We start from the raw sequence: 144,179 nt of genomic DNA on the forward strand, positions 1-144,179 counted from the left end.
ACCTAAAGCATGTACATGATTTAGTCATACATAAAAAAAGCAACACAAAATACCTGTGATTTTTTGCACTTTTAACATCCATTAATATGAAAAAACTGATTTCATATATTTCATAATATGATTCTATGAATAGAAAGATGCTTTCCTCCCTCTCTACTTATTTCTTCCTTCCTTCCTTTCTTTTTTCTTTTAATTTTTTTGTGATAACATACTTTTCATTTTTTAAGTGTTTTTTTTATTTAATAAATGTGAATTTACAAAGTGCAACTTTTGTATTGTTGTGGCTCCACCCTCAACCTCCCTCCCTCCCGTGACCCTCCCCTCTCCCACACCCTCTCCCATCCCGCCCTTCATCGAGTTTCATTTTCAATCACCTTCATATACAGAATATCAACTTAGTATACACTAAGCAAGGATTTCAACAGGCTGCACTCACACAACCGCACAAGGTATAGGGCATTGTTTGACTAGTAGTGTTGTTTTTAAGTTTCATAGTAAAACACATTAAGGACAGAGATCCTACGTGGGGAGCCTGTACTCAGTGACTCCTGTTGTTGATTTAACAATTGGCACTCTTATTTATGACATCAGCAATCACCGGGACTCTTGCTATGAGCTGTCTAGGCTATGGAAGCCCCTTGAGTTCACCAACTCTGAACTCTGAAGGGAGGAAGGAACCTCCACTGTGATATGGCCTTGACTAAACAAGTTCAGAGTTGATAACATACCTTTCATATACTTTTTTTTCTTTTTTTTTTTTTTTTGATAGGCAGAGTGGACAGTGAGAGAGAGAGACAGAGAGAAAGGTCTTCCTTTTGCCGTTGGTTCACCCTCCAATGGCCGCCGCGGCCGGCGCACCGCGCTGATCCGATGGCAGGAGCCAGGAGCCAGGTGCTTTTCCTGGTCTCCCATGGGGTGCAGGGCCCAAGCACCTGGGCCATCCTCCACTGCACTCCCTGGCCACAGCAGAGGGCTGGCCTGGAAGAGGGGCAACCGGGACTAGAACCCGGTGTGCCGGCGCCGCTAGGCGGAGGATTAGCCTAGTGAGCCGCGGCGCCGGCCACCTTTCATATACTTTATAATCACAGACTTAATACCATCTAAGTAAAGAGTTCTACATGCCAAAATTAGAAAGACATCTGTTCCACAGGAACATAAACAACATTATAAAGAGTAATCAAATCACAGTATGTCAACTTTATGCATATACATTGTTTTTATACACTATATATTAGCTACCACAAATAAGGGAAAATATAATATTTGTCTTTTTGGATCTAACTTCTTTCACTAAGAATCATGGTCTCCAGTTGCATCCATTTAATTAAAATTTCATGCTTTTTCTGTCTGAGTAGTATTCCATTTTGTGTGTGTGTGTGTGTGTGTGTGTTTGTGTATGTCACAAATACCTGGCTTTAAAAAGGGATATACTAAGGAAGAAGAGGGCATATGTACACATACATGTGTATATGTAAGTATATATGTATAACACACCCACATAAACATGTATATGTAGACAATTTTTGTAAAAGAAACATAGTTAACAAGTTGTAACCAAAACTGAATAACAATGGATTAGGCCTGATTTTAAAATGTGGTAACAAGGAAGCAATGAAAATTTGTCTTCTTATACTGCATATTTCTCATCGTTATGAAGTGTATCATGAAGCACCTATCCATAGAGCATTTGTCTCTACACAAGCAGATGACTTGTCAAGATAAGGACTTTTGTATTTTAAATCAATATCACTGGTGACTAGGGGATATATAAGGAATAAGAAGAGCTACTAGATATTAATAGATGAGAGATATTATATAAGAATAAAAATAGGACATGTTTGAGTATGCTCAGTGAAGCAAGATGATTGAGTTGGTTTATTCTGGGGCCTAAGAATGATATGGCTGGTGCTGGCTCTGTGGCACAGTGGGTTAACACCCTGACCTGAAGCCCCGGCATCCCATATGGGCACCGGTTTGAGACCCAGCTGCTCCACTTCCTGTCCAGCTCTCTTCTGTGGTCGAGGAAAGCAATAGAAGATGGCCCAAGTGATTGGACCCCTGCACCCATGTGGGAAACCAGGAAGAAGCTCCTGGCTCTTGGCTTCAGATGGGCACAGCTCTGGCCCTTGCAGCCATCTGGGGAGTGAACCATCGGATGGAAGCCTTCTCTTTCTCTCTGCCTCTCCTTCCTCTGTGTAACTCTTTCAAATAAATAAATAATTTTTTTTTAAAAAAAGAGTGATATGGCCACAAAAGAAAATCTTTTGGGGGCACAGTGTGATGCCATCAGGTTAAACCATTGCTTATGATGCTGGCATTCCATGTCGGATATCAGCATGAGTCCCAGGTACTCCATTTCTGGTCCAGCTTCCTGATACTATCTTGGAAAGACAGTAAAGGGCCTTGAGCCCTTACCATGCAAGTTGGAGACCAGGATGAGGTTCCTGGCTCCTGGCTGCAGTCCGGACCAGAGCTGGCTATTTTGTCCATTTGGGGAGTGAATCAGAAGATGGAAGATATATCGCTCTGTCACTCACCTCCCTCTGGCTCTCTGGCTCTGCCTTTCAAATAAATAATAAATACATACTTTTTAAAGGAATTGTTTGTGTTAGGGCAAATTGAAATATTCACTATGAGCTTGACCAGGTGACTAGTTTTGCAAAGGGATGTTAGAGGAGATGGTAAAAGCAGAGTCTTAAAAATTGTTTTTATGGTATGACTTATTCCATTATGCTGTTGTTGCCATGAAAAGGGCAAATCCAGAGAGTCACTGCTGCTCTGGTGATCCTGTGTGGCATATGTGGAGAGGAGGCACATTGGCTGTGAATCCCACAAACAGCCAAAATTCCTCAAACGAAATAGATCACTTTTCTCTTTTTTTAAGATTGATTTATTTATTTGAAAGTCAGAATTACACAGAGAGAGGAGAGGCACAGAGAGAGAGAGAGAGAGAGAGGTCTTCCACCTGCTGATTCACTCCCCAGATGGCTGCAATGGCCAGAGCTGCGCCAATCCAAAGCCAGGAGCCTACACTGGGTCTCCCACATGGGTGCAGGGCCCAAGACTGAGCTACCCTCTACTGCATTCCCAGGCCATAGCAGAGAGCTGGATTGGAAGAGGAGCAGCCGGGTATCGAACCAATGCCCACATGGGATGCCGGTATTGCAGGCAGCGGCTTTACCTGCTATGCCACAGCGCTGGCCCCAATAGATCAGTTTTCTTAAAAAATGATTTATTTTACTTTATTTAAATTCAGCTTCACAGAGGAAAAGGGGGAGGAACACACACACACACACACACAGAGTAAGGGAGAGAGAGAGAAATAGAGAGAGAGAGAGAGAGAGATCAATCTTCCACCCGCTGGTTCACTCCCCAAATGGCTGCAATGGCCAGGGCTGGATTAGACTGAAAGAGCTTCATTTCGGTCTCTCATGTGGATGCAGGGGTTCAAACACTTGGGTCATTTTCCGCTGTTTTCCCAGATGTGTTAGCAGGGAGCTTGATCAAAATTGGGCTAAGTGTACTGTATCTCTGTGCAAAGTGGACAGATTCCTTTGTAGGTCAACAATGGAATGGAGTTTGGAGGTGGAATGAGACACAGATCTAGTGTGAAGTTCAATGTTTCAGCTTGACCTCATGGATTCCAGTTTGTCTTAGGGATTCCAGGTGATTCTATGAGCCTTTGCTCTTTCCCTAACTCTCCTTCTGATTTCTGGGGAGTGAATGAATGATCTGTAGTGACTTCAAATTCAATGGTGCACTTAATAGAGAACCAACATTTCCCTCAATCTTACAGAGACTAAGCCGGTAATAATTCCCTCATTTTCTACCACTTATTGCTCTTCTGCTTCTCTGATTAAATCCTTACTAATAACAGCCAAAACTGAATTAAAATTCTAGAGAATTCTCATGGTAACAGAATTGAAAAACTAAAAGATCAGTGTTCATTTAGACAGATATCTTCACAAATGCTGAACCAAAATGAAAAACAAAGCTTTTGTGAACAGAGTTTTGGAAAACTGGTAGATCCCATTCACTGAAGGTATTGTACATGGATAACTAATTCATACATCTGGTTTTCTAGCATCCTAAATCCTTTAAATCAGTTCTGATTTTCCAACTTCCTCATTATTTTGTGAGCTGCCTCATAGCTTGATAATAAAGTGCTTTCCACTTAATCCTGGCTAAGTCAGTTTCTGTTTGTTGCATACATATGTGCAAATATATGTATCTACATATGTATATAAAATCAAATTTTATGTCCAAACATACTGATTTTGTGGTAATTTAGTACACATTATGAATGATAAATGCTATTGTTGACATTTTATATACTATGCAAAATTCTTGCTCTAGGCCTGTCTTCTTTTTTAAATTTTCTTTAGACAGTGTAATATGGAAACTTAATGAAACAAGAAGCCAAATATTTATGACTTCAATTTAGTATTTCCTGTCTTTTTATTTTCCATAGGAAGATCTCTCTTATTCCAAAGTTCCAAATATTTTAATGAGCCTGAAATATTTAATATATAATTCAGATAACTGTTCACTGACTACCCTCCAATTGTGTGTGCTTAAAATATCAGCTAAGTTCCTCCCTATGTTCCTGGAAAGTCTGCATGATTTTACCTCCACCTTATTTAATCTAGTCCAGGTCCTAAACACTAATATTCTCTTGGTTCCTTAAACATAATAAGTTCCTTTCTACCTTGCTTTTATTGGCATTAGGTAGTTTATTTTTATTTTATCTTAATTATTATGATTTTTTAAAATTTGTCCAATATCTTTTTTTTTGTTTCATTCTTAATCTTTCCTTTTTGGACTTTTTCTTGCTCAACGTTTCTTTGAAATTACAGGATCCTTCCTCAAGGACTCCTAGCTTTTTTTATAATCATTGGGATTAAATCTGAAAATAAGGAAGGAATAATGGTTTACCCTTTTAGTATCTGACATTGTTACTCAGCTCATCCAGTGTTGATAATCTTTGATTTTATAAACCAGAACTTATCCCCAATGACTACACATACATTTTGTTCCCAGAAAATCACATGTTAACCATTGCCAATCTCTGGATGAATTATTGGATGCCATTTCAGTTTTATTGTTCTATATTACAAATATATCAAACTTGCCTCAGATATTTAAGTATCAGTGTTCGGTCTCTGCTATTCTAGAATCATGTTCCTTCCATTGGCAGAAAGGGAATCATGTCCCACTGTCAACCTGGTCTGTGACTTACAGCCCTGTGGAGACTCTGAAATGCTATTGTATGGACAATCATCTTGGTGTCCCTCAAAGGCCTTCATGTTGAAGTCTTGATTCCCAGAGTCCTATGAAAGTGCATTGAGAGGCCAGTGCTGTCACATAGTGAGTAAAGCTGTCGCCTGCAGTGCCAGCTTCCCATATGGGTGCTTACTTGAGTCCTGGCTGCTCCACTTTGATCCAGCTCTCTGCTTTGGCCTGGGAAAGCAGTGGAAGATTGTCCATGTCCTTGGGTCCCTGCACCCATGTGGAAGACCTGGAACAAGTTCCTGGTTCCTAGCTTCAGATTGGCACAGTTCCAGCCGTAGCGGCCATCTAGAGAGTGAACCAGCAGATCCAAGACCTCTCTCTCTCTCTCTCTCTCTCTTTCTATGCCTCTCCTTTTCTCTGTGTGTAACTTTGAATTTCAAATAAATAAATCTTTAAAAAAATGAATTAAGCATGGGATTTAATCCAATCCCAATATGGTGTTTGCGGGTGCATAACTTGGATTAGGTTATCAGGGAGGAGTCCCTGTGATTTCTTCATGGTGACTTTATAAGGACAGATGAGATCATAGAGAAGGTGGATGAGGAGCACACACTTCTCTATGATTCCTAGCTTGACATGAGAACATCCCTCTGCACATGCCAGGTCATTGTTGGCTCCCGCCCTCATCAGATATCAGACCAATAGGGCTGTCTGATCTTCATCTGTGACACCCTAAAATCATGACAGAAAATAAGCCTTCTTCAAGATGAGCTCCGCTTGCGTATTTGTTATAGTGACGAAAATTGGACTAACACTTCAAGAATGCTGACACTGTCTTACTAGTACATTTTAGTATCACTTTACTGGCAAAATGCCTTCTGGGTCATCTGGAAACATAATGACCTGATCAATTTTCTAGTCTTATATATTAAACTCACTCTACCGTGCACCCTGTTCCATTTCTTTATACTCAGTCAAGGTAGATCCATCAGTTCACCTAGTTCGCTATATATATATATATATATATATAGGCACATAATCTTCTCTAAACTTAAAGGAGCAACTGAAACATCATATTGGAACAAGGTACAGGTATCCTGCCAACATGTTGAATTGTGTGAATTATGTGTCAGAGAAAGTGCCTTATAATCAAAAAATTCTTCCCTTACCAGCTTTAAATTCTGCCTTCATTGGTTCAGCACCCTCAGGGTTCATATGCATGCCTGTTCTTTTGTTACTACTCATACAGATTAGCCAGACTCAGCAACTTTTTTTCTGTTAATTTTTTTTTATACAAGTATTCTTCGTAGCTGTGCCAAAAACAGACAATTGGTCCGAAAGCAACGTGAGAACAGTCACCCTTGAAACAGACCATCATCATCTTCTGAAGCATCCATCTCAAGTGAGGCCTTACCTTTATCATCTCCATTTATGACAGTGGTGGGCAGGGGGCTCTCCCTTGTTATGAGCAGTGAATGGTATTGCCATTCCAGAGATTTTTTGGATTTTTCACCTATTCAGGTGAATCCATTCACATGTGCTTAGCAAACTCCTCAGGAAATCTGCCCTTTACTACTTCATTATTACATCCCTGATTTTATGGTTAGGTTTTGAATGTCTCTAATTTCATTACTTCTACAATTCAACTTTCTGCTTTGTTTCCAATATAGCCTGTGCTCTACCTGTAGGACATGTGATCTCTTTAAATATGACTGTGGAGGTCATCTGACTTCATAATATGTCGAGTTCACTCCTGGCTGAGGCTGATGTTAAACATTGTTCTTTATCTTCTAAGAAGTTACAAAAGTTAACTGGTTTCACAACATATTTTGACACCATTGACCTCCATATCTTTCAAGCGGCAGAGCTAGTCTGTGCTATGCTTTTTGGTTGAGAAAAAAGGATGGGATCAAGGAGCATCTTATGAAGATTGTTACAACTGTAAACTGAAATTGATCACTTGGACTAGTGAGATGGCATTGGTACATGCCACCTTGATGGGATTGTATTGGAATCCCCTGGCACGTTTCTAACTCCACCATTTGGGGTAAGTCCAATTGAGCATGTCCCAAATTGTACATCTCCTCCCTCTCTTATTCCCACTCTTATATTTAATAGGGTCACTTTTCAGTTAAAATTTAAACACCTCAGAGTAATTGTGTGTTAATTACAGAGTTCAACCAATAGTACTAGAACAAAACAAAACAAAAAGATACAAAAATGGATAAAGTATTACATTGTACATCAACAGTCAGGACAAGAGCTGATCAAGTCACTGTTTCTCATAGTGTCCATTTCACATCAACAGGTTTCCCCTTTTGTGTTCAGTTAGTTGTCACCAATCAGGGAGAACATATGATATTTGTCCCTTTGGGACTGGCTTAATTCACTCAGCATAATGTTTTCCAAATTCCTCCATCTTGTTGCAAATGACTGGATTTCATTGTTTTTGACTGCTGTATAGTATTCTACAGAGTACATGTTCCATAATTTCTTTATCCAGTCTACTGTTGATGGGCATTTGGGTTGGTTCCAGGTCTTAGCTATTGTGAATTGAGCTGCAATAAACACTAAGGTGCAGACAGCTTGTTTGTTTGCCAATTTCATTCCTTTGGGTAAATTCCAAGGAGTGGGATGGCTGGGTTGTATGGTAGGGTTATATTCAGGTTTCTGAGGAATCTCCAGACTGACTTCCATAGTGGTTTAACCAGTTTACGTTCCCACCAACTGTGGGTTAGTGTCCCTTTTTCCCCACATCCTCTCTAGCATGTATTGTTGGTAGATTTCTGTATGTGAGCCATTCTAACCCGGGTGAGGTGAAACCTCATTGTGGTTTTGATTTGCATTTTCCTGATTGCTAATGATCTTGAACATTTTTTCATGTGCCTGTTAGCCATTTGGATTTCCTCTTTTGAAAAATGTCTATTGAGGTCCTTGGCCCATCTCTTAAGTGGGTTGTTTGTTTTGATGTTGTGGAGTTTCTTGATTTCTTTGTAGATTCTGGTTATCGACCCTTTATCTGTTGCATAGTTTGTAAATATTTTTTTCTCATTCTGTCAGTTGCCTCTTCACTTTCCTGACTAAATGCAAGATCTCTGCAAGTGAGATCCCGGTGGAAAGAATGGGCCATCAAAGAAGGAGGTACCTTTCTCTGAAGGGAGGAGAGAACTTCCACTTTGACTATGACCCTGTCTGAATAAGATTGAAGTCAACGAACTCAAAAGGCTTCCATAGCCTTGGAAACTCATGACTAGAGCCTAGGGAGATTACTGATGCCATAAACAAGAGTGTCAAATTGTTAAGTCAACAACAGGAGTCACTGTGTACTTATTTCTCATGTGGGATCTGTCCTTAGTGTGTTGTCCAATGTGAAGTAATGCTATAACTAGTACTGAAACAGTATTTTACACTTTGTGATTCTGTGTGGGTGCAAACTGATGAAATTTTTACTTAATATATACTAAATCGATCTTCTGTATATAAAGATAATTGAAAATGAATCTTGATGTGAATGGAATGGGAGAGGGACCGGGAGATGGGAAGGGTGCGAGTGGGAGGGAAACTATGGGGGGGGGGAGCCATTGTAATCCATAAACTGTACTTTGGAAATTTATATTTACTAAATAAAAAAAAGTAACAAAAAAAGTAAAAAAAAAGATTGTTTCAAGGAGCAGGATGAGAGAGTGGGGAGGGGAGTCAGGAAAAAATGAACCCCAGTGAAATTTTCATTCGTATGCAGAATACTTCAGGTGCAAGTGGGTTCAGCCTTTATGGGAAACATCTAAATATCTCTGTGGAACACACCTCAGATTTTCCCAATAAGAAGAGGAAAGGAAGCTGAGTTTTCATATATCAATTCTTTTTTTTTTTTTTTTTTGACAGGCAGAGTGGACAGTGAGAGAAAGAGAGACAGAGAGATAGGTCTTTCTTTGCCGTTGGTTCACCCCCAATGGCCGCCACAGCCAGTGCGCTGCAGCCAGCATACCGCGCTGATCCGATGGCAGGAGCCAGGTACTTATCCTGGTCTCCCATGGGGTGCAGGGCCCAAACACTTGGGCCATCCTCCACTGCACTCCCTGGCCACAGCAGAGAGCTGGCCTGGAAGAGGGGCAACCGGGACAGAATCCAGTGCCCCGACCGGGACTAGAACCCGGTGTGCTGGTGCTGCAAGGCGGAGGATTAGCCCATTGAGCCACGGCGCCGGTCCATATATCAGTTCTTATTTCTATAACCTGAGAGCTCTTTCTTAGAATGTGAACTCCCCCATTCTTCTGGCCTGCTCTGAGCCTCATCTGAATTACCTTTTATGGCCTGAGAAATCTCTGATCTAGAGAAATCAAGGTGCTTAAAATGTTAAATTTGGGCCATTGTTGTGGCCTAGCAAGGAAATCTGCCACCTGTGACGCTAGCATCCCATATGAATGATGGTTCAAGTCCTGGTTTCTCCACTTCCAATCCAGCTCCCTGCTAATGTAGCCAGGAAAGCAGCTCAAGATGGCTCAAGTACTTGGGCTTTGCACTGATATGAGAGAACCATAAGTAGTTCTGGGCTCTTGGCTTGTGCCTAGCCCAGCCCCAGCTGTTGTGGCCATTTGAGGAATGAATCAGCAGATGATATCTGTCTCTCCCTCCATAACCCTGCCTTTCAAATAAATAAATCTTTTTTTTAAAAAAAGGAAATGGAGCAATAAGTATGTATAAGGAACATTAAAATAGAAACGCGTAAGGTTGTATAACCGTGGCCATCTGGCACAGAATGAGGAAATGAAGTTGTCATCAAGGTAGTAAGACTATGACAGAAATTAATATTCATAGTTTAATACATTTTTGCCTGGTGTCCATATCATGTGATTAGAATCAGTAGGTTTTACCATGGTCAACACATTTTGAATTTTGTAATAAATATTACATATGAAACACTTCAGAAAATGTTGTCATACATAAGGAATTATATTTTAACCAACTGTACAATTTCCTTCAATAGCATTATATGAATATTCAGATTTTATTGAATATTTTAAATCTATGGGAACATTAATCAAAGTTATAGCATAAATACAATTCACAAAGACAAGCTAACTACAAATGTTTTTTTTTTTGTTACAGAAATTAAGTTTGCACGAATGATTAATTAAATAAGTCTTATAATAGTAATATAATTCTGAATCCAAATGTCTCTTATTTTAGGAATTTTTTATTATTTTTTACATCAATTACATTGCTTAATGTCCTGTAATAACCAATTTTTAACACAAAAAACACTTTATTTTTTCATGTAGTTGTCTTAAGATTTCTCTTATTCTGGATGTTTTGTTAAATTTTGCAGCAGCACTCAAATTTTCACAAAATATTATCAAGATTGTAGTTCAGTTACAGAGAACTCTTTGTCTTATTTGTTATTAAGCACTAACATGGATGCTAAAACTAATATCAAACAGAAAATAAATCCATTATGCGAAGAGATGATGTGATCACCACAGGATATATATTTCAAAATGTCAAAAAGCTTATTTTAAGTGTTGAAAACAGTTGGGGGAAAGTTTAGGTATCTTTCTTAGTTGTTTATTTTATTTCTTACATAAGAATCATTTTGAAAGCATGCGATAATTTCAGAATTATTTGAAAAACCCAAACTAATGTGTTTATGGATTAAGAAATACACCATTACAGATCATCAGAAGTAAAATGTGGGACTAGTTTCAACTTGAGAAAATGAATCCTTTATGAATATAACGCTTTCATGTTGTCTAGCAAAATGATGGATCTTGCTCATAAACTCGTAGTTAGGTACATTATTGCAAACGTGGATTGTTTAACCATAGAATTGAATTACATCTACATTTCTCTAATTATGTTTTCAAAATGAAGGCCCACTGGGTAAATGAGTAAGGGATTCACCACCTGCAATAGATTGGAAATTGCTATTAAGGAAGTAGGAAGGTCATTGTTTCCTAATCCCATTCTAAATTCACTTTAGAAAACCAGAGCCAATTTTTTTCCTCAGCATTTTCTCCTCTTTCTACTGATTTTGAAACTTTAACCTTTGTATTAATTTGATTTTATCAAAGGGAACAATTATTGGCTCAAAAGGAACAAGCTATTACAAGAGGTTCTGTAATGGTTGCAGCTTGAATTCTTGCATGCTGCTCCCATTTCCCAATTCCCGTCCAAACACTAAATACCCTTCCAGGGTACAAATCTTACTGCATCAACAAGACCTGGACAGTCTGCGTGGGGCCTAAGTGTAGAGAGAAGTCTGCATTGCAGGTGCTAGTCCACAACATCTTCCTCCCTGGTCTGAAGACAAAAAACCTAGAGACCAAAAGATGGAGCTTTATTTTGACCAAGATTACAAATTTGAGAATTGACAGATGGGAGATGGGCCATGAGAGTACGGGTTTGACTGATTCCAGATTGCCATCGCAGTCATGATTCTTTCTTTTTTTAAAGATTTATTTATTTATTTGAAAGAGTTACACAGAGAGAGGAGAGGCAGAGAGAGAGAGAGAGAGAGAGAGAGAGGGGTGGGGAGGCGTTCTTCCATCTAACGGTTCACTCCCCAATTGGCTGCAACAGCTGGAGCTGTGCCAATCTGAAGCCAGAAGCCAGGAGCTTCTTCTGGGTCTTCCACACGGGTGCAGGGGCCCAAAGACTTGGGACATCTTCCACTGCATTCCCAGGCCACAGTAGAGAGCTGGATTGGAAGTGGAGCAGCTGGTTCTTGAACCGGCACCCATATGGGATGCCAGTGCTTCAGATCAGGGCATTAACCCACTACACCACAGTGCCATCCACGCAGTCATGATTCTTATCACTCTTACCCTTCAAGTGTGTTAGACTCCACTAGGAGACAATTGGAACTCATAAAAGAGTTGGTAAACTTACAGGATATAAAATTAACACTACAGCATCAATAGTCTTTGTATACACAGACAATGAAATGACTGAGAAAGAAAGTCTAAGATCAATTCCATTCACAATAACTACAAAATATTAAATAGCTTGGAATAAATTTAACCAAGGAAGTGAAAGAGATCATGATGGAGACCGGTGCCGTGGTGCACTTGGCTAATCCTCCACCTGTGGCACCGGCACCTGGGGTTCTAGTCCCGGTTGGGGCGCTGGATTCCATCCCGGTTGCTCCTCTTCCAGTCCAGCTCTCTGCTGTGGCCCAAGAGGGCAGTGAAGGATGGCCCAAGTGCTTGGGCCCTGCACCCGCATGGGAGATCAGGAGGAAGCACCTGGCTCCTGGCTTCGGATCAGCACAGCCCTGGCTGTAGCCGCCATTTAGGAGGTGAACCAACGGAAAAAAGGAAGACCTTTTTCTCTGGCTCTCTCTCTCTCTTTCTGTCTAACTCTGCCTCTCAAAAAATAATAAAATAACAAAATTTTAAAAAATGAGAGATATATAATGGAAATTACAAAACATTAAAGAAAGAAATATAAGGAGACACAAAATTGGAAAAATCATATCATGTTCACGGATTGGAAGAATGAACATCATCACAATGTCCATATTACTAAAAGCAATTTAAAGAGTTAATGTGATCTTCATCAAAATACCAACAACATTCTTTTCAGATCTAGAAAAAAATGATGCAAAAATTCTTATTGAAACACAAGAGACCCCAAATAGCTAAAGAAATCTTAACAACAAAAATAAAGCTGGAGGGATCACAATACCAGATTTCACAACATACTATAGGGCAGTTATAAACAAAACAGCCTGGTACTGGCACAAAAATAGACATTTAGACCAATGGAGCAGAACAGAAACTCCATAAATAAATTCATGCACATACAATCAACTAATCTTTGACAAAGTGGCTAAGATCAATCCTCAGAGCAAGGACAATCTCTTCAATCAATGGTGCTGGGAAAGTTGGATCTCTACATGTAGAGTAACAAACAAGACCTTACACCTTATACAAAATTAAACTCAAATTGTGTCAAGGATGTAAATCTATGATCTGATACATAAAATTACTAGAGTAGACCATTGGAGAAACTCCACAGGACATTGGCATAGTCAAAGACTATGGAAAAGACCCCAGAAGCACAGAGAATCAAAGCCAAAATTGACAAATGAGATTACAACAAGCTGAGGATCTTTTGCACTGCAAAGGAAATACTACAGATGGAGGGGCAACTGACAGAATGGAAAAAAATTTGCAAGCATGAAACTGAAAAAAGATTAATATCCAGAATTTATAAAGAGCTCAATAAACTCATACTAACAAAAACAATTCAGTTCAGAAATGGGCAAACGGCTTGAACGGGCATTTTTTTTTCCAAAAGAGAAGTTAAAATGACCAACAGAAACATGAAAAAATGCTCATGATCACTAGCCATCAGGAAAATACAAATCAAAATCACAAGGGGGTTTCACCTCACCCCAGTTAGAATGGCTCTCATACAGAATTAAGCAAACAATAGGTGCTGGTGAGGATGTGGTTAAAAAGGTACCCTTGTCCATTGTTTGTGGGAATGTAAACTAGTACAGTCATTGCAAAAGACTCTGGAAATAGCTTAGAAAGCCAAATAATAATAATAATAATAATACAACTCCTAACAATTAAATTTATGTAACGCATTTAGTTCTTTTTTGTTTTTCTCTTTCTGTAAGGCACATCATAGCCTATAAACACCATTATGCTCTGATGTTTGCTTTTTAAACAGCAAAATGATGATAAAAAAGCACAAAAGTGCAAACATTGTAGCACTAAATAAGGCCCTGAAAAGAACATATGCTTGTTGTAATGAGAACTGAAACAAGAAGGCGGAGTGTAGCCTCTCTAAACTTCATTTGGGAATTTGCACATTGGGCAGTTCAAAGTGTGCACATCATCTGTGAGTAATCAGTAAAGCTTTGCAAGCATTGATTTGGAGCTTATAAATACATTTTTAGCTACTGGGCAAATCAACAAATATAGAAGCCATAAATAATGAGTATCAACAGTTTTTCATACAAAAGAAAAATATTTAAGAATATGAAGAAACTTTTCTTGTATTGAGACTCCCAAAGAAGTAACAATGACTTATTTTCTGCCTTTTAGTATCTCTTTATATGCACAGTTTAGCTTTCCATGGTTTCAGTTACTTAAATTCAATGGGGTCCAATAATATCACATAGAAAATTCCAGAGCTAAGCAATTCCTGTTTGAAATTGCATCACAGTTTGAACATCATGATAAAATTTCATGCCATTCTGTTTTGGGTTGTCCAGGATGTAGATCATCTCTTTGTCCAGTGCACCTATACTGTATATGATGCCCTCTTGTTTGTCACTTAGTAGCTGTTTCAGTCATCATATTATCATAGTGCTTGTGTTCAAAGCATCTATATTTTAATTAATAATGATATGAAAGCCCAAAGGTAGCAATGCTAGGAATTTGGATATGCCAAAGAAAAGTCATCGTGTTTCCTTTAAAAGAAATACTCTCTGTGGCATTTGGTACCGTCTTTGCTTCCAGTATCCACTAAAGAACTTGGAATGTATTCCCTGTGGATAAGGAGTGACAGCTGTAAATCACATTTAAAATCTCATTTTATCATTAACTTCATAGGTTTATAGAGTTTTGAAAACTCTAATATATATTTTGTTTATATATTCAAGGTTAGAAGAAAAGAAATTTATTTTTTTCATTTTGAACATAAAAATTATTAAAACCATCCATGTATGAGTAAAGGCATTTCATTACTTGCTATCATTAAATTATCTGGACAATGACTCTACAGACAAAACTTTTAGTAACAATTTATCCAAGGAAATATATGTGTATGCTCTTTCCCAACTGGTACTGTTGTTTCTTTCCCAGAACATAGGTATTTGTGAAATGTTGATCCAAATATTAAATTTCCCTCGCACTAATAATTTTCATATTAGTGAAAGAAAAATAAAGCATATATTCTTGTTTCAATAGTCACATATTCAAAAATGATTGTAAAATGAAGATATGGTATATCTCCATTTCTATCTTGCAAGATCATGGAAGCTTAAGATGGAAGGTGTTGCCACAATTCCCTAAGTATTAATCAACAATTAATACATATTTATAATTTAGGCAACTTCTTATTTACAATTATAATTTTAAATATACTTATATATATTGTAATAAAATATTCAAAGTTATAATATACACAGAAGATCATCTGCCAGTGAACATGTTTGTGTGTGTGTGTGTGTGTGAGAGAGAGAGAGAGACAGAGACAGAGAGAGACAGAGAGAGAGAATGTGAAGCAATGAAAAAAAAAATGAGTCTTTAAATCCATGCCTATTAGATTTCTTGTGGTCAGGCTATGGTGGCTATTGGACAGGGAAATATATTATATCCATTGCTTTGCCAGGATAATTGTTAGATTTTTATCACGGGCACATTATGAGACTTTAAGAAAATATGTAAGATGGTGCCAAAACAGTTTGGTTTTGAGAGTTTCTCATTCAGAAAAACAGTGCTATAGACCCAACACTCTAAAAGTTAAGAAAAGAATTAACATTTAACAGAAACTGCAAGCTGGCTCAGTTAATCTCACAAAATTACAGAAAAATACATAAAACAGTAGGATATAGTCAGAGTCAGACCCCAAACAGACATCTATGAGTGTTAAAAGGCTGAAAATCTGTAGCAGCAGATGTATTTGTATATTTGTCCTGTATTTTATTTCACCACATATGGTTCCATATTACCACTGAACATGATTATAGTACTTCTGCTCATGTTGTTACAGTTAAGGCAGTAATGCCATTTATAAACATTTTTCTACACAGGTGTTCCAATTATATTTAACATTACATATTTTTCTGACTTTTATTTTGTCATAAAGTTGGGTCACAGGAGGCATAAAATACCACAGTGGAAGATTTTCATTTTTTTTCTTTTGACAGACTCCGCATCAAAGCGTTTATGAAATCATGTGTATCTCTGTATATTGCCAGTTTTATTGAAAGGCTTTCAGTGCAAGCAGGCAAAACCTTGCTACACCCACATTTTGGCCGCATCCCTGGGGCTTTTCACCCCTACCAAACCAGGTCCAACAGTTTCTTCTCGCACCCCACTTGCCCTTGGCTTCATTTCAGAGAAGAAGCTGTGAAAACATGAGACCTGAAAATCATCAACCAATGGCCTGGCCTCAATAGGGAGCAGCTGTCATATTTAGAGACTGGAAAGCATTTTTTCTGCTTGGACAGACTAGCTATTAATGGTGTGAATTCTCTCTACAATGAATATTTTTGTACCTCAAAAGCCATTGGTTTTCTGTAGTGTGTAATCTTATTTGACAGATTATAGTTCAAAAATGTCTTTGAGGAAACTGTTTCAACCATAACTTCTTGGTCTTCTTTAACTTGGAACCATCATACTGTGTTGCTCTTGTAGTAAATTATAAACACTGAAAGGATCAACTTTGGAAATGAATGCCATGTAAAGCCAGTTTTCTATTACTAATTTAATAGGTGGCTGCAGAATGTGCACACATTGGGACAGTCATTTTCAGCCACTTTTTACATCCTATAGTGAAGTAAACAGACTCAAATCTTGATAGCTCTTATCCTTTGTAACCGACATTAACCACTTTAATTAAACTGAAATCTTGCTGAAGACAAATGGTTAAATCTGATATTCTAAAATAAATTAGTATGGATTGCTGAGATCTCCATAAAGAGCTCACACCTTCTCTCTTTAGACTCTTCTGATTCTTCTCTCTTTTCTCTTGTCCTATCCTCCTCATGATCAAAAATCACACTCATAAGAGAATCCCACATGATAGGGCCACCATTGAGTTTCAGCTGGTTAAGCCATAGTCTACTATGACAGCTTCCACTATTGGAATGCCAGTTAGTGCTGAGTGCTCCAATTCCAACCCAGCTGCTGGCTAAGTACAAGAAGGAAGGCAGCAGATGAGAGCCCAAGTACTTGATTCGTTGCCACACACAAGGGAGACTCAGATGGAGTTCCTGGCTCCTAACTTCAGCCTGGTCCTGCTCTTGCAGTTACAGGCATTTGAGGAGTGAACCAGTGCATAGAAGATCTCCCTCCCTCTCTCTTCCTCCTCCTCCCCCTTCCATTTTCTCTGTTCCTCCCATTCCCTCTCTTCTTATGCCTCTTTCCCCTCCCTGCCTCTATTTCTCTCCCTCTTCTCTGTCACTCTGTTTTTCAAGTAAATAAATAAAGAAATAAACAAACAAATAAAACAAGTCCCTAGAAAGAGGATCCCACTAGAGATCGACCAGACTATTTCCAATTACTTTAGGTATTTGTTTTAAATTACCTCTAATAAAGAATCCTGGATATCTTTCTGGTGTGAACATGCTGTTTCACAAATGAGGAATTAGTAAATATCTCCAGTGCCTCAAGATTTAAGAGTATTAAATAGGAAACTATCACCAGCTGTTCCTACCTTTCATAGAGGTTATACACTTCAAGTTCGCTACAACAAACAGTGTTTATCCATGTGATAATTTCCAATTTTCATCTAAGCCATTTATAACATTAAACTCATCAAATTAATAATGAAATGATAAATATTTTAGTTGACATATAGAAACTATACATACTTATAAAGTTTGAAAAGTAAAGTATGACTCCTTACTTGAACACTACATAATGTATACATGTATCAAAGCATCATAGAGACTATGCTGACATAATTATTTTACTTGTCTTTTTTTTTTTTTTGACAGGCAGAGTGGATAGTGAGAGAGAGAGAGAAAGGTCTTCCTTTTTGATGTTGGTTCACCCTCCAATGGCCGCCGCGGCCGGCGCACCATGCTGATCCGATGGCAGGAGCCAGGTACTTTTCCTGATCTCTCATGGGGTGCAGGGCCAAAGCACTTGGGCCATCCTCCACTGCACTCCCTGGCCACAGCAGAGAGCTGGCCTGGAAGCGGGGCAACTGGGACAGAATCCAGTGCCCCGACTGGGACTAGAACCCAGTGTGCCGGCGCTGCAAGGTGGAGGATTAGCCTAGTGAGCCGCAGTGCCGGTCATATTTTACTTGTCTATTACACACAGCATAAATAAAGAAAATAAGTGTTCTGTAAGACAACTGTAAGGGTGGACTACATACACTGAATCCTATGTGCATCATTTTATAGCAACATGAGCAATTTATGTAGAACTGATTATACATTTGACTAAAATAAAACATCAACCAGTTTTAAATGTAAATGTTGTATCAGTATTATTCTTTAACAGGAAAGTAAAATAACTCTATATTATTAACAAATGCCCATTTTTTCATAAATGATTTTTTATTTATTTATGTGAGAGGCAGAGTTACAGACAGAGAGGGAGAGAGACAGAGAAAGGTCTCCCATCCCCTGATTCACTCCCCAAATGGCTGCAACGGCTTCCACAAATGGCCACAATGGCAGGAGCTGCGCCGATCCGAAGCCAGGAGCTAGGAGCTTCTTCAGCGTCTCCCATGTGGGTGCAGGGGCCCAAGGAATTGAGTCATCCTCTACTGCTTTCCCAGGCCATAGCAGAGAGCTGGATGGGAAGAGGAGTAGCCGGGACTAGAACCAGCGCCTATATGGGGTGCCAGGGCCGCAGGCAGAGGATTAACCCCACATGCTCATTTAAAAAGAACACTTATAAGCTGAATCATGTATTCCTAAATTTATCTTGAATTAAAAGGGGTTATACAAAATTATTAATTCCTATAAGAATGAATGAAGTGAAATGAAATACCAGATCTATGATTTTTATAAAAGGTTTTGTATCACATTAAATAGAATTTTTGTTAACTGATTATTCAGAGAGGTTTCCTTCATTGTTTTCATATTATAAAAGCCTATGAAAAATAAAAATTTTGTACCTATTATGTTTTGAAAATATATTCAATGTTATACTATTAACATTTATCTCAAACAATGATAGATACAAGTGGAATGAGTGTAGCACTGCACTAAATATTATATACTTTGCTACTTAAACTTTAAAAAATAATAATTGAAGTATACATGCATATGCTGAAATATTATATTTTTCAATCTTAATATGTTTGTGAGTTTTACAAGAGGTAACTTACTGTACAAAAATCATCTCCTAAGATATTTTTGCATGTTCCTGAATACATTGTGTTTAACTGTCTGTAATGTAATTTTACTTAGGCATGATATTCTATTTAATAATTTTATGTGACTTTTACATAATTAATTATTAGCATTTGTATCATTAAGCTATTGAAGTGATAGTGCAGTGAAATGAACTTCCCCTAAGTTTAATGTCATTTTTTAACTCTTACCTCATTGAGCTAGGATTGGTGGACATAAGCTGGGCTTAGTTGAGTTTGGATCTAGGTTGTTCCAGATTGAACCCACACATCTTTCACCTTCATTAGACTAACACACTTGCTGTAGCAGAAGTCCCAAAGATAAGCATACCTCATAAAACATAGGTTTGAAGAAATCCATATATCAGTGTATAAATCAAATCATATGGTCAGCCTTAGAGGAAATATATTTTATCTGTAATTGAAGGAAATATGTAAAAACATAGGAATAGACTTGGGTACAGCAAAGGGAGAAACATTGAGAACCATAAACAATCAGCCATGATATTTCATGAAATACTATCATATCTCGAAATCTATCAGAATTTAAGACTATCTTTTGGCCGGTGCCGCGGCTAACAGGCTAATCATCCGCCTAGCGGCACTGGCACACCAGGTTCTAGTCCCGGTCAGGGCACCGGTTCTGTCTCGGTTGCCCTTCTTCCAGGCCAGCTCTCTGCTGTGGTCAGGGAGTGCAGTGGAGGATGGCCCAAGTGCTTGGGCCCTGCACCCCATGGGAGACCAGGAGAAGCACCTGGCTCCTGCCTTCGGATCAGCGCTGTGCGCAGGCCGCAGCACGCCAGCCGTGGCGGCCATTGGAGGGTGAACCCACGGCAAAAGGAAGATCTTTCTCTCTCTCTCTCTCTCTCTCTCTCTCTCTCTCTCACTATCCACTCTGCCTGTCAAAAAAACAAAAAACAAACAAAAACAGCAACAACAACAACAAAAAAAAAACAAAACAAACTATCTTTTGCTTGAGAAAGAGGCGATCATTCTTTCTCAAGCAAAAGATAGTCTTAAACTCTACCTCTCCTTAATTACAGTGCAATGCGTTAGTTCTATGCTATTTATGATGTTGTGGCTATGTTCCCAAGTGAAATCAATTAACTTGGCTTGCAATATGTACTAATTGTCAGAGACACAGGCTGGGCTCTGGTGGGTGCAGTCACAGTGGATGGGGAGTCCAGAGTGATTGTGCTTGACTCCCTGCTTCTGCCTCTCAACAACAGTCTTGCTCCTCCAGGACAAGCTTTATCAACCTCCTCCACATTCTCCTGAGGGATTTTCTCCATCTGCTTTTATTTGCATTGAATGGAAGGTATGAAGGTACAGGAGAGAAAATTCCTGGGTAAGGAATGGTGACTCTGGATTGGTTGGAATTCACACTTCATGTCAGTGCTAGCTCCCATGAAATCCTCCTCGTAAGGCATCAATAACTAAGTTTTGTCTATGTCCAGCTGTCAGGTTGTCCTCGAGAGCTCTTTAATCAGGCACTGATTCACTTCAGACATACTGAGAGAAATAAAATAAAAATGTGCCAAAGTCCAACCGCCATGAAAGACGATATTCTTTCTCCTGAGGTGCTGTTTTCTCCCCTTACCTAATCAAGTACAGCTGTGCTTTGTCCCTAAGTCACACTCATCATTTTTCCCCCTTATACAGATACATGATATAAAGTAAGGAGAGCAATTTCTTTCATGTATTCTAATCTTTGCAATATCATTTTGATTCAAATGTGAGAAATCAGAAGAGGATCAAATATATAACTATCCACAACAGTCTCACAAAAATACTTTCAGTGTAAAATTTTATGAAAAGCATAGCAAAATAATAATAGATTTTGAAAATAATTTTACTATGAATATACATATTTTAATAATTTATTAAGCTATCAACATATTTAGATATTGTGAAGTCAATCTGAATGATGACAAAATAAAGGAAAACATCTATTTTTAAGATGTAATATTGACAAAAATAAACTCCTTTACAGTTCAGAAATTTCAACAGTAGTTTTGGTGACATTTTAAAACTTGAAAGACAGTAAATACTGCTATTGTATTAGCATTATGTGCTTAAGTCATAAAAATTGAATTGTTTTGTAATCGCTCCCTATACATTACTCTTAGCATCAGAAATAACCTTTTCTTTAGTACATGTACTATAAATTTAATTCATTACTTTAGGTAGGCACCCAACAAATCCAGAGTTTTTTCAAAGTTCCCCTTGTTTCTTGACCTTTAGTCCCTTAAAGAGTACTTAAAATTTTACAAGCAGATTTTTTTGTTTTCTGGCAATAGGGAATACCATTAGTTATTCACAAGGAGTGGTGTGGAAACAGCAAATACTAACCTAAAATTTAAAATATAAGCAGTCCAGCACTGAATAATTGAAGCAAGAAAAGTGATGTTTCAGTTTAATTGTTCCTAGAATGAGGTAGTTTCTAACCACTAAGTGACACCTTTTTTCACTCAGTATTTTATTATTTTTGGAATCATGATGATATTGTATAATATGTGATAGTAGTCTACTAAACGTTAAATGTATAATTACAGTCAAATATTGTTGTGGGCTAGGTTGGGCCTAAATTAATTTCTAGACTCTTACTTTTCACTTAGAGAAGAAGTCTAAGTACAGGCAGAAACATGGCACGCAATGTGATAAACTTTATTTACAAAGTGAGAAAAATACACAGCACATTAGGCATTTTTAGGGGAAGTGGGCCAAGGAAAGGGAATTACCATACTCTGCTCTGCTCGTCCTGAGTTCATGAGGAGGAGATCATGAGCTCCTGTTCCACCCGGCTTTTTATGAGCTTAGGAAAATGGAAATGTTTACATGGTGTCACCCCCATGTCCCAGGTAAGAGGAGTTACTTCTGAGCAAGGGGTCCCTTGACTGACAGGTGAACATAGCAACACAGAGTGAAGGAGGTGTGGCTTCCAGCTCATGAACTTAAAATTATCTAAGATTTCCCACATCAGATGCTTTCCTAATCATGGATTGCAGTACTCTACACAACATATCCATCACATATCCAATACTTTTCTGTTTTAATCTTCTATGAAAAATACCTCCTTCCAATGACATCCCAATTGAAAGCCTTAACTACATAATTTTGACCATTGTGTATATTTTCCCAGAACTTCAATGCTTATATGGTTGGTGATAGCAATCACAGGTTAACAAAATAGAATAAGCATGACTTTATATAAGTTGAAAATGCAATTTATAATTCAGATGATATACAGAAGTGTTAACAAAGTGTTTGTGGGAAATGAGAAGCATCATTAAGTAGAAAATATTTGCCATCATAAACATTATTTGCAAAACAAGTATTTGCAAGAATAAAGCATGCTCTGGCTGACACCTGATTGTAATTTCATGCAGCTCTGAAGCAAAGATCCCACCTAATCAATGTCAAGGCTCATCCTGATCCAAATAAAAGTGGGATATCAAAAATACACTGGTTTGGGACCGGCGCTGTGGTGCAGCAGGTTAACGCCCTGGCCTGCAGTGCTGGCATCCCATATGGGCACCGGTTCAAGACTTGGCTGCTCCACTTCCAATCCAGCTCTCTGCTATGGCATGGAAAAGTAGTGGAGGATGGCCCAAGTCCTTGTGCTCATGTTCTCACTCTTAAATAATAGCTTAGGTGATACCTAAATTGCAGTTGACAAGTATTTCCCCTTAGCACTTAATGACATTATTAAATTGCTTCTTCCCATCATTAGTGACAATGAAACTTCCATAAATTGGCATTTTTTGTATAGACAGTACACATTTTTCTCTGCTTGTATTTCTAAAGATGGGTTTATTGAGGTAAAATATGGACATAGAAAGATTAATTATTTTGGAGTTCAGTTTCATGAGTTTTGATAGCATACACAGTACTGTAGACAATACTACAATGCAACTTGAGAACACATCTATTTCTCCAACTCTCTTTGTGCCTATTGTGAGCTATCCTTTACTCCATCTCTTTCCTCTAGCCCAAGCAGCTATTTGAATTTTGCTGCCCTTATAACATGCATTTATTTATATGATTACTATTCCATTACATGTATAAATTCACTATATAGTCCTCCATTCCCTGGTTTATGAACATTTTGAAATGCTTTGAGCTGTATTGTGAAGTCAATCTGAATGATGACAAAATAAAGGAAAACATCTATTTTTAAGATGTAATATTGACAAAAATAAACTCCTTTACAGTTCAGAAATTTCAACAGTAGTTTTGGTGACATTTTAAAACTTGAAAGACAGTAAATACTGCTATTGTATTAGCATTATGTGCTTAAGTCATAAAAATTGAATTGTTTTGTAATCGCTCCCTATACATTACTCTTAGCATCAGAAATAACCTTTTCTTTAGTACATGTACTATAAATTTAATTCATTACTTTAGGTAGGCACCCAACAAATCCAGAGTTTTTTCAAAGTTCCCCTTGTTTCTTGACCTTTAGTCCCTTAAAGAGTACTTAAAATTTTACAAGCAGATTTTTTTGTTTTCTGGCAATAGGGAATACCATTAGTTATTCACAAGGAGTGGTGTGGAAACAGCAAATACTAACCTAAAATTTAAAATATAAGCAGTCCAGCACTGAATAATTGAAGCAAGAAAAGTGATGTTTCAGTTTAATTGTTCCTAGAATGAGGTAGTTTCTAACCACTAAGTGACACCTTTTTTCACTCAGTATTTTATTATTTTTGGAATCATGATGATATTGTATAATATGTGATAGTAGTCTACTAAACGTTAAATGTATAATTACAGTCAAATATTGTTGTGGGCTAGGTTGGGCCTAAATTAATTTCTAGACTCTTACTTTTCACTTAGAGAAGAAGTCTAAGTACAGGCAGAAACATGGCACGCAATGTGATAAACTTTATTTACAAAGTGAGAAAAATACACAGCACATTAGGCATTTTTAGGGGAAGTGGGCCAAGGAAAGGGAATTACCATACTCTGCTCTGCTCGTCCTGAGTTCATGAGGAGGAGATCATGAGCTCCTGTTCCACCCGGCTTTTTATGAGCTTAGGAAAATGGAAATGTTTACATGGTGTCACCCCCATGTCCCAGGTAAGAGGAGTTACTTCTGAGCAAGGGGTCCCTTGACTGACAGGTGAACATAGCAACACAGAGTGAAGGAGGTGTGGCTTCCAGCTCATGAACTTAAAATTATCTAAGATTTCCCACATCAGATGCTTTCCTAATCATGGATTGCAGTACTCTACACAACATATCCATCACATATCCAATACTTTTCTGTTTTAATCTTCTATGAAAAATACCTCCTTCCAATGACATCCCAATTGAAAGCCTTAACTACATAATTTTGACCATTGTGTATATTTTCCCAGAACTTCAATGCTTATATGGTTGGTGATAGCAATCACAGGTTAACAAAATAGAATAAGCATGACTTTATATAAGTTGAAAATGCAATTTATAATTCAGATGATATACAGAAGTGTTAACAAAGTGTTTGTGGGAAATGAGAAGCATCATTAAGTAGAAAATATTTGCCATCATAAACATTATTTGCAAAACAAGTATTTGCAAGAATAAAGCATGCTCTGGCTGACACCTGATTGTAATTTCATGCAGCTCTGAAGCAAAGATCCCACCTAATCAATGTCAAGGCTCATCCTGATCCAAATAAAAGTGGGATATCAAAAATACACTGGTTTGGGACCGGCGCTGTGGTGCAGCAGGTTAACGCCCTGGCCTGCAGTGCTGGCATCCCATATGGGCACCGGTTCAAGACTTGGCTGCTCCACTTCCAATCCAGCTCTCTGCTATGGCATGGAAAAGTAGTGGAGGATGGCCCAAGTCCTTGTGCTCATGTTCTCACTCTTAAATAATAGCTTAGGTGATACCTAAATTGCAGTTGACAAGTATTTCCCCTTAGCACTTAATGACATTATTAAATTGCTTCTTCCCATCATTAGTGACAATGAAACTTCCATAAATTGGCATTTTTTGTATAGACAGTACACATTTTTCTCTGCTTGTATTTCTAAAGATGGGTTTATTGAGGTAAAATATGGACATAGAAAGATTAATTATTTTGGAGTTCAGTTTCATGAGTTTTGATAGCATACACAGTACTGTAGACAATACTACAATGCAACTTGAGAACACATCTATTTCTCCAACTCTCTTTGTGCCTATTGTGAGCTATCCTTTACTCCATCTCTTTCCTCTAGCCCAAGCAGCTATTTGAATTTTGCTGCCCTTATAACATGCATTTATTTATATGATTACTATTCCATTACATGTATAAATTCACTATATAGTCCTCCATTCCCTGGTTTATGAACATTTTGAAATGCTTTGAGCTGTAGGTAATCAGTACTCAATGAAACAGTAAGGGTGATCAGTACTCCTTATAGCCCCTAGGGTGGATGTTGCAGTCTCTGGTTTAATGTCATTGATTTATAGTTAGAGTTTTATAAAAGGAGTAGAATCCTTAAAAATGCAATTTTGACCTTAATTCAGATAGAAGTATGGTATAATACCACTATCTTCACCCATCTAGGTGTTATTGTTAAATGTAAATTGGGTAAAGGCAGATGAGATAAATGTATCTAAATGCAAACATTGATACTCTTTTTTTTTTTTTTTTTGACAGGCAGAGTGGACAGTGAGAGAGAGAGAGAGACAGACAGAGAGAAAGGTCTTTTTCTGTTGGTTCACCCTCCAAATGGCTGCTAAGGCCGGCACGCTGCGGCCGGTGCACTGCCCCAATCCGAAGCCAGGAGCCAGGTGCTTCTCCTGGTCTCCCATGTGGGTGCAGGGCCCAAGGACCTGTGCCATCCTCCACTGCCCTCCCGGGCCACAGCGGAGAGCTGAACTGGAAGAGGAGCAACCAGGACAGAATTCGGTGCCCCAACCAGCATTAGAACCCGGGGTGCTGGCGACGCAGGTGGAGGATTAGCTCGTGAGCCGCGGTGCTGGCCACATTGACACTCTTAACACCTTCTATATAAAACTATTTGGGTTTGTTAACGTGTTTTCATAAATTGTCCAAATGCAAAACAGTTCAACAAAACTTGAAAGTAACTAATGGTCGATGTGTTATCTTATTTAGCAAATGTTATCTTAATTTAGAGGTTTCTACAGGGTTATTATAAAATGTAAATCAAATAAATCAGCAGGTAGAAAACAAAAGCTATTATTTGACATAGAACTAGAATATGATCCTCTGTCAAAGTAATGATGTTTTTACAATATATTCAAATCAGCTTAAAAATACGTTTAAAACCTATAGCATCTCCTTTTAATAGTTTTGTTTAATTTGTGACTCTCAGTTTTCCAACCAACTCCAATAAGCTATTTTCTCTTCCCTAGTTCTGACTCTTAAAGTTGTTCCAAGTTATGGGATATGATTCCATGCACTAGCTCTTAAATTTAAGGTTTTATTTCTGATTTTTGGAATGATCAAAGACAGATTTTGTGTTCTACTGAAATAATCTATTGTGTTCTCTTAATGTCTGTTAAGTTCCAGTTGTTTAAAAACAGCTGAGTTTGGGGGGCCAGCTCTGTGGCGCAGTACGTTGATCCTCCGCCTGTGGTGCCGGCATCCCATACAGGCGCTGGGTCTAGTCCGGGCTGCTCCACTTCCAGTCCAGCTCTCTACTATGGCCTGGGAAATCAGTGGAGGATGGCCCAAGTCGTTGGGCCCCTGCACCCACATGGGAGACCAGGAGGGAATGCCTGGCTCCTGGCTTTAGATCAGCACAGCTCTGGCCATTGCAGCCATTTGGGGCGTGAACCAACAGAAGGAAGACCTTTCTGTCTCTCTCTCTCACTGTCTGTAACTCTACCTCTCAAATAAATAAATAAAATCTTAAAAAAAAAAAGCTGAGTTTTTTTAATTAAGAGTTATGGTTCATTTGACTATATTCTCACTCTGAAGATTTTTAGTAATCACTTTATATCAGTGATCGTGTCTATATTATGTCATGATGTTAAGGGATACTTTGACTAGATATTTTACTGCTAGATATATTGCTACTAGATGTTTTAAACCTCCTTGGCATCATTTACAGGCATTGAAAAACAAAGCCAAAGTTCCAAATTCTTCAGACTTTGTTATTTCCACTTGAGCCCCTGGCAATATCAAAGGATATATGTCTCTCTTCTTCTAGAGACACCAACTAATCAAGCTATTTGGATTATATAACAGGTGCTGTCAAGACGTGGTGCTACATTTGATAACGTGAAATGTCCAAAGGTTAAAAAGTCTAACGATCTTGTATTACCAGACATGATGATTTTCTTAACGAGAAAGGCCCAGAGGCCTAAAATGGATTTTTTTTTAATTTTACCATAGACTTCTGCTTTATACCATCAAAGATTAGAGATGGGACTTGAGCACCCCCTTGACTTACATTCTAGTGAAAGTTTCCTCTGGTCTGATTTAACAAAACCAGGAGGAAAAGAAAGCTAAGCAGCAGAAGCAAGGTAAAGATAGGTGGCAGGCCAATCAGTGGCTGCTCTACACAGTGATCTGTCATCAAGGAGACCTAACAAGCCAGTCTGCTGCATTGATTTATATGGAAAGCCAGGGCTTCAGCAAAAGTCAGCTCACGAATATCCCTGGCAGCTCTGCCAGCCAAGAGTTGGATCACTGAAAATGGAACTCCCTGGAGTCAATGAATACCCAGATCAGAGCCACAGACCTTGTTGGTTCTAAAGTGAAAAGCCGTTCACTCTGCCCAGCTTCCAAAGTAACCACCACTGCTGAGTGGACAGCCAATAGGGTCAGCAATATTGCAGGCAGAACTGCAAATTTCCTGTTAGAGATGCCACCTGCCTTTACCTGACCAGCTCTCCTCCCAGGCCAACTAGGTAATGGAAGTCAACAGAGTGCCTTCCCCAAGGAGGCTCACACCTCCCTTATGAAGTATCTCATGTAAAGAGATAAGACAGGTCTGAGCCTCATAACTGGCAAGGCCTTCAAGCCCCCTGATTATTACCAAACCCCTTCTGTCAGTTTCTATTTGCCTCTCCATGAAAAAACTTGCTTGTGGTTTAGATGACACCTTTCTTAGATCTTCTAATAATGACTCTGTCCTTTGTTCTACACTTTGTCTAGCCCACTTGGGCCCTCAATCCTTTGTAATCATACCCTCTATTATTACATCAATGGCCCTACTCCCGATCTGTGTGTATTGATAGTCCTTTCCTCTTCAATTAACATTGTATGATTATTCAGAACTTTTTCTACAAACTCCTCTTGTCTCCCTCGCTATGGTGCCCCTCATCACTTGGACAATGTTGCTCCTAGGATCATTGGCTACTAGTTTCATTCTGGCTTTTATACTACATTCTGTTTAAGTTTTTACAAAAAGTGATAATGGAATGAATCAAACCCTTCACCAACCAGGCAGTCAACCAAATGCTACTACAGGGATATACTTGGCTCTCCACCCAGGACATCATGACTTTAGACATTGCGCCATGCTGGTTGAGAGTAACTCGTCAGCCCATGTCAGCAGGAAGCTGCTCTAGAAGTTAGATCACTGTCCCTCCACCCCTCCTGGATTTTTGGGACAGATATAATCTCATACAACACTTGCTTTATAAAAAAAAAATGGGGTGTTAGTAAAATGGTACCATCTTCCTAAGCCCACACTAGCTTATTAGAAGTCAGGTGACCAATTGGCTCAATCACAAGTGTCAGCTCCACCCCCATCCTAATGGTATTTGCTGCTCCCATCTCCTTACATCTGCAAAGCTATGTAAGACCTATTCTTTCAGTACAGGCTGCTGTTTTCTCATGCATGGGGAGGCAGCATGTCGGGTTTCCCCTACCTGAAAACAAACCATTTCCCTTAAAAAAAAGTTTGCAGGATTTTGATTGAAATTTTATTTTTTCATTAATTTCAGCAGAATTAGAATGAAGAATTTAACAATGCTCTCTTGTAATTAAGGAACACTATATGTTTCTTCATTTATTTAGATTTCTCTAATTTTTATTACTCTTAGTTACTAGTGTATAAACAATTTCATTTATTTAGTTAAATTTACTCCAAATATATATTTTATGATTCTATTTCAAAAAGTCATATCTGAAATTTCTATTTGCCAGTATATGTTGCTAGGGTCATTCACTCTGTGCTTTCCTCGCTTCTTGGGATTTCCTATTAATTTCCAGCTGCTATGCCATTTTTCAACTCTATAAACTTGAAGCCTGTTAGGCTTCAGCTCAGTTCCCCAAGCTGTGCATAGATGGAAAATTAGCTCAGTTCAGCAAAACATTGACTTGACAGATCTGGCTCCCTGTAGTTCTGTATATCAAAAGGAGACTTCTTTTTGCTCTCTTGCTGTTTTGTTTTTTTGTTTTTAAAAATTCCTTTCATTGGACCTCCTTATATCTCTTCCATTTATGTATTGTTTAGCTGTTTGTTAGAGTTTTGGAAAGCTTGTGCTTAGAATTTGCTTTTAATTCTTCTCCAGGCTTCACACTATTAGGATATCATCTTCAAATTTTTCAATATGCTCAACTCTGATATCTGACACCTTAACATAACCAACTTGTGGTTCTCCCCAGAAATGTGTTTTCCACTGCTATTTTTCATACCTCATATCAATAAGAGTTGGGTAGTACTTCTAATTAGTAAGCCACATATTTGCAATTCATACTATGTGTTTTCTTAATAACTTTCCCAAAATGTGCAATTTTATATATTTTTCTTTTTTTGTTTGTTTGTATTTCCTTGGACTTTATAATGCTCTTGTCATATATCCATTATCTACCACAATGCTTGGGATACTATATATAATTATATATGCAAGGAGGGCCCTTTCAAAAAGGTCATGAAGAATAGAATTAAAAGGTATATTTTGATGTAAAAATTTAATTCCATGTGTGTGAAATATCTTAAAATGAGTATTATAAAAATTATTCATGGATTTCAAAATTTTTCAGACCAAATACAAACCTGTCTTTCAGTTGCATTTTCTGTAAACTATTTAAAGTATCCTCACTTATATGTGTGTGAATCCTGATATTTATATACGATACAATCAACATTGCATCTGTTTGAGATTCCTTTAAGGAACTATGTAATTTAATTGCACAAACATAATTAGACCATTAATTAAAAAGTGTTGTACAAAGTATATTCCCATTAGCATTTTGAATCACTAACACAATCTTCAAATTGCTTTACATACTCAATCTAAATTTACCCTAATTTTAAAAGTTACCATTATGAATTCTGTATTTATTTGTCAATTCAAGCAGAAGATAATAATTGTAGGATTATGGTGAGTATGAAGAGAAAGAACTTTATTGCTGGATTTTCATAGAATGTCCCCAAACAGAAATCTTCCCATTATAGAGAGCTTTTTTTTAAGATTTATTTATTCTTTTTAAATTGTTTTTGCCAGGCAGAGTTAGACAGTGAGAGAGTTATAGACAGTGAGAGAGAGACAGAGAGAAAGGTCTTCCTTCCATTGGTTTACTCCCCTAATGGCCGTACAGCTGGTGCTACGGTGATCTGAAGCCAGGAGCCAGGTATTTTCTCCTGGTCTCCCACTGCCCTCCCGGGCACAGCAGAGAGCTGGACTGGAGCAACCAGGACTAGTACCCGGTGCCCAAAATGGGACTAGAACCTGGCGTGCTGGCACCACAGGTGGCAGGTAGAGGATTAGTCAAATGAGCCGCGATGCTGGCCAAGATTTATTTATTTATTTGAAAGGCAAACTTACAGACAGGCAGAGGCAGAGAGAAAGAGAGAGAGAGAGAGAGAGATTCCATCCACTGGGTCACTACCCCAATTGGCTGCAACAGCTGGAGCTGGGGCTATCTGAAGCCGGGAGCCAGGAGCTTTCTCCAGGTTTCCCATGCAGGTGCAGGGGCCCAAGGACTTGGGCCACTACTGCTTTCCCAGTTCATAGCAGAGAGCTGGATTGGCAGTGGAACAGCTGCCTCTCCAACAGGTGCCCATATGGGATGCTGGCACCACAGACAGTGGCTTTACCCACCAGGGCACAGTGCTGGTCCTTACAGAGAACTTTTGAAACAGCCATAGTGGATATATTCCTGACAGCTGACTTGAAGTGCCAAATGAAAGCTATATTATCAACAGCTATAGTTTCAACTTCTTGGAAACATTCAGGTCTCCTATTGCTTATTGTGTGTACTCATTTCCCTTGAACATGCATCTGAAGAATCTTGTTATGAAGAAAATGTGCAATGAACATTGCTAGAGTTATGTAGGCAGGCTTTCTTTTATATCTTTATTCTCTGCTTCCATGAGTGAGGAAGGTTTGGGGCCAACTGTGACAAAATAACCATATGTCACAGCATGATTATCATCATCTTCTTATGACCACTTTTATATAATGTCAAACTAGATTCTTAGAATTCAACACAAACTGAGCTCATCTGCTCCAGTTTTTACTCAATAAAGAGGTGATTTTTTATCTTGATAGATTATTTTTGCCTTTTCCTAGAGCATTCTATTTTGTACCATAATTTCCTCCATTTAAATCAGTTCTAATTGTTAAAAAGCTTCAATGTCTGTTTAGCTAGAATCTTTTCCCCTCAAACAACTGACTGTGTCCTGTGTCACTGTGTGGAAAAACCTTAATAATTCTTTTTCTGCATGACAGCCTTTCTAATATTTGAGAACTACTATCAAATCCGCATTAAGCTTCTTTGCAGCCTCCTGCAACTTTCTAATATTTCATTGTTTGCCAACCTTTCATCTTCTGCATGTGCTTCCATTTGCCCAGAACTGAACTGAGTACCTTGGCTGGAGTCAGATCCATGCAAAGTACTCTGGGGCCTCTGGCAACGATCTCACTTCCTTCTTGCACTAGGGTAGACTGATCAGCAAATGAGAATAACAAAGTAAAAGCACTTTAACAGAAAGCTTTTCTCAAAAAGCTCTGCAATTTGCTTGCTTATAACCCTTGCTATTGTTAGTAGCAGTTCAAATCGTTTGATTTTATTATTATTATTTTTATTTTATTTTTGACAGGCAGAGTGGACAGTGAGAGAGAGAGACAGAGAGAAAGGTCTTCCTTTTGCTGTTGGTTCACCCTCCAATGGCCGCCACGGCCGGCACATTGTGCTGATCTGAAGGCAGGAGGCAGGTGCTTCTCCTGGTCTCCCATGTGGGTGCAGGGCCCAAGCACTTGGGCCATCCTCCACTGCACTCCCGGGCCACAGCAGAGAGCTGGCCTGGAAGAGGAGCGACCGGGACAGAATCCGGCGCCCCGACCGGGACTAGAACCTTGTGTGCCGGTGCCACAGGCGGAGGATTAGCCTAGTGAGCCACGGCGCCGGCCATCATTTGATTTTGACCATAGGTTTTTAACTGTATTATTTTCCTGATTCTTTGACATCCAATTTAAATGGTGCTTACTCCTAAAGGGAGTCTGTGATCTCCACCATGTCTTCAAAATTCAAGGACATTTTATAATTATGTTTAGTTCTGTATCCCAAAACATTTCTCGTTAATGTCTATCTTGAAAAATGATTACCAAATACACAGGACACCATAAATTTTTCCTTTTTGCTTATTCATTCACATATTACACATTATTAATGTTACACATTATTGATGAGGCAATTTATCTATATAATCTTTTTTTTTAAATTTTTTTGATAGAGCTAGAGAGTGAGAGAGACAGAGAGAAAGGTCTTCCTTTTCCCGTTGGTTGGTTCACCCCCCAAGTGTCCGCTACGGCCAGTGCATTGCGGCCGACGTGCTGTGCCCTTCCAAAGCCAGGAGCCAGGTGCTTCCTCCTGGTCTCCCATGTGGGTGCAGGGGCCCAAGGACCTGGGTCATCCTCCACTGCACTCCCGGGCCACAGCAGAGAGCTGGCCTGGAAGAGGGGCAACCGGGACAGAATCTGACGCCCCGACCATGACTAGAACCTGGTATGCCGGTGCCGCAGGTGGAGGATTAGCCTAGTGAGCCGCGACGCTGGCCTATTTGTGTAATCTTTAATGGTGCTGAATCCAATTTCAGGTACTGCATCAGTCACTGAGACATAGAAATCAGAATGACAGAAATGAAAATAAAGGATTCATCAGATCCTGCCTTAAAGCAGAAATTCTAACCAGGAGCATCACAGCAGCTGAAGTCATGCATTGAAACAACATAATATTCCTCTGTTACATACTTTTGGATAGTGTTGTTGCCACAGAAACTTTTGGATATAGCATATATTGTAAGTAAATAATATAATAAAATATGTGCTTAATTTAATTCAGTATACTACCTATTTTATTTCTGCATGAATTATATGCATTTAATTAAAATTTTTCCTTTGGGGTTTATTAGCTTCATTAATTAGATTTTAAATGTAACCATCATTCACAACAATGAAATGAATTGATGGGTACATTCCTAGGTCATGCCTATATCTCCAAATGCTGTCTAAATTACACCTAAAATGTTGGGAGAACACAAGTCTTCAGAAGAAATAAAATCCACAGGTGAGTGTAGGAATCCAAGAAGAGGGGAACATATGCTCTCTCATAGCTGAATGCTGGTAGGACGATACCTACCATCGTTTGCTGATAGGTATAGGGTGATTGAAGAGAAAGGTCTGACACATTTTCAGAACATCTCTCTTGAGTTCTCTACCTGAGCCCAAGAAGAGATAGTGGAGTGTGAATGGAATAGAATGGATGATAAAACTTCTTCCTGGTGATCGCAAGATTCTGAAAGGCATATGCCACCATAGGTTGAAGGAATAAAAGAGATAAAACAGTCTTAAAGGGGAAAAATAAGTAATATATGTAAGTGAATGGTTTGGATGTCAGCTGTTTAATGCACCTAGCAAATATTGAGATTCAAGAAATATAAATATTTAATTGTGAGGAAATTAAGTTACAATTCTGAAAACATTTAGTTAATAACATTTGAAATTTGTCACAGCAAATAATAAGGTAGTTCTTAAAAGTATTACAGTATAAACATTTTGTCCTTGACTAGTTTTTGCTAAACCCCTTTACTACTTTGCTTCATTTAAATAGAAGCACTTTGTTCTGATAAACCCTCAGAAAATGTCAAAGGGCCCTTCACAAGCGGATATACTCATTCTCCACCAGAGCTACACAGTCATAAGCCAATCCCAAGAAATCCATTTAAAATATTCTGACCTGCTTAACATGCAATTCTGTAATTCTTATTGACATTTCGAATTGTTAAGCTTAGACTTTTTCAAAGTTAAAGCAATCATGTGCTGGCTTCTTCTGGCTATAACTATGTACACACTTACATCAACTAATAACCTTTGTGTTGGGATGAAAGATTAAACATTCATTTAATTTAGCTTACGTTCCGTTTGTTTTCAATTAAGAAGAGGAAAATCCTTTCAAGCCCGATAGGTTATTTATATTTGTTTTGCTTCATTTATAAAACCAAATAAAGCTTTTGTGTTTATGGTCATTAATGTGATTGAAAAGAAATTGTATTAAATTAACGGGTTGCAGTAGAAACTAAAATAATTTAAGAGGTAAAAACTTAAATTAATTTAGAAGATTTATTTGTCCTCTAATTGTAATCTCACAATTATTAGTAGTAAATGTGATATTTTGTAAATGTAGGAAATTAATTAGTTTTGCTTATTTAATTCATATGTTACTTATAAATCTTTATGTACGCCTTGAAATCACATGCTAATAGCCTTTAAAAACTGAGCAAGTCAAGAAAATGGATTCCTCTCTTTAGCCAACCATCAACCAACAACAAACATAATTTAGCCCAGTGTGATTATGTAAGAATTCTGACCTTCAGAACTGTAACTTAATAAATTTGTGTTAAGTTACTGTTGGTAGTAACTTGTTAGCAACATTAAATAATCCAAACCTCTGGCAGAAATACTTTTACATTTGATACAGATTTCATAAGTTCTCTTAAGTCATTTGCAACATTTTGATGGAAATTTTTAAGTGACAATATAAGTTAGTTATCCTAGTTTTTCATAACCAATATGCTTTCCATCATGTGTTTCTGAAAATCAAGCAGTGCATTAAACACAATATTCATTAACATCAGAAATGAAAACAAGTCATGTACTACACTTTCAGATTTGACTGAATCTATATGCCCTTTGGGAGACTGATCTGTTTTAGATAATTTTCAAGAAATTGTGTTTTTTTTTAAAGATTTATTTATTTATTGGAAAGTCAGAGTTACAGAGAGAGAGGAGAGGTAGAGGGAGAGAGGTCTTCCATCCACTGATCACTCCCCAGTTGACTGAAATGGCTGGAGCTGTACTGATCAGAAGCCAGAAGTCAGGAGCTTCTTCCGGGTTTCCCACACAGGTGCGGGGTTCCAAGGACTTGGGCCATCTTCTACTGCTATCTCAGGTCATAGCAGAGAGCTGGATCGGAATAGGAACAGCCAGGACTCAAACCGGCGCCCAAATGGGATGCTGACACTGCAGGTGTCTGCTTTACCCACTATGCCAGAGCACCAGCCCCAAGAAATTAAAAAAAAAAAAATGTGTTGTTATCATGGAATCACAATTTTCACTCTCACTGTGCCAATATCACATTCACCTTGGATTTCAGATTTTTTGCAACTCAGACATTGAATTATTCTAGGGGATAAGTTGACAGGAATTTTCATTCTTTTTTTGGTTAAGAAACATTGATGGCATGGCAAAATATCATTTTTACCTCAGACTCCTCTTTCTCAACAACATATGGAATTTGAGATTGTAAATAAATAAAATCAGGTTTCTGAAGAAATCTTGCAGACAATATGTTATTTTGTATAACATTTCATAAACTTCATTCAAGTCATAGTTGTAGATGCCAAATCAGCTAGAAAAATATTGTCAATGCAGTAATAAATTGATGATTGTAATCGGTCAAATTTTTTAAATCAACTAGTTAATATGTGCTTACAGTGTTATATGTGATCCAAAATGATTACCTCACTAATAAGAAATAGGCATGCAAAACTACAGTATTTATAAAACACTAAAAGGTTTTAAAAACATGAAGAATAAGATTTATATAACACTTAGGCACTGAAATTTTTAGAACCTATTTTTACTTTACGGAAGTAATATAAAATTATTGTGATTTTTAAACCAGGTAAGTTGTGATTTGATTAAAATATACATAACAAATTGATATTTAAGCAAAATGTGGAAAATATGTGTCTATCTATGTATATTTATATTTATATAAAATGTATACAGATAAATATATATAATTTACAGATATATAGACATAGTTTTCCATTATAGATAGCTACATTTAATACATGGTGCTGCCTTTCCTATTATGTCATCCACCATCTTTGGTTGTTTCTAATTTTTATATAATGGATATGTTATTATACAATTTTAACTATTACTAAAATATCTATGCAAATAACCCTCTCACATTTTCAGTAGTGATTTTTCTGACAGTGTACAGGTACTAAATTGTTGTAACTTACTATTTGATATAGAAAATAAGTTTCTAAGGAAGATTTTTTTAAGGCAGTAATCTTTAACCAGTTAAGGTTTCTGTGCATTTGTCTCATGATACAGATAATTGTTAGAGGAAATAGAGAACATCTATGGTAGAGGTCAAGCTATCCAAAGATGAAGGTCACATGGACTACACACTTGTCATACTGTGTTTGCCCTGTCCACTCCCTTCCTATCCTGTTGATCTCCTCCCATCCTGGCTGTCCAAATCATAAAGACAATGAGTCTAAGGGATTATTTACTCTACACCAGTGAAGTCTACAAATGTAGAGGTGATTAAAAGTCTTCCCTAGGGAAACATCCCCTCCCTTGTGACTGATTCTATTAGCATTATTTCCTTGGCTAGCACCTTGCTAGCAAGTCCTTTCCTACATCACAGAGCTTTCCAGAGCTCTCAAGATGCACTTATAATGTGGGGTAAAATACTGTATTTTACTTATGTTTATATTCTGCTTCACTGCTTTTATTTATTTACTTTTTAAAGGTCTTTAAAATGTATTTTATTTAATTTTTAGTCACAATGATGGTTTAATTCTAAGAAAGTATGATAATATCAATAAAATTTTGAGCAAGAGCTTCTCAGGTGCAGTGGCCTGATTTTGTTCCTTGGAATCTCTGGCATCTAAAACAAAGTCATGAATGCAAGAGTTACTCCACAAACATTCATTATAAACAATGTTTATGAACTCCATAAACGTTCTAAATATTCCCAAATAGATGACCTACAAGGCTTTTTATTTGAATACGTAATGTTGCATTTCTTCCTCTCTGCTGGACAGTATAATTATCCCTCTGCCTCTTAACCTCAATAAGGACTCTTTATCTTTTTTCCCTGCAAGTTTCTTTCTCAGATGTCTCCTATTCTAGTGCAAATCCATTTGCCCAAATAACCAGAAAAAAAGCTGTGATTGAGTTTGATTTTTCATAGTCATTTCGGCTTGTTATTTCTTCCTTTATAATCACTCAGATTTGTTCTGGATGGCCCATTTTTTTTAACCACAGTACATCCTAACTTTGGTGTGATGTAATAGAATTTCTCAGGCCAGGCGTCTACTTTAGTTCTTTTTTGAAAAGCGAGGGTGCTGCAGCAGATATGGGCACCACAGATAGTTGGGCACAACCTATTAGGGAATCTGAAAAATTATATGATGTGTTTTTACCAGCATTTTCTACAATTTAAAAAGTACACAGCTAAGAGTGTTAAATGTCATCAGAAATATTAAAGGTTAGGGAAGGGTGTGTGTGTGTGTGTGTGTGTATGTGTGTGTGTGATAATGATGAATATACTTTTTTAAAGAATATTTATATTTTAAGAATTATACATAATATATTTTGAGAGTGTATACTTACCATCCATTTCTGACAGCTAGTTATATGAGGTCAATACATTTATTCTTGCTTACAATAATGGGGAGAAATTCTAGTTGTATCAAATAATTACTGACATCAAATTCTCTGAAATGGAATACAAATTTTGGTCTCCTACACCCATTCTCATCTCACACCCAGATATCTAGTTCTATCCTGATTTTTTAAGTCAGAGATTCTTTCACCTAAAGTTAGCATTTCATTCAACTGAAACATTATTAAATATTTCACCAAACAAGATTTTGTTATACCAATTACTCAACTCAATTAAATCTAGTGTTTTACTGTGAAAATATCTATAGCCCATGTATAATCAAATAGGTGTGGTCATGATCCAATCAATACCTGATTTGTATAAAAAGATGTCAGCGACAGGCATTGTCATTTGTGTAGTGGTTAGGATACCACATATCCCTATTAAAGTGCCCAGATCTGTCTCCTGAATACAGCTTCCTGATTATGTGAACCCTGGGGCTTAAGTGATGATACACGTGATTGGGCTCTGCCTTCCATGTGGGAAACCTGGATTGAGTTCTTAATTTCCAGTTATCGTGTCAGATGGACTACTGTGAGCATTTGGGCAGTGAACAAGTGGATAATACCCCTCTCTCTAAATAAATGAACAAACAAATAAACAAAGGTGTCAAGTTAGATTTAACCCATAGCCTATCATTTTCTGATCTCTGCAGACACTGATATCTGCTTGAGTCTTCCATATTGCAGATGAAAGTTGTTCTAGGAAGGCTCATCTTTCCTCTTGACATTGGTGTTAGATTTTTTTCCCCAAGTACGGTTTTAGTGTTAGCAATTCTACTCTACAGTCCTATGGAAACAGTGCCCATCATTTGTAAGGAAAATTTAATAATTTTCTGAAAAATATACTATGGATATATTAATAATACATTTTCTATGCTCATGAAACATTTCTGCTTTGTAGTCCATTCATGCTGTTGTAACAATATACCTGAGACTGGGTAGTTGTAAAGAACATAAATTCATTGTACACAGTCCTGGAGGCTACAATTCCAAGATCAAGCAAGTTTGGTGTCTGGAAAGGACCAATACCTGCTTCCAGAGTGATACTTCTTTGTTTCGTCCTCACAGGATATGAGTGGAGGGACAAATTGAATTAGCTAGCTCCCTTAAGTCTTTTTACAAGGCCATAGTTCCCATTCATAAAGGCTCTACTCTCACGATTTAATCAATCAATTCCTATTGGTCCTGTTTCTTATTAGTGTTGCACTGTAGATTAAGTTTCAATACAGAAATTGATGGAGATACCTATATGAAGACCAGACCATATTTATTTCAAACGTAGTGATACATATAATGATTTTTCATAATTCTAATTTTTGTACAGGCTATGGAAAACTTACAATCATTCAACATAATTCTTTGACTTTGCAATGGTATAAAACCAATAAGCATTCAGTGGAAACTGTACTTCAAAGCTGTACCTTTTTCTGGGCTAGTAAAATGTGGCACCATTTTCTCTCCTGATGCTAGGAAATGTCATGAAGCTGTAGCATCCGGTCAGCTGTGTAATCAAAGGGTGAACCTCTGATACTCTGCAGTGTACCATGCCGTCAACATCTTTTAGATACTCAATAAGTTCCATGAGACAGCCAACACTTTATTATTGAATTGGTTTGTGTTAGATTATTTTCCCAGTTGTAGATAACGAAAGTGTTTTGAGTATGTTTTATGTAGGCCAGGTTAAGCCTTGATGTTTGGTAAGATGTGTTAAATGTATTTCTTCTTTACAATATTTTCTTTTTTTTAAAATTTATTTCACAGGTAGAGATATTGATAGTGGGAAAGAGAGACAGAGAGAAAGGTCTTCCTTCTGTTGGTCCACCCCCCAAATGGCTACTGTGGCCGGCGCTGTGCCTATCCAAAGCCAGGAGCCAGGTGCTCCTTCCTGGTCTCCATGCAGGTGCAGGGGCCCAAGCACTTGGGCCATCCTCCACTGCCTTCCCAGGCCACAGCAGAGAGCTGGACTGGAAGAGGAGCAACTGGGACTAGAACCCGGTGCCCATATGGGATGGCAGAGCCACAGGCGAAGGATTAACCAAGTGAGCCATGGCACTGGCCTCTACAATATTTTCAATTTATAAGAATTTTATCATAAACGAGGAGCATTAGCATTAATTTATTCATTGAAGAAATATTTACCACACCAAAATTTTTAAATTTACTTGGAATACATCACAATACAACTATTTAGGAATGGGAGAGTATTATGTGGCTGTCCTATTGTAAATTTACCTTGTGTTTTATTGTTGAGTATCAGCTTGTTCCTAATTTGTTGCTTTTATAAAGAAGGCTGAAATAAAGGATTTCATATATAGGTTATTTCACAGTGTGAAAGTAGGATGAGTTCCAAGAAGTGGAATTACTGAACACATGGTATCTGCATTGCAACTTTTATGGATATTGGCAAGTTTTCCTCCATAGGAATTATGTTTGGCTCTTAGCAGCATTGACTAAAATGGAACATTCATTGATGTCTACCTACTCATAATCAGAATGTATTGGCCAACTTTTGAGTCAGTGACTGATAGGTGAATGTGTTATCTCAATGTAATTTTATGTTCTGTTTTCCATATTATGAACAAAATGGAGTATAATTATGCCCGTGTTACTTTTATAAGAACTGCTTCTCTAGATATTTTTCTTTAATTCTTTTTAAAGATTTATCTGAAAGGCTGTGAGGGAGAGAGGAGAGAGAGAGAGAGAGAGAGAGATTCTATTCACTGGATCACTCTCCAAATAGCCACAATGACTGAGGCTGGCCAGGACAAAGTCAGGAACTTGGAAATCCATCCAGATCTCTCATGTGGGTACAGGGGTCCAATTCCAAGTGTGTTGGCAGAGAAGTGAATTAGTTGGAGCTGCTGGAACTCCAACTGGGGCCCATATGAGATGTGACAGAGTAGGTGGTGACAATACACTGAGCTCCAACCCCTGCTCTAGGAGTTTTTAATATTTTTGCTATTTTATGATTTATCTTCTGGTCTTGTTTTTGGTAATTTGGGACATGTAGATATTCAAATTTTTCCTTAGTCAAATATATTCATACTTCTCTGGACTGTGTATTTTGACTGAGTTAAGACTTATTTTTCTAATCTGAAACTACAAGAAAATTCTCCAATGTTAACCTTGTTGAAGAAAATCATTCTTTTAACAAAAAATGCTTTATTTTCTAACAATTAATATTTGTAAGAATACAATGACTTTCTTTTTTTAATCACAGATTTTTGACTACTTTCAAATATATGCTTAGCTTTGTTTATTGTAACCCTGTTTGCTTTTATTGTATATTTGAATGTCATCTCAAAATTTTATTTTCTTTGTTTGATTGAAGAGAAAAACTGGTAAACTTTAAGACTTCTGAAACTGTAGTTTTCCTTCCTTGTCATATAATCTTTCACACTAAAATTCAGTGGGAATAAATTCTGTTCTTAAACTGTTTTTGGATAGAAGGTCTTTTATTGTGCATCCAATGAAGAGTCACACAATAAACCTGTTTAATATCTATGATACTTCATTTTACCTAACGTATAGTTTAGTATTTTTCCTCTTCTTTTTTCATGGAAAGCCTGCTTGAATTTCAGTGGTTATCCCCAGTCTAGGTACCCAGAAAGGAAAGAGTTCCACTTTTTCTTACATTAAATTAAGTCATTATGATCTCTCAGCTATATGTATTAAGAAAATCAACTAGTATACAACAAGACCTACAGTACAGATTTCTTTGATAGATAAGGGTACCTTCACATTCTGACACATTTGCAAAAATAATAAAAATGAAAAATATAATTTTGCTTTTATATGACACTGTATTCATGTGAAGATACTTATCAAAGATAAAAATGTTTATATTTTAATGTGTGCATGTTATGTACTGGGGAGAGTCTGAAAAAAGTTAGTAATGACTTCCAGGTTTAAGAATGAGTGAAATAGAGCATAAAATTACAGTGAGTTTAAGAATGAAGTCTTTTCAGTTTTAAAGTAGAAGGGAAGGGAGAGGAAGGGGAGGAGGAGGAGGAGGAAAAAGAAGACAGACACAGAGCCACAGAAAGGCAGAGCACAACTCAGAAGGAAAGATGGGAGGGGAGGCAGGAGAGAGGCATAGCAGAAATTAATCAAACCCTAAAGACCAAACCTTTCACTTCAGAGGAAAACTTCCACAATGAAACTTTAGAGAAATTGTAACTGTAGTACTGTCCAAATCTTGAACACTGGAAAAAAAATTTTGTGAACTTCAGTAATTTTATATCTTACTATTCTATTTAAACCTTCCCTGAATTGAGTTTCCCCCAAACTTCATCCTAGCCCATGAGAATGCCAGCAACATTTTGTTAGAGGAATTTCAATCAGTTGTTGTTTCATGGCAAATAAGAATGATTATGCAGACAATGAGAGCAAATGAGCAAGAGCGAATATAATTTTTTGTTGAGAGATTTTTATTTAGAATCAAAGATGTCTGCTAAGCAGGAGGAGACCCAAGGAAGGGTTCCAGTAAGGCCTGGAGTGTGGAGCTTATATAGGGAGTGGGTATGAATTCATCAATTATTCTACATACTTCCAATATGTTAGGTGTCTGCTTTATTTTCTTCTATGTCTCTTGGGAAGTGGTGATCATTGCTAACTAAGAAGAAATGTTACCTTAAACCACACAAGAAATGTGACAGTTGAGAAATTATGCTGGTCTGTTCACTTAAGGAAGGTTATTTTGACCAAACCAGTTGCTTAGGACTTGGGACATGTTTCTTTGTAGTGTGGTTTGGTCTGGCAAAAGAGCCTACTCCTCCATAAGGGACCCATTATGTTCCCTATATTTCTCTTACTGCCTCCTCACAATATTTTTGTTTGCCTTAATATAAAATGAAAAATGCTCTCCAGGCACCATCATATTGGCCACTGAGTTGTTAGAGGCTGACCTCTAAAAACAATAGCCAGTGGTTCCCGTCCATTAATATTTGACCAAAGACATCTCCAAGGAAAGTTTGAGTGACCAGATTCAAATTTGTCATTGTCCAAATTCACAGTTGTGAAGGAACAATCAAAGAGTAGTTGTATTTTTAAAAACACAGTCTTTGTCTAAGAAGAAATATTGATTTAATGTTGAAATTTATATATGTATAACTGTAAACAGCTATTTTATATTAGAATATTCTCATTAGCATAAAGATTTGTCAGGTTAAAAATCACATTGAAAGTAAAAAATAGGAAATTTCATTAACTAAAAAATAATAGCGGTCACAGGACATGGGTAATTGCTTTATAAAAAATTTTCACATACACATATATTGGCATGATGTGAAGTATAATTTTATAAATATATAGGGGAGTATTTGTGAATTGACATGATGAGAATATTTGTGTGAAGAAACTAAGAGTGGAATATATGGGAAAATTTGCCTTTGAAAATCTTGATAGTGTTAGTGTCCATATTAACATAATTAAATTAAACAATCATTTCTTACTTCGGTCAAGTTTTAACTTTCTTTTTTAAACTTTCAACCACATTCAGAATATATACAGGGTATAGGAATGAGACACAGAATATCAATTTAATCATAGCAAACCAAACAAACAAAAAGACTTGGAGATAATGATAAAGGTTAGGAAGGGAACTAGTTAGGTAGAAAATGAGTCAAGAAACTGCTAGCATTCTCTTTGCCAGGGCTCCACACTGCAAAACTCTAAACTACCTTCTTTGCAGATCCAACAAGGGTACAGATTGGCACACGCATCGTACTCCCATGGCTCCCTTCCTTCCTCATGCACAAGACACCATGATGGCCACATGTATGCTGAGCTCACTGTGGAGAAGAAGGATCGCTACGTGCATGAAGCCCTGACCAAACACTGACCCATTTATAAATTCAGTTAGGTCACCACCCCTATCATATAAAGGGATGATATGAACTTGAGCATGGGCAGGAGATATCACTCTTTCCTCATGGAGAGAGGCTACCCACAATCAAGTCTGAAAGTGTACTATCTCTCATGTCCTGCTCTCTTTGCAACTTATTTATGCTCCGCTTTGGCTACTTCTCTCAGAGATAAGAACTCTACAACAGTGTGGTAAATGTCTTTAAAGAAAAAAAACTCAAATCTGCTTTGAAGACAAAGTCCTAGAAAACTAGCAATGGAATGAGCCACTTTCCTTTCTGGTAAGAATGTATCAATTATAATTTGATGACTTTTTCTTTCAAAACTTTAATTTTATGAAATTATGATGTAAAAGCACATCATTAAAACCTGTTATACTATTGCATTTATAGGCAGAGAACTACAGCAGTGTGACTGTCATAAAGATGATGTAGAAACCCAATAAACTGGAGAATTTACTGCTTTAGCTTAAATTTGTTTTGTAGATGAGCATACTGAGGCTTGGGATTTTTCTTAGGCATACAAAATTATTCAGTGCTATACTTATTTTTTATAATAGGTTTATTTAATTCCATAGCATAAGTAACAACATTAAGACAAATTTTTCCTTGATTTGATTTGATAGCCTGGAAGTGAAGCTGTACCCACAATAACAATGCAATAGCAAGCATAGAGAAGAATAACTGAATCAAAAGATGAATACAAGTGACATGATCATGGACTAATCAACGTCAATTATTAATGGGACTGGATGGTGTATCAGCTGGTGTTGGTAACGAATCAAGAGAAGCAGGGAGTCAGATAGGGAATAAATGAACTGGAAGTTTTTCAGATTTCTGTATCCTGGCTCCAGTACATCCACTTGCCAATTCAGCACATCCACTTTTCCGTGAAGGACCTGCGCCTTCTACACAAAGAAGACACCATGAACATGTGTACACTGAGAACCTCGTGGAAATGCCCTGAAAACTTTCCCAGAGAACATTTCGTGCATGGAACCCTGGCCAAATTCTACCCCACATATGTATTCACTTAAGGTACCACCTCCTAACCAATAATGGTAGACTCCATGAAGAGTGTCTCTCCTTGTGGAGTTGACTGCATTCACACCGCAAAACTCTCAACTACCATTCACACTTTATTTACACTTAACTCTTTTATTTAAAATAGATCCTGCTCTCATTATTGTACAATACTTTGAACTTGCTTTAAATTCTTATTTAACGTGGGGCAAGAGTTTGGAATAAACAACTGGGAAACACATTCACAAAATAATATGGCCTAGAAAATTCTCTATTTTTCCAAACTAGATAAACAGAACAAAGATGACAACATGACAGAAAAAAAATCCAGGAAGAGGATTTTTGAGCAAATAATATGTTGAGTATGACAATGGAACTACAGGTGACAACAGAGGACCAGTGAAGCTGCAGTCCAGAAGTTCTACGAATTTTCTATATCAATTAAATCTATAATTTTCATGAGATCTCTGAAATACAAGAGAAGTATGACAAGCTATATTCTCATGCTGCTGAAACAGAGTGGAACTTGTAAACCTTACCTTCCAGTTACCTGGTACACTACTTTATTTTCCTCCCCATCTTCTGTGTTACTAGTATTTCCTATTTGGATAAGGTTAACTACAGTGCCCCTATAAACAAAATTGAAAACATCTATGTGTAATGATTTTTCCCTCATATTTATGATACTCATTTTGTATGCTACTTTGTCTTCTTTATTCGCCATGGAACTTAAGGCCATTTCTACATAAAACTTTTTTCAAAGCAAATAACCTCTGACTGTTACCTGTTTATTTGTAAATTATTGTTCATTTTACCAAAATCACTGGATACATGCTAGTTCAACTCTGCACTACAAGGGAACTGCCATACATCTGGCATTTCTCTAGTAAAAGCAGATCATAGGTTATCTCCTCCTATCTTTGATATCTTTATGAGTTAAAAATATTTCTCTAATGTACATTTGCTGCATATTTCATCAAATAGTATTCACTTTTAATGCATTTATTTAATGTGGAGAGGTTACTATTTTATATTCAATCATCTATGAAATTTAATTATTCTGGCTATATACTCCTCCAGCAGCTAAACTGCAAGTTGGCATGATAAACTGTGGTATGATCTTGGAGCACAGAGAAGATAAAATCAAGTTAAACATTTGCATGAAACATTTCAAGGATAATTTTTAATGTCCAAACAAAGCATACAACCTTGATCATTTGTGTTGATTTTCTCCTTTAACTGATTTATTCAGCCATCTGTAAATTGAAAGAGTATCTGATGCACTCTATCTTGCAAATACTTTTTTTCTGGTTAACAAAAACATAATTTTCAGAGTTTTCTTTCTTCATAGTATAAACAGAGGGAACCTGAAGATATAACACACTTAACTCTGTGAAGTGAATTAGTGGTGTATCCATGAAATGATGTGTTCTGAGATATTTTTATGGAGGGATGTTATGGACCTATATATTAACCATTCTGTGATGCTGAAATACAACCATGGTATAGAGACATTAATTTTTTTGGATGGTTATAGTCATTGTTTATTTTTAACTAGAGAGAATTGTAATGCATCACTTCATTTTTCCTGAGCATAAATTATCAGAGATTACTGTTCATTCAGAAACCATCCTGGCAAAGACATGTGAGGGAAGTTCTCTGAGAAATTGCACGTAAGCACTTGGTCAATTTATAAACAAATTTGTAACTGAGAGAGAAAATATAATTGTTATATTAAATTCAATCTGATGTGAAAATCTATATTAAAATTCCAAGTTTTGAAGCAGGTCTTGAGAAAGCTGGGGAATTTTACCAGGCTTCCTGCCTCCCCTGATTCATTGCTGGGTGTTCATCCACTGGGTGGTAGCTGCCTTATGGTTCCAAGTTAATCATCTCCTTCTTCTGTCAGTGGCTGGAAAGCTAAATCCCATTTGATAGCAGTCAATGCCTCCATGTTATGAGGTGAATGATATCAACAAGACAGGCACTACTGAGTTATTCCCAGACCTTGAGAGCAAATATTGTTTGGGCAGGGCTGGACATACACAGCATTATAGCAACGAGACTTCACATGGAAGGAGTGCTAAAACTCATTTTTTTCTTATGAAACCTTCACTTTGTCATCTATGAGATAGTGGTTGACACAGGAGATCATCACTACTGTCCAGAGAACCTAAGGAATTAAATAAATTGGATTAATGTTGGTATGTGAAGGATAGATAGGAAGAACTTGTGTGAAAGAGCCAACATTTAGGAAATACCGTTGGGTGTACGATGAGGAAGTACTTTTAGCAAACATTTTGTGGGCAGACTCCATGTAACAAATATGGAGAATCGATTAAGGAGAACTCAAATGGACCACAATTCCCTTGTTTAAATAACTACACAAGATGAGTTACTGAGGCCAACGTAGTGGAGTATATGAAATTTCTACTGCTAATCATGATACATTAGTGTTCTTATAGTGTTTATTGTGGAAGCAGAAATATACATGTATATGTATATGTATATGTTTATATATACATTGACTTATAAGACAGTCTAAGAGGTACGAGAAAGTTAAGTGAAGAAGCAGTATGATTTCACTCTGAAGAAAACATACTTGTGCTTAAAAGTCAAATAAGCCTTTATTATCTATGTTTACAAAGATAAATTACTTAAGTTTTCTAGGTTTCAAGTGAAAGCCAGATTTAAGTTAGAGAAAGGAGCAATGTGCTCTGAGAGGAGACTGAAGATACAAGTATTTTGGCTGATGAATGGGAGTAGATATACTTTTAGGATTTAGGAAAGGTATGAATAAAAATCTGAAAAATCATGATGTATGTGGGTTGTATTGGATTTTAAGAGATGAGAAGGATTCTGGAAAATCTGGATTTCTTGAGCATAAACAACATTACAACCATTCATAAAAATGATTACTATCAGAATGAGTTCAAATTTGATGATCTAAAGGCAAGTACTGTTAGTGAGGCTTTGTGTGTCTGGTTGATAGAGGACTGAGCACTCAACTGTCCTGAGCATTCCAAAATCTATTGACCCTTTTATTTGTGTCTGACTCCAAGTCCAGAATTCAGAATCACTATTCATAATTCTATTTTGTATTTTCTTATTGTTATATTTTATGTTAAGTACTTGTGATTTTGGTCTTTTTGTCTTCCTCATGATTTCTTAAGTTAACTCTACTTATGTGAAGTGCAGATGATATGTGAGAAATATAATGTTTCTTCATTAACTTCTTCATGAACTCCTGATGTCTAATCAAATGGGAGTTTTTATAGTAATACATGTGGCTTGGGCTCACCTTAATGTCATGGCCAGCAGCAGGAAGGTGAGGAAGCAAATAGAACATCTATGGAATCTAATCAGTGAACATTATAATCTCACTAGACATTGAAATGGAGGCCTAATTTGTGAGCTACAAAAGGTCATGCACTCATAATTTGAATTACTCTAGAATGTTCCATATTGATAGAAAGAAGCAGAAGTGTTAGGACAGTGAAATTAGTGTTTTAATAGCCTTACATCATCCATTTCCATGGTTTCAAAAAGGTTTCAACAACACAGTAACTTGGTCAAATCTAACTACCAAATATGATATTTCTCTTAAGATAGCAGTCATTATATGCAGTTATCATTATTGAAAATTCTCATGTAGACACCCAAAGGAAATATAAGATTGAACACATCATCTTTCTACCAAACTGTTATCATTTCATTTTATCCATTTCATCAGATAACATCATTGATCATCCACTTTCTCAAGCCACAAACTGATCTTTCACTCCCCCTGCTCACCACGTTATAGCAAAATCTTTAACTCATAGATATGGTGTGTGTATGTGTGTGTATGTGTGTGTGTGTTTTCCACTAGTCTCCAGTTCTTCCAACAATTTCATATTTCAGTATTACAATACAATCTTGATCAATATCTCTGTTTTACTTAACTGTGAATTCTGTTTTCCATTTGACTAACAATTTATTATCCTAAAATGATAGCCCACAGTTGCTCTTTATGGTTTTCAATTCTTTCACTATCTCATTATTGTTTCCATAACAATTTTGAAGGTGTCACCATTTCGTAGGCATCTTTTCCATTGTTTGAATTCTGGTAACACCTTCTTTCTCATAAATTATTTGTTCAGTCAAAGAATAGTTACATTATGCTTGATAGAGACTGCTTCAAACCCTTTGGATACAATAGTGAATAAAACAGACAACACGATCACTGCTCTTATATAATATGGATAATACCCAAAAATAGCTCTTACCTTCAGATCTACAAATATTTTCTTTAAATTATTTTTCTTTTCTTGCACAGTTTCAGGGAGGAACCAACTCCATGTGACCACTTACCAACGCTTCTCATAGCATGAAGCTAGCTGGTTGCTCTTTATTTTTTAAATATGTATTTATTCAAATTCTTATTGCATATAACTATGTAAGACCTAGACTAGCTGGAACTATTTACTATTTGCATCCTTATTACCCAAAACAATATTTTATACAAACTACTTCTTAAATACTTTGGGAAGAAAATTTGTTTTGATCATCTCTTCTTTTACCAGTACTGTAAGTATGACTATAACATGTTATCTCTCTAAACTATATTGTATTAAAATTATATAGTGGTTTAGAGTAGAATATATCCTTTCATTCCTAAAATTATATAACTATATCCCTTAAAGTTAAAATATAATTTAATTACCAGAAAATTTCTTCCAATCTTGTGTTTAATGAATCGATTCTGTAAAATAAATGATGAAACATAACAGTTGAGAATTTTTTTATTTCAGAAATAAATTAGATAATGAAATAATATATCATTAACTCTAAATCTCACAATGGAAAAATATTTTTTCATGTTTAAAATATCTCATTTGCTTTTTCAGGTCTTCCTTAAATCTATTCTCACGTTTACAGTTATTGTTGGGCAATCAAAGTCACAGACAAGAATTAAAATCAAGGTTGTGGTCCAATACAAAAATTTGCTACTGAGGTGATTATCTGTGTTATGTAAGTCCTTATCTCCTTCCTATAAAAATACATAATTAATGATTTCACTAATGAAATTACTAACTTCATGAAATGGACTTCATAATATTAAAACCATTACATCTCTTCCTACATTTACACTAATACATTAAATCAAATTTATCAGTATTATAAATTATATACAGAGAAGTAGAGCAATCATGTTCTGTACTGTCATAGATAATTTTGAGCTTGGCTGAAATTACTTTATGCCAATACAGTTACAGATGCTTTTATTTTATGAAAAGAATCATTGTACTTTGGAAAAATTCTCCTTTGCATCAAAATATATGATAAAATATCAGTGCTTCTGTATTTCAGTAATTATATTACTGTTGTAAAACAAAACTTAAGCTTGGAAGAATTGAGCATGAAAATAAAAAAATTATACTAATTGGTCATAAAGGTCTGATTTTAGCATTTTCCTATATATCCTTATTTGAATTTGAAAAAATGAGTGATTGTAAATATTCTAATTAACAATTAGGTTTGAGTCAAATAATAGTATTATGAAGGCAAGAGTACCCTGATTATCTTTTTTTCCGAGCTATATCCTTTCTCTGTGCTTTGTGAATATCTTAAAAAACAAGCTTTCTAATTCCCTAACAACTTCAGTACAATGTGCCAAGCCACCTCATTAAAGCTTGTATCTTCACTAACCAAAGTATAGCTAACTATGTGGTCACGTAATTGTCCCTTTTAAATTCACATTGCATGTTTAATTTTAATTATATGCCAATTTGTACATAAAAATCATTATGTCTTTTAGAACAAATTATTAACAGCATTTTTGGTCAAATACACATGCTAGACTGATTTATTTTTATCACTTTTGAAAATTCAGTGCTTGAAAAACATGTAATTGGCAGTAAAAATTAATTTTGTGTTATGTCAAATTATTATGGTACATAGACAAGAACAGAGATGAATATGCTAACAGTCCTAAAGTGAGTTAAAGATTACTCTGTATTAATTCTACACTCTATCAGTCAACAAACTAAGAAAAGAAACTTACTAATACTATCTCCCACATGTCATGGTTGATTATTAGCAACCTCTACTAAAGTAAGTTCTTTGGGAGGCAAGTTGCTGCTGTAGTTGACTATTAGGACAGGAATTCCAATTCCAATTTCTGTGTGTGGAGTGGATATTTCTGACTACACCATTACACAATACTACCTATTGGAAGAAGGTAACAAACTCATGTTTCCAAATTCTCATCTCTACTGAAGTTCAGATAATGTGAAAATGTCTATGGTATTTTCTCTCATGTAAGCAAGCTGAAATATTTATTAGGAAGGAATGGGAAACTAGAATTAAGCTTTGGTAAATCTTGTTGGGTTCATCTAATCTAAATCTCACCAAAGAAGAGGTTTGTAATTATGTATTTGAAGTGAACAGCCTTTTTTAGCTTGAAATTACCTTGACAAATTTGACTTGAAATGAGATGCATATTATCTTTAATACACAGCTAATCAATCGCCTTTTATCTCCATTAGATCAGAAAGTAGGGTAAGAACTCTCCAGTTCCAGAATAGGTTCAGAGCCTGAACTGGGAGGGAGTGACTGATGCACTGAACAACTTTGCTAATTTATAACAGAAGCTGAGGAAATATGCATGGAGATAGATTGTAAGGGTATTAGACTAAGGATGATATCCTATAACAAATGCTCTCCCCATATTTATTGGTGAGAATACATGTATTAGAGAGTATATATTTAATATGCTTCATTATGCATCTGGAAAGAACTTTATAATTAATTCAGTTGGTTGACACAAACTTAAAATCAACCATGGCCTATGTTAATAAGGCTAAAATGCTGGAACTTCCTTGGCATAATGCAGTGAAAGGTATCAAGGCTCTTCTATTTTTATAATCGAAAATGAATCATGATGAAGAGTGGGATGGGAGAGAGTGAGGGAGAAGGGATGGTTGTGGGTGGGAGGGAGGTTATGGGGGGGAAAGGCACTATAATTCAAAAGTTGAACTTTGGAAATTTATATTTATTAAATAAAAATAAAAAATAAAGAATTTAACAAAAAAGATTCTTCTAAAGATAAAGATTTTGGAATGGATTTGTCAGAAGTGACTAATGCATTGGTCTTTCCCACTCTACTTATATCTAGAAATACCAGCGAATACTGTTTACTGGGACATTGAGAAACACATTAGTGAGGTGAGTAATAGTCTCTTGAAAAGCTGTATGTGTCTTTCTTCTATGATCCAAATACAATGAAGAAAATGCCATTCAGAACAACTCTCTGATTGTTGAGATACCAGAATGAAGCTCACAGTAAAATTCTGTCAGAATTCAGAAATAAAAGCAAACCATGCCAGTAATTTGAAAAGGTAAGTAATGCATGGAGAATCACTAACTACAGATGAGGAAAAAAGGATGCTAAGAGGCATAGAAATGGCCGGTGCCGCGGCTCAATAGGCTAATCCTCAACTTGTGGAGCCAGCACCCTGGGTTCTAGTCCCAGTTGCTCCTCTTCCAGTCCAGCTCTCTGCTGTGGCCCAGGAGTGCAGTGGAGGATGACCCAAGTGCTTGGGCCTTGCACCCACATGGGAGACCAGGAGAATCACCTGGCCCTGGCTTCAGATCAGCGCAGCGCGCCGGCTGCAGAGGCCATCTGGGAGTGAACCAACGGAAAAGGAAGACCTTTCTCTCTGTCTCTATCTCTCACTGTCCACTCTGCCTGTCAAAAAAAAAAAAAAAAAAAAAAAAAAGAGAGAGACATAGAAATGGTAGGTAAGGAGAGAAGTCCAGACTGGGAAACAGAGTAAAGCTTGCTAGGAAGCTGTAGGCTTGGGATGCTGCTGAGCATGCTGGAATGTGATGGAAGTTGTGTCACTGGACTGGCTTGGAAGCTTCCCTTAGTGGTCCCTTAGGACTTGCTGGGAAACTACCATGGTGGGTACCTATGTGACTTACTCTGAAGCTGGCTGGAATCCTGGAATTATTTGTTAGAAGACTACTTATGTGGGTGAAGTTATAATATTGGTACTCCTAGATAAAAGCAAACCACTTTAAGTGGTCCTTTTAATTAGCTATGGAGAAAAGACATTAGCTAGGCAATTGTCCAGTATCAGAGACTGTGTTGATCTGTTCCAGTAAATATACTACACATGAAATACAAGCTGCAATTAGAAACACCACCAGATTTAATTTGCAATTATCAAGTCATTTCCAAATATCCATCTGCCCTCTCTTGAGACCAAACAGGTAAGTTTAAAGAGCATGTAGTATTTCTTTCTTGATACGAAGAAGTTCTAGGTGCTTTTATTAAGGCTTTTCTACACTGGTCAGAAAGACAATATGGATGATTTTCTATTGTGTTTACTTAAGAATGGTTTTCAGTCTTCCTGACTAGAGATTTTTTTTTCTCTTACATATACCAAGAAATATTTCAATAGCATGCAATCTCTTCTCCCAGGAACCCCAAAACAAGTAGCCATAACAAAATATCCCCATAGGCCAGGAGATTCTCTGCTTACTCATTTGGTAATGGTCTCATTTTTGTCTTTGGCCAGTAAGTCCTGAAAAATTGCCTCTGTTATTCTAGGATTCCATCACCCCTATTGACATCAGAGAACCCATGATGGTATTCGCTACAGTCGTATCTAGACTATAGAGGAAAGAAGTTATATAGAATATTTCCAGGGTGCAGGGATACACTTAGTAATGAATTTCAACACTTAATGTACATGATATCTTTGAACTTTCTCAGAGGATGTAATATTGTAGCAGACGTGCAGGTCGCATTTGATGAACTCATCCAACAGTCCTATCTCTTAAAGCATGTGATTCCTTCCTCCACATCATGCTAACTGTGACATTTCAAACTCATTAAATACTGCCCTCAACTGAGTTCAGCTTTCACTCATCTAAAACAACTGAATGGCTAAAGCACTAGCAACTGTAAGAGCAAACACAAAAATCAGCATTAATTTATGGTAGATATATTTTAATTAGTAAATTTTACTTGATCTAGAGTTACGTATCCCTGACTTGCACTAATGGGCTCAGAATCCACTTCTATGTATAGTTCCAACACTTCTACTGATATGTATAAGCTATAATTATTTCAGCACAAAAATATTGAAATCCATTCAGTTTCACACAATATGCTTTTTCCATGAGCTCAGAAATATCTTCGTGTGTGAGAGTATCTATAAGTATTATAATCCATTTGATGTGTAAACTATTTATTTATAGATCATAAGGTCTACCTGATCCTGAGAGCAAGTTGAACTTTAGCCAAGTTATGAGTCAAGTGGCCACAAGGAGTAGTGTGGTGTTCCTTGAGGAGAAAGGGCAAGGTATCTGCAGGAATTTATGATATTATAGTGTTTCAAGAAAGGTAGTTTAGATGCTCTGACTTAGGAAGGCAAGGTAGCAACAGAAGCTCAGAGTAACTTGGGGTTTCAAGCTTTTCAGTGGTATTTATGTCCAAACAGATGCCCCTTTATAAGTTTTAGATTCCCATTATTTCCCATCTATTGTCTTAACTTTCATACAGAAAACATGATGGGACTCTAAGTTCAACCTATTCAATTTTATTCTGCATTTAATTTTCTGCAACATCAGCCCTATGGCTAAACAAAATAAAATAAGTGATTCCTCTAAGTCTGTCAAAGAAACTCCCTGGTTCTCAGATCGCAACTTAAGCTTGGAGTTGCATTACCTAAACTTGTCATTTTTATTTGTAAGTGCCTGGTATACTCAGAAAATATTCACACCACAGATTTTGTTGTCACTTTACTGCCATAATAGTCAAGTGCAGAAATTACATTGCCTGCAGTGGCAGTCGCCTCAGTAGGCAACTCCTCAGAGTTAACTACAGGTGATAGATTGATTAATCGTGATATCAATTCATGTCATGGGTTATTATCATTTTACTTACCATACAAAAAGTTCAGCATAGCACTCAAGACCAGTGACACAATCAAACCAATCTCTAAATGCCATCTTTGCATAACTATATCCTGGGGTCACTGCTGATACTTTTTCTGTATTACTATTCAGTAGATAGAAATCACACAGTAATTTAAGTAAAGAAATTTTAATACAAAGACTGTGATAGCTAATATTTGTTATTAGAGCTTAACTACTAAAGGGCTAACATAATGCCAAAGAATATGAAAAAAGCTGATAGGGATAAGAAGCACTTCCTCAAAGTTTGAGACAGAGTAACAAAGGGAGAAACAAATTTGGAAGAGGAACTCTTCATGGCTTAGATTGAGGTATCATGGAAGAAGATGTGAATGTGGTCCCCTGGATGGTAGGGGACTTTGGTAGGTAGGGATTAGCTCAGGTGGTAGGAAGACAGTACAATACAGACTTTATCAATTAGTAAACCATCTGCCAAAGTGCAGAGGAAACTTACTAGGAAACCGGTCACAGGAATTTGTGTGAGACTCACTGGGAAGCTGGAAAAGAGATCCTGCTTTACTTGACCTCACATGAAATTCTCCCACAATTGTACCTGCAGAAGTTGGTGGGATGCCATTGGGGTTACTGGCAGAACTCACAGGGAAAGTGCTTTTAGGGTTGCCCTGGAAACTTTATGGGAATTGAGCACACAGATGCTAAATACCAATGGCTGTCATGGGTTACATGAATGAGAGGGAGAGAGCTGCCTCTAGCCAGGAGAGGAACGCCCATTCTCCTGAAGTCTCTTATGTACCCGTTAGTTACTAATTAAGGGTATGAGTTTACCATTGTCCCAGCTGTCACAGAAGAAACATTTACAGTGTTCATTCTAGATAGAAAGTCAGGGAAAATATGCGTGAACTGATTGAGCGATAATTAATTAATTACTGGTAATTTATCCAATAGAGACTCACAATAGCTAAAGATATGATGAAGGCAAAGGAACACTAAAGAAGCAGAAAAAAGGTAAGTTAGAAATACGAACTGTGGCCTGAATTCCCATTACATAAATGAGGACTACTGCAACCATATCTAATCATTTTTTTTTTTTTCATTTTCTTTCTGGGTATGTGTGCGTGTCTCTGTGTAAGGTGGTTTTCCTTCCTCCTTTTACACCTTCCCCCTCAATATATTTTGTTGAACATTAATAATACAATTTAGTTTTCAGCAGGATATTCGGATTAGATTGTGAAGTGACTGAATTTGAGCAGTAATCAAGATAACTTGAAAATGAATAGTATGAAAGCTTTCCAGGGATGGGTCTGACAAGTGCTAGAAGTTTGTAACTTATTTTTAAGGAGAGGATGAGAATGTCTTTATTTGCACAAAGATTAATTGCATCTTGTTGTGTGGAAACAAAAGTTGTTTTTGATGCTTTGTGGAAGCTCCAGTATGTGTAGAAGTGGGTGTAATGATGCTGAGTAGCCAAAAGAGTGGATTGTTAGTTATTAAGCTATCATCTCCCAGTTCCAAAGCTGTCCTTCTAGTCTTTGTTTTATGATGCATATTTATGCTTTGCCAGCTGGCTCCATGGGATCTGCCAAGGCTGGGGGAATAAGAAGGAATTTGTTCCTTTCTGTTTGCTTCCTTTGGGGCTTCCTGTTTCCCCTGCACCTGGGCAGAGGTAGTTTCTTCCCAAAGTAGCAGCTGAATTCAGCTTGCAGATTTTTCTTGTAGAAAAGTCTCACCATGCTCCTCCCAAAGACATCAGCGTGAGTCAGCTTGAATCTTCTCTCCAGATATCTGAATTTCATCTCCACCGTGCCTTCCTCCAATATTCTCGGATAATAATCCTACCCTTTTCCCCTTTTATTTTTTAGATTCCACATCTTTTATTTTATTTTTAAATTTTTTTAGAAGAGTTTCAAATTTAGAAAACAAAATTGAGAGTTTTCATATACTCCCCCCCCATTTCCCTATTAGCATTTCATATTAGTATATTTCTCACAGTTAATGTTACCCTTTTACTTTTTCTGTTCTAGTGGGCTGCAGACATAATTGAAGATAATTGCAGTAAATCTGTGCCTTCTATAATCCCTTCTCCTTGGGTAGAGCCAAAAACTGTTCTGCACATTTAACCACCGGAATATAGCAATGGTGATAGCAGATTCAATTAAGGTCACAAATCAGTTCATTTTTAGTTCATCAAAAGGAAAATTTTGCTGGGGAAGCCGGCCTTAATCAGGTGAAAGTGCTTAAAAATGGGTCTCAGGTGACGTCAGAGAGGGGATCTTCTGCTGGCCTTGAAAAGTAACAAGCCATGTTATATACTGCTATGGAGAAAGCAGGACTTGGTACCTCAGCTTCAAGAAACGGAAATCTGGCAGCAAGCAGAATGGACATTTCTCCAAAGGAGAAAGCTATCCAAATAATGTACAACTTCACTGCTGCTTTGTGAACCCCTGAACATAGAATCCAGTTAAGCCATGCCTGGCTCTTGACTCACAGAATTGTCAGATAATAAATACAAATTGTTTTAAAAACTAAATTTGTAATAATGTGTTGCGCAGAAGTAGAAAGCAAATATAAGTATGTGAGGACATCAAATACATATGGAAAATGTATACTATAGAAAGATTATGATGGATTTCAATTTTTTAAAACAACATTTTTAGATTTTATTGTTCCACAAAATCTTGAGGTTTTCTTTTATATTAACTACAGTCATGGTAACTATATTCAAGAATTGCTACCTTGGTGATATTTTAATGTGATCTTCCTACTTTTTCTGTTGCTTGGCTAGTAACTGTGTATCTGGTTAACTATTTTGCTTTCAGTTCCTACTGTTAATTTTGTCCCTGATTGAATTGAGTGATAACAAGATTCTTTATTTCTTACAGAACAATTCCAGAAATATTTCATCTTGCAAACCTATATAGTATCTGCTGACTCACTTATATCAAAATTTTTGCACTTGGGAAGGTATACTTACCATTTTATAGAATGAAATTAAATATATGTTTCTGTAATATGTGCTGCAAACTACTTGTATGCATAAAGTCAGATTTCCCACCTGTGTATAATCTGGAAGCATACTCAAAGTGCAGTGCCTAAAAGAGGTAATCAAGTGAAAAATAGCATAACATAAGGGCTGGCCATCTTGTAGCACAGTGGATAAAGCCACTGCCTGCAATGCAGGCATTACATGTGAGCATCAATTCATGTCCCAGCTGCTCCACTTCCAATCTAGCTCTCTGATAATGGCCTGGAAAACAGCGGAATATGGCCCACATGTTTGGGACCCTGCAACCCACGTGGGAGACTCAGATGAAGCTTCTGGCTCCTGCTTCAACCTGGCCCAGTGCTGACTACAGCAACCATCTGGGGGATCAAACAGTGCATGGAAGATCTCTTTCTCTTCCTCTTCTTTTTCTCCCTCTCTGTAAATCTGAATTTCAAATAATTAAATAATTTCAAATAAAAAATTTCAAATAAAAAATTTCAAATAAATAAATAATTTAAGAAAATAATATGACATAACCTTTTAATAAATATATCACTAGTCCCAGTGATCAATTTCTGTTCACAATTGATCATAATGATAGGACTAAGAACCAAAGGGATCACATAAATAAGAATAGTGTCTGCAAATACTAGCTGATAGAATAAAAAAGGGAGAGAACAATCCAACATGGGAAGTGAGATACACAGCAGACCCATAGAATGGCAGATGTCCTAAACAGCACTCTGGCCTCAGAATCAGCCCTTAAGGCATGCAGATCCAGCTGAAAAGCCCATGAGAGTATTTCAAGCATGGAAAGCCAAGATACTCTGGGGGGGGGCGGGGAACACCTAAATGAAAGATCTCCACGAGTGAGATCCCAGTGGAAAGAACGGGTCATCAAAGAAGGAGGTACCTTTCTCGGAAGGGAGGAGAGAACTCCCACTTTGACCATGGCCTTGTCTAAATATGATCAGAGTCGGTGAACTCAGGGGGCTTCCATAGCCTTGGCAGCTCATGACAAGAGCCTAGGGTGATTACTGATGCCACAAACAAGAGTGTCAATTTGTTAAGTCAACAACAGGAGTCACTGTGCACTTACTCCTCATGTAGGATCTTTGTCCTTAGTGTGCTGTATATTGAGATTTAATGCTATAACTAGTACTCAAACAGTATTTTTCACTTTATGTTTCTGTGTGGGAGCAAACTGTTGAAATCTTTACTTAATGTATACTAAACTGATCTTCTGTATATAAAGAGAATCGAAAATGAAAAAAAAATAAATATCTTAGTGATATGTTAATGTGTTAATATGCTCAAATTCATATATGTTAAGTAATAGTTTAAATAAATAAACTCATTATTAATCAATAAATAATTTTGTGCTAAGAAATTCTATTATCAATGAAGTTTGGCCCAGATCCAGAGGCTAATAACAAATCAGTAAAGGGAATAAAGGAAGAAAACATTGAAATACAGTTTGACTGTATTTTCCACAATAAGTAATAAGAAATAATTCTGCAGTTTTAAAAATAGCTATCCCTTGAATACTACATTGCACTTGCTATGTCTTAGTGTCACTTTAACATATAACTTATAGAGATATGAATAAAACTCAGTTAAAGCACTCTGTCTACAGAATCCTAAATTCATTTTTCCCTTAGTATTGTCACTAATAGCTTATTATTTTTGGATGTCAATTTTGGTTGCACCCATTCAATTATCAATCTGTAATAAAAGTCAATTTGCTACTTCAAATTTACAGTTTACAAAAAATAATGAATGGAGAAATATTTAATCTCTTTGGAGTTAGGAATGTGTTCAAAGAAGAACCCTCAAGTGGAATTGTGACTCTTCTTGACTTTTCTTTATCCGGACTTCCTTTCTGTGATCAAAATTCTCTGCCTCTGCACAACGTAGAGCAGCTTCATGAGCAGCACCTAGACATCTGGAGCAGAAGAGTCAGGGGAGTATCTGCGGAAAGAGTTGTGAATTCTTTCAACAAATCTCTATCCATTGATGGGCATTCCTATAAGGTTGGACGTAGCAATCTGTGTTGATCTTAGTGATGCCTCCCTCCTTTCACTAGGAAGAGGTAATCCTAGTGGTCGGCATTTACTCTTGTGAGGGAGATCATGCAGAGTTTGGTTGTCTGTCTTTAGATCCTTTTTTACTACACTCTCTGTTTCTCCTCTACCACATCCATGATTTACATAAGGTGCTTTAAAAAAACACATAAAGACTTAAAAGTTAGGAGAATAATGCACTATTATTTGAAAAGTGTCACTTATAAATGTTTGACTCTGAAGAAATTGGTTCATTTCTTCCCAGGTTAAAATAAGAAAACACTGTCCACGAGGAGGTTGCCGCTTTAGTGGCTTTAAATGTGGCATTCTCTATTGAATTTATTTTTTAATTTCATTTCTTTTCTGAATCATGCTTTTGTATCCATAAAATAATGCAGCAGATCATGATCTTTGGAACTAGTAGCCAGAATTTGAATACAGGAAGAACTACTAGTAAAATGTGTGAAGTGGACTAGTTAAACTCTGCTTCTTGGTTTCCTCATCTGTAAATTTTGTAAATTCAGATGTAACCAAATCTATATCATAGGGTTGAGAATTAAATTTACTCCATTGTTTGGCATATAGTATAGCCTATTATTGTTTATTTTTATTGTCATGGCATCAACCCTAACTGATCCTCAATGCTTAGTTTAATAAAGTGTATTCCCTTTATTTCATAGGATTCATAATCAGTTAAAGCATTTATTTGGAATATTTTCTTTCAAGTGACTATAATTATCTACAAAAACTATCAGGAATTACGTATTTTTGATAGTATTATCTTAGTCTTGTGTACTTATTTGCATAATAAATTACACAATCATGAAAGGGCTTGGAGAATAATCATTATTCTATTTTCTTACAATGGTTCAGAAAATAACATGACACCCATCTTACCTTCTGGGACTAGGTCTTGTCTTCATTTGCTCATAGGTTCTTTCCATAGATCTCATCAACTAATAGTAAAACCAAGCAATACTTGGTTGAATTTCTCTATGTTGTTTAGCACTTATTCTTTTACTTTCTTTTGACCATAGTTTCTCTTTATTGTTTGCTGCCAAACAAAACATTTACAAGGATTCTTATTCAGTTGATCTGCTTACTTTCAATATAAAGAAGGATTATATGATACTCAAAATGTGCCCCTTTCAATTACCTATATAAAATATTTCAAAACACTGAAATGCTGTTTTTCCCTACTTTGGAAGTATTTGTTAGCTGTGAAGGGAGGGAGGACAGGGTGGGAAGTATCACTATATGAAGTACATGAGATTTGCTCACCTTATAAATATAAAATCATAAAAAATATTTTTGTAACAATATAACAAAAAAGATTTTGTAGATTTAGATAATATCTCTCCCACACTCTGTCCCCCTCTTTCTCTGTCTCTATTTCTCTGTCATCATCTTTTTTTTTTTTTTTTGACAGGCAGAGTGGACAGTGAGAGAGAGAGAGACAGAGAGAAAGGTCTTCCTTTGCCGTTGGTTCACCCTCCAATGGCCTCCACGGCCACGGCCAATGGCAGGAGCCAGGTACTTATCCTGGTCTCCCATGGGGTGCAGGGCCCAAGGACTTGGGTCATCCTCCACTACACTCCCTGGCCACAGCAGAGAGCTGGCCTGGAAGGGGGGCAACCGGGACAGAATCCGGCGCCCTGACCGGGACTAGAACCTGGTGTGCCGGCACCGCAAGGCGGAAGATTAGCCTAGTGAGCCGCGGCGCCGACAATTTCTCTGTCATCATGTATCATGTATCATCAATAACTTTTTATCGACCCTGGACAATCAAAATACCACTCTACATCATGACCATACTTTTATGATTTGGTTTGCAATATTATGGTGGATTAGCTGTTCTTATCTCTTTTTTATCCTTCCCCATCTTCTTAAGAGGTAGGTAATATGAGTTCATTCATGTCCTTAAAATGTGGAAATCATAAACTCTTGTACCTAAAAATGTAAACTGATTTGGAAATACATAGTCCAAATGCAATTAATTGATATAGGGTTATACTGGAGTAGGGTGAGTAACGAATCCAAGGTCACTGATGTTCTCATGAACAGCAAGCCATGTGTAGACAGACACAGGAAGAATGCCGCTTATAGACAGAATTGGAGTGATGTGTCCATAAACCCCAGATGCAAATATTGCCAGCAAATAGCTATAAGCTATGAAGAGTCAAGAAGGGTTTCCATACAGGTTTCATAAGGGGCATTGTCCTGTTGACACATTTCAGCCTTCCAGCCTCCAGAACTGAGAAGCAATGAATTTATGTTATTTTATCCTTCCAGTTTATGGTGCTTTGCAATGATACTCTGGGAGACTACCTCACTGCGACACTTAAATGAGGAATCTGAAATCAAACTTATATAAATAAAATGTAGAATGATAATTGTCAGGGACTAAGGGTTGGAAGAAGCAGGGAAGCAGCAATGCAGTTACACAAAGTTTCAAATATGTCAGATGCATAAATCATCAAGATGCATTATGTCCTAGTGCTATATAGTTAATAATACTATATTTGATACTTAAAAGTATCCTCAGAAGATAAATATGCTAAATGTTTTTATCACAGAGTAATAACAAAAAAGAAACTTTTGGGTATGTTTTTGATATCTGTGATATTAGTTCCATCATTACATATTTACCTTCAAATACATCAAGATTACACACAAAACCTACTTTCATACATATTTCAATATTTCAATCCATATTTCAATAAAATTGTTAAAAACAAAGAAAAATATTTTCCCTTATATTCAACTACAGTTCCCTGGCCCTTATAAACTAAAAACTTTAAAATGCATTTAATGATAGTATCAATATTTTTACTTATTTTACTTAATTGATGTCTCCATTAGAAACGTCTCTTTGAGCAGGAGATATCAAATAATTTTCAAAAATCATGCACCTTTTCTTTATTTAGCACACATTCACAGTAATAAATGCTTCAATTTGAATGTTACACCTAGTTCCTGTCTTCAAATTTACAATAGGAGTATAAAAATTTAATAATTTAGAGTTTTAGCCTAGTATTCCGAAATATGTGATGCTGTGCAAAAATAGATTGTATTTTGCTAGACTGTTGGCAACTGCCAAAACTTTTCACCTTTATTGAAGTTGGGAACAAAACATAATTAGCACTTTATGCTTTAAGAACTATGGTGGGTCCTGAGTTGACTTTGTGCCAGGAAACTCATAAACACAGCAACTTTAGATATTAATTTTCATAAAATTCTGCATGTACTGTATAAATTTTGAGCAGGCTGGTATAGGTGTTAATCTATCTGTACAGCTGTGCAACACAGTCCCATTCCAACTCCACTCCTGACATTTCCACTTATTTTTAAAGTTATATCAAAAGTGTTTGTGATTCCATTAGACTGATGTGATGTTATATAAACTCCTCCTAACCATTCTAACATTTTAACAAAGGGACATAACACCTACAATAATCTTGAATTCTAAGCTAACACCTACAAGTAGCCCTGGCAAGAATAAATTCAACTTAAAGGTTCACAGTTGCTTACAGGTAAATTTTCTTTTTGACTTTGATTCCATTAGTGTGATCAGTTACATAATTTCTGTTCTGTTTGCTTTCTGCCAGGTAAGTATTTTCAGAAAACAAGAGATGCTGCAATCCGAAAGTCTCCCAGAGCAGTGTTGACTTCTTTAACCTAAAACACCTAATATGTGTGTCCGTGAGGATTATAATTCAGCAGCTCAGCTCCAGGAAAATCAGGTCTGGATTCAAACAAGTCAAAGAACAATTGAGAAGTCAATGATAGATTCATACATCTTTATTTTCTCAACAGCAGATGACCGCATACAGTGGGTCCACTTTTACTCTTACAGTGGTAGGAGAGTACACATAGACGTTTTGTGCTCAACTGAGCCCCCGGTGTCTTATATATAATTACAGGCAGCAGTGGTAGCTGAAAGTTACATAGCAGGATTTTATCAGCTTCTGGATCCACTGACTTGCAGAATTTTTTCAACTTTTGTTATTAGGGAATCTGACTACCTTTATTTTTCCAAAATTCCTTCCCTCCAAGTTTCTTCATCTCACAATTTATGAGTCAGTTGTTTTCTGGGAGAATCCCTGTGCAGGGTGTATGCGAGGATTGTGGAGCATTCAACAATAATGTAGGCTACAGCAAATATAAGTGAGCATGTAATGAAAGTCAACCTTGTCTGTTCCACACAGAATATCCCAACCATGGCCAAGTTTTTTTTTTGTTTTGTTTTTGTTTTTGTTTTTGTTTTTTTTTTTTTTTATACTGATCCTAGGATATAGTCTTCACATGAATCCTGGTTTTGTTCCATGTGAGTTTAGAATTCCATCCTTTTGATCAAGTCTAGTTTTTGTCAGTGGCTGAGGTCACTTTCCAAAGCAGTCCAACTGCAAAGCTGATAGGCAGCTTGGGAACATCCAAAAGCCAAATTATTGGTTACTATTGTGAAAGTATGTTCCCAGTATGCAGGTGCCAAGCTAAGGATAGTAAGACAGAGAAGTGTCTGGCACTAGCAGTGGTAAATCCCAACCATCAGGTGGGATACAGGTGAGGAATTTATCTCGAAAAACACTACAACTAGGGAAAGGTCTCGCACAGGCCTCTTTTACCAGATTTGGTGGGGCATAGCTTTTACAGGGTCCTCCTCTACATGTAGGGATACTGGACAGGCTAGCATTGGCCATAAACGTAAGGTCAATGTGCCTTTGAACAAGGTATTGACCCCTTTCTTTCATGGGTAATGTACCTTGACCACAGGGATCAAAGTGGCCACTATGCAGAGTATCACCTCCAAGGAATGTTCTATTCCTGTTCCCCAGGGTAACAACAAGGCAAAGAAGGCCGTGCTGGCTTTCCATACTTGCCATGTCCACTGCCAGTTGGCATGCTTCTCCAGCTCGAGGGCTGTGGGAGAAAGTAACAACATACTGTTTTGTTTTCCAAAACTAGGTTTCAACAGGATGTCGGGGGTTTGTAGTTGCAGTAGAATGAGTGAGCGAAGCCATACAGCAAAGCATCTGCATGGGCAAGTCTTACAGTCCAGGATTATTCATTCAATAACTGTAACACAGTCAACATTCTCTTGGTCTATCCCACCACGCAGCCCATGTCAATAGACTTTTTGAGGGATTTCTTCATTAGGTCATTACATTCTTCAATCATTCTGGCTCCTTGGAGATGGGTATGCTGCATCTATTTCCAGTTAATGCCAGGACACTTACCCAGCTTTGCACTTCTAAGTCAGTAAAAGCGGGTTAAGTGTTCACTCTCAATAACTTGCAGTCTTTCCTACATGGCACATAAACTTTCCATGGCATACAGACTGCTCGGTGGTCTGACCACCTAACAGGAGTGGCAAAAAGCAGTCCCATAGCAGTGTCTATACAGGTAACAGCACACAGTACCCATCAGATTGGAACAAAATTCAGGCAGTCTATTTGCTACTTTTCAAGAGGCACTTGTCCCTGCATCACAGTTCCATTAGTTACTGGCACTCTATGGGAATGGTGCTGGGAAAAGGTGATACAGCTTTTGCAAGCCTCCAGAAGCTCCTTGTGGGCTACAATCAGGTGCTAGGCCTTTACTGTAGGCCACATCATATATTGTCCTGTGGGCAGCAGCCACCAGTGTGACCTTTGAGCAACATCACTTTCTGGGGTTCTTTCTAGCCAAAGCATGTTAGTTATAGTATCGGCCTCAGCATTTCCTTAATAGGCAAGCGGCACGTCACATATCACATGGTATTTGGCAATTTTCTTTTGGTTTCCTATCTCCCTAAGTGTTATCCCCTGGCTTGGTCACAAAGAGGTCATAGTATGACCATCTAAAATTTTCTACATGCCATGTTGCTATCCACTAGGCCATGATTCCACATTTGGGACCAAATCTTGATCAGCAGTGTTAGCCCTTTTGTCTCTGCCAAAACCCCAGCCCAAACCTTCTGCAGTGACATGTATTTCTAACTCACCAGTGCAAGCTGGATCAAGCACAGTGAAGGCTTGGAGAGTCTGTACATTTTGCTTAGCCACTGTGAAGGCCACTTGCTCTTGCTCACCCCATTTCCATCAGAACCCTTGTTTGCAAAATAGTACAAGTGCCTCAGAATTTGTGCCAGATATGAGATAAACACTCTCCAGTGTCCAAACAACCATACAAAGTCTTGCAACTGTTTTAAAGTCACTGGGGTGGCCGGCGCCGCGGCTCACTAGGCTAATCCTCTGCCTTGCGGCACCGGCACACCGGTTTCTAGTCCCGGTCTGGGCGCCGGATTCTGTCCCAGTTGCCCCTCTTCCAGGCCAGCTCTCTGCTGTGGCCAGGGAGTGCAGTGGAGGATGGCCCAAGTGCTTGGGCCCAGCACCCCATGGGAGACCAGGAGAAGTAGCTGGCTCCTGCCATCGGATCAGCGCGGTGCGCCGGCCGCGGTGGCCATTGGAGGGTACCAACGGCAAAGGAAGACCTTTCTCTCTGTCTCTCTCTCTCACTGTCCACTCTGCCTGTCAATAAATAAATAAATAAATAAAGTCACTGGGGTGAAGACTTGTATCTTGTCCCTAATTGACTAGGGAATGATATTTGTCTTACCCAAATAGAAAACTCCCAAGGGTAAGTAAAGGATAGCCTTGGGACCTCAGTTTTCTGATCACCCAAGATTTTTCCAGATATTGTTTTGTAAAAAAAGGAATGGCAGTTTCTAAGTTCTTCACATGCTGAAGTGTTTCATGATGTTTTAGTGTTTACATCTTTATAATACATATATCTTTTTAGTTAGCTCTTTGGATCTCTGAATCATCTAACTGCTTCCTAGAAATCAAGTCTGACTCAATATTTTTTTTAAAAAATTAACATGTTCCAAGCAGTTTTTTGTTATTTTCCCTTAACTCCAACTTAATGCTCTTCCTTAATAACTTTTCCTAAATAATGAATTGACTGTTAACCAATATGTCAAAAGAAACTGTTAACCAAAATGTCAAAAGAAAGCACATTACAGCTTACTGCTTCTCTTATCCATGAGGGGAGTGGGTACAGATATAGAATAAAGCAAAAAATATAGAATAAGGCAAACAGAAATAGGAATGAATAAGGAAAAGGAAAGAGCCAAGAACAATACAATGAAGTACATGACTGATATAGGAAAATAGGCACTTAGGATGCTTAGGGATGGAAGATAAAACTGAGGCCAGTGGTCTAGAACCCTAGACCACTGTCTTTATAAATGAGACTTTATTTTAGCACCATCTTTAATTCATGTATATGATGGCTTTCACCTTTCACAGCACACTTGAATTGTTGTTAAGCAAAACTATGTGCCCTGTACAGTCTTCCATTTTCACAATCTGGTCCTTTAGACAACAAATTGGGCAAGCCATGATTTATTCAGTCTTGTTAAATTGTTAGAACTATCTTGTAAAATTTATTCCCTTTTCTTTTACCCTACAAGAGATAAATATCCTAACAGGGAGATGGGGAGTTAAACAGAATCACATATATGGTTTTTACAGAAAACTAGAGAGCTTATGGAAATAAAAATTTCATGTAAGGAGAAAAGAAGTGGAAGTAAGAAGACAGAAGCAATGCAAATGCCAGTATTTAATGAAATTTAGCCTACAGGACAGAGATAAATAGAGAGAGGTTTTCTTTTCTTTTAACATTTTCATTAAAGGAAATACATCCATTCTGGTGATTTTTACATTCTTTTAGAGATAGTGCTGCTATATAGCATTAAGAAAGCACAGTGAAGTATATCTTGTAAAATTACAATGATTTTCGGGGGTTAAAATGGTTTATGGGTATAAAAGTTAGCTACTTGATCATCATTTAGTATATAGTAAATTGATCACCTGTTTATAAAGATAATTGAAAATGAATATTAATGTGAATGGGATGGGAGAGGGAATGGGAGATGGGATGGTTGCGGGTGGGAGGAAAGTTATGGGGGGCAGAAAGCTACTATAATCCAAAAGTTGTACTTTGAAATTTATATTTATTAAATAAAAGTTTAAAAAATAAAATAAAAATTACCACATCGCGCAGGCCGCGGCAGCCATTGGAGGGTGAACCAACGGCAAAAGGAAGACCTTTCTCTCTGTCTCTCTCTCTCTCACTGTCCAATCTGCATGTAAAATAAAATAAAATAAAATAAAAAATTAAATATATTCAGATCAGTAGATACATATGTGAATGCTATAGATATAATATTGAGTTGTAAATGTTAGGGACCATCAACAGAAAAACTTCATGCAAAAATATATCTTGATACGTTCAATATAAATTATACCGATAGGAAGAATGTGTAGCACACAATTTAAAATAATAAAATATACAATGCTATTATAAATTATACATAACACATTTATTCTCACAGAATGCCTTACTTGCTTTTTGCTAAACTTTTGTGCTTGTAGCTTTGCGTTTGCAACTGACAAATGAATGTAGTTCCAACGTGTGTGTTGGTTGATTTTTTCCTTTCATGCTAATGAATAAGATGAATGTGCTATGTTATTATGTATGTCAGAATCTTAGTTGCTTGTTGATATCATAAGCAATTTCTAGACTGGATTTGAAAATAATTCATGAATTACAGAAGAATATTTCCTCTTTTCTGTATAATTCATAATGTCACAGCTACAGACATGGCACACTATTCAGTTTAATATATAAAATATTAACATTTTCTCTATTAATATATAAAATCCAGGTAACCAATAAAATAATATATCAGGGGCTGGTGCTGTGGCACAGTTGGTTAACCTGTAACTTGTGACAAGAACATCCCATATGAATGCCAGTTTGAGTCCTAGCTACCTTGCTTTCTATCCAGCTTGCTGCTAATGTTCCTGGTAAGACTGTGGAGGATGGCATAAGTGGTTGACCCCTGCCACTCACGTGGGAGACCTGGATGGAGTTTCAGGCTCTTCACTTCAACCTTGTACAGTTCTGGCCATTGTGTATACTTGGGGAGTGAACCAGTGGATGAAAGATCTCTTTCTCTCTTCCACTATTTCTGTAACTCTACTTTTCAAATAAATAACTACTTATGAAATAAAATAAAATAATGTCACTTTCTGATTTGTAATGTTTTCTGATTTGTAATGTTTGTTTCCATGAAAGACTCCCATCATGATCAATTTATGACTACCAACTTGAAAAATTAATACGATGTTGGAAGGATACACTGCAGTATAGCATTATACAGTACTTCCACAATCAAGATATTAAACATCCAATAATATCAAGACCATAAAAAGTAGCAAAATATAGTAAAATAATTAGGAAATTATGAGTTTTATGTATTCACCAACTTCATCTTTATTTCTAATCTAATCATTAATCTGTGATTTAATCTTGGCAATGGCCTTGTTTTAGTGTTGCAAAATTCCTGAAAATTTCAAAATCCACTCTTGCAAGCAATGACAGATACACATATAAACACTGATTTCTCACATGTTTATGTCAATATTCATAATTCACATACTAGAAATTTATAAATTATTCAAGATTGTCTTATTATTATCATTTATTTATTTGAATGGCATTTTTAGAGAGTGTAGAGAGACAGAAATTGGGAGAGAGAAGAGAGATAACTCCCATCTTCTGGTTCACTCCCTGAATGACCACAGTGCCAAAGGCTGGGGCCAGACCAAAGACCGGAGCCTGGAATTCCACCCACGTTTCCCATGTGCTGACGGGGTCCCAAGAACTTGGGGTTTGTTTCTGCTGATTTCCCAGGTGCATTATCAGGGAGCAACTGGGACTCAAATCGGGTGTTTACATGGAACTGTGGAATCTCAGGTGATGCTTAATCTCCTGTGCCATAACACATGCATCTGATTGAAATTCTTGTTGAGAATTCGTAGTCCTCAACTGGCTCTAACATAGATGATTCTGAACCATTTGGAAAATCATTAAATCACCGGCACCTTAGTTCTTTGTTTGTTTGTTTTTCCTGTAAAATTGTTTACTATATTAGGCAACTATTCTTTTCCTCATTTTTATTTCCTTTTTTTTCTTTTGCCACCTTTCTTTTGGCTGGTTTTACTTAAAGAAATTGGGATATAAAATATGCACTCTGAAAGAAATAGACTCTGTTAGGTGTTAACCTTGGGTGAAAATATCTCTCTCATTTAACACAATCATGCTTAAGGATTTAAAGTTAGTTCTGCTAATGTTTCATATTAGTGATTTAAAGACTATAAATCCACAATTCATTTCCTTAACCCAGTGGGATATGGGCAGATGTGATTTCTAAATTGGTACAAACTTAGCTTTTCCTTAAGCTCAATCAAATTTGTGGTGCAGGTCATCCTTTTTTAACCTCCCTATTGGATGAAATCAAGGAAGCGTAGAATTCACAAACCACTGAACTAAAATGATGAAGTGAATTCCCCTCGAATGATTAACTGCCCAAAGAAGTGAACACCTGATTTATGCAAAGAAAGGTAAAATATGGAGTACTAAAACTTCTTTCCATTTGTACTTTACATTTTATAGAAACAGTCTTTTATTTTTACACTTATATGTAAGCTTGAAGAAAAGTTTTATGAACTTTCTATTATCTACCTCCCTCTTCGAATGACTACTTTAATATTAATGTGTGGTTCATTATTGTATTTGTGTCACAGGTTCTATTGTTTCTCATGCTATTTGACAGCATTAAAAATAATTACTGAACATTTCTTTTCTGCTTAATTACTTTGTAAAACATAAAAAGTCAATTCTTTTCACTTGTAGACAGTAACAGGCATAGTAGATATATGACAATTTTCTTACATGTTTTGAAGAATTGCAAAATTTTCTGCTTGGATGATCTAACTACACAGTTAATGTCATGATTTAACAGAGTTTGACACAGCAGTCATTATATAAAGCCAGAATGAAAGCAGATTTTGATGAATGGAAACAAATTTTGATGGCTCTCAAATTGTCATTTGTTTATTAACCAATTTTGTGGCTTTTTTTTCTTTTTCTCTGTTTTGTTTGATTATCTTGCTCATACAGAGATGCTTAGTATACAAATTTTACTAACGGCTATTCTTAGCATTACTTTCACATTAGAAACATGTTAGAACTATGTAAACAGCAAAAAGTTTTCAATTGATACTTCAATTTTGTTTATTTTATAAAGCATTTTCTAATATGATGGCAATAAATTTATTTAAGGGTAGAGAGAAAAGAAATATTCATAAATAACAAAGTTTTTGATTGAGATAATTGTATCTGGGTAATTAAATTAGATTAATAACTATAAGATAAGAATGAAAATTCAAAGGTGTATATATAGATCATTTTTTTTGGACAGGCAGAGTTAGACAGTGAGAGAGGGAGAGACAGAGAGAAAGGTCTTCCTTTTTCTGTTGGTTCACCCCACAAATGGCTACTATGGACAGCGCGCTGCGCCATGCCGAAGCCAGGAGCCAGGTGCTTCCTCCTCTTCTCCCATGCAGGTGCAGGGCCCAAGGACCTGGGCCATCCTCCACTGCACTCCTGGGCCACAGCAGAGAGCTGGACTAGAAGAGGAGCAACCGGGACAGAATCCTGTGCCCCAACTGGGACTAGAACTGGGGTACCGGTGCTGCAGGTGGAGGATTAGCTTAGTGAGCCATGGCGCCAGCCCAGTTCTGAGGTTGGTGCTGTGGTATAGTGGATAAAGTCACCGCCTGCCATGCAGGCATCTCATATACCCATATGAGCTGGTTCAAGTTCCAGCTGCTCCTCTTGCAATCAAACTCTCTGCTATGGCCTGGGAAAGCAGTAGAAGATAGCCCAGGTTTTTGGGCCCCTGCACCTTTGTAGGAGACCCACAAGAAGCTTCTGGCTCCTGACTTTGGATAGGTGCACCTGCGGCCATTGTGGTCATCTGGGATATGACACAGCAGATGGAAGACCTGTCCCTCCTCCTGCCCCACTAACTCTACCTCTTAGTAATTCTGCCTTTAAAATCGATAAATAAATTTTAAAAAGTCCTTTAAAAACGTGAAAAATTCAAAGATGCTGCCCATCTGAGCTTGTTAGTGGCTAGAATAATTAGCCATGTATCACATATGATTTTTAGACAATCAGTAAATTCTAACAGGGAGTCTCATGATCTTTATTTAATTTTACAATTTTTTAAAGATTTATTTATTTATTTGAAAGTCAGAGTTACACAGAGACAGAAGGAGAGGCAGAGAGAGAGAGACAGAGAGAGAGAGAGGTCTTCCATTCGATGGTTCACTCCCCAATTGGCCTTAAGGGTCGGAACTGCGCCAATCCGAAGCTAGGAGTCTGGAGCTTCTTCCAGGTCTCCCACACGGGTGCAGGGGCCCAAGGGCTTGGTACATCTTCTACTGCTTTCCCAGACCATAGCAGAGAACTGGATGGGAAGTGGAGCAGCCGGGTCTCGAACGGGTGACTATGTGAGATGCCGACGCTTCAGGCCAGGGCATTAACCCGCTGCACCACAGCACCAACCCTTCACAATTTCTTGTAATTTGTACTTTTTTCTCAAGGTAGTAATTCTCCAAGGAGAAAGTAATTATTAACAGTGGATATATTTCTGTCCTTAAATGTGTTCTCCTAATAAGTATGTATACCATGTGATTATTTTTAATGATATTGCTTCAATTACATTAATCAAATAGTTTGGGAAACTTAGAATTTACTGATTGTTTAGAAATCATATGTGATACAGGCTAATGTATCTACAGTGCTACATGGGATGCTAGCATTGCCAGCCGCAGCTTAACATGTTACTCCACAATGTTGGTCCCAAGGCTCATATTTTTACAGGCCATATAATACAAATACATTAATCGTAACTCTTCTATATGTTGCAAATTACATTCACTGCTTTTTAAAGATGGGTTATTTCTCCTTGCATAATCCTTGTTAAATTCAACTACAGATTTATGTCTTGTCTTCTTCTTCTTTGTTTTTTTTTTTTTTTTTTTTTTTTTTTTTTTTTTTTTTTGTGACAGGTAGAGTTATAGACAGTCGAGAGAGAGACATAGAGAAAGGCTTTCCTTCCCATTGGTTCACTCCCCAAATGTCCGCCACGGCCAGTGCTGCACCGATCCGAAGCCAGGAGCCAAGTGCCTCCTCCTGGTCTCCTACATGGCCATAGGGTCCCAAGCACTTGGGCCATCCTCCACTGCCCTCCTGGGCCACAGCAGAGAGCCAGACTGGAAGAGGAGCAACCGGGACTAGAACCCGGTGCCCATATGGGATACTGGTGCCGCAGGCAGAGGATTACCCATGTGAGCCATGGAACTGGCCCAGATTTATGCCTTCTTATAGTGGTAGGTAATGTTATGCATTGTGTGAGGTAAGATTGTGAAGTGGTTTAGAATATGAGTTTTTTGACTCAATGTAAGTTAGTTTGACATGCTTCTTCTGTAGGTACATTGAAAAATAAGTATACTTATTTTTCTTTTATAAGTATCACAAAATCATATTTTAAAAATATAACTAAACTATGTTGAAGATTTGACAAACAATATGGTACAATGGGAAGAGAACTAAATTGAGAATGAGTAGAATGAAATGTATTCTGGTCAAGAATTTGCTGTTGCAGAATTACTCTCTTAAACTTTATCATATTTTTGTCTCTTCTCTTTTTTGAACATAAGCATGTAGACCAAAGGAAAAAAAATAGAAATCCTAGAAATTAATCCATTCAGCTACAACCAGCTAATCTTTGACAAACGAACCAATATAATATTTTAATTCCTTACTTACAACCCACTTCTGAACTATATTAGGTAACATAAATATAATATTAACAGCAAAAAAATAAGAAAGAAAACAGTCAAAGAAAATATATGGAGATGCTTTATGTTATCTGTATCAGGAAACATAAACCCTGGAGTATTTGCTTATTCTATTCATAGTTGGTGAGTAAACAAACTGAGCAGGTGAAATCTGACATGACTGAAGTGGAGTCTTACACTCTAGGACTGGACTTCTGCACAGAAGGCTGGAAATGAAAATAAAGACTGAAGAAATAAGGTTGATTTAATGTGGCATTTGTTTAAATTTAGGAATGAGAGGGGCAGCAAGACTCAGCAGAAATTAGTGATGACAAATCAGGCCATGGAAATTAATATTTTCAGGTGGTGAGTATGGTTGGAATAGAACATTATTTTATTCAAAGTATAATATGGATACCGAGTCCATTCCCACAGTCAGATGTCACTGTAAAAAATAGGTATGATTAAGAGTTTCCACCTCAAATAGGTATAATAACTCTGATCCAGATGTCCAGTAATTTATGAGATGTGAAGTCACTAGCAAGAGGGGAAAGGGGCTGGAATATTATGTCCAGAATGCATTTTAAAATGGCCCAGACATACCAGATTCTTGGCTTAGAGACTCAAGACTAATTTAAAAGAAGTGTTCATTGATGATATTAGATTTCTTCAGAAAAGAGAAATCCAAGATTTAGGATCCACTAATAATATATGAGCTGGATGTCAATGAAAGAAAGGAAATTATGACTAACTCTTGGAGTGTACTTCTTGGATTTATATAGGCACAAGTGGATTCTTTTATATTTACATTTGATTGCTCTAGAGGTAAAACTTTTGTAAGTTAAATGTAAATATTTGCAGTACTAAAATATAATAAATTACCATGTAAAATCATATTTAGTTAATTTTCAGATTATTGCAAACATTACAAAGAAAAGCTTTTTATTTACTCAAAATTAATAAATCTTTTTAGCATCAAAAATTGTCCGGAGTTCACAGACATAACATTAATCAGTTTGTGACTGATGTGAGACCAATGCCAAGTCCATATAATTTTTAGAAGGTATTCATCTGTATTATGATCACTTGGTAACATTTTTGAGACTCTCAGACTCATGTTTTTGGAACGTTTCTGAGCGTGAGGGGTAAGTTCTATTACAGTGCAACTGAAAATAAAATGGCATGAAACAATAACTCATATAAAGAAGAATTCATATTCATATAATAAGCTATTGAGATTAGGAAATATCAGGATACATTACAAATGTATATAACAAATTGCTTTGACAGCTTTATATATTACATTGCCCATCTATCTGTATCAATCTCTTATGTACCATGTATCTTGTTGTCAATACTCAATGCAAAGAAGTTTAAATATGCAGGGGTTTACATTTCTTACCTATTGAAGTTTGGAGATTGACATTTGTTGCATTTTGATTCAATGGTTTTCCATAAGGGTATGGTTAATATTTCACTGATTTTCTTGCCTTTCATAAAGTTTAAAAGATGTTCTAAACTTTGTTGCCGTGCATTGCATTCAAATCTAAGAAATGACATAGTTTTAGACAAAAGAATCTTGAAACTCTCTCTTCTACCAAGGAGAGGGAAAAAAGTTTTTCCAATACCTTTTTCCCTGGAGGAAACTATCCTGCTACAAATGTTTCAACAGCCAGTCAGCCTCATTTGAAGCTTAGGCTTAGGACTGGATCCACTTTCTCTGAAACAAAATTGTCTCTTCCCAGTGCTTGAAGAACATCAGAGTTGTGAAAACAAAGGAGGAGAATTAATAGATGCAGAGTAATTAGACTCTCTGTCACATAATCCCCTAGGAAACAGTCTTTAAAATCAAGCTAAGAGGAGATTGTCTGAACACACTTGGGACTCGTTGGTGTGGTTTTCACAGCTTGCCTTGTATGGAGCTAACCATTCACCTTGAGATTTTTTTCCACTCAATGAATAACCCTCTCAAATCTTATCCTCTAAGCAGTGTTATTCTGAAACGGATAAATTCAGTTTTTGGTTCTGTGATCCCCCAAACTGTTATATGTCTTTGAATCTCAAAAAATTCTCTAATAATTGAGGCATGCTCAGCTGGTTCCCCAGCTATGTCCAACTATGTATCTTTTAATTCTGTGAAATGTATTCCATCAGTTTGTCTTCAGCTCTCTGAAACCCAGTGGAGACACATCTTGCCCGACCTGTGGACATGTTTCCCCTGCTCCTCTGAGTTCACAGAACATTGTTCCTTCCTTCCCAGATCTTATCCCTAAAGTTCCTTTGTGGTGGAAAATGTTGTGTGGACTTAGTATTCAATTGACCAGCCCCTTTCTCTGCCCTGATTCTCATGTGGCTTTCTTGGCCTTGTAATCTCAAAGTCCTCTAGGGCATCAAGGGATACTCTTGTCACGTATGTGTTTTATTGCATGTAGTTCACAGCCATGTTATCTCCTGGTCTTCTCTAGAACAGCTCTTAGTGTCAAATCACCACAGTTTTTTCTTGCTTTTACATATTGCAACAAACAGACATTCTCATGCAGTAAGTAAATCTTGTGAGTGTCCCTCCTTCACAGTGCACTTTTTTTTTGGAGCACACCCAAATTTCTGAAGCACAGTGATTACTTTATGTTTGATATATTTGATGTCATGCTTAGATGTTCTGGTAATCTTGCCAGTGTGTCTTGACTGACTCCAAGATTTTTCTAAGACTACCAGGTGGTTATATGTGACTGGCATATGCTGATTTCACTTATGTTGATAGCAAAATTGTGGGTGCGGATTCTTAAAGCATCGTTAAGATTTCTTTTTTATTTCTTGTGTTATCTTTACACCAGAAATGCCTCCAGACAGCACTTGATTCAGACAACTTCAGTGATACAATCTTTATATGTTTAATTCATAATTAAAACAGAGAAATGGCCTCACACTGGGTACCAACTTGTGGCTCATTCTCCATATACTTGTCCTGTAGGATTAACTGTATGAAATATAAGAATTGAAGAAAACTCCATGAGACCACATGAACTCTGAACTTCTTAGGTAATTAGTGTAGCTGCTACTGTCCCTTGCTAAATTTGAATTCATGAGAGAAGATTTAGTTATTTCATCCATCTCTGCTCTCTCTAGCTCAATAACTTAACTAATATGAAATATTTTTCCAGCTTAATTATGACATGGTTTCAAAAGTTTTCTGCTTAAATATGGCATGGTTTCAAAACTTACCAGGTTGAACATCACCTGTTCAAGTAATCTTAAGCTGTTAGACCCAGGCAGTTAGGAAAAGTTGTTTTGTGATCAGAAATGATTGTACTGTGTGACCTAAGATAATTTAATATTATTGCTATCTCCTCTGAGCCATAGATTAATCAAAATTCAAAACCTTTCTCCTGCACGTATTAGCACAAATGTTACAAAAAACATACACAGCTTCTATATGATTTCAGTTATGGTTGTCAGCGCTTCATCACCTTTTCACTATCGTAGTTATCTAGAAAACATTTTACAATGTGTTTCTGCTTGTTAGATAATTTTAGATTTATGGAACATTTGCAAAAATTGTAAGTAGAGTCCCTGTTTATCCTTCACTCTACTTCCCCTGTGTTAACATCATAGGAAGCTATAGAATATTTATCAAATTCAATAAATTAACACGGGTAAAGTACTACTTCTAAATTGCAGGCTGCATTCAGACTCTACAAGCTTCTGCTAAGGATGGCTTTCTGTTTCAGGATCCAGCCCAGGCTACCAGGTTGAGTTCAGTCACCATGTTTCCTTACTTTAATCTGTGACAGTTTTGGGGGCTTCTCTGTTTTGTAATGATCTTATTAGGTTTGACAAATATTGGTCAGATATTTTGAAAAAATGTCATCAAATATGGGTTTGCCTAACATTTTCTCATGATTATATTGATTATGATATTTATGAAAGAGTACCATGGAGATGAAATGTCTTTCTCTTTGCATCTTATCACAGGGCACATAACATTAACATGACTTATTGCTGGTGATATTAACCTTGTAGACCAGGTTAAAATGTTGTCTGCTAGGTTACTTAGCTGTAAAGATACTATTTTTAATATTACATATTCATGAAAGTGGGTCATTATACCCCTCTGGATTCAGTTGAGGAAGAATCACTCTCCATCTTCTGAAATGGGTACTCTTTAGATCTCTATCACCTATTATGTGCAATTCCTCCATAAGGAAGATTTTCTTCTTCTCCCACATTTATTCACTTTTTTATTTGTGAAAGTATGGTTTTATGGATATTTTATCTCTTTAGTTGTGATCCAATATTGACATTATTTATATTGTTTCTCAAGGGGCTCCACCTTTTTTAAAAAGATTTATTTATATGAGAGGCAGAGTTACATACACAGAAAGAAAAGGCAGAGTTCTTTCATCTGCTGGTTCACTCCCCAAGCAGCCACAAATGCTGGAGCTGGGCTGATCTGAAGCCAGGAGCCAGGAGTTTCTTCCAGGCCTCCCACATGTGTTCAAGAGCCCAAGCTCTTGTGCTATCCTCCACTGCCTTCCCAGGCCACCAGCAGGGAGCTGAAACGCAAGTAAAGCAGCTTCGACTTGAACTGATGCCTATATGAGATTCCAGTGCCACAGGGAGGGGCAGAACGTACTATGCCATAGCACTAGCTCCAACTCGTTCAACTTTGCCCAACAAGAATTCTTCCAGATTATTTCCTGAATCCTTTTAACAGTTTCCTTAGTCTCCTCTCAGTTCTTGCTAGGATGTCCCTATTTGATAAAATAAGTGACCAGATTCAGCTGTATTTTCATGCTCAAGCCCCGGAATCATCTATTTCCAATTAGCCTTGTTTCCTTTTATTGGAAAATGATATTTAAAATTCAAGATTATAACTAGATATGCTAATAATTATTGTGATGTCATCATTTCTAGACCCTTTAAGAATAGAGAACTAGGGAATAGATGTGTTTCTCTATGTTTTATGTATACACATCTGTAAGTATTTCTGCGCCTATCTGTACAGCTATCAAACACATATTTATACCAACTGTAATTTAGCACTACAAGTTCATTTTAGTAAACTCTCTCCCAACCCCTAGTTTAAGTAATTTCTGTTTTTGGACAACACTGAACATCACTCTTACTATCTTTTTTTTTTTTTTTTTGAAACATTTTATTTATTTATTTGAGAGGTAGAGTTACAGACAGAGAGAGGGAGAGACAGAGAGAAAGGTCTTCCATCCTCCGGTTCACTCCCCAAATGGCCACATTGGCACGAGCTGAGCCGATGCAAAACCAAGAACCAGGATCCACTTTTAGGTCTCCCACATGGGTGCAGTGGCCTAAGCATTTGAACCATCTTCCATTGCCTTCTCAGGCCATAACAGAAAGCTGGATCAGAAAAGGAGCAACTGGGATTTGAACTAGTGCCCATATGTGATTCTGGCACTGCAAGAGGAGACTTAGCTGAGCAATAAATTGTAGATAGCAATTAATTGTATCTGCAATTTATTTTCCTATTTGTTGAATGTTATGTATATGAATTTTCAGAACTGTTAGTCTATACACTTGTGAAAGTAGAATACTGTGTTTAACACAGTTTTTAATTTGTTTCATTCTAGTCAAAACATTGTTTTCTGATTTATAAGCATAGATCATATACATAATAATATGTTTAGATTCACTTGTCACAGTGTGAATTCCAGTTTTTGATTCCTCATAATCTTGGCTGATGCTTTCAGGGTCTTTAAATACATCTTTTTTTTTTTTTTTTGACAGGCAGAGTGGACAGTGAGACAGAGAGAGACAGAGAGAAAGGTCTTCCTTTTCCATTGGTTCACCGTCCAATGGCCACCGCGGCGGGCACACTGTGGCCTGCACACCACGCTGATCCAAAGCCAGGAGCCAGGTGCTTCTCCTGGTCTCCCATGCGGGTGCAGGGCCCAAGGACTTGGGTCATCCTCCACTGCACTCCCTGGCCATAGCAGAGAGCTGGCCTGGAAGAGGGGCAACCGCGACAGAATTGGCGCCCCGACCAGGACTAAAACCCAGTGTGCCAGCGCCGCAGGCGGAGGATTAGCCTATTGAGCTGCAGCGCTGGCCTAAAAACATCTTTTGTACTTGAGTTCTCTACTCTGAGTCCTTTCAATTTGGTAATCTTTTATGGCACTAGGAATATAAAAAATTTAACTCAATCAAAATGCTTGCATAATATTTTCTGATTATCAGATCAAGCTCAAAGACCCTAATACTAATCTCAACATAAAGCAGTGTTACCATATTTTCTTTGTCTTTGGTTTATACTATAAAGATTGCTACAGCATGTATGGTAGTTAGTCTTTATGACACAGCATAATTTAACTACCGAATTGTGATCAGGGTGAGGCCATATATCCAATATCTTCCAGTTGGTTCTATAGCACAGATACACCTTTCTTTCCAAAAGTTCTTCAGATATCAAAAATACTGTAATCTAACATTTACTAGTGAAAGAATAATGGTAGGACTCCAAATTTTCCTGGCCTGGGTATCCACTGAGTGATGCTGAAACTCAAAGTGCATCAACTACATTGCAAGTAAAACCTGAAATCTCATGCTGTCTTCCAAGCTGGTGCAATTGAGCCAACAATCAGTTGTTTGTTAACACTACTCTATTGAGCATCTACAGATTATTGTTGCAACTCCAAGAATATTATTGCCTTACCTACAGAATACCCTGAGTAGTAATACATTAATCTGCAGCTTGCATCTCACTCTGTAGATATATATGACTTTCTCTCAATGGATATTGGCTTGTTGGACTTTTGGTATCATATAGGAAAGTCTCAGCTCCTTTGTGTGATGTTTCCATAGAGAAAACCTAGAAAAATCATATGATGCTTTATTATTTAGATATATTTCATTTCCTTTGCTTTATAAGTATTGTATTTTAAGTGGATTGATTAATTTCTACTTTGTTTGGTCTCATCTTCATCAGATAAGCTATTTAGAGACAAGGGTATCAGGAAGAAAAACAAGTCAGTGACACTGGGCTCTTCTCAACTTTTTGCCATCATGACTAAAGATTTGATTTCATGATTATAAATTATTGATATTTCATCTTACATGCACAAACCTACATTCCTGGTCATGTCTCTTGTTTATCTTTCCAGAATTTTTTCTTTTCCTTATGGATTGGTAAGGTTATATATAAATAATTTACAAATCAAGAAATTCATATGTATATGTAGATACAGATTTATATATATATATATGCATAAAGACACAAATTTTTATCAGGTATATATCAGTATTTGCTTTAGTATATCTTTGGTGGTGTATTTATTTATTTTATTTATTTAGAAATTTTACAAAAGCATAAATTCTTTTATGACACTGAAACTTTTTATATTTTTCTTTGTATTTTATGCATTTAAGGATTATTAATTTTACAAAGATGATACAACTTTTGCATTCCAACCCCTAGTTTCACTTGAGTCAACACAAAGTGAAAAGGAAAACCACAGAGTGGTAAAATAAATTTTAAATGCATATAACAAGTAAAGGCTTTTCATCTGAAGTATGTAAAATATAATAATTAATTAACAACAAAAAGACTAATAGAGATATGGCTAAAATATTTGAAAGTCACTTAATAAAGAAGAAAATCCAAATATGTAAGAATGATGTAAATATTCTCAATCTTGCTATAAATTAGTTATTTGCAAATTAATACCACAATTAGATTCAATCACTCAACTAATAGATTTTTTTTAACTTTTATTTAATGAATATAAATTTCCAAAGTACAGCTTATGGATTACAATGCCTTCCCCCATATAATGTCCCTCCCACCCGCAACCCTCCCCTTTCCCACTCCCTCTCCCCTTCCATTCACATCAAGATTCATTTTCGATTCTCTTTATATACAGAAGATTAGTTTAGCATACATTAAGTGAAGATTTCAACAGTTTGCTCCCACACAGAAACATAAAGTGAAAAATATTGTTTGAGTACTAGTTATAGCATTAAATCTCAATGTACAGCACACTAAGGCCAAAGATCTTACATGAGGAGTAAGTGCACAGTGACTCCTGTTGTTGACTTAACAAATTGACACTCTTGTCTATGGCCTCAGTAATCACCCTAGGCTCTTGTCATGAGCTGCCAAAGCTATGGAAGCCTCCTGAGTTCACTGACTTGATAATTTTTAGACAAGGCCATGGAAGTTCTCTCCTCCCTCTCCTCCCTTCAGAGAAAGGTACCTCCTTCTTTGATGACCCGTTCTTTCCACTGGGATCTCACTCGCAGAGATCTTTCATTCAGGTTTTTTTTTTTTTTTTTCCCCAGAGTGTCTTGGCTTTCCATGCCTGAAATACTCTCATGGGCTTTTCAGCCGGATCCGCATGCCTTAAGGGCTGATTCTGAGGCCAGAGTGCCGTTCAGGACATCGGCCATTCTATGGGTCTGCTGTGTATCTCACTTCCCATGTTGGATCATTCTCTCCCTTTTTGATTCTATCAGCTAGTATTTGCAGACACTATTCTTGTTTATGTGATCCCTTTGGTTCTTAGTCCTATCATTATGATCAATTGTGAACAGAAATTGATCACTGGGACTAGTGAGATGGCATTGGCACATGCCACCTCGATGGGATTGAATTGGAATCCCCTGGTATGTTTCTAACTCTACTGCTTCAGGTAAGTCAGCTTGAGCATGTCCCGAATTGCACATCTCTTCCCTCTCTTATTCCCACTCTTATATTTAACAGTGATCACTTTTCAGTTAAGTTTCAGCACTTAAGAAGAATTGTGTATTGATTACAGTATTTAACCAAAAGTATTAAGTAGAACAAACAAAAAAAATACTAAGAGGGATAACATATCAAGTTGCTCATCAACAGTCAGGGAGAGGGCTGATCAAGTCACCGTTTTTCATAGTGTTCATTTCACTTTAACAGGTTTCCTTTTTGGTGCTCAGTTAGTTGTCACCTATCAAGGAGAACAAGAAGTATTTGTCCCTTTGGGACTGGCTTATTTCACTCAGCATAATGTTTTCCAAATTCCTAACTAGAACAAGATAAAGGTACCGGCAATGACTTCTTGGAAAACACCCCAGAAGCACAGGCAGTCAAAGCCAAAATTAACATTTTGGGATTGCATGAAATTGAGAAGTTCTGTACTACAAAAGAAACAGTCAGGAAAGTGAAGAGACAACCTACAGAATGGGAAAATATATTTGCAAACTATGCAACTGATAAAGGGTTGATCACCAGAATCTACAAAGAAATCAAGAAACTCCACAACATCAAAACAAACAGCCCACTTAAGAGATGGGCCAAGGACCTCAATAGACATTTTACAAAAGAGGAAATCCAAATGACCAACAGACACATGGAAAAATGTTCAAGATCACTAGCAATCAATGAAATGCAAATCAAAACCACAATGAGGTTTTACCTCACCCCAGTTAGAATGGCTCACATTCAGAAATCTACCAACAATAGATACTGGAGAGGATGTGGGGTAAAAGGGACACAAACCACTGTTGGTGGGAATGCAAACTGGTCAATCTACTATGGAAGTCAGTCTGGAGATTCCTGAGAGACCTGAAGATAACCCTACCACTCAACCCAGCCATCCCAATACTTGGAATTTACCCAAAGGAAATGAAATTGGCAAACAAAAAAGCTGTCTGCACATTAATGTTTATTGCAGCTCAATTCACAATAGCTAAGACCTGGAACCAACCCAAATGCCCATCAACAGTAGACTGCATAAAGAAATTATGGGACATGTACTCTATAGAATACTATAAAGCAGTCAAAAACAACGAAACCCAGTCATTTGCAACAAGATGGAGGAATTAGGAAAACATCATGCTGAGTGAATTAAGCCAATCCCAAAGGGAAAAATATCATATGTTCTCCCTGATCAGCGACAACTAACTGAGCACCAAAGGGGAAACTTGTTGAAATGAAATGGACACTATGAGAAACAGTGACTTGATCAGCTCTTGTCCTGATGGTTGATGTACAATGTAATACTTTATCCATTTTAGTATTTTTTTTTGTTCTAGTACCATTGGTTGAACTCAACTAATAGATTTGAAGATAACACGGAATATGATCAAACATTAAGAGAATACATAACAATTAAAATTCTTAAATTATGCCAATATGTCATTGAAACAACAATTTTTGGAAAAGTTTAGGCAGAAAACAGAAGACACAAATCCACAGTTCAGCAATTCTGTGTTTGGATATATATCCCACAGTCATAGAAGGTTATAAGTGTCCAGTAAGATAAATAGGAATGATAGCAGAATTCCCTGCTATACAGTATGGTTGAAAATATACAAAGAAAGTAAAAACAACTGTAGAGTATCTGTAGAGTCATGAATATGAAGTTAATGAATATATAAGCAAAACCTGGAAGTCAGACACAACAGAATGTATGCAGTTTGGATATATTTAAATGAATTCTTTTTTGCTTAAGTATTACTGAAATCATAAAGAAAAATAAGGAAATAAGTGTGATGAGCTCTATATTAGTGATTGCTGTTGGAAGGTTGAAACAGGTTATGATAAGGAAGAGATTTGGCAAGTTTTTGTAATACTTTTTACTTACTTGAGAATATGCACATTCATCTCATAATAAGCAACAATTTCTGCATTTTTTCTGTCATATTTCACGGTAAAATTTGTTCAAAGGCTATTTTAGGTGAGTGCTTTTCCAAGGGGTGCCTTCAGCCTATATTAGAGTCTTTGTTTTTTTCTGTTTCCAGCTCTGCTCCCATTCCAGCTTCTTTTTAATGCCCACTCTGGGAGGCATCAGGGAGCAGCTCAAGTAGTTGGTCCCTGCCACTCTAATGTGACACCCAGATTGAGTGCTGGGTTCCCAAGTATTTGGAGAATAAACTTTTAATGAGAACCTCTCTCTTTCTCTGTCTCCCTCTTTTTCTCTCTCGGTCTGTCTTTCATATAAGATGTATTAGAATAAATTGACAAAGTATTATGCTTATTTTCACTCTTATTAACTAAATAATGTAAATATACATGTCTATGACTAGTCATGATAGGATATTGTCATAGTTTTGTTTATTTATATGTTGGGTTATTATATATGTCACATATATGAAAATATAAGACATATAATGCTAAAAGTTTTAAATGAGTCCAAAATGAATGTGATAGTTTGCAATATTTTATCATGTTAAGCTATTAAGTGTGAAGCATATTTTTTTGAACTATGATCTGCTGACATGGAGTTTTTGAAATATCTAAAGTTCTAGATAAAATAATATTTTAAGCTGCCAAACATCCAGCGTGCTTAAATTATTTATCACCAAAATTCACTGAATATGCTTTGCCTCATTAAAATACTATTCAATCAACTCCATGTCTCAGTTTGCTGATGTATTGAATATTTCCAATTATTTTCAGGTCATATCTAAATTCTGCACAAAATTTTCATTATAGTTTAATATTTTTTGAGTGTACACTGCATCACCTACTGACATTCAGATAAATCTGGAGATGCTAAGAGTTCACTTGGATTTCTAACCAAGCCTATTAGAGAAATTGAGGAGTCCATTAGGAAAAATTCACTCTGATGTTAATATAGGATTATATTATGAGAAAGAAGCAACATATTAGTCATTAAGACTGCAGGTTCTAAAGTAGAAATAAGTGGGTTTAAACTTGTGTCCTCCATTTCTATTTCACACAAAGATGAGTATGTTATTTATTACTTTGGAGCCATATTTTCTTCCTATATAAAAGTCACATTAATGTTACCTAACAAAATTATTGTATTAAATAAGATGATACATTTTGATGCTTAAGTAAATGTCAACTCTGTAACAAAATCTTGGTAAGCTGGAGCTCTTCTTATAATTTTTAGTTTAAGATCTGGTCAATTAATTGTTTCTTAGTGTTTAGAGGATGAGCCTCTGAAGAGAACATAGCATATATGTGCTCATGGATCACAGGAATCCCTCATCTACATTCAGGTTAATGTAGCAGTGCTGGGAGGCAGTGCTCAAAGGAGGCATTTAAAGTTTTAGGTACAAGAGGCTTTGGGAGAAAACTGGAGGCATGTTATAAATGAAGAAAATTCATGCTGTACATTACTTAGTATCTGACAGATTTGGGGGAAAACAAGAGAAGTTTTTGAGGTGATTGGGAAAACATTGAGGAGAGAATGACATGTTTTAAAAGCTTTTGTGAAAAATTAGGACTCAGTTTGTTGGCTTGCTGCTTAACTCTCATACCAAAGAACTGCCTAAGACAAGGTTACTGTGTTAGAATTACATGTCATTATTGCCCATTATATTTGCCCTAAGATAAATGATGCAAAAATGTGTAATACTTCCCTCTTTTGAGACAGATGATCAAATTGGAGTTAATGGGTTCGGGGTATGCAATTATCTTGGACATAAGAAAAGGATGAAATTTTATAACAGGTGGCTGAAACCCATATATTAAAATCTATGTAATATGATTTGAATAGAATGAAAGTGCAAAATAGTAAACATTTGACAAGTAATTAAGTACTTTGGTGTATTGAATTCTCTATTTAATTAATGTTTTCTTTATTTTTAATAATTCTACTATTTATATAAGGTGAGCAAATTTCATGTATTCCATATGAGCAGATTTAGGAGCACAGTGATACATCCTATCTTAAAAAGGAAAATTAATGATGAAACAAAAATATATTTAACCTGAAGCAAAGGCTTTTTTTCTCAATTTTAATCTATACAGTCATATACTTCATAACAAGGTTTGAACAATGGTGGACCACATCTATAACAATGTTCCCCTAAGATGATATTGCTTCATGACATTGTAGGCAGCTGAGTTTGTGTAATGATAGACTATGATGGTGCAAACATAAAATTACCAGAGGATGCATTTCAGGATCCATCATAAAGCCACTCTGACTTTATATTTTCTTCGTCTATTTGGGCCACTATAATAAAATACATTATACTGAGTAATGTATAAACAATCAAGTTTTCTTTTTTCCAGAGTTCTGGAGACTAGGAAGTCCAATTCAAGGCACTGGTATTTTCAGTGTCTGGTCAGGGCTTTTCAGTTCATAGGTTAGCTTCTAGCTATGCCTGGACATGGCTGAAGCTCAAGTTTCTTGTTCATGAGGGCTGTATCCTCATCACTTAGTCACACTCCAGGTGCTCTGTCTCTTCATATCATCAACTTTCAATGGATGCGTTGGAAAGGGATACATTTAGACCATGGGACAAGTATATATGCACAAAAGCTCAAGGTGCTTTCTCCTCATCCTAATATCAGGGGAAGGCATCAGAGTTCAGAGCTGTAGTGAACAGTAATTATGATGGTTAGGGACTCAACATACAGAATTTGTAAGGAAACAATTTGATGGATAATACATGCTAGTTCAAAACTACAAACTTTGATGTATCTTCTTGATAAAGTCTGCTAATCATACAAAATGATTTGTGCTAACAAATAATTTTCATATTTGTATAATATAGATGCCATTTTCAAAAATGTCTTAATTTGTGTTTTTACTTTATTTGGAAGTCAGAAAACTACCATTCACTGCTCAACTCCTCAAATGCCCACAAGAGCCAAGGAGAGGACGGGGAAAATCTAGATGCCAAGAATTCAATCCAGTTATTCAAAAATGGGTGGCAGAGGATTAAGTAAATGAACTATCATCTACTGCCATCCAGAGTAGTTTAATAGAATGCTATGTTGGAAACAGAGGAACTGGGGCTTAAATCACATATTTGAACATGGGATGCAGGCTTTCCAATCAACATCTTAACTACTGTGTGAAACATCAGCTTAAAATTCTATTTTTTTAAAAAATGATTTATTTATTCATTTGAAATAAAGAGTTACAGAGAGAGAGAAGGAGAGACAGAGAGACACATTTTCCATCTGCTGGTTTACTCTCAAAATGGCCACAACAACCAGGGCTGTGGCTCTCTGAAGCCAGTAGCCAGAAGCTTCTTCCAGGTCTCCCACGTGGGTGCAGGGATCCAAGCATCTGGGCCATCTTCTACTGCTTTCCCAGGTGCATGAGCAAGGAGCTGGATCAGAACTGGAATAGCTGGACTTGAACTGGACCACATATGGGATGCCATCACTACAGTCTGCAGCTTAACCTGCAATACCACTAAGCTGACCCCCAATCCTATTTTTAAATCAAGAGTCTCTTGATGATTTTTCATGATTTTTATAAGTCAACCACCAATCATAAGCAAAAAAAGAAGAAGAAAAAAGAAAACAATAGCCTCTCTCTCTCTCTTAAATATTCTTATTCTGTAAATATAAACTGAATTCTTATCACTGAAACTAGTCAAAATAATTGTTTTTAATCAAATAGTATTTTTGCCTTCAGAAATTTTTTTCTCACTTGACATAATGAGGTTCATATGTAAAGAGTGATAGAATGTTACACAGATCCAAGAAATAGGATGGAGGAAAGGGACACAAAAAAGCAACTGAAAGAGCATTCATTGTCCAAACTCATATCAAGTTGAGCAACAGGATAAAGCGGTAATGCATTCTAATCCAATCTACAAAACAAATATTCAGAAGCACATAATCCTGCAAATAAATTATTGGAAATATCCATAAATAGGGAGAATAGAAAAAATATCCCATGCTGAATTTTTCCATATAATTTTTCAATATACACCTTCTTCAAGGAATGAAGCAAAACATCTTACTCCTTAAGTTTAGGTTGTGGGGATTGCTACTTAATGGGTATAACGTTACATATATTCAAGATGAGTAAATTTCAGGGATCTTATCTGTTTATAGTTAATAGGGTATTATGAAAGCTAAATACTTCAAAATATATGATGATGATAAGTTTCAGGTTAAATGGCCTGGTTAATCAAAAACAAAAATAATACAAAAGACAAAAACATAAAAGTGTACAAGGAAATTGTGGGGAGCAACTGAGACTAAGCTAAGTTACTGGAATTAAGACTTATTCTATGCATCTGCTCTCCCACAATATGGCGCTGGGGAGGAGTAAGCTTCTACGCAGCTGCCTCTCACCAATTTGACTGATGAGCTGCAGGAGCTGATCCTGCTCCTGATTGGAGGAGAGCAGCATGCTCGGCGTGTGGGTAGCAGAGCATGAATTGGTGGAAGAGGACTATAAAGGAGGAGAGAGACAACATGCACCAGGAACATCTGAAGGAACACCTGAGCAGCCCCCGAGAGAGCCGGCCGGTGGTGTGCTGCTCCTCTGCAGAAGTGGGGAAAGTGGCAGGGGGGACCGCCCCTCCACAGAGGTGGAGGGGTCTGCAGCCAACCCGGGAAGGACCGAGCAGACAAAAGAACAGCGCAGGGTCCAGTGTCATTCCTCCGCGAATGGGGGAGCGACATAATGGTGCCGTGACTCGGATAGGAAACCTAGGACGGAAGAAGCGGGAAAATACTGGATAGAGCCTAGGGAGAGCCTAGGGAAAAGCCGGACAGAAAAAGTGCTGGAAGAAGTTAGGATTGAAAGCAAAAGTGAAAGCTAGAAAAAACAAACTTGGATACGGACTGTGGGAGAAGCTAGGAGAAAGCTAAGGTTGAAAGCTAAAGTGAAAGCTAGAAGAAACAGACTCGGATACGGACTGTGGGGAGAAGCCAGGAGAAATGAGAGAAAAATATTGTTGGAAGAAAGTTAGGAAATATACCGGGTAGAGAAAAATATAAGCTAGGGAAAATGAAACCGCGGGGGTAGGCAGAAGCGGAGACGTAAGCTAGGTTGGGATTCGTCAAGTCAGCCCGGGGAGCAAAAGATGGGAAGCCAAACCGAAAAGTGGAGACGTAAGCTAGGTTGGAACTTGTCAGGTTAGCCCGGAGAACTTAGACTGAAAACTAAACCGAAAAGCGGAAATGTGAGCTAGGCCGTGATTCGCGGAAGCCGCCGAGCACAGAGAGAACGCACGGGGCGCGAGTAGATAGGAGAGCACAGGGCTGGCGCGGAGGCCGCGGAGCGTGCACGAAGCCGGGATGCTGCGCAGATGAGAGAAGCGCGGGCTGAAGCCATGCAGAGCAGGGAAGCCGCCGCGGGGCGGGCGCCGGGAAGCCGCGGGGATAAGAGAAACAGAAGTATAGAAGTAAAATGAGAGAAATAGCAATGCAGGCAGATAGAAGTAAAATAAGAGAAATAGGAATGCCCAGAGATAGAGAAATAGAGAAAAATAAGGCCTCCCCACAACATGGCAATGAGAGAGCTCCGATTCGGTCTGCCTGATTAGTGAGGCGGTGAGCATCTGCGGGCGGCTAGCAGAATATCTGCCGCAGGTCACCGAAGATAGGCACAAATCAACATCAATAAGTCTCCCCACAATATGGCAATGAGAAGGCTCGGATTCGGTTTGCCTGATTGGTAGGGCTTGTAAGCACCTGCAGGCAGTTCTAGCAGAGCAGAGCATGCGCTGCAGGGCACCGAACACAGGCACGCATCAGCGCCTAAAAACCTCCTCACAACATGGCGAAGAGAGGACCCGGATTCGGTTTGCCTGATTGGTAGGGTTTGTAAGCACCTGTGGGCAACTCTAGCAAGCAGAGCAGAGTGTGTGCTGCGGGGCACCGAAGACAGGCGCATATCAACGCCAAAGAATAAAAAGAAAGGGGGAACTGTGGGGAGCAACTGAGACTAGGCTAAGTTACTGGAATTAAGACTTAATTCTATGCATCTGCTCTCCCACAATATGGTGCTGGGAAGGAGTAAACTTCTACGCAGCTGCCTCTCGCCAATTTGACTGATGAGCTGCAGGAGCTGATCCTGCTCCTGATTGGAGGAGAGCAGCATGCTCGGCGTGTGGGTAGCAGAGCATGGATTGGTGGAAGAGGACTATAAAGGAGGAGAGAGACAACATGCACCAGGGACATATGAAGGAACACCTGAGCAGCCCCCGAGAGAGCCGGCCAGCGGTGTGCCGCTCCTCCGCGGAAGTGGGGAAAGTGGCAGGGGGGGCCGCCCTTCCACGGAGGTGGAGGGGTCTGCAGCCAACCTGGGAAGGACCAGCAGCAAACCTGGGAAGGGCCGAGCAGACAAAAGAACAGTGCAGGGTCCAGTGTCATTCCTCTGTGAATGGGGGAGCGACAGAAACATTTAGAGGTTATGAATGAGTTTAGTGCCTTGATTGCAGTGTTGATTGAGTGTATTCATGTGTTTAAATTCACAAAATTATATACATAAAAGAGTGAAATTTTTGTACATCAAGTCTATCTCAATTAACACTTAAAAAAGGTGGCCAAACAACTCTAAAGAGTACAGTAAGGAAAGGATGAAAAAAAGGATAACAGTACAGTGAAGAAATATGATGAACATTAATTCCATCACCAAAGTCTATGGTAACAGTAGTGATGAGTCCTACTGCTAATATACAGGCTTATTGTGATAAGAGTGGCTCTTTGCATCTCTGGTCTTAATCCTAATATCCTATAAGTATAAACCAAGTCTAATCCTGACAAAAATATTATCGAATTCCAAATTGAGGAATATTATGTAGAAATCTCACTGTTCTGAAAACTGTCAGTTTTCATAAACAAGTAAAGTATCAAAAAAGACAGGTCTAAAAACAATTATGAGTAACTTTACCATGGATTATGCATGTAATCTTGGAACACAAAGAAATTAGGTAAATAGGAAGGAAATCTGAATGAAGTGTGGATTCCTGTAATAATGCTGTGTCAAATGTTCCATAACAACAGAATAGGTTAATGATAGGAGAAACTGGGCTTGGTAAAGTTTCCATTATTTTCACAATTTTATCTAAGTCTAAAACTGTTCAAAAATTAAAAATCTAGTATTTTTATTATCTTTAGAAATGTTGATTGGTGTATTCTTTTTAAAAAATTCTTATTAACACAAACAAAACAGATTTCATATATTTCATAGCTACAGTTCTAAGAAGATAACCATACTCCTCTCCCTTCACCTCTCCCTCCCTTAGTCCCCCTCCTTCCTTCCTTGCTTTTTTTCTTTAATTTTTCAGACACACTTTCATTTCACACTATAATCACAGGCTTAATTCACCACTGACCCTAATATTCAACAAGTAAAAAGTAGGAAGACCATAGTTTCATAGGAGTATAAACAAGGGCTAAAGACAATAATATCACAAAATCTCTGTTTCATTCTTATACTTTTTTTGGTATTCTATGTTAACCACTGCATATCAGAGGAAACATATGATGTTTATCTTTTTCAGACTGGCTTGCTTCACTAAGCATAATAGTTTCTAGTTGCACTCATTTTGTTGCAAAAGATATCATTCATTTTATGGCTGATTAGTATTCCATATTGTATATATACCATAATTTCTTTATCCAGTCATCCATTAATGACATATGGGCTAATTCCCTATCTTAGTTATTGCGAATTTAGCTGTAATATACATGAGGATACAGATAACTCTTTTATAAGCTGATTTCATTTCTTTTAGTGAAATTCCCAGGAATGGAATGGCTGTTCATATAATCTCCATATTCTCTTCCACAATAGCTGTACTAGTTTATATTGCCACCAACAGTGTGTCAGGGTAACTTTTTCCACACATCCTTAGCAGCATTTTATTGTTTTTTTTTTTTTTTTTTATCTTTGGATGATAGCCATTCTAACTGGGGTGAGGTAACATTTAATTGTTATTTTTATTTGATATGTTCTTAGTACAACAAAAAATTCAGTGAAAGGAGTGAAGAATGTAACTCAAATTTTATATATTTTTTGCATCATTTCCCCTGCGTGCTCTACTGAGAGCCATGACACTTTGAGAAGCTCTGCTGATGTGCTTCTCAGTAAATCAATGAATATTTCTCAGCTATAAAAATGAATGAAATCCTGATATTAGCACCAAAATAGATGTAACTAGAGATCATCATGTTAAGTGCAATAAGCCAAGCCTAAAAAAACAAATATCATATATTTTCTCTTGTTTGTGAAGGTTCAAAGAGTATCAAAACTGTGGACAACATATTATTTGGTATTGAGCTAGAAATGCTTCCTTGCTGAATTGTACTGTATAAATGATGATATACTCTTTTTTAAAAAAGATTTATCAGAGTTACAGAGAGGCAGAGGCAGAGAGAGAAAAACTGGTAGGTCTTCCATCTGCTGGTTCACTCCCCAGATGGCCACAACAGCTGGAACAGAGCTGATCTGCTACCACCCCCAGGGAAGTAACCTCACCAGTACAGGGAACTGTAGAGAGCTAAGTCACAGAGCCTGCACCTGCATGGGAAACCAGGAGGAAGCACCTGGCTCCTGGCTTCTGATTGGTGCAGCGCCGGCAGTGGTGACCATTTGGGGAGTAAACCAATGGAAGGAAGACCTTTCTGTCTGTATCAATGTCTATAACTACCTGTCAAAAAAAAAAAAAAAAAGATTATCTATCCATTTTAGAGAACTCACTATATAGAAAAATAAGGAAAATGGGGCTAGCGCTGTGGCATAATGGGTAAGGTCGCTGCCTCAGTGCCAGCATCCCATAAGGGTGTAGGTTCGTGTCCTGGCTGCTCCACTTCTGATATCGCTCTCTGCTGTGCCCTGGGAAAGCAGTGGAGGATGGCCCCCGCGTGGGAGACCTGGAAGAAGCTCCTGGCTTCTGGTTTAAGATGAGCACAGCTTCGGCCATTGCGGCCATTTGGGGAGTAAACCAGAGGATGGAAGGTCTTCCATCTCTCTCTCTCTCTGCCTCTCTTTCTCTCTTTGTGTAACTCTGACTTTCAAGTAAATAAATAAATCTTAAAAAAAAAAAAGGAAAATAGTTTTCATGGATTATGTTTGGTAATAGAAACTTTCTTGAGACAAGCCACACAAATAGAATAAGGGATTTCAGAGTCAGAGGATGAAGAGAAAAACATTCAATTAAGTATCTTATGACACATTATTATTTAAGTTTATGTTTAATGAGATGCAAATAGTTTTAATTTTGGTACTTAGATTGTGTAACATTTAACAAAACACTTCAAGATCCCCCAAAATCTCAAGCAAACACTTCCCCTTCAGTATGGTTGGGTGTTCTCTACTCTGGTTATTGTGGTTAAAAATAAAAATTCTAGCCCAATGAGATTACAACTTGAAGGAATGTTTTGTACTTGCTGATTGAGAGTGAGAATCAAATGAATAGTTATTAAAATTTTGAATAGATATTTAATCGATTAATAAATTTCAAAATAGAGATAAATTTAATAATGTTTATGATAATCCAGTTATAAAATATATGCATTTCACTTTGTAATTTACTGAAAAGGAATCAGATCTGTTCTGTGCACTGTGCTAAATCAGCAAATAAATCAACTATATGAGAATAAAACAAGCAGAAAAAAAATTGAAAGCAATTTTGTTTTAGAAAATGTTAATAGTTTAACTTTGAAGCCATACACAGAAGAAGGATTTTTTTTCAGTACAATCTTCTCTTGGGATTTAGTTTTGCAAGAATTTCAAAGCCTTCATCTATTTAAATATAATATGAAGTCATTTTCTCACTGAGAAAGCAGAGGAATTTTGTAAAGTGGCAGCACTGTTAGCTTTAGATAAGCATAAAAATGCCTCATCCAGCAAATAATTTCTATTTATTATATAAACTGATTTAAACCAATGGAGTGAAACTTCACTCATTTGCCTAACATTTGCTTATTAGGATTAGTACTCTTTAAAGCCTATACTCTCTTTAGGACTGACAAAGAAACGTGTATTTAAACATAAACAATTCGTTTGCTATAGAACATCAGAAGAACTGTTATTACCAGGCTAGATTTGAGTATTTGTGAAAAAACTTAGAGCACATTGATTTAATTTTTTAAGATAGGCTTACAGCTATATAATAAATCTGTATGACCTTTTTTCTCATTTTATTCTCCATTTTAATTATCTGCATATATTTTAATCACAGTAATGATTTTTTTACTCCTTAGTACAAATTTTAGCCTTTAACTGAACAAAGTAAAACAAAAATATAAGATTAAAGGAAAAATACAAAAGTAAAAACAAAAATAAAGATTAACTGACTACTAGCCTAGTTTGCAATTTACAACTTAAAAAATTAATTTACAAATCTGTAAGATAGAACAACAGATATTGAACATCAAAGTTTAAGAAAATAACATAATTTTAATCTTATAAAGAAAAAATTAAATTATAATAATTAGGTTTGTTACATTTCATTTTTTAAAAAGTTTATGTTGCGGAGATAGCGGCAAGATGGCGGAATAGGAAGGGAGCACACTGATAGTCTGGGGAGAGATAGTTTAATAAAAGTGGAGATACTGCAGGTTCAAGGAAGAGTAGGGGAGGAAACAGCAGAAGAAACTCTTCCGGAACGCGTGACTCACAGCGGACCTGCGTGGAGAGCGTGGGAGCCCACAGTTCGGGACATCAGCAGCAGACTCAACACACCAGCGCTGGAACGCGAGGTGAGCCGAACCTCAATAGCCCGAGACACCGGCAGGCAAGCGGAGAGAGGAGACTAGAGGGAACGACCCCCGGGGGGGGAAGTTCACAAGGCTAACTGGAAGAGAGAGAGAGAGAGAAAAAAAAAAAAGGGTGACTAGTACGGACACGGGTTTCTCTCTCTCCCCGCTCACCTCTCAAGGGCGAGCAAGACAAAGAGCAGGCGCCATCTTGGACATACGTCATAAGCAGAGCGACCTCAGGTCTGCACCGGCCCTGAGCCTAGCAGAAAAACCTGACTCTGGGCGGGGCAAATTAACAGGAGATTAGGACCTAGTAAATTGGTGGTGCTACTGAACTGAGACTGTGAAAAAAGAGACGGTGGGGGAGAGAACTCACGGAATTCACCTGAGTACTCTCCAGAGACACTACAATTCCGTAACTTTGGCAACCCAGTGGGAGGCTGAAGGAGAATTTGAGCCCACTCTGAGGGCCGAACAGCTTCTCTGTGGGGATCTTGGGAAAGAGCTTCCGATCTCTGGCTCCTGTGGGTATATCATTTGCCTGCTAACTACCTCCAACTTCCTTCAGCTGTGCGGAATTACTTCCCTTTTGAATCAAAAAAAAAAAAAAAAAAGAAAGAGAGAGAGAGAGATTTACCACGCCTAACCTGGGAGTGTCACCTTTGGCACACCAAACAGAGCTCTCAGGCCACACCCATCTCAAGCCCTAAGGCTCCATCAAAAACAGACAGTACACTTAATCTAGAGTCATAGTATAACAAGAAAAAGCACCACAGTGAAGAAACCAAATATCTCCAATATGCCAAATAACAAACGCAAAAACCGAGGTAATAAAAACAAGGAAGTCACCATGACGCCCCCAAATGAAAAAGACACCCCAATTCAAGACTATGAAGATGATGACATAGAAGAAATGCAAGAAGCAGATCTCAAAAAATTGATAAGAACATTAAGAAGTTCTCAAAAACAAATTCTGGAACTACACAAATCCTTAATGGACAAGATAGAAAATCTCTCTCGTGAAAATGAAATATTAAGGAGGAATCAAAATGAAACGAAACAACTAGTACAACAGGAAACTGTGATAGTGACTGAAGTGAAGAATTCAATAGATCAAATGAAAAACACAATAGAGAGCCTTACAAACAGAATGGGTGAAGCAGAAGAGAGAATATCGGACTTAGAAGACAGAGAACAGGAAAGGATACAGTCAGACCAAAGAAAAGAAGAGGAAATTAGAAATCTGAAACATATTGTCGGGAATCTTCAGGATACTATTAAAAAACCCAACATTCGGGTTCTAGGAGTTCCTGAAGGCATGGAGAGGGAGAAAGGATTAGAAGGCCTTTTTAGTGAGATATTAGCAGAAAATTTCCCAGGTTTGGAGAAGGACAGAGAAATCCTAGTACAGGAAGCCCACAGAACCCCTAATAAACACGACCAAAAGAGATCCTCACCACGACACGTTGTAATTAAACTCTCCACAGTGAAACATAAAGAAAAGATCCTAAAATGTGCAAGAGAGAAACGTCAGATTACTCTCAGAGGATCTCCAATCAGACTCACAGCTGACTTCTCATCAGAAACTCTAAAAGCTAGGAGGGAATGGCGAGATATAGCCCAGGTACTAAGAGAGAACAACTGCCAGCCCAGAATATTATATCCTGCAAAGCTATCATTTGTGAATGAAGGTGAAATAAAGACTTTTCATTGCAAACAGAAATTGAAAGAATTTGTTGCCACTCGTCCAGCCCTGCAAAAGATGCTTAAAGATGTGTTACACACAGAAACACAGAAACACGGTCATCAATATGAAAGAAGGTAAAGGAAGGAAACCAAGGAAGGAAACCTCACAGCAAAAGATCACAGGGAATTCAAAGCATATATTAGAACTTATCTTTGGCAAATGGCAGGGCAAAGTTACCACTTATCATTAGTCACTTTGAACGTGAATGGCTTGAACTGTCCAGTTAAAAGACACCGATTGGCTGATTGGGTTAAGGAACAAAACCCATCTATTTGCTGCTTACAAGAACCACATCTTTCCAACAAAGATCCGTACAGACTGAAAGTGAAAGGCTGGAAAAAGATATACCATGCCAACAGAAATGAAAAAAGAGCGGGTGTAGCGATCTTAATATCGGACAACATAAACTTTACCACAAAAACTGTTAAGAGAGACAAAGAGGGACACTATATCATGATTAAGGGATCAATTCAACAGGAAGATATAACAATTATCAATGTATATGCACCTAACTACAGGCACCAGTTTATCTAAAAGATTTATTAACGGACTTAAAGGGAGACTTAGACCCCAATACAGTAGTACTGGGGGACTTCAATACTCCACTCTCAGAAATAGACAGATCATCCGGTCAGAAGATCAACAAGGATACAGTAGATTTAAACGACACTATAGCCCAAATGGATCTAACAGATATATACAGAACTTTCAATCCTACAGCTAAAGATTTTACATTCTTCTCAGCAGTACATGGAAGCTTCTCTAGGATTGACCACATACTAGGCCATAAAGCAAGCCTCAGCAAATTCAAAAGAATTAGAATCATACCATGCAGCTTCTCAGACCATAAAGGAATGAAGTTGGAAATTAGCAACTCAGGAATCCCTAGAGCATACGCAAACACATGGAGATTGAACAACATGCTCCTGAATGAACAATGGGTCATTCAAGAAATCAAAAGAGAAATCAAAAACTTTCTGGAAGTAAATGAGGATAACAGCACAACATACCAAAACTTATGGGATGCAGCAAAAGCAGTGTTAAGAGGAAAGTTTATATCAATAGGTGCCTACATCAAGAAATTGGAAAGACACCAAATAGATGAGCTTTCAATTCACCTCAAGGATCTAGAAAACCTACAGCAAATCAGACCCAAATCTAGTAGGAGAAGAGAAATAATTAAAATCAGAGAAGAAATCAACAGGATTGAATCAAGAAAAACATTACAAAAAATCAGCCAAACGAAGAGCTGGTTTTTTGAAAAAATAAACAAAATTGACACCCCATTGGCCCAACTAACTAAAAAAAGAAGAGAAAAGACCCAAATCAATAAAATCAGAGATGAAAAAGGAAATGTAACAACAGACACCACAGAAATAAAAAGAATCATCAGAAATTACTACAAGGACTTGTATGCCAGCAAACAGGGAAACCTATCAGAAATGGATAGATTCCTGGACACATGCAACCTGCCTAAATTGAACCAGGAAGACATCGAAAACCTAAACAGACACATAACTGAGACAGAAATTGAAACAGTAATAAAGGCCCTCCCAACAAAGAAAAGCCCAGGACCAGATGGATTCACTGCTGAATTCTACCAGACGTTTAAAGAAGAACTAACTCCAATTCTTCTCAAACTATTCAGAACAATCGAAGAAGAGGGAGTCCTCCCAAATTCTTTCTATGAAGCCAGCATCACCTTAATTCCTAAGCCAGAGAAAGATGCAGCACTGAAAGAGAATTACAGACCAATATCCCTGATGAACATAGATGCAAAAATCCTCAATAAAATTCTCGCCAATAGAATGCAACAACACATCAGAAAGATCATCCACCCAGACCAAGTGGGATTTATCCCTGGTATGCAGGGATGGTTTAATGTGCGCAAGACAATCAATGTGATACACCACATTAACAGACTGCAGAAGAAAAACCATATGATTATCTCAATAGATGCCGAGAAAGCATTTGATAAAATACAACACCCGTTCATGTTGAAAACTCTAAGCAAACTGGGTTTGGAAGGAACATTGCTCAATACAATCAAAGCAATCTATGAAAAACCCACAGCCAACATCCTATTGAATGGGGAAAAGTTGGAAGCATTTCCACTGAGATCTGGAACCAGACAGGGATGCCCACTCTCACCACTGCTATTCAATATAGTTCTGGAGGTTCTAGCCAGAGCTATTAGGCAAGAAAAAGAAATTAAAGGGATACACATTGGGAAGGAAGAACTCAAACTATCCCTCTTTGCAGATGACATGATTCTTTATTTAGGGGACCCAAAGAACTCTACTAAGAGACTATTGGAACTCATAGAAGAGTTTGGCAAAGTAGCAGGGTATAAAATCAATGCACAAAAATCAACAGCCTTTGTATACACAGACAATGCCATGGCTGAGGAAGAACTTCTAAGATCAGTCCCATTCACAATAGCTACAAAAACAATCAAATACCTTGGAATAAACTTAACCAAAGACGTTAAAGACCTCTACGATGAAAATTACAAAACCTTAAAGAAAGAAATAGAAGAGGATACCAAGAAATGGAAAAATATTCCATGCTCATGGATTGGAAGAATCAATATCATCAAAATGTCCATTCTCCCGAAAGCAATTTATAGATTCAATGCAATACCAATCAAGATACCGAAGACCTTCTTCTCAGATCTGGAAAAAATGGTGCTGAAATTTATATGGAGGCACAAGAGACCTCGAATAGCTAAAGCAATCTTGTACAACAAAAACAAAGCCGGAGGCATCACAATACCAGATTTCAGGACATACTACAGGGCAGTTGTAATTAAAACAGCATGGTACTGGTACAGAAACAGATGGATAGACCAATGGAACACAATTGAAACACCAGAAATCAACCCAAACATCTACAGCCAACTTATATTTGATCAAGGATCTAAAACTAATTCCTGGAGCAAGGACAGTCTATTCAATAAATGGTGCTGGGAAAATTGGATTTCCACGTGCAGAATCATGAAGCAAGACCCCTAACTTACACCTTACACAAAAATCCACTCAACATGGATTAAAGACCTAAATCTACGACCTGACACCATCAAGTTATTAGAGAACATTGGAGAAACCCTTCAAGATATTGGCACAGGCAAAGAATTTCTGGGAAAGACCCGGGAGGCACAGGCAGTCAAAGCCAAAATCAACTATTGGGATTGCATCAAATTGAGAAATTTCTGTACTGCAAAAGAAACAGTCAGGAGAGTGAAAAGACAACCGACAGAATGGGAAAAAATATTTGCAAACTATGCAACAGATAAAGGGTTAATAACCAGAATCTACAAAGAGATCAAGAAACTCCACAAAAACAAAACCAACAACCCACTTAAGAGATGGGCCAAGGACCTCAATAGACATTTTTCAAAAGAGGAAATCCAAATGGCCAACAGGCACATGAAAAAATGTTCAAGGTCATTAGCAATCAGGGAAATGCAAATCAAAACCACAATGAGGTTTCACCTCACCCCGGTTAGAATGGCTCACATGCAGAAATCTACCAACAACAGATGCTGGCGAGGATGTGGGGAAAAAGGGACACTAACCCACTGTTGGTGGGAATGCAAACTGGTCAAGCCACTATGGAAGTCAGTCTGGAGATTCCTCAGAAACCTGAAGATAACCCTACCATTCGACCCAGCCATCCCACTCCTTGGAATTTACCCAAAGGAATTTAAATTGGCAAATAAAAAAGAGGTCTGCACCCTAATGTTTATTGCAGCTCAATTCACAATAGCTAACACCTGGAACCAACCTAAATGCCCATCAACGGTAGACTGGATAAAGAAATTATGGGATATGTACTCTTTAGAATACTATACCGCAGTAAGAAACAACGAAATCCAGTCATTTGCAACAAAATGGAGGAATCTGGAACACATCATGCTGAGTGAAATAAGCCAGTCCCAAAGGGACAAATACCATATGTTCTCCCTGATCGGTGACGACTGACTGAACACCAAGAGGGAAACCTGTTGAGTGAGGTGGACACTATGGGAAATGGTGGCTTGATCAGCATAGCCCTGACTGTTAATGAACAACTTAATACATTATCCCTCTTAGTAGTTTTTTTATCTGTTCTACTTAATATGACTGGTTTAGATCTGTAATTGATGCACAGTTATTCTTAAGTGTTGAAAATTAACTGAAATGTGATCCCTGTTGAACATGGTGGTGGGAATGGGAGAGGGAAGAGATGTATAATTTAGGACATGCTCAGGCTGACTTGCCCCAAGTGGTGGAGTTGGAAGCATACCAGGGGATTCCAATTCAATCCCATCGAGGTGGCATGTACCAATGCCATCTCACTGTTCCAGGTGATCAATTTCAGTTCACAGTTGGTCATGGTGAAGGGACTGGGAGTCAAAGGGAGCACTTAGACAAGTCTAGTACCTGCTAACGCTAACTGATGGAGTAAATAAAGGGGAGAGTGATCCAACATGGGAAGTGAGATACTCAGCAGACTCATAGAATGGCAGATGTCCTAAATAGCACTCTGGCCTCAGAATCAGCCCTAAAGGCATTCGGAGCTGGCTGAAGAGCTCATGAGAGTATTTCAGGCATGGAAAGCCAAGACACTCTGGCAAAAGATCTCTGTGAGATCCCAGTGGAAAGAACAGGTCATCAAAGAAGGAGGTACCTTTCTCTGAAGGGAGGAGAGAACCTCCACTTTGACTATGACCTTGTCTAAACAAGATAAGAGTCGGAGAACTCAGAGGGCTTCCATAGCCTTGGAAACTCATGACTAGAGCATAGGGAGATTACTGATGCCATAGACAGGAGTGTCAATTGGTAAAGTCAACAACAGGAGTCACTGTGCACTTACTCCTCATGTAGGATCTCTATCCTTAATGTGCTGTACATTGAGATTTAATGCTATAACGAGTACTCAAACAATATATTTCACTTTGTGTTTCTATGGGGGTGCAAACTGTTGAAATCCTTACTTAATGCATACTAAACTGATCCTCTGTAAAAAAAAAAAAAAAAAATTATCAATTCCCAACTTGACTCTCACTGGGATTAAACATGACAATAGGTCTGCTCTGATTTCATCATCATTTAAAAAAATCATCTATTATTTTTCACTTTATGTTTCTGTGTGGGAGCAAACTGTTGAAATCCATACTTAATGTATACTAAGCTGATCTTCTGTATATTAAGATAATCGAGAATGAATCTTGATGTGAATGGAAGGGGAGAGGGAGTGGGACAGGGGAGGGTTGTGGGTGGGAGGGACGGTATGGGGGGGAAGCCATTGTAATCCATAAGTCGTACTTTGGAAAATTATATGCATTAAATAAAAGTTTAAAAAAAAAATAAAGACACCTAATACAATTAAAAAAAAAAAACTGTTAGACGCTATCAGAAAAAAAAAAAAAAGTTTATGTTGCATGCAAAAAATTCTGTATCCTGCATATTTTCCATTGCTTATACATTTATCCATTATGCAGCTTTATCATACTTTCAGCAAAATTTAATTTATCACAAGTTGAAACATTTCAGTTATTAACATTGATATCTTGTCTTTGCTAAGTAACCAATCACTAATTTTCTCTCCTTAGTTACTGGCAAAAGTTATAACTTCTATGTTTCTTGTCACCAAAAGTTTAAAATAATTTATCCTGACAATGGGACTAGGAGACAACTCATCTGCCAAAATTTGTACCAGGTCTTTCCAAAGCAAATTAAAAAAAAAATCTGAATACTTAAATACTCACTTTTGAATTCATATTCTTTATAACTTTACATAACATGCAACTCTATCTACCAACAGCAATTTAAATATTACTTTATGCAAATAACATTAGCTACAATTACTGAAATTTTCCATAAATGATGTGTAGGATTTAATAAAATAAATCAGGCATACCAAAAACCAAAGTCAAATAAATGTTTAAAAAAAGAAAAAACGTAGACAATAGAAAAAAGAGTTATGAGTTCCAGAAAATATATTTTATAGTATGTATTTTAAAAATTGATATAATAATGAATTCAATAAGATGCAAGAAAAGGTGAGCAAGTTTACTATAAAATTTTGAACCATTAATTACATTCCAATGGAAAGTCTAGGAATGAAAAAATGAGAGAAAAAAGAATTATATGGGTTGTTATGTTAGCAGGTTAGACAAACAGGTAATTTGTCAGTGGGACTTTGTCCAGATTAAATTCCTAGAATAGACACACATTAAAGAGCATGGATCTATGTGTGACACAATAAAACAAACATGGTCTGAGATTGGTTTCAAATTTACTGTATATCAATGAATGGACATCCTTTCATTTAATTATTGTTTATAATTTGCCCATATTCCCACTGATTCATCACAAGTTTACTTTTTCATTTGCTGAAGTATTTATTTGGTGGAGCATTACACCTTTGGCTATCTCAAAAGTTAAAAGGAGGAAGGGGAGTGCATGTCACACAGACACCAGTGGGGAGAGTTGGGACGTCCAGGGCTCCGAGTCCACACATCGGCACTGGAAGGAGAGGTGAGCTCAATAACCCGAGACATTGGAGGGAAATGGGGGTCAGAATCTAGAGGGGAGCCGGAAAGTGCAGCAGACTCACTACCGGAAAGAAGGAAAAAAAGGTTGGGGGTTTCTCTCTCTGCCAACCTTGCAAAGGTTGCAAGGCTGCAAGGATTGAAGAGTTTGCAAGAGACAAAGAGCAGGCCCCCTCTCTGGATTTACATAACAACAGGGGAGAGCTAAGGAACTGAGTCACTACAATTCAGTAGCCTAGGCAACCCAGTGGGAGTCCAGAGGAGAAACGGAGCCTACACAGACTCTTTGGGTAGAAGCCAGAGACTGGAAGCTAAATACCATCAATTCTGCACAGCCGTGCCGTGCAGTATTACTTACCCCCTGAATAAATAAAATAAATAAATAAATAAAAAGAGAGAGATTTACCACGCATAACCTGAGGGTGTCACCTTTGCACACCCTTAAGCAGGAAGAACCAAGCAGAGCTCTCAGGCCACACCCATCTCAAGCCTCCAAGGCTCCTCCAACAGCAGGCAGTCCACTTAACACGGACATAGTATAAAATAAAAAACAAAACAAAACAAAACAAAAAAAAAACCACACAGTGACGAAAGAAGAATTAACTATGCCAAGCAACAAACACAGAAATCGAGGGAACAAAATCAACGATGACACTATGATGCCTCCAAATAAACAAAACACCCCAAGCCAAGATTATGAAGATGATGAGATAGAAGAAATGCAAGATACGGATTTCAAAAAAAATTATGATAAGATCATTTAGAAGTTCTCAAAAGCAAATCCTTGAACTACAGAAATCCTTATTGGACAGGATTGACAATCTCTCTCGTGAAAATGAAATTTTAAGGAAGAATCAAAATGAAACGCAGAAACTAGTAAAACAGGAAAGTGTGATAGTGAAGAGAAAACAAAATGAAATGAAGAGCTCAATAGATCAAATGACAAACACATTAGAAAGCCTTAAAAACAGAATGGGTGAAGCAGAAGAGAGAATATCAGACTTAGAAGATAGAGCACAGGAAAACATACAGTCAAACCAAAGAAAAGAAGAGGAAATTAGAAATCTAAAAAATATTGTTGGGAATCTATAGGATACTATTAAAAAAACCAACATTCGAGTTCTAGGAGTTCCTGAAGGCATGGAGAGAGAGAAAGGATTAGAAGGCCTTTTTAGTGAGATACTAGCAGAGAACATTCCAGGTTTGGAGAAGGACAGAGACATCCTAGTACAGGAAGCTCATAGAACCCCCAATAAACATGACCAAAAGAGATCCTCACCACGACACGTGGTAATTAAACTCTCCACAGTGAAACATAAAGAAAAGATCCTAAAATGTGCAAGAGAGAAACGTCAGATTACTCTCAGAGGATCTCCAATCAGACTCACAGCAGACTTCTCATCAGAAATACTACAGGCTAGGAGGGAATGGCGAGACATAGCACAGGTGCTAAGAGAGAAAATTTGCCAGCCCAGAATATTATATCCTGCCAAGCTCTCATTTGTGAATGAAGGTGAAATAAAGACCTTTCATAGCAAACAGAAATTGAAAGACATTGTGGCCACTCGTCCGGCCCTGCAAAAGACACTTAAAGATGTGTTACACTCAGAAACACAGAAACACGGCCATCAATATGAAAGAAGGTAAAGGAAGAACACCTACCAGAAAAAGAGCATGGGAAGCTCAAAGCATATACTAGAAAATATCTCCGAGAAAATGGCAGGGCAAAGTCACTACGTATCAATAGTCACATTAAACATTAATGGTCTGAATTATTCACTTAAAAGACACAGATTGGCTGATTGGCTCAAACAACACAACCCAACTATTTGTTGCCTAAAAGAAACACATCTCTCTAACAAAGATGCATGCAGACTGAAAGTGAAAGGTTGGAAAAAGATATTCCATGCCAACAGAAACCAAAAAAAAGCAGTTGTAGCCATATTAATATCAGTTTTGTATTAAAGTTTAATACAAAAACTGTTAAGAGAGACAAAGAGGGACACTATATAATGATTAAGGGTTCAATTCAACAGGAAGATGTAACTATTATAAATGTATATGCACCTAATTACAGGGCACTGGTATATTTAAAAGATATGTTAAGGGACTTAAAGGGAGATTTAGATTCCAATACAATAGTACTGGGGGACTTCAATACTCCACTCTCAGAAATAGAGAGATCATCCGGACAGAAGATCAACAAGGAAACAGCAGATTTAATTGACACTATTGTCCAAATGGATCTAACAGATATATACAGAACTTTCAATCCTACATCTAAAGACTTCACATTCTTCTCAGCAGTGCATGGAACCTTCTCTAGGATTGACCACATACTAGTGCATAAAGCAAGTCTCAGCAAATTCAAAAGAATTAGAATCATACCATGCAGCTTCTCAGACCATAAAGGAATGAAGTTGGAAATTAGCAACTCAGGAAACCCCAGAAAGTATGCAAACACATGGAGACTGAACAACATGCTCCTGAATGAACATTGGGTCATTCAAGAAATCAAAAGAGAAATCAAAAGCTTTCTGGAAGGCAATGAAGATAACAACACAACATATAAAAACTTATGGGATACGGCAAAAGCAGTATTGAGAGGCACATTTATAGCAATTGGTGCCTATATCAAGAAATTGGAAAGGTACCAAATAAATGAGCTTTCAGCACATCTCAAGGACCTAGAAAAACTGCAGCAAACCAAACCCAAATCTAGTAGAAGAGAAATAATTAAAACCAGAGAAGAAATTAACAGGATTGAATCCAAAAAAAAATTACAAAAAATCAGCCAAGCGAAGAGCTGGTTTTTTGAAAAAATAAACAAAATTGACACCCCATTGGCTGGCCCAACTAACTAAAAAAAGAAAAGACCCAAATCAATAAAATTAGAGATGAAAAAGGAAACTTAACAACAGACACCACAGAAATAAAAAGAATCATCAGAAATTACTACAAGGACCTGTATGCCAGCAAACAGGAAAATCTATCAGAAATGGATAGATTCCTGGACACATGCAACCTACCTAAATTGAACCAGGAAGACATAGAAAACCTAAAGAGACTCATAACTGAAACAGAAATTGAAACAGTAATAAAGGCCCTCCCAACAAAGAAAAGCCCAGGACCAGATGGATTCACTGCTGAATTCTACCAGACATTTAAAGGAGAACTAAACCCATTTCTTCTCAAACTATTCAGAACAATCGAAAAAGAGGGAATCCTCCCAAATTCTTTCTATGAAGCCAGCATCACCTTAATCCCTAAGCCAGAGAAAGATGCAGCACTGAAAGAGAATTACAGACCAATATCCCTGATGAACATAGACGCAAAATTCCTCAATAAAATTCTTGCCAATAGAATGCAACAACACATCAGGAAAATCATCCACCCAGACCAAGTGGGATTTATCCCTGGTATGCAGGGATGGTTCAACATTCGCAAATCAATCAATGTGATTCACCACATTAACAGACTGCAAAAGAAAACCATATGATTATCTCAATTGATGCAGAGAAAGCATTCGATAAAATTCAACACCCTTTCATGATGAAAACTCTAAGCAAACTGGGTTTGGAGGGAACATTGCTCAATATAATCAAAGCAATATATGAAAAACCCTTGGCCAGCATCCTATTGAATGGGGGAAATTGGAAGCATTTCCACTGAGATCTGGTACCAGACAAGGATGCCCACTCTCACCACTGATATTTAACATAGTTCCGAAAGTTTTAGCCAGAGCCATTAGTCAAGAAAAAGAAATCAAAGGAATACAAATTGAGAAGGAAGAAGTCAAACTATCCCTCCTTGCAGATGAAATGATTCTTTACTTAGAGGATCCAAAGAACTCCACTAAGAGACTATTGGAACTCATAGAGGAGTTTGGCAAAGTGGCAGGATATTAAATCAATGCACAAAAATCAACAGCCTTTGTATACACAAGCAATGCCACGGCTGAGGAAGAACTGCTAAGATCAATCCCATTCACAATAGCTACAAAAACAATCAAATACCTTGGAATAAACTTAACCAAGGATGTTAAAGATCTCTACGATGAGAATTATAAAATCTTAAAGAAAGAAATAGAAGAGGATACCAAGAAATGGAAAAATCTTCCATGCTCATGGATTGGAAGAATCAATATCATCAAAATGTCCATTCTCCCAAAAGCAATTTATAGATTCAATGCAATTCCAATCAGGACACCAAATACATTCTTCTCAGATCTAAAAAAAATGATGTTGAAATTCATATGGAGGCCAAAGAGACCTCGAATAGCTAAAGCAATCTTGTACAACAAAAACAAAACCGGAGACATCCCAATAACAGATGTCAGGACATACTACAGGGCAGTTGTAATTAAAACAGCATGGTACTGGTACAGAAACAGATGGATAGACCAATGGAACACAACTGAAACACCAGAAATCAATCCAAACATCTACAGCCAACATATATTTGATCAAGGATCTAAAACCAATTCCTGGAGCAAGGACAGTCTATTCAATAAATGGTGCAGGGAAAACTGGATTTCCATGTGCAGAAGCATGAAGCAAGACCCTTACCTTACACCTTATACAAAAATCCACTCAACGTGGATTAAAGACCTAAATCTATGACCGGACACCATCAAGTTATTAGAGAACATTGGAGAACCCCTTCAAGATATTGGCACAGGCAAAGAGTTTCTGGAAAGACCCAGGAGGCACAGGCAGTCAAAGCCAAAATTAACATTTGGGATTGTATCAAATTGAGAAGTTTCTGTACTGCAAAAGAAACAGTCAGGAGAGTGAAGAGACAACCGACAGAATGGGAAAATATATTTGCAAACTATGCAACAGATAAAGGGTTAATAACCAGAATCTACAAAGAGATCAAGAAACTCCACAAAAACAAAACCAACAGCCCACTTAAGAGATGGGCCAAGGACCTCAATAGACATTTTTCAAAAGAGGAAATCCAAATGGCCAATAGGCACATGAAAAAATGTTCAAGATCACTAGCAATCAGGGAAATGCAAATCAAAACCACAATGAGGTTTCACCTCACCCCAGTTAGAATGGCTCACATGCAGAAATCTACCAACAACAGATGCTGATGTGGGGAAAAAGGGACACTAACCCACTGTTGGTGGGAATGCAAACTGGTTAAACCAATATGGAAGTCAGTCTGGAGATTCCTCAGAAACCTGAATATAGCCCTACCATTCGACCCAGCCATCCCACTCCTTGGAATTTACCCAAAGGAAATTAAATTGGCAAACAAAAAAGCGGTCTGCACCCTAATGTTTATTGCAGCACAATTCACAATAGCCAAGACCTGGAACCAACCTAAATGCCCATCAACGGTAGACTGGATAAAGAAATTTGTGATATGTACTCTTTAGAATACTATACCGCAGTAAGAAACAAGGAAATCCAGTCATTTGCAACAAAATGGAGGAATCTGGAACACATCATGCTAAGTGAAGTAAGCCAGTCCCAAAGAGACAAATATCATATGTTCTCCCTGATCGGTGACAACTGACTGAACACCAAAAAGGAAACCTTTTGAAGTGAAATGGACACTATGAGAAACGGTGACTTGATCAGCATATCCTGACTGTTAATGAACAACTTAATACATTATACCTCTTAGTATTTTTTGTCTGTTCTACTTAATATGACTGGTTTAATTCTGTAATTATCACACAGTTATTCTTAAGTGTTGAAAATTAACTGAAATGTGATCCCTGTTAAACATAAGAGTGGGAATAAGAGAGGGAAGAGATGTATAATTTGAGACATGCTCAAGCTGACTTGCCCCAAATGGTAGAGTTAGAAACATACCAGGGGATTCCAATTCAATCCCATCAAGGTGGCATGTACCAATGCCATCTCACTATTCCAAGTGATCAATTTCAGTTCACAATTGATCATAATGAAAGGACTAAGAGTCAAAGGGAGCACATAAACAAGTCTAGTACCTGCTAACACTAACCGATAGAATAAATAAAGGGGAGAGTGATCCAACATGGGAAGTGAGATACTCAGCAGATTCATAGAATGGCGGATGTCCTAAGTAGTACTCTGGCCTCAGAATCAGCCCTAAAGTCATTTGGATCTGGCTGAAAAGCCCATGAGAGTATTTCAGGCTTGGAATGCCAAGACACTCTGGCAAAAAGATCTCTGTGAGTGAGATCCCAGTGGAAAGAACAGGTCTTCAAAGAAGGAGGTACCTTTCTCTGAAGGGAGGAGAGAACCTCCACTTTGACTATGACCTTGTCTAAACAAGATAAGAGTCGGAGAACTCAGAGGGCTTCCATAGCCTTGGAAACTCATGACTGGAGCATAGGGAGATTACTGATGCCATAGACAGGAGTGTCAATTGGTAAAGTCAACAACAGGAGTCACTGTGCACTTACTCCTCATGTAGGATCTCTGTCCTTAATGTGCTGTGCATTGAGATTTAATGCTATAACGAGTACTCAAACAGTATATTTCACTTTGTGTTTCTATGGGGGTGCAAACTGTTGAAATCTTTACTTAATGCATACTAAACTGATCCTCTGTAAAAAAAAAAAAAAAGAGAGATTATCAATTCCCAACTTGACTCTCACTGGGATTAAACATGACAATAGGTCTGATCCGATTTCATCATCATTTAAAAAATCATCTATGATTTTTCACTTTATGTTTCTGTGTGGGAGCAAACTGTTGAAATCTTTACTTAAGGTATACTCAGCTGATCTTTATATTAAGATAATCGAAAATGAATCTTGATGTGAATGGAAGGGGAGAGGGAGTGGGAAAGGGGAGGGTTGCGGGTGGGAGGGACGGTATGGGGGGGAAGCCATTGTAATCCATAAGCCATACTTTGGAAATTTATATTCACTAAATAAAAGTTAAAAAAAAAAAGTTAAAAGGAAGGGAAGAAAAAAATAAAAGGGAAAGGAAAGGCAGGAAGGGAGTTATGAGGAGAAGAATCATTATAGTCAGAATTGTATCTATGAAATATACAGAATCTGTTCTCTTTGTATTAGTATCTTATTAACATGAGAATTGTGTGGTATAATTATCATGCATTTTCTATGATCCTGAGAATACAATGTATTAATAAATTCCTTACCAAAAAAAGCAAACCACAACAAAAATAGATTAACTTGTATAATATTGAAGTCTCAAGGGAAGAAAGGAAGAATAGAGCAGAAATAATGACTGAAAACCATTGCCAATAATTTTCTATAGTTAGAAACAATATCAACAATATCATGTCAAAGTTTGTAGAATTTTGGACTCCAGTCATGAAAGATACAAAATAAATTATAATGGACACATGATAGAAATCTATTGAAATGTTCAAATAATATCTTCAAAGAAGCTAGATATTTTGGATGGGGAAAATGTTACTTTTAAGCAAACAAGGAATATAGTAGTTGATTGTCAAAAGCCATAATATATGGAAGGAACAGTATCTGTAAAGTTATAAGATAAAATAATGTCAACTTAAAATTTTATACCAATAAAAATTTTCATTCAAAAAATTAAGGTGACAAAAAGATACTTTGATAAAAAAAATGGAGAGTTTATTAACAGCTCTTTGAACTGAAAGGAATACTACAAACAAAATATTCTTTAGACAGGAACAAATGTGGATGAAAGTGGAGAAATGAAAATCAATTGAAGTAAAACATAAAAAAAAATTTTCTAAAATGTGCGTTAGAGAAATGCCAGATTACTTTCAAAGGATCTCCTATTAGACTCACAGCTGACTTCTCATCAGACACCCTAGAGGCTAGGAGATCATGATGAGATATAGTCTAAGGTTTAAGAGAAAAAAAAAAAAACCTGTCAATCCAGAGTACTTTACCTTGCAAAGCTCTCATTTATGAATGAAGGTAAAATAAAAACATTCCATAACAAACAGAGATGGAAAGAATTATCACCATTCATCCAGGCTTCCAAAAGATGCTTAAAGATGTGCTACACCCAGAACACAGAAAAAGTCATCACTCTTAAAGAAAATGAAGGTAGAAAATCTCCCAGTAAAAAGTACAAAACAAATCCAAAGTAAAAGATAGGAATATTTATAGAAAAATGACAGGCCCAAGTCATTACTTATCAACAGTCACATTAAATATAAATGGCTTCAACAATCCAGTTAAATGATACAGACTGGCTGAATGGATTAAAAATCAAGAGCTATCTTTAGCTGCTTACAAGAAACATGTCTCACCAATCAAAATACCTGAAAGCTGCAAGTGAAAGGATGGAAAAAGATATTGCATTCTAAGGGAAACCAAAAAAGAGGAGGTGTAGCAATCGTAACATCAGACAAAATAGACTTTAACACAAAAATTGTTAAAAGAGACAAAGAAGGTCATAATGTAATGATTAAGGGATAAATTCAGTGGGAAGATGTGACGGTAATAAATATATGCACCCAATTACAAGATGCTTGGCTACTTACAAATGTTAATGGATCTAAAGGTAGACATAGACTCCAATACAATAGTAATGGGAGATTTAAACAACCAACGTAGAGCAAAGGACAGATCAACCAGACAGGAAATCAGCAAAGAAAGAACAGAGTTATTCAATATCAACACTATATCTCAATAGATGCCGAGAAAGCATTTGATAAAATACAACACCCTTTCATGATGAAAACTCTAAGCAAACTGGGTTTGGAAGGAACAATCCTCAATACAATCAAAGCAATCTATGAAAAAACCACAGCCAACATCCTATTAAATGGGGAAAAGTTAGAAGCATTTCCACTGAGATCTGGTACCAGACAGGGATGCCCACTCTCACCACTGCTATTCAATATAGTTCTGGAAGTTCTAGCTAGAGCTATTAGGCGAGAAGAAGAAATTAAAGGGATACAAATTGGGAAGGAAGAAGTCAAACTATCCCTCTTGGCAGATGATATGATTCTTTATTTAGGGGACCCAAAGAATTCTACTAAGAGACTATTGGAACTCATAGAAGATTTTGGTAAAGTAGCAGGGTATAAAATCAATGCACAAAAATCAACAGCCTTTGTAAACACAGGCAATGCCATGGCTGAGGAAGAACTTCTAAGATCAATCCCATTCACAATAGCTATAAAAACAATCAAATACCTTGGAATCAACTTAACCAAGTGCGTTAAAGATCTCTATGATGAAAATTACAAAACCTTAAAGAAAGAAATAGAAGAGGATACCAAGAAATGGAAAAATCTTCCATGCTCATGGATTGGAAGAATCAATATCATCAAAATGTCCATTCTTGCAAAAGCAATTTATAGATTCAATGCAATCCCAATCAAGATACCGAAGACCTTCTTCGCAGATCTGGAAAAAAATGATGCTGAAATTTATATGGAGACACAGGAGACCCGAATAGCTAAAGCAATCTTGTACAACCAAAACAAAACCGGAGGCATCTCAGACCAGATTTCAGGGCATACTACAGGGCAGTTGTAATTAAAACAGCATGGTACTGGTACAGAAACAGATGGATAGACCAATGGAACACAATTGAAACACCAGAAATCAACCCAAACATCTACAGCCAACACATATTTAATCAAGGATCCAAAACCAATCCCTGGAGTAAGGACAGTCTATTCAATAAATGGTGCTGGGAAAACTGTATTTCCACGTGCAGAAGCATGAAGCAAGACCCCTACCTTACACCTTACACAAAAAATTCACTCAACATGGATGGATTAAAGACTTAAATCTATGACCTGACACCATCAAAATATTAGAGAGCATTGGAAAAACCTTGCAAGATATAGGTACGGGCAATGACTTCTTGGAAAACGCCCCAGATGCACAGACAGTTAAAGCCAAAATTAACATTTGGGATTGCATCAAATTGAGAAGTTTCTGTACTGCAAAAGAAACAGTGAGGAGAGTGAAGAGACAACCGACAGAATGGGAAAATATTTTTGCAAACTATGCAACTGATAAAGGGTTGATAACCAGAATCTACAAAGAAATCAAGAAACTCCACAACATCAAAACAAACAACCCACTTAAGAGATGGGCCAAGGACCTCAATAGACATTTTACAAAAGAGGAAATCCAAATGGCCAATAGACACATGAAAAAATGTTCAGGATCACTAGCAATCAGGGAAATGCAAATCAAAACCACAATGAGGTTTCACCTCACCCCAGTTAGAATGGCTCACATGCAGAAATCTACCAACAACAGATGCTGATGTGGGGAAAAAGGGACACTAACCCACTGTTGGTGGGAATGCAAACTGGTTAAACCAATATGGAAGTCAGTCTGGAGATTCCTCAGAAACCTGAATATAGCCCTACCATTCGACCCAGCCATCCCACTCCTTGGAATTTACCCAAAGGAAATTAAATTGGCAAACAAAAAAGCGGTCTGCACCCTAATGTTTATTGCAGCACAATTCACAATAGCTAAGACCTGGAACCATCCCAAATGCCCATCAACGGTAGACTGGATAAAGAAATTTGGGACATGTACTCTATAGAATACTATACAGCAGTCAAAAAAAATGAAACCCGGTCATTTGCAACAAGATGGAGGAATTTGGAAAACATCATGCTGAGTGAATTAAGCCAGTTCCAAAGGGACAAATATCATATGTTCTCCCTGATCAGTGACAACTAACTGAGCACCAAAGGGGAAACCTGTTGAAATGAAATGGACACTATGAGAAACAGTGACTTGTCAGCTCTTGTGCTGACTGTTGATGTACAATGTAATACTTTATCCATTTTAGTATTTTTTTTGTTCTAGTACTATTCGTTGAACTCTGTAATTAACACACAATTATTCTTAGGTGTTTAAATTATAACTGAAAAGTGATCCCTGTTAGGAATTTGGAAAATATTATGTGGAGTGAAATAAGCCAATCCCAAAGGGACAAATACTTCTTGTTCTCCTTGATAGGTGACAACTAACTGAGCACCAAAAAGGAAACCTGTTAAAGTGAAATGAACACTATGAGAAACGGTGACTTGATCAGCCCTCACCCTGACTGTTGATGAGTAACTTGATATGTTATCCCTCTTAGTATTTTTTTTTGTTTGTTCTACCTAATACTTTTGGTTGAATACTGTAATCAATACACAATTCTTCTTAAGTGCTGAAACTTAACTGAAAAGTGATTGCTGTTAAATATAAGAGTGGGAATAAGAGAGGGAAGAGATGTGCAATTCGGGACATGCTCAAGCTGACTCACCTCAAGCAGTAGAGTTAGAAACATACCAGGGGATTCCAATTCAATCCCATCAAGGTGGCATGTACCAATGCCATTTCACTAGTCCCAGTGATAAATTTCTGTTCACAATTGATTGTAATGATAGGACTAAGAACCAAAGGGATCACATAAACAAGACAAGTGTCTGCAAATACTAGCTGATAGAATAAAAAAAGGGAGAGAATGATTCAACATGGGAAGTGAGATACACAGCAGACCCATAGAATGGCAGATGTCCTAAACAGCACTCTGACCTCAGAATCAGCCCTTAAGGCATGCGGATCCGGCTGAAAAGCCCATGAGAGTATTTCAGGCATGGAAAGCCAAGACACTCTGGGGGGAAAAAAAAAACTAAATTAAAGATCTCCACGAGTGAGATCCCAGTGGAAAGAATGGGTCATCAAAGAAGAGGTACCTTTCTCTGAAGGGAGGAAAGAACTTCCACTTTGACCATGGCCTTGTCTAAAAATGATCAGAGTCAGTGAACTCAGGGGGCTTCCATAGCCTTGAAAACTCATGACTGGAGCATAGGGAGATTACTGATGCCATAGACAGGAGTGTCAATTGGTAAAGTCAACAACAGGAGTCACTGTGCACTTACTCCTCATGTAGGATCTCTGTCCTTAGTGTGCTGCACATTGAGATTTAATGCTATAACTAGTACTCAAACAATATTTTTTACTTTATGTTTCTGTGTGGGAGCAAACTGTTGAAATCTTCACTTAATGTATGCTAAACTAATCTTCTGTATATAAAGAGAATCGAAAATGAATCTTGATTTGAATGGAAGGGGAGAGGGAGTGGGAAAGGGGAGGGTTGCGGGTGGGAGGGACATTATGGGGGGAAGGCATTGTAATCCATAAGCTGTACTTTGGAAATTTATATTCATTAAATAAAAGTTAAAAAAATATCAACACTATAGACCAAATGGACTTAACTAATATCTATAGAACTTTTTATGCTACAGTTCCAGAAAACACATTATTCTCACCAGTGCATGGAACTTTCTCTATGATAGACCGTATGGTAGGCCATAAAGCAAGCTCAGCAAATTAAAAAAAAAAATCTAAATCATAGCCTCTCACCACAATGGAATATAGTGAGAAATCAATAATTCAAGAATCTTTGGAACATGTAGAGCATCATGGAGACTGAACAACATGCTCATGAATGAACAGTGGACCATAGAAGAAATCAAAATAGAAATCAATGAATTTCTGTAAATGAATGAAGATGACAATACAGTAAATCAAACTTATGGAGTAGAGTAAAAGCATTGTTAAGAGGGAAGGTTATAGCAATTTGTTCCTACTCAAAAAATTGGAAAGATAACAATAAATAAACTATTTATGCATCTCAAGTACCTAGAAAAACAACAACCAAACTCAAAATTAGTAGGAGAAAACAAATTAAAATTAGAGAAGAAATAAACAAAATTGACACAACAAAAAAAATACAAAAGATCAGCAAAATGAAGAGCTGGTTTTTGAAAAAAAAATGAAATAAGAATGTCCCAATGAACAAAACAAGGGGGAAAGACCCAAATTAATAATCAGAGATAAAAAGAGAAATGTAACAACATATAACAGAAATAAAAGGAATCATCAGGAATTACTACAAAATATGCATGCCAACAAATTGAAGAACCTAGAGGAAATGGATAGATTCTTGCAAATATACAACCTAGCAAAACTGACCCATGTACACATGGGAAAAATAAACAGACCAATAACCAAGACACTGATTGAATCAATTATAAAGTCCATCCCAATGAAGAAAAGCCCAGGACCAGACAGTTTCATTGCTGAATTCTACCAGACATTTTAAAGAGGAATTAATTCCAATTCTCCTCAAGTTATTCAAAATAATGGAAAGGGATGGAATCCTACCACACTCCTTCTATGAAGCCAGCATCACCTTAATTCCTAAACCAGAAAAAGATACAGCAGAGAAAGGGAACCACAGACCAATTTCCCTGATGAACATAGATGTAAAAATCCTTAACAAAATATTAAGAGATTTTAATCAACAACACACCAGAAAGGTCTTTAACCCAGACAAAATGGGATTTATCTCTAGTATACAGGGATGGTTCAACATTTGCAAATCAATAAATGTGATACATCACATTAAAAGACCAAAGAACAAAAACCATATGATTATTTAAATAGATGCAGAGAAAGCATTTGATAAAATACAACAACCTTTTATGATGTAAACTTTAAGCAAATTTGGTATAAAAGGAACATTCCTCCACACAATCAATGTGACTTGTGAAAAAACTTTGGCCACCATCTTATTGAATGGGGAGGTTGGTAGCATTCCCACTAAGATCTAGAACTAAGATCTAGAAAAGTAGATACCTACTCTAATCACTACTATTCAATATAGTCCTGGGAGTTTTAGCCAAAGACATCAGTCAAGAAGAAATCAAAGGGATACAAACTGTGAAGGAGGAAGACAAACTATCCCTATTTGCAGATGACATGATTCTTTATATAGGGGATCCAAAAGACTCCACTGAAGAACTTTTAGAACTTAAAAAAGAGTTTGATAAAGTGTCAGGATATAAAATTAACACAAAAAATCAGTAGCTTTTGTATACAGACAATGCCATGACTGAGAAAGATTAATCCCATTCACAATAGCTGCCAAAAAAGTCAAATATCTTAGAATAAATTTAACCAAGGATATCAAAGATCTCTATGATGAGAATTACAAAACATTACAGAAAGAAATAGAAGAAGGTACAAACAAATGGGAAAACTTCTATGTTCATGGATTGGAAGAATCAATATCATCAAAATGTCCATACTATCTACAGAAGTTTATAGATTCAATGTATTACCAATCAAAATAGCATGACTATTCTTCTCAGATACAGAAAAAAATGATGCTGAAAATCATATGGAAACAAAGGAGATCCTGAAAACCTAAACAATCTTATACAACAAAGACAAAAGATTTCAAGACACACTATAGGGTAGTTTTAATCAAAACAGCCTGGTACTATACTAAAACAGACGGATAGATCATTGGGACAGAACAGAAATGCCAAAATTGACAAATGATATTACATCAAATTGAGAAGCTTCTGTACCCCAAAGGACATTCAGGAATGTTAAGAGAAAACTGAAAGAATGGGAGAAACTATTTGCAAACTATACAGATGATAAAGAATTAATAACCAAAATACCTAAGAAGATCAAGAAACACAACAACAAAACCAAATACCCCGTAATTAAATGGGCAAAGGACATAAACAGACATTTTTCAAAAGAGGAAATCCAAATGACCACAAACACATGAAAAAATGCTCAGGTTCACTAGCTGTCAGGGAATGTAAAACCAAAACCACAATGAGGTTTCACCTCACCCTCCCCCCGCCTTAGAATGGCTTTCATAAGGAAATTAGTAAATAACAAGTGCTGGTGAGTATATAGGGGGAAAGGTGCCCTAATCCACTGTTTGTTGGAATGTAAACTGGTCCAGCCACCATGGAAGACAGAATGGACACACCTCAGAAATCTGAATAGAGACCCACCATATGACCCAGCCATCCCACTGTTGGGAATTTATCCAAAGGAAATGAAATCAACATATGAAAGTGTCATCTGTACTCCCATGTTTATTGCAGTTCAATTCACAGTACCTGAGACATGGAATTAACCCAAATGAATGTCAGCTGAAGACTGGATAAAGAAATTATGGGATATGTACACCATGGAATACTAAAAAGTGGTTACAGCAAAGTGGATGAATCTGGAAAACATCATATTTAGTGAAATAAGCCAGTCCCAAAGAAACAAATATCTTATATTCTCCCTGATATGTGATAAGTAATACGGCACCTAGCAAGCAATCTGTAGAAATGAAATTGACACATTGAGAAGCAATAACTTTAGCCTGCACTTGTCTTGACTGCTGAGGTCAGTTTCAGGTTTTTTTAATACAATTTTTTGAACACTTTACTTAAAGTAAGGTTAATCATATGTATATAAAGTTAATTGAAAATATATCTTAGTAAAAATAAGAATAGGAATAAGAAAGGGAGGAGAAGGGAGGGTGGGAGTGTTGGTGGGAGCATGAACATAGTGGGAAGAATTGCCATGTTCCTAAGGTTGTAATAATAAAATTTATGAAGTTTGTAACTTAAAGCTGTATAGTTCTGCATACATTCCTACAGACTTATTTCTAAGGGTACAGTTTAAAAACTTGCCACAGGACCCCTAGTCCCCTTAAACTGGGTGGTAGAAATAGCATTTCATGTGTTAAAGTGAGCATAAGGTTAGGATCAGGGGTTAAAGTGATCACATAAATAGGATTAAGTGTTTGGCAATAGTAATAGAATTAAAAAGGAATGAGTGCTACAACATGGGAAGCAGTACATACAGAAGTCTCAGAGAATGACAATCATTTTAAGTAGCACTCTGACCTCAGAAACAGCATTTAATGCATTCTCGTCTGGCTCAAAAGCCCATGAAAGCATTTCAGGCATGGAAAGTCAAAACAATGTGGCAAAAACTTTCCTACATGAAGTGGAAAGAAGTGCTCATCAAAGAAGGATGTACTTTTCTCTGAATAGAGGAGAAAACTTCCACTTTGCTGCATGGCCTTGTCTAAAGACTGAAGGAGTTTGTAGATTCAAAATTATTCCTTATCTATGCAGATCATGTCAAGAGCCTTGGGTGATCACTGTCGACATATATAGAGTGTTAATTGCACAGGAATTGGTATGCAAGGCCTCATATATATATATATATATATATAAAATTATTGAATGTCAATAAAGACAAATAATTAAAACATAAAATTAAAGTTAATTGAAACTAGATCCTGGTAAAAAATAGGAAAAAATAAAGGGAGGAGGAAGAAGGGTGGGAGTGCAGGCAGGAGAGAGGGCAAAATGGGAAGAATCAGTATGTTCCTAAATTTGTATATACGAAACACATACAGTTTATATATCTTAAATAACAGCTTTCAAGATAAAAACAAACATCAACCAAATTAAAACAAAGAAGGAAAAACAAATAGAATGAAATAAAATATACTAGAAATCATAATCAATGTAAATGGATTTCACCCCCAAAAAAATGAAGAAGGCTATTTAGAAGACTAAGATTGATAGTTATAAAAGATCCACATGAAAGACACAGAAACGTAAAAGTCAACATAACCACAATATGAAAATTTCAACTAAAGAAATCCATTCCAATTTATCAGGCAAAACATACTATAAGTTATGAAGCATTGCTAGATATAGAATGTTTCAACACAACATATTTATTTTGACTAAAACAATGCAATCCAAAATATTTATGTCTAATAACATGGAATCAAAATATTTAATGAAAAGCTAGCATAATTTGTAGTCAGACTTACAAATTTATAATCATATATGTAAATGTAAAATGCTATCACTCAGACTTTATAAAATAAGCAAACTGGATATTAGTAAATATACAATTTACATAATTGAAAATTTTTCTCTAGTTGCCATATAAAAGCATGATGTGTAACAATTATAAAAGAAACATCATCAAATGTATATAAAGCAATTACTGAAATAAAATATCTTTGCTGTAAGGAAAATCAACACATTTTAAATACACTCCTACGAATATTTTCTTCTGACCATTTTGATCATAATAGAATTTAGCTGTAAATGACTTTATGAAAAATAGCAAGAACATTCACAAGTACATGAAATTTAATTCTAAATTGTCAATTTCTAAAAATGCAAATATATGGACCATAGGAATAAACTTGAACTAGATACAAATGAAAATAAGACATATCAACAATTCAGCATTATAAAAATTAAATATAATAGGAATAATATATCAGTAAAATCAATAAATTGGCAAAACCAAACATTATTCCCTAGAAAAAAATATATATTTGATACATTTAGGCAACTTTATAATGAACAACTAATTAACCAATCAGTAAAATAAGAGAGAAAGAAATTGAAAGTCATGGAGTGCTTCCTGAAAGAGAACATGAGATAGTATCAATCATGATGAAGTAGAAAACATGTCTTTAAAACAAGTCTTAAAGAGCTATTATAAAAAAACAAAACAAAATGACAAAATAAATTCATGAAAATTTTTAGGGGCCGGTGCCTTGGCTCACTTGCTTAATCCTCCTCCTGTGGTGCTGGCATCCCATATGGGCACCGGGTTCTAGACCCAGTTGCTCCTCTTCCAGTCCAGTTCTCTGCTGTGGCCTGGGAAGGCAGTGGAGGATGGCCCAAGTGCTTGGGCCCCTGCACCCGCATGGGAGACTAGGAGGAAGCACCTGGCTCCTGGCTTTGATTGGTGTAGCTCCAGCTGTAGCGGCCATTTGGGGGTTGAACTAACAGAAGGAAGACCTTTATCTCTGTCTCTCTCTCACTGTCTAACTCTATCTGCTAAAAAAAAAAAAAAATCTATTTATCAGAACTCACCATTAAGGGAGTAAAGGAATACTCAGGGCTCCAATATGCATGAAGAGCTTCTATGATTCAATAAAATGTGTACCAAAGATGCTATTTAAAGAATTATTTATTTATTTGAAAAGCAGAGTTAACAGAAGGAGAGGTAGAGACAGAGAGGGAAAGATATTTTCCATCTCCTGGTTTATTCTCCAAATGACCACAACAGTCAAAGCTATTTCAGGCCGAAGCCAGGAGCCTGGAACTACATCTGAGTCATGCAGTTGGTGGGCAGGGGCCCACGGATTTATGCCATCTTACTCTGCATTTCCAGGTGCATTTGTAGGATCAGAAGTGGAGAACCAGGACTTGTAACAGGTGCTTATATGGGATTTTGGTGTAGCAGGCTGCTGCCTAACCCACTCTGCAAAAGCATTGGGCCTAGTGCACCAAAGTTTGAATGAGGTATTCACAAAAGAGGATCTCCAGACACCCTTACTTACATAAACATGTATTAGCATCAAAAAGAAAATGCGAGTTAAAACTCCAAAACAGGGATGGGCGTTTGACCTATGGAGCCTCAGGTTAGGATGACAAGCAGGCCACATTATGGTACCTGAGGCCAAAACCCACCCCTGGCTTCTGGTTCAGCTACATGCTCTTACACACACGGAAGGCAGAAAAAGCGGCTCAAATAATTGTTCTTGAGACTTCAACTGAGTTTTGCACTCTTGGCTTTGGTCTCTCAACCAGTGGTGAGTTTTGAGAAATGGGCCAGCAGAAGTTGGAGCACATTTCTCTCTCCCTCTCCCTCTCCCTCTCTCTAACAAATTAATTTAAATCATAATAAAATCAATGGCATACCAGCTGAAATGGTCAAATTGATAACTTTCTTAGTTAAAAGAATCACTATCAAAGGTAGGTAAGGGTGTGGAGCCACAAACATGCATTGCTTTTTCTTTTCTTTCTTTCTTTCTATTTTTTTTTTTTTTTTTTTTTTGACAGGCAGAGTGGACAGTGAGAGAGAGAGACAGAGAGAAAGGTCTTCCTTTGCCGTTGGTTCACCCTCCAATGGCCGGCCGCCGCGACCGGCGCGCTGCGGCCAGTGCGCTGCGGCCAGGGCACCACACTGATCCCAAGGCAGGAGCCAGGTACTTCTCCTGGTCTCCCACGGGGTGCAGGGCCCAAGCACTTGAGCCATCCTCCACTGCACTCCCTGGCCACAGCAGAGAGCTGGCCTGGAAGAGGGGCAACCGGGACATAATCCGGCGCCCCGACCGGGACTAGAACCTGGCGTGTCGGCGCCACAGGCGGAGGATTAGCCTAGTGAGCCACGGCGCCAGCCGTGCACTGCTTTTAAAAATGAACTTTGGGCTGGCGCCGCGGCTCACTAGGCTAATCCTCTGCCTGTGGCCCCGGTATGCCAGGTTCTAGTCCTGGTCTGAGTGTCGGATTCTGTCCCGGTTGCCCCTCTTCCAGGCCAGCTCTCTGCTGTGGCCAGGGAGTGCAGTGGAGGATGGCCCAGGTGCTTGGGCCCTGCACCCCATGGGAGACCAGGAAAAGCACCTGGCTCCTGGCTCCTGCCTTGGGATCAGCGCGGTGCGCCGGCCGCAGCACGCCGGCCGCGGCGGCCATTGGAGGGTGAACCAATGGCAAAGGAAGACCTTTCTCTCTGTCTCTCTCTCTCACTGTCCACTCTGCCTGTCAAAAAATAAAAAAAAAATTAAAAAAATTACCAAAAAAAAAGAACTTTGACAAAAATATTTCTGAAACCTATTTTGAGGTATCCCTGAAGCTGACATAAATATTTCCTATGATGCAGAATGCTCATTCTTAGGTATATGCCCAGGAAATATGAACACATTTTATGTTACGAAATTATTGTCCTCTAAAACACAAAGCTGAAAATAATACAAATTTTTATTAGCAGAATGGATAACTAAATTGACACATATTCATGTAACCATACATAAACAAGAATGAACTATTTTTGCAGGCAACAATATGGATAAATCTCAAACTTTGTATGGAGCACAAAAAGCAAGAATCAAAAAGGAGGGCATACCATATGCTCCCATTTACATAAAGAAAGAAATATGAATAGATAATCTAAGATGATAAAAGTCAAAAAAGGAAGCTGTTTTGCATACCACCTAAGAGGAGAGTGCATCAGCATTTGAGTATCATCTTTACTTCATTACCTCGTGACAGGCATTGAGGCTCAGCATTGAAGCCAACATTTGGTGCAACTGCATTCCATATCAGTGAGTTTTTCAGTCCTGACTCAGCTTCCTAATCTAGTTTCTGTTACTGCACAGTCTCTGAGGCAGCAAGTGATGACTCAAGTACTTGGGTCGCTGCCACCCATGTTGAAGACCTGGATTGAGTTCTGAGGCCCTTGATACAGTTCATGCCCAGCTACAGCAATCATGGACATTCAAGGAGCGAACCACCAGATGGAAGATGGATCTCTCACTCTCTCTCCCTTTCTCTCTGCTTCCAACCCCACACCAACTCACTGCCTTTCAAACAAAATTATTTTTAAAAAAGTAGGTTGGAATATTATCTCCATCCAGAATGGTTATTTATTGGAAAGTCTATGCGAATTATGTTTTCTAGAATTGTTTCTATCTTGATCTTGGTCAGAGTCGCATTACTGCTTGCATATGTAACATTTCAACAGGCTGTACATTTAAAATTAATGTGCCCTGGTGCTGACATTGTGACTCTGGTTCATGCCCTGGCTGCTTCACTTCTGAACCGATTCAATGCTTATGGTCTGGGAAAGCAGCAGAAGATGGCCCAAGTGTTTGTGTCCTTGTAACCCACATAGGAAGAAGGATGAAGCGCCAGGTCCTGGCTTTGATGTGACCCAGCCTTGGCCATTGCGGCTATTTGGGGAGTGAACCAGTAGATGAAGATCTCTCTCTCTCTCTCTCTTTCTCTAATTCTGCCTTTTAAATAATAAGTACATATTTAAAAACAACATAAATGCACTTTACTGTGTTATACCTCAAACAAATGTAAAACTTTCAGTGATTTTTCTATGAATTAGCAATTAATATAAGAAAATTCATCATCAAAAATCTATAAATATTGAAATCATCAAATACAATTAATATATATAATAAAAATGTACAACACATTACATAGAAAACAACAATGCATTATCAGGGAAAATTGTGCAACTTAATAAGGTGATATGTGGTAATATGTAGATTGGAAGCATGAATATTGTGAGGTTGTAATTTATCTTTGAATTAATGTATAAACACATTTAATATAATTGAAATCCTAATCCTAAAAGGTGATTTCTTCGTATGCATACCCATTTGTGTGCAGCCGTTTATCAGCCAATTCCAAAACTTTTATAAAAATTTTACAGAATCAAGAATAGCCAAGATAATCTTGAAATTAGAATAGTGTGAATCAAACCCCAAATTTTAATGAGATTTAACAAAAACATTTATTTCATCTTTATTAATGCTAGAGACTACGGCATCTTCCATCTTGTTACTTGGTCATCCCCTGGACACTCAGATCCAGCCTCTGACAGGGAAGTGAGGTAAGATGGAGACGGATTCACACATGTGATTTTGTTATGGACCATGGCTTTATATTGCACACGTGTGTTTTGTTTTGTTTTGTTTTGTTTTTCGCTTTTGTTTTTTGCTTACCTGGTATTGGCCAAAATAGATCTCAGGGGCTCATCTAATTATAAATGAGACTAGAAAAAGTACTCTATTTCTACTCCCTGGAAAAAGAGGGGAACACAAGAGATCAGTTACATTTGAGTTCCAAATAACTAATATTATGCTGAGACTTTTTTTCTGGAGAAAATGCTGTGTCATTTAAATCCTAAATTTCTTCAGATTTCAAATTGCCATCACAATTTCCTAAGAATTTCAAAAGTCTGATCCTTCAAAATGGAATAGACTTACCAGCTGATTTAGCAGTGATTTTGTAAAACTGCTAAGAACATGCTTAAAGCCTAAATGCTAACCATGAAATTCAATTTCAGTGTGAGGCTTTTAAAAAAATGTCTACTGTACAAAGGATGAAGAGAAAGAAATCCTATGCAAATTTTATTGAAATATTAATAATACAAACTTTATGAAAAGTGAAGAAAAAGTCCCAAGAAAAGAAATGTTAATGCAAGTGAGCCTAGCTTTATGCCAAGTCTTCAGCAATTAAAAATTTGCATATGAAAGATGTTGGAATATTTGCTATCATTATTGTAAGACTCAAAGCATCAGATTTCATTTTCTACACTGTAAAAAGGAAACAAACAAATGAAACTAACTCCACTGTGTTTGGTACAGATGTGTAGAGATGCTTAGACTATGTGTTCTATTTTCCCAAACCAGATGCTTAGGGATGTTCCATGGCTGGATAGTTTCTTTTTTATCAAGATATTGTTTAAAATGCAGCCTGAGTGTTCATGGTTTGTGGTGCAAAGTAATGGGGAGAATGGAAGAAATATAGCCTATGAAGACACTTTTATTACAGTGTCACCATATCTTCTAATGAGTTTTGCATTTTCACTACTTGATCAACAGATATACAGAAAGATTTTTAAGGAAAATTTTAAGCAAAATAAATCTCATAAAAGCTAGAAGTGCATTTTAATATTAATTTCTTGGACATTTGAAGTTAAAAAATGCAGTTTTCTTTTTTAAGATAACCTTACACACTAGATGTTTAATTTAGTCACAAGAAAAAGCAAACACACAAAAATAGTCTCAGGAAAGTCCTGTCCTACCAGTGAAAACAATACACTTTAACTAATCACAGTGTAAGAGTACAGACCTGAAAATTAGGGCAGAAATTACCATCTCTTGTAAAGTCTGGGACACCCCAAAACCAACATTTTCTATACTCGTAACATCGGTTGTTTCTATGCTACTTAAATCATAATATGTTCTTATCACAGTTAGTGGTTTTTATATTTTTCTCAATTAGGCAACAAATGTAAAGTTTGTATAGTATATGACAGGAAGAATATACAAATTTGATATTCCAGCTAATTGTAAATGGGTTTCTCCAGATGCAAATATATCTAAGCTATACAGCAACCATTTTTTCTTTTATTTACATAGATTTAACAGTTTTTTAAGAAAGTGAATTACTTTTTCTATGTATATCAAGAAAAGCTATTTTAATATGTATTTCCTAAAAATACTATGAATTTATGTTTTTTTTCAGTAATATTCTGGTGGAGATTATTTATAAATATATATTTAAGTAAATTGAAATGATTTGAATTTTATAAGTATTAATTTTAAAATTTCAGTCATATTTTCCATAAATGGTCACAGAATTAGCATGGTAATAAATATTGGTTATTACTGTTTTATTCAATATCAATAATCTAACATTAAAACATATCTCAATAATACACATTGTATTCATTTTTTTAAAACTTTATTTGTTTTTTTGAAAGTCAGAGTTACACAGGAGAAAAGGAGAGGCAGAGAGAGAGAGGTTTCCGTCCATTGGTTCACTCCTTAGATGACTGCAATGGTCAGAGCTGTGCCAATCTGAAGCCAGGAATATCCTCTGGGTCTCACACATGGATACAGGGGCCCAAAGACTTGGGCCATCTTCTACTGCTATCTCAGGCCATAGAAGAGAGCTGGATGGGAAGTGAAGCAGCTGGGATTTGAACTGGAGCCCATATAGGATGCAGGCACTACAGGCAGCAGATTTACCTGCTATGCCACAGCGCCAACCCCAACATAGTATTCATTTATTAGAAATCATATTTATGATACCGCTCACTTTAACATAGTCACTTCCTAATTTTCTTAATATAGTTTCTAGATCTCAAAATGAAAACTACTATCTGATGAAGCATTAGCATTTTCAGATGAGGAAGCTGAGACTTTGAGGAATAGGGTAATTTATTTGGTGATTAGGAGTTGCATTCAGAGTAATCATCTAGGCAATCTGGTTCTAGCTTGCAAAGACACTTTATTGTAATGTTACACTGCCTTTTAGTTAAAAAAAAACAATAAAGTGGATATATTATCACTTACACTCTTAAGTATACAAACATTTATCTTAAGTCAGTTGGTTTATTCGAAAATCTTATTTTTTATGAACAATTTCCTTAATACATGGAAAACTAGAGAATAAGTCATTTTTTTTGTCAAGGCCTGCCTTAACTTAAGTTAATCCATAGGATATAGAATCTCCAACCATATATTTTTGGTTGCTGCTTTAGAAAGATGTAACCAAATAACATCACTACCTTCCTTAGTAGAGTCAGTGTGTGCTTCTTCATTAGAGTCTTATTCCTCATAATATTTTTTTAAAGAATGTATTTATTTGAGAGGGAGAGCCAGAGTGAATCTACTGGTTCACCTCTCAAATACATGCAAGAACTGGTGCTGGGGCAGGGCTGAAGCTGGGAGCCAGGAACTCAGTCAAGGTCTCCCTCATGGATGGTAGGGACCCAATTACTTGAGACATCACGACTCCCTAACAGGATCTGTATTAGCAGGAAGCTGTAATCAGAAGCTGGAGCTCAGGTTGAACACAGGCATCAGATGTGGGTTAGGAGAATTTTAGCAGATTTTAACCACTAGGCCAAACACTTGCTCCTTCTTTAGAGTATTAAAATGGGGGAAGGATAGACTTTCCAATATATCCATAAGCAAAAGTGAAAAAATCAAATCAAAAAATCAAATAAAAATAGGTTAAAGATGTAAACATAAGATGTGAAATAATAAATCTCTTAAAATAATCATAGATCATAAGACACCCCAGAGGCACAGGCATGTGATGACTTTGAATAGCCTTTGTTTTAATGGTTGAGGAAAATTTTTTTCATGCTATTTGTTGAACTATTTGCTTACTTTGGGGTTATTCTTAAGCATATAAAGTTAATTAAAATAGATCTTAGTAAAAAATAAGAACGGGAATAGGAGAGGGGTGAGGAAGAAGAGTAAAAGTGTAGGTGGGAGGGCAGGTAGGATGTGAAGATACAATATGTTACTAAATTGGCATTTATGAAATGCATGAAGCTTGTATATTTTATATAAAATTTTATTGGGGGGAAACTACTAGAATAAAATGGAGGAGCAGATTTTTGGTGTCATTATTAAGATGTCAGATAAGATATCTGTACCTCATATTGGAATGCCTAGGTTTGAATCTTGCCTCTAGTTCCTATTAATCTGCACCCTGGGATGCAGTAGATTATGGTTCAAGTACTTGAGCTCCTGCCTTCCATGTGTAAGATCTGGACTGAATTCTAGTCTCCTAACATTAGCCTGATACCAGCCTAACAGTTGTAGTTAACCAATAGATCAGTACATGCAATCTCTCTCTCTCTCTTAAAAATTAATAAAGTAAAATTTTATTTCTTTTTAAAAAACTTAAAAGAACTAAAACAGTGAAAACGTTCTAGCGCTGGTTTGGCATTGCTTTGATGGTCGTGACACCAGAAGCGCAGGCAGTAGAAACAAAAATAAACAAACAAAACTATATCAAATTACAAGCATTTTTATAGGAATGAAAAATAATCAGCGGTGAGTGGACAAAATAACATGAAAATACATGCAAATTATTACCAAAAATGTGGTTAATAGCCAAAATATATAGGAAATTTATATGCATTAATGACAAAAATCCAAAAAAAAATACTAATATAAAAACAAAGGACCTGTATAGATATTTTTCCATAGAGGAATAAACATGACCAAAGAGTATATTAAAAGGTGCTCAACATCACTAATTATTATCAAAGTGTAAATAAAAACCACAAAGTGAAATTACTTAATATCTGTGAAGATGGATATTATTAAAAAGTCAGAAGATTTCAAACGTAGACAAGGATAGACAGTTAATGTAAATTTGCATAAACATTATGGAAAACAGTATAGATATTCTTAGGAAAAGTAAGTACAGAAGTGCCTCATTATCTAGCATTTCTGATACTGCATACAAATATATATACAAAGGAAATAAACATTTATCTCCAGGAGACATCTTCATTCATCTGTATTCATCCATTGAGAGAAACTTAGGTTGTTTTCTTGGCTATTGTGAAAACTTTGCAATGAACTTAGAAGTTCAGACAGAAAGATGGATTGATGGTAGATAAACATATAGATATGGATATATTTATATATTTATGTATCTCAGTGTATATATGTATGGTTATAAGCATTGAAATAAATATATAATAGAGTATTATTCATTTTTTGAAAAGTAAGAAAATTCTATCATTTTTGACAAATATGAAGATGTAGGCCATCATGCTAAGTGAAATAAGTCAGACAAAGAAAAATAAATAATGCATATCTAAATTACATATGAAAACTTAAATATGTAGATACAGAAAGTAGACTGCTGGTTATAAGGTGTAAAGAAATGGAGAAGGGAACTTTGGGTCAGAAGGTGCAAGATAAATATATTATGTAAATCTAATGTACAACATTGTGACTATAGGTTATAGTAAAGTGTGTTTGAAATTTCCTAACAAAGTAGATGTTAAATATTCTCTCCACAGAGAGTAAAAATGGAACCACTTGAGGTGATAGATCAGTTAACAAGCTTGGTTGTAATTATCATTTCATTATGTGTAAATACATTGAAATATTACATTGTAGGCTTTGAATACATATTTTTTATTTGGCAATTATACTTTTCAATTATGCTTCAATAAAGTGCAAAATACTTTTAAAAACTTTTTTTAAAAAAGTAAATACTTTTAAGTAGAAATTATATATTTGGGTGATTATATTTAATATTAATAGCAATATTAGATAGAATATGATACATTCATAAGCTCACATGCATGTAAATGTATAATTTAATTTAATTAACTGCTGTCTTATAAAAACTTATGAATGTATACATACATATGTGTATATATTACATAAATATGTAATGCATAAATATATATTACATACATATGTGTATATATAGTATATAATTATATAATTTCATTGACCCATAATATATCACTGCTTGCAAAGAGTAAGACTGCAGACATAATTACTTTAGGTACTCAAAGAACTTTTCTCTAATTCATTTATTGACGATATGGTGTTATTAACCATGGGCTGTTGACAAACTTTGGTGTCTCCCTGAATTGAGAGAGGTGCTGAGTTTTAAGTAAATCCCTCCTTTTTCTGTCTTCATTACCCTGGGACATATCAGATGAGGAGGACATCTTGACCCTTGCCACCTAAGAAGGTAAATTCATTTTCTACAGAAGGAGTTATTTATCTGTTTTGCCAAGGATGTCTGCTTATACAAACATTTCAGAAAAATTGCCTAGAGCAAGTAAGCTGTGAATGCTTAAATAAGTAGAAAGTGAGAGATTCATGGGGAATTGTTCCCTCACAATAAATGATCTCTCATATTAAAACACAAATGTTAGTTTCGTTATAGACAAAGAAAACCCCAGAAGAAAAACAGAATACTCTGCTTAGAAAATCAGGTTCTGTTCAGTTACCACCCTTCTATTAGCAGTGAAGCCTGAAAGTGCAACACAACCACTTCTACCTCTTCTCTCAAGCAGCTACTCAAATAGAAAGAGCATTGCTGAACAGGAAATTGTGACTGAAAACCGAAATTGTGAAAAACAACATCATGGAAAGAAAGGTCAATAAACTCAGTTATGAGAAAAATCTAAATGGGTATAAATAGTTTTAACAAAGTAATCATGTTAATTTTTTCAAAATTTCCAGTTTTCAACAAAATTATGATATGTTCAAGGAAGCAAGAAAATATGACCAATATATAAGGAAAAAAAAGTTTTCAATTGAAACTTTCCTGAGGAAGTGCAGATACTATAGATATAAGACAAGTACTTTAAATCAGTAATACATACAAAGAAATACCAGAAACCATGTATGGAAAACGAAAAGAAAGTAGAAGAATTAAGTCTCACCAAACAATGCATATAAGTTAACATGTAAGAAGTTTAAAACAGAAATTCCAAAGTTGAACATGTAACAACTAAAATGAAATATTTGTTAGAGTGGCTCAATAGAAGTTTTGCAGTAGCAGAATAATCAGCAAACTTGAAAACAGGTCAATTGAAATACTCAGTTTGAGGAAGAGAAAGGGAAAAGAACAAAATGAACAGATCTTCAGAGACTGTGGGACGACCTCAAGCACAATACCATATGAAAGAGGTCTTCAAAAAATTCACAGAAGGGGCCAGCATTGTGGCATAGCGGGAAAGCTGCTGCCTGCAACGTGGACATTCCATATGGGAGTCGATTCATATCGTGGTTGCTCCAATTAAAATCCAGTTCATGGCCTGAAAAAACCAGCAACAGATGACCCAAGCATTTGGTCCCCTACTACCTACATGGGAGACCAGGAAAAGCTCCTGGCTTAGACCTGGCCCAGCCCGGGCCTCATAGCCATCTGGGGAGTGAAGAAATAGATAGAAGATCTCTGTCTCTCTGTCTCTCTCTGTCTCTCTCTCTCTCTCTGTAACTCTGACTTTCAAGTAAATTTAAAAAGAAATCTTTTTTCAAATGTTCATGGAAAGTGAATATTGTCTGAAACTTCCTCTAGGACTGCAGCCTCTTCCAAAATAAACATATGTTTTAGTTGTGTTTTTCCACAAACATTTTGACATACCCACATATATAACATGGTTTAGCATCCTTGGGGAGAAGCTGGATTTTTTATTTGCAGTGACACACTTTGGCAATTATTAGGATAAATTTGTGGAAAAAAAAAAAATGAAAGATCTCCACGAGTGAGATCCCAGTGGAAAGAACGGGTCATCAAAGAAGGAGGTACCTTTCTCTGAAGGGAGGAGAGAACTTCCACTTTGACCATGGCCTTGTCTAAATATTATCAGAGTCAGTGAACTCAGGGGGCTTCCATAGCCTTGGAAACTCATGACAAGAGCCTAGGGTGATTACTGATGCCATAAACAAGAGTGTCAATTTGTTAAGTCAACAACAGGAGTCACTGTGCACTTACTCCTCATGTAGGATCTTTGTCCTTAGTGGGCTGTACATTGAGATTTAATGCTATAACGAGTACTCAAATAGTATTTTTCACTTTATGTTTCTGTGTGGGAGCAAACTGTTGAAATCTTTACTTAATGTATGCTAAACTGATCTTCTGTATATAAAGAGAATCGAAAATGAATCTTGATGTGAATGGAAGGGGAGAGGGAGTGGGAAAGGGGAGGGTTGCGGGTGGGAGGGACGTTATGGGGGGCAAGCCATTGTAATCCATAAGCTGTACTTTGGAAATTTATATTCATTAAATAAAAGTTTAAAAAAAAAAAAAAATTTGTGTTCACAAGAGTAAACATGTTACCTTTTTTATTAAGCCAAACTCAAATCTCAGAGAGTAATTCCGGAGCAATGCTGTTTTTGTTCATGATAATACAATGTTCCTAGTAGGCAGAGATAGTACCACTTTTCATGACAGTCCTGCTGTCTTTACTGAACACCAACAATGTCTCCACAAAAGGAAGACTGATGAAAGCACACATGCAACCATTCTCCAAGTAACTTTACATTAATTTAAAAGTGACCCATTGGTTCAAATAAATCATTTGGATGCATCTAGAAGTATTAGGAACTACACTCTTCGCAGGGCCAGTGCCGTGGCACAGTGGGTTGGTCCTCTGTCTGCAGACCGGCATCCATGTGGGTTCCGGTTGTGGTTCTGGCTGTTCCTCTTCCGGTCCAGCTCTCTGCTATGGCCTGGGAGGGCAGCGGAGGATGGCCCAAGTCCTTGGGTCCCTGCACCCAAGTGGGAGACTCAGATGAAGCTCCTGGCTCCTGACTTAGGATCGGCGCAGCTCCAGCCATTGCGGCCATTTGAGGAGTGGACCAGAGGATGGAGGACCTCTCTGTCCCTTCTCTCATTGTCTGTGACTCTGCCTCTCAAATAAATAAATCAAATCTTTAAAAAAAAAAAAAAAGGAAATATACTCTTCGGTTATATCCTGTGGGACATGGTAAAGAAATGAAATATTTCCAAATTGCAAATGAAGAAGTAAAATATTTATTTGCAAATGACATAATTCTTTGGAAAGATCTAAGTTCGCCAATGTTTCCATAAAAAAACTGTAAGAAAAACCTAATAAATATGTCCAGCCAAGTTGCAAGGTATTAGATGCACCTATAACAGATCAATTGTGTTTTTAGAAACTAGTCATGAATAATCTGAAAATAAAATTTAAAAACAATTCCAATTTTTTATATAAAGATTTATTTATTTTTTGAAATTCAGAGTTAGATAGAGACAGAGTGCTCTTCTGTCCACTGGTTCACTCCCCAAATGGCTGCAATGGCCAGCTCTGGTCAGGCTGAAGGTAGGAGCCAGGAGCTTCAACCAGGTCTCCCACAGAGAGTGGTGAGAGCCCAAGGACTTGGGCCATCCTCTGCTGCTTTCCCAGGCCTTTGAGCAGGGAGTTTAATCAGAAGTGAAGCAGCGTTGCTCCTCTTCCAGTCCAGCTCTCTGCTGTGGCCTGGGAGGATGGTGGAGGATGGCCCCCCACCCACATTGGAGACCAGAAGGCAGCACCTGGATCCTGTTCTCAGATCGGCGCAGTGCACCAGCCATGGCAGGCATTTTGGGGGTGAGCCAACTGAAGGAAGACCTTTCTCTCTTTCTCTCTCTCTCTCACTGTCTAACTCTGCCTGTCAAAAAAAAAAAAAAAAAAAAGTGAAGCAGCATCAGGGGATGCTGGTGTAGGAGATGGAAGTTTTATCTGGTATGCCACAATGCCAGCTCCCAACAATTCCATTTAAATTACCATCCAAAACAACAAAATACCTAAGAATCAATTTAATCAATGACATACCATATTTGTATATTGACAACTACAAAATATCTTGAAATAATTAAATGAAAAAATATCCACATACATGTATTGGAAGAAACTGACCTACAGGTTTAACATTATCTCTATCAAAGGCTAAACTTGTTTTAGCCTTTGATTTTTTCATTTTTTTTCATTTTTCAGAAAATGACTAATTTAAATTCATATGGAAATGTAAGGAATCTATAATACTCAAAACAATCAAGAAAAGGGAGAACAAATTTGAAATACATTTTACATTTACAGTAAGTACAATTATGTGGTACTGGTATAGAATAGACATGCAGATCAATAGAATAAAATTGAGAGTGCAAAAATTGGCCCATACATGTATATTATTTAATATTTTTATTGACAAGTGCACTGATACAATTTAATGGGAGAAATATAACTTTTTTCAACAAATGATTCTTAGACAACTGAATATCCACATGCAAATAATTAATCAGGCTATCTCACACCACATACAGAAATTAAATAAAAATGGATTGAATAATTAGATTATGTTACTCCATAAAGCTTTTTAAAGAAAACAGATTTACATATTTATAAATAAAAATCCTTTAATATTAATAACTTTATCTGCAAAAATCATGACATAGAAAGTGGAAACAAGTCAACAAAAATGGGAATGATTTTGTTAAATATTATTGTCTAGTATATATAAACAATATATAATTCATAATTTAGTAGTTAATACCATTAAAATTGGACAGAGGATTGTAATAGACATTTCTCTACAGAAGATATACAAACAGCTGATAAGGACATGAGAAATTCAATAAAACCTTAGTCATTAAGAAAACCAAAGCCATAATGAGATACCACTTTTTTTTTTTTTTTTTTTTTTTTTACTGAATTGGATGACTAAATTAAAAAAAGTGACACAGGAAAAACATTCAGACAGGGCGTGGAAAATTCTGTGCACGTATATCTGTTGAAAACATGAGAATTAAAACTCAAGTGGAAATGTTATTTTTTTTCTATACTCAAAGCATGCCAGATGTTTGCACTGTATGTTCCAAACAGACTCAAGTAATCATGACTAATCATTAACCCAAAGTTATAGTAGCAAACTTGACTTGTCTTCTAACTTAACATGTAGCTTCATTGAATATGATTGTCAAATATCATGTGCAGACAATGTCTATCATGGTAGATTCCCAGAAGAATAACCAATGTTTTGAATGACTGAATCACCTGAATTGAAAGTTTATTTTAATAAAAGCAATTACATTTCTATTCTATTGTTTATCTTCGTGGACATACAAAAATTAGATATTTCGGAGGAGGATTATCCGGTAACTATTATTGTTTGTGGTGGGATTATTTGTTAGTTATTGGTAATATATTATTGACTCTAAAGTAGACATGGATCACACAAATTTGAAATTAAAATTTAGCCAGTGGAAAAAGAATTCTAGTGAATTTTGAAAAATCTTGGAAGAGGCATACATTTCCCTGAAACTCACAAGTAGTCTATGCCATTATCCATTTATTCAATTGGCCTATAAGGACATTCAAAGTTCAGAGAATGATCTGCTGGCAGTATTAATCCCCACTGAATATGCTTAGACCAAAGCTTGATAATCTCTATTTATTATGGCAGACAATGTTACTAGAAAATACCATCTTTTAAAATCTTATTACTGTCTAATGCTTTATCTAGAACAGTCACTTCTCATTCTTGCATGAATGAACATTAAAGCTTTTGTGCCTTTTTACCCTCATGATCCTGGAGCATAAATCATTTATAACAGATTCAATTCTCTGCTTTTTTTTTTTTTTTTGAGTGTTATTGGAGTCTTATTTTTCATTCTGGTCTGTGTATTCTCTCATAATATTTTTAGTCAAAATATTATGATGTTAATCTTTGTGGTAAATTAATTCTGTATAATGTCTTTGAATTTAGAAACATACATACTAATTTAATGTTTATGTTTCTTTTATATCATAACATTTGGGAGAAATGAATAAAAAGTCTTTATTTTGCTTAAAGTGCCGTAAGAAACTCCTTGCATTTAAAGAAACACAATGGTGTTTCAAAAACTTCATGGAAAATAGAAAACTGGTAAAAGCATATGCACACAAAGTTCTGTTTATATTTGGACACATAAACACTTCTGCAGAAATGAACATAGAAAACACAGATGAGCCATAATGTTTACAAACTGAACAGCTAATATTTAAGTGGAATGTTTTGGAACATTCAGTTTGGTCCTTGTGAAAGAAACAGTTTTTGATTTTAAAAAATTACTATTTATGTGTGACTTAAAGATAATCATTAGAAATTATAAATGCTATGATATTCCATTATATGCCTCTATTGATAAAAATGTGCTAATATAGATTAGAGGGAAATATAATTGTGATAATTACACACTATTATATATTATAATGTACTTATTGAATACATATAATTTATCATATGTATATCCTTATTATATGTATATCCTTATTTATTATAGCATAACAAATAAAAACGAGCTTATTATCTGCTACTTGAATATTTATTTATTTATTTTATTGTTGAGATAGCGAGAAAAGAGAAGCTCCTGTCATAGTTTCACTTCTTCCAAATCTGCAGGAGCTGCAGCAGAATGGTCAAAATTAGAATTGAACTCACTCTGGGTCTTCCAGGTGGGTGCCTCAGACCCAAATACTTGAGCCATCACCTGCTGCTTTAAGGGGTATTAATGGGAAGTTGGAATATGGACAGAACTGGAACTGAAGCCCAAGCACTTAGTTAAATATGGAGTAGGGGAAACCCAAGCAGCTTGTTAACTACAGAGCCAAATACTCATACCATATTTAGTGGATAATTGATTCACATTGCACAAAATAGTAACTATATCAGTTTTCCAGAAAATGTTTTTCCCTGATTTCTTAATTTTTCCATGCACTTTATTGGTAGACAGAGATGTGTTGCTTCTCTACCTTCCATCTCCATCTGGTCTCACATTGTTGTATTGTGTCTTGTCCAGAGAGATTTTCTTGCCGTGTCTTTCCTGCACTAAAGCTCAACAGCTTCTCATTCATTTCACAGATATAAGAGATTTAGATGGTGATTTTTCACAAAGTTATAACTGTACAGACCTGCTCTAGTTTTACTTCAATGTGGGATTAGAGCTTTAGGGAGGAATAGCAAAATAAATGAAGTGTATTCTTTTAAAAACATGTGTATGAAATTTTCTTGTAATTAAATGTACAGACTTTTCTACAATCAGTGCATCGCTTGATATGTGCTGACTAAAAAGTACTAGCCACATCATCATCATTATCATTATACATAATTGATATCCTGGCAATTTTCACAAAATTTGATTTAAATAAGCACATAGATTTTAAGTGTTTATTTAAATTACTTGGATATTACACACATAAAATAACTGCCACTCGATACTGCCAAAACGTAGAAGTCACAATTATTTAGATTTCATTCATAAGAGTCTTACTCTGTGTTCATAATTTTAAAATTTATTTTTCTGAGCCAAATATTTATTTCAAGTTTTCATCTAATATTTTATGAATATTTCTTATTGTGTAAGCCTTTATTCAGACACTTTGGTTAGAGTCAGTATAACTAAGTCAATGTCCACATACTGCTATTGTCTTATGAATTGTAAAAACATCTATACTTTTAAAAAATGATAGGTACTAGTTTTGTTGTTTCTATTAAAACAATAGGTACTGGTTTTGTTGTTTCTATTTCATTATTTTCAGTTCTCAACTCTGTTCTTTCATTTGTTTTGGGAGGACACAGGTAGTTTTTTGAACAATATTTTGCAGCAGCTTCTATTGTTGATGCTCTAACTTTCAAAGGACTTCTAACTTTTTAATAAATGATTTCAAGACTATAAATTTTGTTCTATTTCCCAGTTGATTACTGCTTTTAAAATGTGTCTTCATGGTTGTTACATTTCTCATATTATTTGATGTTAACATTTTTCAAAGGCTTAAAATTAGAAATATATCCCATGGTCTGTTTTTCCCTTAGCCACCTTGTCAGAATTCATACTTTTCAGCATGAAAACTTTGGAGAAATTTAAAAAATGTTTTTAAGAGTTGGAAAATTCTGAGTCCTGCTGTAACCTATTGTGCATTCACCCTATCTCTGAAAAATAATAACACTTTTTTATATAACTATTTCTATCATTTTTCCTTTTATTAAGTAAAAATATATCTTGAAGATTTTTCCATGTCAGCATATATAAATCTGACTCTTGTTTCTTTTTTTTAAATTAATATAAAGAGAACAGATTTCATGTATTACATATATACAATTCTAAAAAGATAACCATAGGTGCCTGTTTCTCCCTTTCTTTAAATTCCACTCCTTTTTTACTTTTTTTTCCCTCTGATTTTTGAAATAAGAAAGTTGCGCTGTTTTCCAGTGGAGGAAATTATCATAACAAATTGTCACTCATCCACCAATTATTTTGACATCTTTATTGCTACCAAAATCAGCAATATATACATTGTGGAAGTATTTATAGCTACAAACAGAACCATATACACAGAGTAAATTACTAACAGTGAAATTGCCAACTTATCCTATAAAATATTTCATCACATTCTAATGCAGTTTGAAGATGCCTATCTTTAAATTCTTAAACACTGAGCATTATTAAGCTTTGACATTGCTCAGAATTTAAATTTCATAGCTAAAACTGAGTATTTTAAATGCTCATTGATTTTATTATTAGTTTTCTGTATCCTATCCATTTATGCATTTTACCTTTCAATGTGGATTTTTAAGAGAATCTGTGTTAAAAGTTACATATTTCATGTTCCTTATTATTTCCTTGTTTCAACTTTTTTTTCCAACAAAGAAAATAGACACTAAGAAAAATGTCTGCATTACCACTCCATTATCTTGTTGTCTATCATACTTTCGGGCTTGTGCTTTGATTTAAATTTAGAATTTCAAAACACAGACACATACATAATTAAGTAACCAAGAAATAAGTTGTCAGATGTACTAATTACTTTACATTGCATATCATCATGGCAAAAGACATTATTTTGCAGTTTACAAACATAGACAACAAAAGATTTATTTCAACGATGATATAATTATAATGAACAACTTAGATATGGCAAAAATTTTAAAAAGTGTGCATTGTTCACTCAGGTTTTTTGACAAGTTTATCATGTTGATCAAATGCTACCATAGACAAACTGATCAGCTGGAATATTATCATTATTTTTTTTTTGAACAGGCAGAGGTAGTGAGAGAGAGAGAAACAGAGAGAAAGGTCTTCCTTCTGTTGGTTCACCCCTCAAATGGCTGCTACAGCCGGTGCACTGCACTGATCTGAAGCCAGGAGCCAGGTGTTTCCTCCTAGTCTCTCACACGATTGCAGGGCCCAAGCACTTGGGCCATCCTTCACTACCTTCTCTGGCCACAGCAGAGAGATGGACTGGAAGAGAAGCAACAGGGACAGAATCCAGCACCCCAAGTGGAACTAGAACCCAGGGTACAGGCGCTGCAGGTGGAGGATTAGCCAAGTGAGCCGCAGTGCCGGCCAAGCAGGAATATTTTAAAATAAAAGATGTACATATGTTTAGCTAGAACAAATGGCGGTTTTTAGATTATTCAACTAGTCACATATCTATGTCTGTTCATAAGTCTAGATTGCTTTTGCAACTCAGTTTAGGTAAATTTACAGGGATTTCTTCATCACTGAGAAACATCTCAATATATAAGCATAGAACAGAAATTCTCCTCAAAATAATTCCATTTTCCCATTAATGTTATACAAAGTAAATTGATAGACTTTCAGAATGCTTTGAAAATCTATGAATAAACAGAAGTTATTCTTATGAGTGAATCTCCCAATGTAATTTTGCCTCAGAAAGATTAATCTCTCTGTGAATAAAATCTCATGAGAGTGTCTTGGTATAGAATTTAAACGCTGAAGAGGACTCTTTAATTTGATGGAGAAAGACAAAGTAGTGCAAAACAATACCTGTAATCTAGAATTGTCTCAGTTCTAAATCACTGATCTTGATTTAAGTTTAGTAAACTGGATTATTTCACTTTTGGTCATTAACTTATATATTTTATGGATGACACCAATGCAGCAGTGAATGAATTTCCACTACAGAAAACAATTATAAAATATGACAATAATACAAGAAGTAACTTGCTGGAAACACAAGCACAAAAGAAAGCAAACAGCTTTCAAGATCTGTTGTCTGAAAGAAGATCTGAGTTGCCTGCACTGGACTAAAGGATGGCACATAAATATGAAAACCAAGATCTTACATTTGCTGTTTCTACACATCTAGAAAAAAAAGGTGTATGTACACATGTATTATGCAGGAGACCCCATTTTACTTTATAGACTAAATGTGAAAATTTTATGTCATTTTACAAAGGCAAGACTTAGTGGTATAATGTAACAGAGACACGAACTGATTGGCATTTTATGAACAATTTTGGCAACAGTTTGGATGACAGATTAAAGTAAGAAGAAATCAGAAAAGAGTAGGTAAGTTGAAAATCATCTGGAAACAATTTAGTAGGAAGATTATAACAATTCAGTGACTCTAAGTAGAAATTCAAGATGCAGTTTGATGATTTCTTATTGATTGGTGTGATGCATGGTATAGCAGCGAGCTAGATTCCTGGAACAAAAACTGCCCAGGATTGAATCATGATTTTTTTTTTTTTTTTTTTGACAGGCAGAGTGGACAGTGAGAGAGACAGAGAGAGAGAAAGGTCTTCCTTTGCCGTTGGTTCACCCTCCAATGGCCGCCGCTGCAGCCGGCGCACCGCGCTGATCCGATGGCAGGAGCCAGGAGCCAGGTGCTTTTCCTGGTCTCCCATGCGGTGCAGGGCCCAAGCACTTGGGCCATCCTCCACTGCACTCCCGGGCCATAGCAGAGAGCTGGCCTGGAAGAGGGGCAACCGGGACAGAATCCGGCGCCCCGACCGGGACTAGAACCCGGTGTGCCAGTGCCGCAAGGTGGAGGATTAGCCTATTGAGCCACGGCGCCGGCCCTGAATCATGATTTTGATCTCTACTAACTGTAAATAATTGATGATATCCACAGTATGTTCATGCTTCAGTTTCTTCCTTCCTGAAAACAATATTTCCTTACTTCATAAATTCAAGAACTTAATAAGTAAAACAATAAATTACCAGAGTAGAGTAAATATTCAATATCAGTATAATAGGGAGGGAAAGAGACAATTATAACAGATTTGAGATCACCAGGGCCTTATTTCTGATTACTTGTTATTTGTCCCCTTTTAGGCTCTACAGGAGTGAGATCATATATCTCTTTCTTCCCATCTACTAAATAAATGTGTGAAGCAACCAAATGTTGAATTTCGGAAATACTACTGGTCTGTATTGCATGCACCTGTCTGTGTTTCATACTGCACATGCCGTTTCTTTGAGCTGTGGCTTCATTTTTGGTTACACTCCCTTAGATCAAGTAGCCTTTGAACTGACTCCTCAGATTTGTACTTCTGTCTCATTTGGCTTTGCTTCCACTCTTGAGAGAATTGACAACTGGTACTGATTTCTCAGATGTGGGTGAGAATTTCTTCATCATTTTGCACATCATTTGGCAAAATGATATTTTCTTTACATGAAGTCAAGATATTTGAGTTGGAGATTAAAGGACAGCTATTTGTAAACATTTTCCAAGTAGTGCCAGATTGAAAAATTGGAATGAAAAGAATAATTAAATCTGTTTTAGTAATGAATTTCAAAATTCTTAGGTCTCAAAAGCATGAATTAATTAGTTCTGATATATAATTAAGGGTGAGGCAAAGGAAGGAGATAGAACTGGTTGATAATGGGGTAACGGATGAGAGAAAAACAATGAAGTTTTACTCCCATTTTTAAGATGAAAAAATATAGAAATTCTTAATCAAATGCAATTATTATCTCTGATAAAGGAGATGTCTTTTAAGAATATAAAATGGTATCATCTAGACTAAAGGAATAAAGGGGTCCACATAAATAATAACATTATATGTTAACATATACAATAATACTGTAGAATTCATATTTTCAGAATAGTTTGAATAAACACACTGATGAAATATGCTTCATATATATAACTTGGTTTCTTTAAAATAACCATTTTATACTTATTTTAGTTTAAATTTATTTTATTTTGTGTTTCAGACTTTCAACATCCAATCTTATTAGAGAATTTCCCACCTGCCAGTGTTTCTCATTTATTTATTATAAAAATAGGTGTAGTACTTAAAGTACCCCATCATGTAGTTTTGTTCCTTTATAAATCAAGCATGCAAACATATTGAATAAACAAGCAGTCTTTTGGTAGATTCATAGCAATGAATGAGGTGTAGAATATTTGTTCAGCTTGACAGGTACAAACATTTCTCTACTGATGATTTATATAAATGTCCAAGGTGTATTCATTTTATTGAGAGAAAAAAAATGAAGAAACCATAAAGTGCAAATGAAAGTGTATGCTATTGGAAAGTTTGGTATTACATATGTTTTATCATGACTATTTCAAGTGACTTTGATAGTCCTACAACTGTAGTTTCTCAAAAAAGAGAACATAGAATAGTCAGTGTGATTATTTAAATACAAGTCCAATGCAAGGTTGTAATACATTATTTTCATAGTTTTCCAGTGCTAGAGAATTTATTAAAATACATATTTCTGAGTCTATCAATTTCTAAAACCACAAAATAATACTATGAGGATCTATGATTTAGGGAGAAAACTTTGGGACAACCAATATCATTAATCAGATTCAAGGAAGAACAAAATTATATGTTCAATACCAAGACTCCTCATAGGAAACCAATTTATCTCATAGAAGTGACAGAGCAGCAAAAATAATAAAATATCTTCTATGAAAAATGTCACTTCTGTAATTTGTATTGTTAATATTACACCTGGATTATGTAAGTGTAGGATTGAACAAACTGTTATTCATAAAAACAAAGTACACTTTTCATGTGTATTAGCTCAGATTTTCTGCAAAGAACAGTTTGAGCCTGGGGTGTCAAAATACACAGAGAGGAACTGAGAGAAGGGGGGAAATGAAAACAATAAACAATAAAGAATAAAGTGCAACAAAGTTGTAATAAGGTGTAGAAATTAGGGCATCTGGAACTGGTTCCTTCTGAGCATTACAAAGAATATGATAATGCATATCGAACTTTTATGCTCTGGAGGGGAAGAAGTAGACTTCTAATTATTGACTTTTGCCCTCACACATGAATTGATCAAGGGGCCTTAAATTCCCAATATTCTTGGCTTGATCATGCCTCTTCTCTTTTAGGGTAATTTAGGTTTGTTTATAGCTCTAGAGATTAGGAGCAATGGAAATTACATATGCTATTTGCTTCATACTTTTTCCTTCCTTCTTTATAACTTCCTTCTTTAGTCATAGGATGGGAAAGTGATTAAGAAAAGTCATATCTACTCCTTTAATTAAGTTTGATTGCAATTTTTCTTCTTGTTTGACATGACCAATGTTCATGGACTAGATGTGGGCAGAAGAAAATGTATGCCTGTCCTGTACAAGCTATTAAGGAATTGATTTTACCTTGTGATATATGGCGATGTCTTTCAGCTGCTCCACAACTACCAGCATATACACAACAGTTTTCTACAGCTCTGCATACTCACAGTGAATATGTTTGAAGAAGATGAAAGTCATGAATCTTATCGACACTTTTTGTCCAACTCTTGAACTCAGGTAGTCATCATTTATGTAGTCACTTTGAAAATGTTGAGGCCACTGGTGCCAATTCTCTTCCTATTGGAAGTTCTTGAAAATGTCCCTTGTGAGAATTGAATAGGGTTAGTGAAATATATGCTATTTGATGCTACTCAGTCCTCAGAAATAAAGGCCATATTCCTCTAGATACTGATAGTTTTGCTGAAACATGACTCTGGATCTTCATGCAGATTTCTAGTTAAAGAAAAGTGTCTTTCTCAAAGCCATGCCTTCTTCCAAGTCTGGCCTACATCCAAATAATTTCATAATGTGGAGATGCCAAAACTGGGACCTTCAACTTAACTCAGGTCAGCTCAGAGGAGTCATCAGCCGCAGGGCTGTCTATAGTTTTGATTCAGTCCTATATGTTCTTTCTTCCTAGCCCTCCCTTCCACAGGGTTGGTCTCATGAACTTCTGTAGTAAACATCCTTCTTCCTGCAAAACATGCCCTGAGGAAGATGCTACAGATCTCTCTCTTTTTGTGAAGAGTATCCTCCCTGCAGAGCACTGTCTTCCCCTCAGGTAACCATCCTCTTTCTGCACTGGGCGTGAATGTAGTACCA

Source organism: Oryctolagus cuniculus, chromosome 3, assembly GCF_964237555.1.
Source record: "Oryctolagus cuniculus chromosome 3, mOryCun1.1, whole genome shotgun sequence".
Classification (NCBI taxonomy): Eukaryota; Metazoa; Chordata; class Mammalia; order Lagomorpha; family Leporidae; genus Oryctolagus; species Oryctolagus cuniculus.